At 44.8% G+C, this 144,179-nt stretch overlaps 1 protein-coding gene and 1 pseudogene across 3 annotated transcripts; one reads left to right on the top strand and one right to left on the bottom strand.

The window, feature by feature from the left end:
* Positions 1–53,479: 53,479 nt before the first annotated feature.
* Positions 53,480–89,740, top strand: LOC114702163 (annotated as a pseudogene).
* Positions 89,741–90,954: 1,214 nt separating this feature from the next.
* On the bottom strand, positions 90,955–108,488 carry Dazl (deleted in azoospermia like). 3 transcript variants are annotated; one of them, XM_037199940.1, is made up of 12 exons: positions 108,296–108,488; positions 103,395–103,541; positions 102,936–103,027; positions 102,381–102,432; positions 101,989–102,052; positions 101,753–101,892; positions 100,405–100,476; positions 98,850–98,900; positions 98,058–98,171; positions 96,667–96,765; positions 95,094–95,138; positions 90,955–92,859 (listed from the first exon to the last, which is right to left on the bottom strand). In XM_037199940.1, exons 1-11 carry the CDS (start codon positions 108,296–108,298, stop codon positions 95,127–95,129), a joined length of 846 nt encoding a protein of 281 aa, XP_037055835.1. In that variant the 5' UTR covers positions 108,299–108,488; the 3' UTR covers positions 90,955–92,859; positions 95,094–95,126. The 3 variants fall into 3 exon arrangements, with proteins under 3 accessions (XP_037055835.1, XP_028738318.2, XP_028738319.2); XM_028882485.2 differs by lacking the exon at positions 95,094–95,138; XM_028882486.2 differs by lacking the exons at positions 95,094–95,138; positions 98,850–98,900.
* Positions 108,489–144,179: the final 35,691 nt, after the last annotated feature.

Raw genomic sequence — 144,179 nt, 5'->3', positions numbered from 1 at the left:
ATCCCTACAAATTAGCCAAAACCCCATATGGAAGTGGATACTTCTCTTTCTTGATCTCTCTCCTTCTCATTCTCCTGTCTCTACTAATCACATTCTGTTTTATCAATTTCTTCTCTACATTTCTCCAGTGACATATTCAAAAATCTCTAATCAAACAATTAATCAGCTATTTTTTTTCAAGACTACCAACTGTTAACTGTGGTGATATTCTGTTTGTGCTCTAACAAATAAAGCTTGCCTGAAGATCAGAGGGTGGAGCTAGCCACTAGTTAACCACAGAGGCCAGGCAGTGGTGGCACACACCTTTGATCCTAGCATTTGGGATCTCATGCCTTTGAACTCAGTACTTGAGAAGCGCATGCCTTTGATCCTAGCACTAGGGAGGTGGAACAGGAATATAAGGTCGGTGAAGACAGGATCTCACCCCCTTCAGTTTGAGGATTCCTAGAAGTAAGAAGTCTTTCTAGTGGCTGCTGCTTCTCTGATCTTTCAGCTTTCACCCTGATACCTGACTCCGGGTTTTTAATATTAAAACCAATTAGAATTCACGCTACAGTTAGCCACAGAGATGGAAGTACATGACCACCAAATTTGCCCAGATGATGAGAACCAACAGCACCCCAGAGTTTCCTTCACCCCAGACAACAGGAAGCAGTCTAAAAGAGCACAATGCCCCCATCCCTGCCTCACCGTTCCCCTTCCTAGTTTCTCTCATCTTGTTGATAAACCAAAGGGAGGAATGGTGTCATTCAGGCATTTATACTGACCTGCCCTCAGGGACCTCACAGGACATGTCAGCAGCAGCAGCCAAGATGTGACACTGTGACTGCGGCCACCACTGAAGAGCACTCTCCCTATGCACATGCGCTACATCCCTTATCAAAAGCCAAGGCCCTGGACCCTCTCTCTCTTCCTTCTGCTCTCACTCAGTAGCCACTTCTGCATCCCACCCACCCACCCACCCCTCCTCCCCAATAAACCTCCCACGTGAGCTCTGCTGCACAGTGTGCTTTGTGGTGCCCCTTGGTTCCAACCCGCCAAGGTCACCTTCCACCATTCAGCTATGACAACTCCTCCATCCACCTGTCTCACTAAGGCCAGACAGGCCAGTCTCCACGTCCCTGGTTCCCACTGCCCCCCACACACACTTCCTCTGCTCAGTCCAGCCCTTGCCCACCAGAGCCCATAGCTTCCAGGCCACGCCCCTCAGGCCCAAACTTCAGCAGCTGCTACAATCCCCACGACTTCCAGCCTCCGGGAGCTCTGGTAATGCTCCAGAAGACCCTCTTCTCTTGGTAACCGCTCTCCTTGCACATGGGCCACCCACTCTGCACACCCCAGCCTGGCAGGGCAACATCAGTGTTCACGCCCAAAGCACATCAGCCTCTCTAACCCTCCTTAAAAACTAGTCATTCCTCTCCTGGAGCTCTGCAGCATCCCCAGGTCCCCAGGCTACTCAGAGTCCCCCAAGCCTCCTCCCCTGCCTCCTCAGCCACTTGTTCCACCTATACTGCTCCCACAGCGCCCCCACTCCTCACCCCAAAAGCCCCCTCCTTTCAGCCCAACACAGCTCCCCCTCCCTTCCTAAAGCCAAATTCTTCACTGTTGATAGTCAAGTACCGGTAATACCGTACCAGTTATGGCCTTGGGACAATACCGCCCTCCATCAAGGTCCTTGCCATGGCTTTCCCCACCTTAACCCTTTCCTAGCCCAACACTGCCTACGACATAAAATGCTAAAGATGATTAAAACACGCAAGTTAATTATCAATTGCCTCATAAATAATCATTCTTTAATACATTCATAACTATACTTACAGTCATGATTAATTACAGAAATGAGCTTCATTTAGCCGTTGAAAACAAATAACTAGGAATAAAATTTGTCTAGTCCAGGTACACTTAATAGATAATGGTTCTCAAACTTCTCAGAGACCCAAAGAATAAGACATTTAAGATGTTCAATAAAAACCTTCCACAATAAACAGAGACCTCCCCTCCACCCCCGTCAAAAAAAAAAACACTTTAAGGTCTCTTAAGGTCTCCAAAGAAGACAAACCACCATCACACCAACAACTCCCCCTGGACTGTGGTAATGCTAACCACTGGGGAAAACTGTCCCGTGCCTGCTGCCAGAACCCTACGCAGACTGTGGACACTCTTGGGTTGACTGCTCTGCTGTACCCTGCCTCATCAAAATAAGGTCAATTTCCCCAAGTTCTTCGTTTCCAGGGAGAATTCAGACCTGAGTCTGACCACCTGAAGGCCCCCTGCTCTGTGGGAAAACTGAAGATTAAAAGCTGCTCTCGTCTGACAACTGAAAGTGGACTACTGCTTGGGCAATGGACCATGTAAGTCCCAAAGGAATGTCTAAGTAAGTCTGCCATTTAATTGATATGACAACCATTTAAGTTATACTTCCTACTAAAATGTATCCTTCACAGGTCTCTGAGGATATTGATGACTAATTGTGGCTTTAACCACAGCCAACATGCATCTGTCTGGTCCATTTCATGTGTACAGTTTGCCTTGCTGACAGGCTTCGCACTAACAGATCTGAGTTTCTAAATGTAAGTTATAAAGGTCAAGGAAAACAAATGATACAAGTTACAAAAACTGTGTTAAAGATGTGAAAGCTTAAATAAGCCATCTAATGGGTCCGAGACAGTAATTTAAGGTATATAAAAAGTAGTTTCAGATTTCTTTCCTTCTCTCTATGCTACTGTTGGGTCCTACCACCCTCACTCATAGTAAGAACACATAATCAGACCCCTCCAGCCTCCTACCTTAACTTGCTTCTTTCAAGTTTTTTCTCCCCATTCCTCATTTCCTCACTAGGAAAGAATGTCCTCTCCAGAAGTGACATAAATTTTGCCTCCCCCATTGCCCCTGACAACAGCTCCAGGACACTCCTGCATCCCTCCTCTTCCTGTCCTCTAAAATTCCCAAACCTCTCTGGCCCTCTGCCCCCTTCTCCAGCCCTTCCCACTGTGTGGGGTCCACCTCTCCTTGCTGCACCATAAACCCCTCTACTGAACTCAAAGGCCCTTCTGCCTACATCTCCAAATACTCCCTACCCTTCACCAGCCTCTGCCTAGGCCTCAAAGCCATCATCTAGGCCAAGCCATACCTCCTCACCCGACAACACTCCCTTCCACATACTCCAGGACCTTCACTCCATTAACTGTTGTCCCTTTACACCCTGTTAAGTCTCTAACCCTTAGGCTGTCCCCTCTCTTATCCCAGACACCACCACTCACTTCTCGGTCCTAAATCTTATAAACACTTTCTTCCCAGTACTCCTGGATGTTCTCTCCCAAGACTTTCTTGCCTTCATATAGAAGGATCCTGATACTCAACAATTCCCACAACTGACCTAGACTGTCCTTCCCCAGGATTCAGAGACTGTCCCCACAGTTTTGGCAAGACATTTGATTCAGACCCGGCCTGCCTTCTCCCTTACCTCCTCCTTTACAGTCCTCTTCTCTGCTGGCCAATCGGACACCACCTCACTCCTCACTTTCCTCAGTTCCAGAAGGTACCGGGTCATCCCTTCCAAAGCTCAACTCTCCTCTCCCCAAGTCATCTATCTTGGACTGTCTCATGCCAACCTACAGACACCCTTACTTTAGACCGCCTTGCCTATCTCTGCTCCTTATCTCTACCCTCCACAAAACTGAACTGCTTTCCTTTGGGGATGACCAATCTCTGCCCCTGATACATTCCCTATACCAAGGCCACTCCTAGACCTCCCCCTTCCTCCCATCCACAAGCAATTCCTTCAGCTTAAAACATTGCCCTTTCAGCTCCAGCCCTCTACCACCCAGAACCATACAAACTTTCCCATCCTTACACTTCCAAAATACATAAACATTTTCAAGGATCAACCTTTGCCCCTGTTGCCTACCTCCCCAAAACTCTCTAAGACCTCCTACCCCATCCCTCTAATACACAAGAGGTTCCTTTAGCTATCTCTGCCTACACTTTTTATAAGGATGGCAGCTCCTTCCTGTCAGATGGTCACACCGGACTGACCCCTCTATTATCATGTTCATCCTCACCCTCTGGTTCCTCTTCCCTCCAGATCACCCATTCCCCCACAAACCTCATCCCTCTCCTCACACTCCTACTCTCCCTCTATCCAAGTGATGGTCAAACACCAACTACCAACTGACTCCCCTAATTTTCCTAACTGTCCAGAGGCCCTGAGACATCGCATACTCTAAACAAATCCTACATTCGCAATTACAAACCATGGCTAAACCTAAGCCATCTCCCCCTACACACACTCTCATGGCCAATCCCTCACTTGGGTCAAGGTCATCCAACAAACTCCTCAACTTCACTGATCCCTCCTCCAATGTCTTCCCCTGGCTTCTCTGTGTCTCCTTTCAACACCCTCCCCTGGCAGTGGTTCCTCTCGCTGGTGATGCTCCTCCAGTCACCAAGGCCCAACACCCCACTAAAGATGGCTTCTCCCCAGCCATCAGAACGCATGCCTCTTTGAGAGCCAAAGATGGATTCTCTCAACATCTCCACCCTAATCCCAAAAATCTGCCACAGACCATCCCCATCACCATTTAACACACACCTCTCTACTGCCCGTATTCCTAAAGTATTTCAACTTCAGACCCCCCGAACCCCCCAGGAAAAGCTATTGTGATGTAACGAAAGCCTCTCAAATTGTATTCTCCCCTACACCACCAGACCCTGCTTTCAGGTGACAGCTGTTCCCCAATTAACCTTATACAGCCCATCTAAATTCTCCTGGCTTCTCTTAAGAACTCTCAACCAAACTCCACATAGGTACTCCTGTCAACCAGCAGCCTGGGGTTGCTGCCTATTCCTATTCCTAAGGGTGGGATCTCTTCCCACTCCCCTGGTGCTCTCCGCGTTTCCCTAATCTTAGGACTCCTCTTCCCAACTACCAGATCCATGAACCTAACCATTTCAAGTGTACATCCAAGAGAAGGGAACTTTTTTCTAAACTCCTTAGCTTCACCTCCGTCCCTAGTCTATCTCTTCCAACAGATTTCAAATCAACGGCTCAAGCAATGCCAGTGCCGGCCCAGCTATTTCCTGGGAATCTACGTCCTGGTCCAGCCTCACAGAATTCCCTAGCCTCTGAAGGTCCCCTCAGAACCTGGACATCCACTGACACAGCCTGCTCTTCCTGACCTTGACCCACAACACAGCTTCCTTGGGTCCCTAATAATGACACCCCAGTGTCAGCAGGAAGCAGCCAAAGAGAATGACACCCATTTACCCAAAACCCAGCTACTCAATAATAAAACAAATGAAGGGACCCTGGCCAGCCCAAGCATGGCAAACATGGCTCTGGAAAGCCTTGCCATTCTCCCCCAGCCCTCTGCCTTGCTAAAAACTGTTAGGTTACATCCCTAAAGCTGGCCACCAAGGTCTATTCCCTCATTTGGCCACTTTCTCCTCCTGAGGCTGACCACCAAAGTCCAGCAATCAAAAGTCCCCTTTGGCTCACCTAATCAACATGCCCAATTAAAGTTAAACACCTCATCCTAACATGGGGTTTCCCATTTTACCTTTAACCGCCATTTTCCTGTGTGCCCCTTTGGTCCCCCCTCTATCCAAATGCAGTCCTTTGTCCCTGCAAGACAAATACCCCTGCCCCCTGCTGTGGGTGGTCTGTATGTCAAATTGCTCTGATTGGTCAATAAATAAAACACTGATTGGCCAGTGGCTAGGCAGGAAGTATAGGCGGGACTAACAGAGAGGAGAAAAGAAAGAACAGGAAGGTGGAAGGAGTCACTGCCAGCCACCACCATGACAAACAGCATGTGAAGATGCCAGTAAGCCACGAGCCACATGGCAAGGTATAGATTTATGGAAATGGATTAATTTAAGATATAAGAACAGTTAGCAAGAAGCCTGCCATGGCCATGCAGTTTGTAAGCAACATAAGTCTCTGTGTTTACTTGGTTGGGTCTGAGCAGCTGTGGGACTGGCGGCTTAGAGAGATTTGTCCTGACCATGGGCCAGGCAGGAAAACTCTAGTTACAGCCCCCTCTCCCTTTTACCCTCCCCCTTCTCCCTCATCCCCTATCTCCCTTACCACAGCATCCCAGCCCATTCTACACAGACCCCACCCCCACCTCCTCCTCTTAAAAACTACACCTGCAAGGTCATTTGCTGCTGTTTTCTGCCAGAGTCAGAAAGCAGCCACTTTAACTTTTCTTCGCTGCTTAAGAAGGGATCTCTCTGTGAAAACCAGAGTTTGGTTGTGGTTTGAACCTAATCCTGGATAAGAGAGGGAGCCTCCTCTGTGGGAGTCCCCTTTGCCCACTGCATCTGGCCCTCCAGGAGGCCCACATCAGCCAACTTCCAGCTAGGGAAGCCCCAGGTACCTCACAGAGAGTTAAGTCCAATTCCTTGAGAGCATTACTCAAGCAAGGTTTGCAGCGTGGGTCTTCAGCAGCGGTAGGTGGAAAAGGCCCCGGAAGGCTGAGTGTGACCCCAAAGCCTCTACTACAGTCGGAAATAGGTCAAACTCACAAGCTCTTGACCAAGAGGAAAGACAAGGTCCATCGTAAGCAAGGGAGGTCAGTCCTCAGACTGTGAGATGTTGAAGACATGAGCTGAAATCACATGCCTGATGCATCCAAAGTGACTATTCCTATAGATCTGGGAACTGTATTAGTTAGCCTCCTCACCACTGTGACCGTATAGAGGAACAACGTGCTCATTCTGCCTCAGAGTTTGAGAAGGTTTGAGTACTTCCACATAACATCATGACAGCAGGATCATGTATCAGAGGACAATCCTTAGGCAGACAGGAAGCAGAGAGCAGGCATCCCATTCAGCTCCTTCTCCTTGTATTCCATCCAGGTTCTCAACCCATGGAATGGTGCCATTCAAATTCAGGGTGGCTCTTCCCTGACTTTCTTCACAGACATACCAGTGGTGTCCCTCACCAGTTTCCTAGGTGATTCTAAATCCAGACAAGGTGACAAGGACTAACTCTCATGGAAACCCAAGTAGAGGACACTTAGAGCTAGATCTAGAGGCTCATGCCTGTGATCCCAGTCCTTGGGAGCTGCGGAGGATTGCTGTGATCCTGAGGGCTACATAGTGAGCCTGGGGCCAGCCTGAACTAAGTAAGACCCTGTCAAGGACAGGAGGGAGGGGGAGGAGTGAAAGAGAGAGGAGGGAGAGAAGAGGTGAGAGAGGGAGAGGAAGGTAAAGAGGAAGGAAAGATCCTGGAAGGGAGCAAGGCAGAGCAGAGAATCCACTTAAGTGAACATAAGTAAAAACTAAATGCATTGATCCATAAATGAGTCAGGAGAAGCTCCTGGTCCAGGCTGGTCATGGCTCAATTTTCCTTCAAATTCTCCTCCCCTTCCTCCCCCCCTTTTTTTAATGTGTGTGTGTGTGTGTGTGTGTGTGTGTGTGTGTGTGTGTGTGTGTGGACTCTGCTCACAGGAGCTCACCCTCTCAGACTTCTCCTGGTTCGATAGTAAAAGCACAGGCAGCAAGGACAGACTCTTTCCTCTCACGCATCGGGCGAGAAGAGGCTATTTAGTCCCAGCCAACCTTAGAAAAGTCCTGTCACTGAATATCTTCAACTCCAATTGGATAGACAAGTCACGTGGCTGTTCCTGAGCCGATCACTGTATCCAATAAAATGTGATGTTCTGATTGGCCAGACACCAGTCACATGTGCATCCTGAAGATGAAATTAATTTATTTAGAACCTCAAAGGTTGAGAGTAAAGGTCAAGCAAGTGACAGGAAAAGAATGGCCATCATCAGATGTGGGAGCAGACCAGCTTTCTGCTAAAGACGAAAGCGACCTCAGCACACCAGTCACGGGGACAGAAGGACAGACTGAGTGGTCATGCTGTTCACACCAACGCCAGTGGGAGACTGACCCAAGCTGCTTCCAGTCCCTCTGCCCAGAGAAAACATAAATTTATCCATTTATTTTTGAAAATCTAATTTCACATGTGTGGAGGTCACGGGATAACAGAGAGTCAGTTCGCTCCTGCCCTGTGGGACTAGGGATCGAACTCAGGTCTTCACACTTGGCAGCAATCATGTATACCCATCAATCCATCTCAGTGGCCCCGGGTGGAACCTGGCTTCCAGAATGTGCTCGTGGCTCTGCCTTGAGCTGGAGGATTTGAAAGCAGGCCACGGTTATCACAGTTTTGTTCTCTAGCTAAGCCGGAGGGGGTCCTTAGTGACCACACGTGGTTTAATAACTACCCGTAGTTTTTATTTGATCAAATCTCTTGTAAAGATTAGAGGTTTGTGAAATCAGATCTGCGAAGAAAGTAAAAGGAATAGATAGATGTTAATGGGCCCGGATGAGTAGGCTAAACCACGATAGAAATGCAAGCGGCCCTTAATGAAGCCATCTCCCAAGAAAAGGGGGGAAATGGTGGCAGCCATTCCTGAGCTCTGCTGAGGATGAAATAAAAAGAAAACCAGCTTAATTGAACCATCAGGGAATCAAACATGAAAAGAAATCTTTGTTCAACAATGGCCTACATTTTCATCTCTATTTAATTGTGAGGCTCCTCTGGGTAGCCGGATAGTGCGGTCTTCATCTTCTGACGGCAGAACGGATGGAGACCACAAAATTGCCGGTCCAGGACTCCAAGAACCAGCCTCCAAAGCCTTCGGGACCTTATCTACGGCTCAAAGCGGCTCCGATCTCTCTCTCCCACCGTTAGGAATATTTGGGATGCACGTACCACACACGGACTTTAATGGTTGAAATGAATGGAGTGAGAAGGGATTTCTTTTCTTTTCCTTTTTTTTTTTAGCATATCTGTCTCTTTTTTGGTGAATTTGGAAGTTGCTTTTTTTTAATTAATAAAAAATGCATTTTTCTTGAAAGGGGCTCTAAAAGGGCAGTGAATTTAAACAAGTGAATAGCCTTATAAAATTATGAAAAACAGCAACAAGAACAAATATCAAAATAACAAAGCCAAAACCGGAACAGCAACAACAAACCCTAAACCAAAAACCAAAGAAAGATTAAGAGAAGCAGCATTCTCTAGCCGCAGATTGAACAGCACAGATCTACACCCTGTGGCTGGCCTTGGAGACATGGTAGGAAGACAGTCACCAATTGTAACAGCATTTTCAAGAGTATGGCCATCCCTCTTTGGGGCTTTATTTGCCATGTTCTCCCCAAGGGTGAGGTATTTTCCTCCTTATGAGTTCAGAGCTACAAAGTGGTGTCTTTTTCTGATGATGCCTAGATCTTAGGGTGATGAATGCCATGCTCTCTAGTTGCCTGTAGCTTCCTTTGGCTTCCTCCGTTCTCACAAAAGGTGTCAAGAAGGAAAGAGAATCGAGCCCCGGAAGCAGCCATGATGGGTCACTAGCTAGGAATACTCAAGGCCTATTTCACAATGGAAACCACATTTGAAGAAGAAAATGCATTCAGTAATTCAGTAATTGCTGGGAATGGGGATCAGCAGGTGGCTGTAGAGCCTCCTTCGGCAAGTGGATCTCATCCTGGGCTGTGGCCTGTTCCAGCTCAGGCTGAAGTATTTGGACTGAGTAACAAATGTATTGTTTCCTGGACAGTAGTTCTTGTTGACTGGGCCAGCACGTTTCCCTGAGGTCTCCTTTCTTTGGTAGTTCATCTGGGAGACTTCAAAGTGATGTTGCAGCTTTTCTGCCAAGTCCTTCTCTTTGGTGACCACCTCCTTCTGCTTTAGCAGGAACTGAAGTCTTTCCTTCAATCTTCTGAGCTCCTGTTGTTACTGGGGTTTGAGATCACTGGTCTTCTTCCTCCTGGTCCTTACAAATCACTTTCAGGTCCTTCAAGTGGAGCAGGACCCAATCCTCCAGCAGTTCCTTGTTCTCCTGCCTCAGCGTGTCCACCTTCTTCTCCAGCTGAGTCTGTTCCACCAGGAGCTGCCTGTGCAGACTGTGATAGAAGACTGTCTCCTTGGTCAGCTCACTGAACTTCTCTGACGCCTCCGTGTTCTCATTCTCCAAGCTCTTTAGTTCTGACATGACCTGGTTATGCTCCAACTTCAGTTTTTGATAGGAAGGATTTGGCTGTGGTAAGGCCTATGGTCCACAGTTCCTTCAGTGATGAAGATCAGGTGATCTCACAGGTCACTTCTTTTGCTGGTCACCAGCTGCAGCTCTGTGGTCAGCCTCTCCATTTCCTTCTTCAGCTGTTTCTTGGTGAGGAGGACTGGGTGGGATGATGGCTCCAGGGCAGCCTAGCAGTGGGGCTTAGTTCAGTCCCATGCAGGCTTTATGCTATCCGTCTAGAGTCCATGAGCTCCCCCGAGCTCGGGTCATCTGTCTTTGTGGGTTTGCCCTTCATGATCTTGACCCCTCATGCTTACATAATCCCTCCTCCCTCTCTTCAACTGGACTCTCAGAGCTCAGCCCAGGGCTTGGCTGTGGATCTCTGCATCTGCTTCCATCAGTTACTGGGTGAAGTTTCTATGATGACAATTAGGATAGTCACCAATCTGATTGCAGGAGAAGACCAGTTCAGGCACCCTCTCCACTATTGCTAAGAGTCTTCACTGGGGTCATGCTTGCAGATTCCTGGGAGTTTCCCTAGTACCAGGTTTCTCCCTAACCCCACAATGGCCCCTCTATCCAGATATCTCTTTGCTAGTATTTTATGGAGTATTTTTGCATCAATGTTCATGAGGGATATTGGTCTGTAATTCTCTTTCTTTGTTGTATCTTTATGTGGTTTGGATATCAGGGTAACTGTAGCCTCATAAAAAGAGTTTGGGAATGTTCCTTCTGTTTCTATTGTATGGAACAATTTGAGGAGTACTGGTATTAGCTATTCTTTGAAAGTCTGCTAGAGTTCTGTGCTGAAACCATCTGGCCCTGGGCTTTGGTTGGGAGACTTTTAATGACTGCTTCTATTTCCTTAAGTGTTATAGGTCTATTTAATTGTTTATCTGGTCCTGATTTAATTTTGGTATGTGGTATCTATCCAGAAAATTGTCCATTTCTTTTAGATTTTCCAATTGTGTGGCATATAGGTCTTTGAAGTATGTCCTAATGATTCTCTGGATTTCCTCAGTGTTTATTGTTACACCCACTTTTAATTTCTGATTTTGTTAATTTGTATGCTCTCTATCTCTCTGCCTTTTAGTTAGTTTGGATAAGGATTTGTCTATTTGTTGATCTTATCAATGAACCAACTCTTTTTTTTGTTCATTGATTCTTTGTATTGTTCTCTTTGTTTCTATTTTATTAATTTCAGCCTACAGTTTATTTCCTGTTGTCTACTCTTCCTGAGTCAGTTTGCTTCTTTTTGTTCTAGAGCTTTCAAGTGTGCTGTTAAGTCTCTAGTGTGAGATTTCTCCAAATTCTTTTTGTAGGTATTTAGTGCTTTGAACTTTCCTCTTAGCACTGCTTTCATAGTGTTTCATAAGTTTGGGTATGTTATGAATTCATTTTCATTGAATTCTAGGAAGTCTTTAATTTCTTTATTTCTTCCTTGACCTAGTGGTGATTCAGTTGAGAGCTGTTCAGTTTCCATGAATTTATAGCCTTTCTCTAATGTGTGTTGTTATTGAATCCTAACTTTAACCCATGGCAATCCAATAAAATACAGGAGGTTACATTTTTTTGTACCTGTTGAGATTTGTTTTGTGAGCAAGTATGTTGTCAGTTTTAGAGAAGGTTCCATAAGATGCTGAGAAAAAGGTATATTCTTTTGTGCTTGGATAAAATGTTCTATAGATGTCTGCTAGGTCCATTTGAGTCATAGCATCTGTTAGATCCCTTATTTCTCTGTTAAGTTTCTGTCTGGCAGACCTGTCCATTGGTGAGACTGGGGAGTTAAGTCTCCCACTATTAGTGTGTGGGGTTTGATTCGTGATTTAAGCTTTAGTAATGTCTCTTTTACAAGTGTGGGTGTCCTTGTATTTGGGGCATAACTGTTCAGAATTGAGACTTCATCTTGATGTATTTTTCCTGTGATGAATATGAAATGTCCTTCTCCATCTCCGTTGATTGTTTTTAGTTTGGAGTCTATTTTCTTAGATATTAGGATAGCTACACCAGCTTGTTCCTTAAGTCCACTTGATTGGAAAATCTTTTCCCAACCCTTTACTCTGAGGTAATGCCTGTCTTTGAAGTTGAGATGTGTTTCTTATATGCAACAGAAGGATGGATCCTGTTTTCATATCCATTCAGTTAGCTGTGTCTTTTTATAGGCAAATTGAGTCCATTGATATTAAGAGATATTAATGACCAGTGATTGTTAATTCCTGTTATTATTTTATTTTGGTGGTGGTGGTAGTAGTGTGTGTGTGTGTGTGTGTGTGTGTTTCCCTTCTTTGATTTACTTGTGTGAGATTATCTATTGCCCGTGTTTTCTTAGATTCATCTACCTTTCTTTGATTGGAATTTTCCTTCTAGTACTTTCTGTATGTCTGGATTTGTGGATAGGTATTGTTTAAATCTGGTTTGTCATAAAATATCTTGTTTTCTCTGTCTATAATGATTTAAATCTTTTCTGGGTATAGCAGTCTGGACTGACATCCATGGTGCCTTAGTGTCTCCAAAAGTTCTGTCCAGATCCTCTGGCTTTTAGAGTTTCCATTGAGAAGTCGGGTGTAATTTTTATGGGTCTGCCTTTTTCATTTGCAGCTCTTAATATTCTTTCTTTGTTCTGTATGTTTAGTGTTTTGGTTATTATGTGGTGAGGGGATTTTTTTTTTGGTCCAGTCTATCTGGTATTCTGTCAGCTTTTTGTACCTTCATAGGCATGTCCTTCTTTAGGTTGGGAAAGTTTTCTTCTATGATTTTGTTGAATATATTTTATGTGCCCTTGAGCTGGAATTCTTTTCCTTCTTCTATTCTTGTTATTCCTAGGTTTGGTCTTTTCATGGTGTCCCAGATTTCCTGGATGTTTTGTGTTAAGAACTTGTTGGATTTAACATTTTCTTTGACCAATGAATCTATTTCCTTTATCTTATCTTCAATGCCTGAGAGTCTCTCTTCCATCTCTTGTATTCTGTTGGTTATGCTTACATCTGTAGTTCCTGTTCATTTACCCAGACTTTCCATTTCCAGCATTCCCTCAGTTTGTGTTGTCTTTATTGCCTCTATTTCAATTTTCAAATATCGAACTGTTTCCTTTACCTACTTGATTGTTTTTTTCTTGGTTTTCTTTAAGGAATTTATTGACTTCTTCCAATTTTTTGTTTGTCTTTCCTACATTTCTTTAAGGGAGTTTTTCATTTCCTCTTTAAGGGCCTCTGTCATCATCATAAAGTTATTTTTAAAGTCATTTTCTTGTGCTTCAGCTGCATTGGAATGTTCAGGTCTTGCTGTTGTAGGATCACTAGGTTCTGGTGGTGCCATATTGCTCTTTATGTTGTTGGGTGTGTTCTTGCACTGCCATTTACCCATCTGGGTTTTGGATAATTATAGGAGCAGGTGTTGATTCTTGTGATGTCTTTGTTTGGTGAGCCTTTTGTTCCTTTATCATCTCTTGCCCTGAATGGCCAAGGGTTCTGGTTGTCAGGTCAAGTATGGTTGTCTCAGCTGAGGTTTGTGGGGGGTGAGTGCCTAGATCCAGCATATCATCCAGTTCTGGCTGTTGTGTGTTGGTTTTAAGAAGCAGCGCTGTTATCGTACAAGAAAGTCATGAGGCATGACAAAACCCATTATCAGAGCAGAGTTTTATTAGAAGGGAGAGGGGAGGGACAGAAGAGAGTGACCAGGCCTGTGGAAGTCATTTGCAGAGAGAGGGGGAGAGAGAGAGAGAGAGAGAGAGAGAGAGAGAGAGAGAGAGAGAGAGAGAAGAAAAAGGAGGAGGAGGAGGAGGAGGAGGAGGAGAAGAGAGGGGAGGAGTCTGTGACTGGCTTTTTAAGGATTTCCCCCGCACAAGCACATGTGGGCTTATGGAGCTACACCACGCATGTGCAGATTGTGTGACCACACTGTGCACATTGTGCAATCACACAGCGCACAGATTATGCAGGATGTAAGACCCCTTACTTGGCTACTGAACTGCACATGTATGGTCATATAGCTGGAGGAGTGGCCGGAATCCTAACATTCCAAACTTTTTGCTTAGTATAAAAAAGATGGGTGAACAGGAATAGGGGTGTTATTTCTCCCAAAAAACTGCTTCCATCTGACTTGGTGGCATCCGTTGGCTCTTGGGCGGAGTAAGGAAGGAGGCTTCTGAGGTAGATAGGCGTCCTAAGATTATGGGCTGTCGTCTCATGCCTTGGACCTGTCCATCATCCCTGTGGGCCTGGAACTCCGGCTGCTTGTGTCTGACAGGATGTTGGTGAGACAGAGAAAATCTTAGAAAACAATTATTATTTTTTTATTTTTTCCTTCTGGAAGCATCCCAGGGTGAGAGAGGGGGTCCCAAGACCAGGAAAGTTTGGGCTGCACCTATCTGAAGCAGATCTTACCTGTCCAGATGGATTCAAGCTGGTTTCTGGAGCTTAGAAGAAATTTTAAATATATTAAGAAGCAGCCACGAGAAAATTAAAGTCTTGGGCTCGTGACCATGACATTGTAATGTTTAGTACTAGAGAAATTTGGAACATGTTTTTAATTTTTACTTGAGATAAGCACTATCAAAGACAGATTATCTTAAGGTACCTGTTTCCTTTATTAGTTTAGCATCCAGTAGACACAGGTGATTAATTGCTAAGAGCATTTAACAGTAATAGATTGTTATATTAAAGTCTGTTTTTTGCAGGGCCCAGACCCTTTTTGGTCTGGGGGTGTAAATACCTTTTGACTGGTACTGTTCCTTACCACCTGGGTATATCTGATGGTCCTTGGACTCCAGCTCTATGGTAATCCTGTAACAATTAGCTGAGTAGTTCATTAGAAGATGGAACCAAAAAGCAAAACCTTGTGATGTGAGCACTCATTCTTCTGGAATTGGGGACAAGGCAGTGGATCCTGATGTCCTCTAGAACCTGAGAGAGAGCAGGGCCCTGTCTGTGTCACTGTGCATGGGGAGGAGAAACGCTGCTGACAGTCTGGAGTGAGGCACATGGAGGGAGCAATGAAATGAAAACTCCTACCTTAGCTGGAAAATCTCCTCCCATTAGGTACCCCTGAAAATACAATTGAGTGGTGGGGGGAATTAAGTGGTGGGTGGGTAAGGCTGTCCCCCTACCCTGACAATAGGGAAACGAGGAGAGGTGGGATCCCAAAACTCCCTCAGGGTTGAGTAAGTGGCTTAGTGTCCAAAAGGAGGAAACAGATCGCCCCATGGTGCATCCTGAGTTCCCTGTGAGTGTGTGGACAAGCCCAGGAGGTCTGCTGGAGGTCTTTGATGTCCCCATTCCACGAGGTGCACCAGGGCAATCAGTTGACCAGCATCTCTCTAGGTGGCACTTTGAACAAGGCTCAGTTGATCAGGGCACCCACTAGCCTGTGTGGCCTTTTTAAGCACAAGGATCTGGAAGCCCTTATGCAGCTGCTTGGATAGCATGTTCCAGCATTTGGCAATTCTGTTCATGGGTTTTCTCATCTCTCCCATGGTTCCTTAAATGCCACAGCTGAAACTTCCACCTTTGGGGTTAGGAGTCTTCTCTCCTGATGTCAGGAAGCTCTGGGAGACATGAGACAGATTTTATTCCATATCTTGAATTAAGTTTTGTTTGTTTATTTGTTTGTTTGTTGTCATAGTTTGCTGGTGTGAGGACAGCTTTAGGAAGACCCGCCAGGAGGCAGGTTGTAAACTGATCTCTGGCTAGAGAGCCATCTGGATTATTATGATCCCAATGTGGGTCTTGATCATAAACTTATTTGCATGCATCCTAGCCTGCTTCCAGACCTGTCTGTGCTTCTCAGGGCAGCTGAGAACGGGTGACAGTCAGAGTGAAAGTGGGAGCCAGAGTCGGGCAGGAGCAGACTACCCAGTACCGGAGAAACAGAGCAGAGGTCAGAAAAGTGGAGGTTCTTTAGTGTCAGAGATTCCTCAAGTTCAGGTTGCACGTGGGCAGGAGAGAAAGACTCAGAAAGGGAGAGTTCAGAGCTTAGTAAAAGTGTGAGGATAAGGTAACTCTTTTCATTTGCCTGTTCGGTGGCAGAAGTTAGATAATTTCCATGAAATATTGGGGTTCAAGAAGCCATTATGTAGCCATATTTCTAGGAATATTTAAGGCATTTCTCAGAGGAGGAGCAGGACCAAGAGAAAAGGAAGCCTTTATGTCCCATGACTACAGCCAAGAGAAAAAATTAAAATAACAAACAAGATCCAAGACTCCCATCTTGGGTGTCCCTGAGAATAGGTAAAGATCTGTGGACCAGCACAAGTTACCTGGCCCTTCGTCAAGGGAGGGGTAAGGGCTGGGAGTGTATGCAGCATGAGGACCCCTGGGAGTCTGACAGCATTCAATGCTTTACCAAGAGAGAATGTGCCCTAGCTTGCACAGCCTGAGGACCCCCAGGGATCCGATGAGAGAAATAGATCTCAAGCTACAGTAGTGGAAAATGGCGAGGGATCAGAAAGGGAAAACTCATCAATCTGAGCAGCCAATGTGTTGTGCTTAGCAGTCTGGTGGCTGGGCAAACGAAAGAAGCGGGCAGCCGTAGGTGGAGTAAAACCTTGGTACAGGGTCCAGACACAGAGTGCTGGGAGAGCCTGCTTTGCACGGCACCAATGCTGGTTTTAATAAGTGGCGCTGTTACCATGCTAAAAGGTCACAAGGCACGACGAATCCCATTATCAGAGCAGAGTTTTATTAGAAGGACGGGGGAGAGACAGAAGAGAGTGACCAGGCCTGTGGAAGGCATGTGCAGAGAGAGAGAAAGAGTGGGGAGGAGAAAGAGGAGACGGGCAGGAGGAGAGAGCAAGAGGGGGGTCGGAGTCTGTGACTGGCTTCTTAAGGATTCCCTTGCACATGTGCATGTGGGCTTATGGAGCTACACCACACATGTGCAGATTGTGTGACCACACTGTGCATTGCACAATCACACAGCACACAGATTATGTAGGACATAAGACCCCTTACTTGGCTACTGAACTGCACATGTGTGGTCATATAGCTGGAGGAGTGGCTGGAATCCTAACAGTGTGGACTTTACTCGGGCTGTGTTCTTCCAACTGGGGTGTATGGTGCTTGTGCCTAGAGGATCTGCTGATGCTGGAGAGGGATGTCCACTGGAGGCTGCTCTTCCTCCAGATGATGCGGGTGGTGCTTATGCCTCTAGGGGCTGCTGACTTTGTGGAAGATGGTTGGCCAGAGGGAGGTGTTGAAGTCCAGCTCCAGCCTTTTGAAGAATTCTTGGGGGGAGAAGAGAGGAATGAAGAAATATTAGATAGAAATATAGGCAGAGACAACAAGAAAGGCAGAGAAACAGGATAGCTTCGGGAGGGCCCTGGGTCAATACCCAGTCGCCCAGAGTTTTATTCTAATGGGTTTTTTATACACTACCAAGGGGAGAGGCAAAAGACCTCCCCCTTTCAAAATCAAAGCACAAACAAGTGCCCACACCCCAGAGCAAAGCATCTTGTAATGAGGTTTTGAAGTATAAGACACCTGGCAACCATGCCTTTGTACCCTACTATGCAGCCTTGGAGAGCAACAAAAACTCTGACTCTCTGGCCTTGAGTCAAACCACAAGTTGGAATCTTTGTGGGCTCGCACACAGAAGGAAGTGGGAAGGTGGTTCTGTGACAGCTTGTGGACCTGAGTTCAAGTCCTCAACACCAATGTAATGTCAAATACACTGGTTTGAGCATCTGTGATCCTAGCACTCCTACAGGAAGATGATGAGTAGAGACAGGAGAGTCCCCAGGAGCTCACAGACCACTAACCTGTATAGACAGTGGCCGTGAGACCCTGTCTTAAAGAGGTGGAGGTCAGGGACTAACACTCAAGGTTGCCCTCTGACCTCCAGATGTGTGCTGTGGCACACACAGCCCTAATAGTCACACATATTCCACACACATATTCTGTGTGTGTGTCGTGTCTGTCTCACACACACACACACACACACACACACACACACACAATACTAAGAAGCAAAGAAGTAGGGGGCAGGAAGAGGAAACAGACACTTCAGGACACTACCTGTCAACATGAGCTTACACTTCACTGGTCACCTCCGTCTTCAGTGTGACTAAGGGGAAGGTGTGGGAACGAGGGCTACAGTAGTCCAAAACACTGTAGCTGCATCATTTTTTCAAATGCCCACCTGTGAACAAGGTGTGGACACATATTTTTTCCATAGTTAATGCTCTCATTCCAGGAATATCTAGACCACTTGTCTCTCTCAATTTCAGTTTTCCCAGCCAATTAACCATTCAGAGTTGGCTGTTATGATTGTCAGTGTTATCCAGAGGAACAGCCAGTCATAGAAGATTCACTTAACTTACGGTTAAGTAAATGCTATTATTAATATTTTATACAATATTTTAATTGAGATTAGTATTTTATTCGTGTGTGTAGGTTCTGGAGATTAAACCTAGGTCTCAGGCTTGGTGGCAAGCACATCTACCCGATGAGCCATCTCACTGGCCCTAGAAGATTTATTGGACTGGTTAACACAAGGGCTGGCATAGTCCAGCAGTGGCGACCTACACGTCCAGTCCAGAGGCTGGATGCCTCAGTATTCCAGCCACTGCTGAAGATGCAGACACTCCCTAGCACTGAGTCTGCACTGAAGATGCAGACACTCCCTAACACTGAGTCCGCACTGAAGATGCAGACACTCCCTAGCACTGAGTCCACACTGAAGATGCAGACACTCCCTAGCACTGAGTCCACACTGAAGGCAGAAGGAGTTGTCAGTGGATGATTGCTACAATGGGTGAATTCCACAGCAAAAGAAGGGGCTGGCACACCCAAGTCTTCCTGCTCCCTAATCTCCCCCTTCCCCCCCCCCCGGGCTCCCAGCACTTTGGATGGCACCATTCACAATCAGTGTGGATCTTCTTCCTCCAGCCACCGTCCCACATGCCAACCCTCTCTGGAAATTCCCCCACAAACACACAAGTGTGTGCTCCCCATCCTAACACTCAATCCCAGAAGGTTGAGGGCCAAGCCTTCACAGCTCTGCTGTTAGCTTGGGGATGCTTAACCACAAAATCATGGTGGCACTGTTTTACCCAGGGAAGAGACATCCACAGGGCTGGACACATGACCTGGAAGCTCTGGTAACCCAACAACCTGGTCCTGCTGGTGAGCCTCCAGGAAGTCAGGTGGTCTGGGCACACCAACCAGCAGGAAGTCAGGTGGTCTGAGCAGGCCAATCAGCAGGAAGTCAGGTGATCTGAGCAGGCCAATCAGCAGGAAGTCAGGCGGTCTGAGCAGGCCAATCAGCAGGAAGTCAGGCAGTCTGGGCAGGCCAATCAGCAGGAGTCAGGCGGTCTGGGCAAGCCAATCAGCAGGAAGTCAGGCGGTCTGGGCAGGCCAATCAGCAGGAAGTCAGGTGTTCTGGGCAGGCCAATCAGCAGGAGGTCAGGTGGTCTGAGCAGGCCAATCAGCAGGAAGTCAGGTGTTCTGAGCAGGCCAATCAGCAGGAAGTCAGGTGGTCTGGGTGGGCCAATCAGCAGGAAGTCAGGTGATCTGAGCAGGCCAATCAGCAGGAAGTCAGGCGGTCTGGGCAGGCCAATCAGCAGGAAGTCAGGCGGTCTGGGCAGGCCAATCAACAGGAAGTCAGGTGATCTGAGCAGGCCAATCAGCAGGAAGTCAGGTGGTCTGGGTGGGCCAATCAGCAGGAAGTCAGGTGATCTGAGCAGGCCAATCAGCAGGAAGTCAGGCTGTCTGAGCAGGCCAATCAGCAGGAAGTCAGGTGATCTGAGCAGGCCAATCAGCAGGAAGTCAGGTGATCTGAGCAGGCCAATCAGCAGGAAGTCAGGCGGTCTGAGCAGGCCAATCAGCAGGAAGTCAGGTGGTCTGAGCAGGCCAATCAGCATCCCTCCACAAGGCATTGGCCACAGAGAAAGATCTCCCCATTTGGGGCAGAAGGGGATGGAAACAGGGTGTGCTGGTGGGCGCCCACTGGTGGAGAAACTGAATCCTTAGCAGGGAAAGTTGAGGAGGGGGTGTGTAAAGAAATGCCCATGTGGAGGACAGCCAATGGCAGACCACCCAGGCCAGAGTGGTGGTTCAGTGAGCTTCCTGTGGTTACATATGGGCGCGTGGAGGATGCACAGGCAGCTACAGGAAGTCTCCCTGGGTGTCATGCAGGCAGTTAGACCCTGAAGAAGGCCCCAGTCCATTCCCCCAGCAGTCGTTTGCCTTTTCTATGACCTCAGTGGAGGAGGGGCTCCACGGGGCTCTCCTCTCTCCTCAGGAGAACAGTGAAACAGATCTGGTCTTCTGAGGATTTCCTTTTTAGGTTAACACCACTGCTGTGTCTTCAGATGGCAGCATTTGTGTCCGACCCAGAGGAAATAACCACACGAGAGAAGCTCCTTACAGACTGGAGAGTCTACGGGAACCATGGACAAAGCGCAAAGGGCGACCTTGACTCCGATTGTGCATGGACCCTTGCAAGTCCTGATTCCTCCTTTTGCCCAGCTGGTATTAAATTGCTGCCCGCTGTGGGTAATAAGTGTCATGATTATGTCAGAATGTGTACAAACACTCCAAATATCAATGTTACTGATGTGAGAATGAGGGGAAAGATTGTCACAGGGAAGCAGGGATTTCATACAACATCCTGGTCCAGTGTCTGGAATGGACCCAGGAAGCAGCTCTTATCTGTGTGGCACTGTGTGAGGACTGTGGACAAGTTTGAGTTGGTTGGCCCCTCTGGGTTACAGTTTTACATCTGCTCCTTCAGAAACAGGATTCCCAAGCTTCTGAGGACCCTCACTCCAGTGCAGTTGATCACTTGGGCCTGACCATGACTTTTCCAGGAGGCCTGGGGACTTCTGAGTTCAGACAGTCTGGACAAAGACTCCAGGCAACACCTCCTGACTGCCTTCTAGATGTCCTTGCCCACACAGGAAAGGGGGTATTCCCATCTGTGGTTGCTGAGACTGTTTTCCAATCAAGAAGAATGAATCCAATCACTACTCCAGTCCCCATACAGACCACTTTTCTGCACACCCAGGGCCACCCAAATGGCCAGTTGCAGTCTCCTGAACACAGAGGCACAAGGGGAAGCGTGTAAATATATCCTGGAGATCCACTGAGAGGATGGAGTGATGTGGAATAAAACGTGATGTCTATGTCCAAGTTCACCAGGAAGGAGCACACAAAGTGACCATGTGATTGGGTGATCAGACAAGGCATGATGGCCACCTTCCTCACCCTGCCCTGCTACCAATAGGATCAGGGTGGTGAGGAAGCCACGGAGCAGACTAAGTCTGGCCATTTTGTCTCCACAGCCATGGCCAGGGAGAACCACTGTGTTCCAGTGGCCAATAGTAACAGGCAAAGTTCCCACAAGTTAAGGAATTTGGGGTGTCTCTGTCTAACAGATGGAGCCTGTAGATGCCCTTAACAAGGGTCTACAGGCCCCGAGAACATGGACAGTCGTCTGTGGGAACCTGTCACTCAGTATCAGGCTGCAGTCTAGTAAGATGTTACCTGGAAGGAGACTCAGATAGAGCATGTGAGCTAGAGTTGTGTAGCTCCAGGATCCCGTGGCCTCAGTTTCCTAGCACTGTAGACCATGACCCCCCAGGAAGAACTGTTTTCACTATGACCTGATACAAATGTGGCCATATGGACAACAGGAAAGCAGACATAGAGGACACAGATTTGACCCAACTCTTCAGGAGGGGTGTGATGTTTGCAACCTGTGAGATGCACCTTCCGATTCTCATGTGAAATCAAGAGGCAGAGAGCCACACTCTGAAGGCCCTGGATCTCAGCTTGCTTCTTAGACTCCCTGCAGCTGTGGGTCCAGTCTTTTGTTTTCTCTGTGGGGGTAGGGGCCTGTGGGAGTATGTAGGGAGAGGAGGGTGTGCAGAAGTGTGCAGGGGTGCCCAGGAGTGTGTAGGTATGGTGTGTTCAGAGATGTGTAAGGTTTTGCGGGTGTTTGCATGGTCCATAGAAATATAGAGGGGCATGTGAGTGTATGGGGCTTATATAGGTGTGTGGGGGTACAAGGGTGTGGGTGGGTACAAGGGTGTGTGGAGGTGAGCAGCTATGACTGGGTATGTGCAAAGGCACACAGGTCTGTGAGGGTGTGTGTGTGTGTGTGTGTGTGTGTGTGTGTGTGTGTGTATGTGTGTGTGCAGGTGGGACATCTGGACCCGGCTGGAGCAACAGCTCAGTAATTAAGACCATTTGCTTCTCTTACGGAGGACTGTGTTTGCTTCTTAGCACTCACATTGAGTGGCTCACAGCTGTCTGTAACTGCAGTTACAAGGGATCAATTTCCCTCGTTTAGCCTCCTTGGGCACCTGCATGCAATGTGGTGCACATACAGATAGGCACACACACACATACCCACATTAAAATAAATAAATAAATAAATAAATAAATAAATAAATAAATAAATAAAACATCTTTTAAAAAGGATGAAGTTGTGTGGCTGTGTAAAAGGGTCTACAGTGAGTGAGAGTGTGTACAGTTGTGAGCAGAAGTGTGTGTGGGTGAGAGGGCTGCAGACATGTGCAGGTAGTGCAAGGGGGTGTTTGGGTATCTGCGAGGTGTTTAAGCGTGCAGCTGTGTGCAGTGATGTGCAGGGTTGAGCGGGGGCCATGTGGGGGTTGCCCTTCTGTCCTGGGGAGGAGGAAGTGCTGCTGGGGTCCCGGGCCTCCTCCTGTCACCAGGAAGCAGACAAGAAAGCGAGGCCCGGCACAGTGACAGCAGAGATAGAACTGGAGCACCTCGGCCAGACCTGCTCCGCCCTGGGTCCACACCAGGGAAGATCCTGTGAGGAACAGCTCCGAATGCTGGGAAAGGACTTTCTGAGGAGATGTGTGTGGTTGTCTCTGCCCATCCGGTGCCAGAACTGCAAGAATGCGCCACCGAGCACTCTTTAAAGTGCCGGTTCTGGGGAGCACACTCGGGCCCTCCTGCCTCTGTGGCCAGCACTGTCAGGCCTGAGCATGACCTCAGTCCTGCAAATATGGCTTCCTGTAAGTGGGATACGTTTCTCTCTGCTATACTCAAAAGGAGAGCCGAGTTTGGAGTAAACCCCTTCCTGTAGTCTGGTGGGGAGGAAGTCGACCCAGTGGTCAGCCCTCCGAGGACGCCTTTCTGCTGCATGGTGACGGCCTGCCGAGGGAGCTAGGGCAGGCCCAACAATCTTATCCTAAGATCAGGGTTGTTTTTATATCCGCTTTCCTTTAAAAACGAAAAATGATGACTACTGGTGAAAGTTACACTTGATCCACACAATATCCAATCCGAGGACCACATCTTCCCGTCCGGATGTGGGCACATTACCGGCCCTGCCTGATGGATGGAGTTGGCAGGTTTTCTTCATCTTTTCTTGGCTCAAATTTTTGCCAACTTACATATTTTTGATGTTTCGATAGCTTTCCACCAAACCAGATGTTTCTGTGGCTTTACTATGTTGGTTCACTCTCCCTCCCGGCAAGCTTATAGCATTTGATGAAATACTGATGCAGTTATTAGAAGATGATGCCATCGCAGACGGGGAGCTTCCAATGCTGGCTCTGGTGACTTGGCTAAAATAGTGAACTATGGAGCATTTTCACCTTCGCGGTAATTCTTTTCAATAATTCTGCCCAATCTTAACCTGTGGCTGGCTGGGTTTCCCCCTAAGAACAATGGAAGCCATTGAGTAATCTTTGGCAGAGGATAAAGTGGCTGAGTCCATGCTTTTCACAGATTTCTGGAGCTGTTGAAATGGACTTGGGAATGGGATGACACAGAGGGGGGGCCTCAAAGTCACCGTGTCAGATTAAGGTCATTGGTAACACACTGACATGGCAGCAGTCAAGTTGATTAAACTGTGATTAGCACAGATAAAGCCAAATCAAACACTAGAGGGGGGGCTAATAGCCCACGACCAAAGGGCAGAGCCGCAATCCTAATTAGATGATTAGGGTCTCCTGCAGCATGAACTTTGTAGCTAACTGTAGTCAGTAGCTTACTCCACTCCCTCTGCAGTTACCTGCACAGTCCAGAAAGTCTACAGACTATGGCCCAAATTCTTGATACTTTAGACAAAAGAGTTTGTCTAAAGCACACAGTGGTGAGTCTTCCAAAAATTGAAAAAGAACCCATTCTCCCCCTTCTCCGTGGCAGATATATTCAAAGTTGACATCAAACATAACATGGAGGAAGCAGCCAGCTTCTGCTCCATCCTCCGGGGTGGGTGGCACCCTTCCTCAACTAGACATTCTGGGTTAGAAAAAATGTCATGAGGTTGCGAGATGCTTTAGTAAAGGGACAAACCTTCTCAGAAACAAATCTGCATCCTCAAAAAGGTCTTCTTTTCACAGAAGAGCTCCCCTTTAGGGGTGGAAAGTTTTCCGTATAATTTTTGCAACCACACACAGATGCAGGATATGAAAAGATGGCATAACGTGTCAGCTGTGAAAATACGGCTTCATTCCCTGATACATCTTAAATCTTCAACTCTGGAGTCTGGGTGGAAGGAGCCGTGATGCCCCCCCCATCCTAAAGCCCCTCCTGTTTCCTTCCTGTTCTACACACCATGGCAGCATCTCTGCAGATCAGCCCCCAGAGGAGGGGCCCTGAGGAGGAACCGCTGGGCCAAGCGCCACCTAACTCAGACCGTCTGCTCACAAACACAGTTGGTTTCTGGATGTAGCGAGGGAAAAGAGCAGCGAATGGGTTTGAACCCGTTTGCTGTTGCGGTGACGGCACATCCGAGACTGGGCATCTGTGAGCGTGCGCGTTATTTCTGGATCAGTGTGAGCTCAGGGTCTGTGGGGCAGGGTAAGAATGCGGTGCGGTAGGTCTCTCTTCCTCCTGCACTGCCTTCTCTGCTCAACTCGTGTGCGTGTGTGTGTGTGTGTGTGTGTGTGTGTGTGTGCCCTGGCGGTCGGAAGGTGACCTCAGGTGTATTTCTTGGTTATTTTCTGTCTTGTTTTCTGAGCAGGGACTCTCACTGAATCTAGGTCAGCTGGCCAATCCCAGAGATCCTCTGTCTCTGCCTCCTCAGTGCTGCACGCTGTTGCTCCCAAGGTTCCCAGTGGATTCTAGGGATCCAACCTCAGATCCACATGCTGGGGTGGAAGGACCACTACCAAGTGATCATTTCCTGCCCGAGCCTTCGCTTCCTCTTCTTATAAAGCCACAAATGCCACCTCATGATCATGATCACCCTCGTGATCCCACCCAGTCACCTCCCAATGGTGTGCCTCCAAATGCATCACCATACGATTTGGAGATTAAGTTTCCAATACACCGTGTTTGGGGCGCACACTCAGACCATGCTAGAGGGACATCCAGGGTTCACATACAGGGTCTTAGGATGGGATCCCAGAGCCAAGGGGCTTCTGAAAAGGACTGTTTTACAAGAAATACATGATGCTCCAGCTTAACCTACCCACTGCTGTCCCATGGTTCTCAAGGCCCTGAGTCTCCAGGGAATACCATCCAAGTGGCACAGCTGTGTCCCCCACCTCCCAAGGCCCTGCACAATGAAACCCCTCCCAGAGGAAACAGTGTCAGGGAAGTGGAATGAAGCCTCTGAATGACCAATGTTCACCAAAGGCCACTTCTCAAAGAACTCTTTAGCTCAGGGGACCTACTGGAGGTTCCTTGAGTTTGACAGACCTATCCAAAATAGTTATTCATTCAGAACCTACAGATTTGATATTTGGGGTGTTTTTTGTTTGTTTGTTTGGTTGGTTGGTTTTGGTTTTGGTTTGTTTTTTTGTTTGTTTGTTTTTGTTGGTTTTTTTTTTGTTGTTGTTGTTGTTTTTTGGTTTTTCGAGACAGGGTTTCTCTGTGTAGCTTTGTGCCTTTCCTGGATCTCACTCTGTAGTATAGACCAGGCTGGCCTGGCCTCGAACTCACAAAGATCCGCCTGGCTCTGCCTCCCAAGTGCTGGGATGAAAGGCGTGCACCACCACCCAGCCAGATTTGATATTTGTATTGTTTACTTTTCTTCTTGCTGGGAACCAACACCTGACAAAGCATCGTAAGGGAGAAGGAGTTGGTTTGAGAAGATCCAGTCCATCTGTACCCACCCATGGTGGGGTGGGTAGGCCAAGCAGGGGGCCGCGGCAGCAGACATGCACATGCAGCTGAGGCACCTTACCTTGCTAAGGAACAGAAAGTAGAGACCTGACAGGAAGCGGCTCGCTTCCTCCAGTGACCCGTGACCTCCCATGCTGCTCCACTCCTAACAGTGCCACAGCTTCCAAAGCAGCTCTGCCGGTGGGAGCCAGCGCCCCCTAGGCCAGTGGGAGTCCAGCAGCGTTGTTTGTAAGGGTTTGCAGAAAGGACAGGAGGGACTATGACGGGGACACTGGCAAAGACACGCAGAGTGATTTAACAAAGGACACTAGTGTGTATTGGTTACCTTTCCATTGCTGTGGTAAAGCACCGTGACGAGGCAGCTTAAAGAGAAAACACTTACTGGTTTATGGTTCCACAGGGTTAGAGTCCGTGATGCTGGGAGGAAGGCGTTGGTGGCAGGCACAGCGGAGAGCTCACATCTCAAACTGCAAGCAGGAAGTCAAGAGCACACTGGGAATGGCATGAGCCCTTTAAAACCTCTTCTTCCAGCAAGGCCACGGCTCTTAATCCTCCTCAAACAGCCGCCAACTGGGGACCAAATACTCAAGAGTGTGAGACTCGGCAGGGAACATCTCATTCAAACCCACAAAATAGAATGGGAGATTGTTCTACCTTCACATAATTAAATGTTTGGGGACCCTGATTGACATATTAATACTCAAACCATGTAAACAGGTAAGCTGCTAAGGCTCGAATTTGACTTTGGTTGGTTGCTTTGTGTGAGACAGGGTCTTTCTGTGCAGCCCAGGGAAGACTCGGATCATGGTCACGTGAGTGCTGGGCTTGTAGTGTGCACCACACTTGGCAGCTCTGACAGCTTTAGCTAAAGCTTGCTTTGAAGTGCCAGCCTGCTCTGTCATCTCTGAACTGTAAGTAGGAAGTCAAGTCTAGCCTTTTGTTTTAAAGAGTGCTGGGGTGATAGCTCAGTCAGGGAAATGCTTGTGACCATCTGAGTCTGAGACTCGTATTTATTCACCAATGTCCTAGAAGCTATTCAGTTTTTTTAAACACAGCACATAAGGAAGTCGGACTAGGGGCAGGTGACAGGAGCTGCTTGTCCCTCTTCCCAATGTGGCCACATTGCATAACTCTTTTCCTGCTTTTCACTATTAAATTAGTTTCTTTGGCTTATTGGGACCAGGTGGCCACCCCTGGGGACACAGGCTGTGACCCCTCAGTCCAGTAATAATAAGGCGTCCATGAAGGGACAAAAGACACACTCTGTGGTGTGGGCCACCCTCAGCAAGCTGCCCCTGGATGGAGAGGAGAGATGGAAGTTCTTAGTTGCTGCCGGTCATTTTCCTCCAGGGAGCGTGTCCCTCCTCGCTTCAGCGACATCAGCTCCTTTTAGCCTCCTCCTGGTGATGCAGGAATAAATGAGTATTTGGAGAAAGTCGGACCCTCACATTTTAATGGGGTCTAGGGTGCATCAGGGTGACGTGATGGAAACGATGGTGCCCAGGAACCTGAGGAGTCGCTCTCCTCACACTTTGTTCTGCACCCTAAGCTTGGGGCTGCTGTTTCCTTTGTAAATCTAAACTTGATCATTTCTGGACTCCACCTGATCTCCCGCCTGCTGTGGCCACAGCTTCCTGCAGCCCTGGGCCGGGTGCTCTCTCTTAGGGGTTTGGGGGGAGAAAGGCGCGTCCTCGGAGTCTCCATTGCATGACTTCCCCCCCCCCCTCTGCTTTCATGGTGTTTGCAGAACTTTGTACCCAGAGTCAGCCTACAGTCCAAGTCAGTGATTTCACAAACTGCATCAAGCACATGTTTATATCTAAACAAACAACCATCCTGCAGTGGCCACAGTTTCTTAGCAGGGGAGTGTGTGCAGCTGGGGGTGGGGCACAAACGCTAAGTCCTTCACAGCCTTCGCTGTTTTTATTCCACATTGATCTTCTTTGGAACACCTTTTGTTTTTTATCGTAGTGACAAATCTGAAACCCAGCTTCACAAAGATACAAGGTCACATTCTCATGCTGGCACCATGTCCTATTTTAAGTGAATACATTTATATCACATTTGAGAGAGTTTTCTGATTTCCCTTAAGTATCTAAATCACCCCACTGTGCTCATGGATCCATCTAGCACCTTGTGAGGCCTCAGCACAGTTTCAGGAACTGATTTGTCCTGAGGCTTCACAAGCCAAGTCACCTTTCCTCTCTAGGCGCCTATCATCATACCTCAGGTATCACGCAAGAGCAGGGAGCCTGAATCTCTTTACCAGAGAGTTCCTGGCTTCCTCTCAGTGACCAGTGGCCAGACTTCCCATCCTGCTTGCTTTCCACCAGTGAGAAGCCTAGAGCGTCACGTTCCCATCCTAAAGGCCAAGGTGTGGACTCCTTGGACTCTGTGTGTGCTCAGTGGCAGATGGCTTATGACTTTAACTGGGTCACCCTCAAGGGGAGAACAAGCTTCCTTACATTCAAGCATGCTCCATCCCCAAACTGAGGATGCTTTGGTGGGCCTTAGTTATCCCGCAAAGACCCATGTGTCAAAGGTCTAGATGCCAGCTCATTACTGCTGGGAGGGTTTTATTTCTGTGAAGAGACACCATGAACATGGCAACTCTTATAAAGGAAACCATGTCATTGGGGTGACTCCCTTACAGTTTCAGAGTTCAGTCGTTATCATCATGAAAGGAGCATGGCGGCAGGCAAGCAGATATGGTACTGGCTACATCTTGACTCAGAGGCAGCAGGAAGTCAACTGACTGTCACACTGAGTGAAGCTTGAGCAAAAGACCTCAAAGCCCACCCCCACAGTGACACACTTCCTCCAACAAGGCCACACCTCCTAACAGTGCCACTCCCTCTGGGGGGCCATTTTCTTTCACACCACCACAGATGGTGAAACCTTCTAGAGGAGGGACTCACAGGGAGGTCTTGGACCTCTAGGGGCATGTCCTCAATAAGGAGTGTGGAATGCCTTTCTATTTGCACTCTGGCCACCATAAAGTGAGTAGCTGCTCCATTTCATGTTCTTGTCACAGTGTGCTGTCCCCTTGCAGGATCAAAAGCACCAACTGACCAAGGATAGAAGCCCACAAAACCATGAGCCAAAGTAAATCTTCCTCTCTCAAAAGAACATTTAGTGTGTGTGTGTGTGTGTGTGTGTGTGTGTGTGTGTGTGTGTGTGTGTAGGTACACTCACATGTTTGTGCACATTCAAAGTCCAGAAGTTGTCCAGTATTTTCCTCTATTGCTTTTTACATTATTTTTCTGAGAACGGGACTCTCTCTGAACTGGATTGACTGGCGAGTGAGCCCCAGGGTTTCCTGTTTTTCTCCCCCAGCATTGGAATTACAGGTCCACCCACCACAGCCAGCTTCCCACGTGGGCTCTGGAAACCTGAAGTCTGACCACTGTGCTGCCACAGCACTTTGCCTGCTGAGCCATCCCTCAGCCCGGCTTTCCCCCTTTTGAGTGGAATGACCTCAGAGCCTTTGCCACAGCAGCAAAGCTATCACAGGGAGGGGAGCAGCATGCTGTGGGTCACCCCAGACTCTCCTTGGCTAAGACAGGACCATGCACCCTCCCCTGAAGACAGCCTAGCTAGGGGACACACCCAGCATGTGACTCGGAGCAGATGGGGAGAATTCCTGTCTAACTAGTACTGAGTTTTGTTTCCACTTCCATCCCTTCTTCCCTGGATGACAGACACTGGGTCACAGCTTTGTGAGCTGCTGACGTCACACTGAGCAATGGCATCGCTGTGATTTGATCCTTTCTGAAATATATGTAGCTATGGATATGATATATAGACATATGGCCCAAAAGATCATTTAGGAGCTTGGGATATGACTCTGAGTAAAATTCTTGCCACAAACCCTGAGGACCCACAGCTGCCAGGTGTGGTGGTACACATCTTTGGTCTCAGCACTTGGGATACAGAGATCAGCATAGTGAGCCCCAGGCCAGCCAGGGCTGCATAGTGAGACCCTGTTCAAACATAAACAAACAAACAAGGCTAGGAGGTATCATTGCCTGTGTGGACCTGTAACCACAGCCTGGGGAGATGGGCACAGAAATGGAAGGATCCTTGAAGCCAGCCACTCTGCATAAAACAGCAGAGCTTCAGGTTGAGTAGGAAACACTTGCAAAAAATAAAAGGAGCAATCCAGCAAAGACTCTGAGGTTGTGTACACTGCTGATATTGTACACAGCACACACACACACACACACACACACACACACACACACACACACACACACACACCCAGAGAGAGAGAGAGAGAGAGAGAGAGAGAGAGAGAGAGAGAGAGAGAGAGAGAGAGAGAGAGAGAACGTGGCTCTGTTGTTGGGTGCTGATCTCAGTTCCAGGACTTGAGTTGGAGTGGTGATGGGTCAGCAGAGAAAGTATCATACTCTCTGGGGGGTTGCCAGGTTTCACTCAGTCGTGTCCTGAAGATGCTATGCTTTTCTTTTGAGTTTTACTATTGGTCCATAAAGATCTTTCTGTCCTTGCTTCTGCAGGGCCGCCCTGAGGTTGCCTCTTCTCCACACCAAGTTCCACAAACCCCTGGGCTGTGATCACATTGGGGAGCAGAACACAGCTTCCTTTCTCGGTGAAGTTTATGAACACGTAGTCTCTTGGGTGCTACTGCCCCCACATTTGAGTGCTGTGGGACGGTCTTTGTGTACTCTGTGATTGGTTAATAAAGAAGCTGTTTTGGCTTATGGTAAGGTAGGATAAGAGCCAGGTGGGAAATCCAAGAGAGACACAGGGAAAAGAGGGCAGAGTCAGAGGACACGGGAGCCCACAGCCCAGGGAGCAACATGTCAGCAGATTGGCAACGCCACAGCCACATGGCAAAACATAGGTTAATAGAAATGGGTTCATTTAAGATGTAAGAGCTAGCTAGCAAGAAGCCTGAGCCATAGACCAAACAGTTTGTAATTAATACAAGTCTCTGTGTTTACTTGGGACTGAGCAGCTTCGGGACACCGGAAAACTTCCGGCTACATTTGAGGGCGAGAGGACCCAGCTTCTGTAACCCTCATCCTCCCACACGGGCTTCCCTGGTAGAAGCTTGCACCTGTCACTCTTGAGGACCTGGGATGTGACAGGTGCGTTGTCTCCATTCCTGGGCTTTGGCCCCCCTCCTTGGAGACAGCAGGTGATATCTCCATTAAAGTCCGAGATGAAGAAAGCCTTTGAGGGAAATAACTATGGGAATTAGTATCTGCCTGTTGTCCCTTGAATGGCAAGGTGTCTGTCTGCCCTCTTTGCCTAGGTATTATCCAGGAACCTGGAAAGGGCACTGAACAGGGAAGCAGGGAGTCCAACCAGGTCAGAGTCCTGACTGCCTGGTTCCAAGCTGTGCACTCCTGGCCAAGTCACTCGACTTCTCTGAATATCAGCTTCCTGGGGTCCTACAGATCATCGGACACCGTCAAAGAGACCAAGTTCATAAAAATGTACCTTCCCTCTGCTGCAGTGAAAACGCAAGACTGCCTGTGTGCCCCCCCCCACACACACACACACTGCGTTTGAAGCATCCTGTGTGTCCTTCATCTGGGCCATGTCCTGCTCACTCATCTAGATGAACAAAAGACTCAGCCGCCTTCTGTCACGCCCTCCCCTGCTTAGATGGAGGGTGTGGTGACAAGGTCTGCTTTCCACTGTATCGCTATTTATTCCTGTGAGCACAGGGCCTCAGGAATTGGCAATGAGTTTCCCTTTGTTCATTCACCTTCCTCCCAAAGCCGGCCAGACTCCAGGGTGAACGCTTTCCCCTGTAGTTGCCAGAACAGGGCAGACCTGATACGGAGAGCAGCAGCAGAGAATGTGTGTTTCCCAGGCCCTACCCAAGGGGGCCGGTCCTTGTGCACCTCAGCCTGGGCTGTCAGGGAGCAGAGGGGGCGCCCGCTCCCCTCCACCAGCCTTCCTGCCTGACTCACCAGTCTTCCTTCTTTCAGACAATTCACGCCAGCTGGGGTGGCTGCAGGCAGGCTGGGGAGACCTGCTGTACAGAAATGTTGCCTTTTCGCCCTGCACTGCTGGGGGAAACAAACCCCGTTTTTGAAGTGTCTCCGACTGAGGCTTTTTTAGGGAAGACATTGTAGGGAGGTAAGCTTTCTTTCTTTTTTTTTTCCTTTGTAAATTGAGAATAGCACCATGCAAACCATCATCCATTCCCTCCCCATTTCATGTGCTCCTTTGTCTTAAACCCAGAGTCCCCTAAGTGCTGTCTATATGCATGTGGACGTGGGACCACCCACCGGAGCACGGGCAGCCTCTCAGGGGCCACATCCTGACTGTCCTGCCTCAGCGGCCATCAGCTGCTAATAGCGCCTCAGTTCAGGGTGGGACTTCATGAGCCATTCCCCATCCACATTGGGATTTTCCACTGGCTTGATCTTGCATAGGTCTTGTGCATACAGGCCCAGCTGTGGTGAGCTCATGTGTACAAGGGCCCTGTCACACCTGGCAAACGATGTTTTGCTGGAGTTGCCACTGCTTCTTGCTCTTACATGCCTTCTACTCCCTTCTTCGATGACCCTGAAACCAGGGAAGGCTGTCTCACTTAGGGCTGAGCACTCCACAGGCTCCTGTTTATACATTGACCATTATGGGTCTCCGTATTAATCACCATTTACTAAAACAGGAGTTTCTCTGATGAAAATTGAGAGATGCACAGATATGAGTCATGAGAATTCAGTTTAATACTCTGTCCACTTAGCAAAATAATAGTAACACGTTCTCCCTTGTGGCCTCTGGCCTAGCCAATCACAGGGTTTTGGTCCAGTTAAAACATATCAGTCATGAGTTCCATCATGTCCGGTCAGCTTTAAATCCAACCAGAAAGTAATGTGGCTGCTCCTATAACATTTGTTGCACTGGGCACATCTCGACATTTGTTATCCTAGGTCCCGGGGCTCACCACTGGGTAAGGTTGTTGAATAATCTTTTCCCCTGGTAGTGCACATAGAATCTTCCAGAACTGTGAAAGCTAATCAGTAGGGACGAGGCTTCCAGGCTGCCACCAGCCTGATTTCCCTGTGTCCTGTGAACACATGGTGTCTTCAGCAGCAGCATCATACCATAAAGTTTTGGAGGGGAACCAAAGTGATCTCGATGGCCTGTGATGTTGGAATATTGAACACCATTGGCCAACAATTCAAAAAAGACATAACTCAGTCCTGGTACTGGCTGTTTTTTTAAAAATATATTTTGGTAGCATATGGTGTCTAGTGGGAAATTGCCCCCCACGATAGCATAACTCCATTTAAACTCCATGAGTGTGTGTGTGTGTGTGTGTGTGTGTGTGTGTGTGCTTTAAAAATCTTCTATGTAGTAATTCCTATATTGCTTTTTCAAAAGAGGTCATTATTGTTAGTCATGTCTCCCCATATTCCCTCATCCTGTTGTCCCATCCCCCAGCTCATTTATCCCTTCCTGGTCCATTGTTCCCCTCCCCCACATACCATCTGTGTCCTGCCCTCCTTCCCTTGAATGCCCCCTGTAGCCCTTACCAGCTTCCTCTATTGAAACACATATATCTGAAGTTCAAACCTATCACCCATATATGAGAGGAATATGCAGCGTCTGTCTTTCTGGATCTGGGTTGCCTCACTCAGGCTGGTTATTTCTGGCTCCATCCATTCTCCTGCACGTTTCACTGAACCACATTTTCATTAGGCTGTTTCAATCTTCTGGCATTTTGAACACAGCAGCAATGAATGTGGACGAGCAAGTATCTCTGTAGTAGAATACAGAATCCTTTGGGACTGAGCCCGGGAGGGAGGCTCCAGCTGGTTCATATGGTAGACCTGTTTCTAGCTTTTAAAGGAACCCTACATTTGATTTCCACGGGGCTGCACCATTTCCATTCCACCAACAAGGAACGAGGGGTTTCCTGTCCCCCGATCCACATCAGCATTTGTTGTCTTTCTTTTTAAACCTTAGCTGGAGTAAGATGACATTGCCCAACTTCAGGACAGCAAAGGACACCACACTTGAATGAAGAAGCAGCCTACAGAATGAGGAGAAGTCTTTACTTGCTACGCCTTTGATAGAGGGTCTAGAATATAAATTAACTAAAAAAAGAATTGAATAGCAACAAAAATAATCCAGTTAAAAAAGAGTGGCATGGAAATAAACTAAAAGAAAAATAGGAATGTCTGAGAAATATATATATTTTAAGTATTCCGCATCCTTAGCTACCAGGAGAGTTTCCCTTTTAATCTCTGGAAACCAAGCGAAGTTCCCAGAGTGTCCGGGCTGATCTTGGTTGTCGGCTTGACAGGCGTGGGCAGAGGAGACCTCGGTGGAGGTTTGCTTCCATCAGACTTGCCTGCCGGCATGCCCCAGTGGGGCATTTTCTTGGGTAATGATTGCTGCAGGAGGGCCTGTCCCATGGTGGGTGGTGCCATCCCTGGGCAGATGAGCCTGGCATGAGAAACGTGCCTCAACCGGAGCCTGGGAGCAAGCCGGTAAGCAGCGCTCTCCCGCAGTCTCTGGTTCAGATCCTGCCGCCAGGTTCCCACCCTTGCTTTCCTCCATGACGGCCTGTGACTTGGGAGCTGTAAGATGACGTAAACTTTTCCCTCTCCAAGTTGCTTTTGGCCAGTGTTTTATCACAGCAACAGAAACCAAACTAGAACCCCAAGACAGAGGGCTCTTTGGAGGACACGGGAGCGGCGTGTGCCTCTTCTGCCCTGACCTGATCTTCTGAGGTGCCCCGGCGTGTGCCCTGACCCTAGGCAAACTCCTGTGTAAACGTCCACCTGATATCCCCTTTATTTTCAACCAAAACTTGATGTGGGAACCGAGCATGCCCAGAGGCAGTCCTGCCTGCCATTTTAACCTTGCAACCTGTCCCCAAATGAGGTGCTCAGTTTTCCTACATAAACTCGGTGTTCAGGGCTCTGTTGCCCACGTGACTCCCACGCTCCTTGCCCGCTGAGGGGGGGGGGGGGGTTGTAATTTTCTCCACTCTGTGTCTTCGCTCTGTGCTCACCACTCCTTAGAAGTGTGACCCAGAATATGTTACCTAGCCTCTATCCAGACGTCAACCTCTTCGTGTATGAAACAGGACTAATAAGCCAGCTCACTCACTCCCCTCATGGGTGGTTTTTCAGATTCAGTGAGATAAAATGTAGGTCTGGTGGTTTATGATTTATAAAGCATGTGCATATATAAACATTGTATTTTTTCCTGATTTACCTTGGACTCCTGGAAGAAACCTTCACCAGGTCCAGTCCAGCCCCTAGGCATGCCGGGATCTCCCTCTGCTGGGGTCTCTGAACAAGAATTCCTGGAGAGAAGCAATGGCCAGAAAGCCTCATTGACTAATTACAATTTCATGATTTCAATTCACCTCGGGCATCTGCAGCCCCAAGGAGTCTCTTCTTGCCCACCTATGGTTGACCTAACACCCTGTGACCGACAGATAAAACCCTCTCAGAATGTACTAACTTAGCAAAACCCTAATTTTCACCATGGTGGACACACCCCACTACACTGTAGCCACCTACTCAAAGTTCCTAACAAAACAACACCTGACTCCTAGGTCAGGAGGACAGCTTTATTTCTTGTACAATTTAGGGTGAGACCCTCCTTCCTTACAGTCTTACTAATAGACTCCTAATTTCTTACCTAACCACTTCTAGGGATGTAGATTGAGCACACAAATTCCCTTCTTGACTAACCAATCATTTAGCACTCATTTGGGTTGTAAAGGAAAGCCTGATGGCCACTGCCTGAGGAAAATTCTTACCTGCCTTTATGACCCCTGTAAGAATTCAAGTCTGGTGACCTTGCTCTGCCAGAGGATTGCTGTGGCTTGGTTTCTAACTGAATACCAGAGAGACTTGGAGGAACGGAAAGGTATAGGGAAGCAAGGGGAGGATTTGAGATGTGGAACTTGAGGACAAGATGGAGAAGATAAAGGAGAATGGAAAACTAGATGGGTAAGAACTGGAGAAGTGCTGAGATGGGGAAGAACTAGATTGAAGGGCTAGAAGAGAGGACTAGAGGAATGAGATGGAAGATGAGGAAGAGCCAGATGGGGAAGAACAAGATGAGAGAGAAGGAGATGGGAGAGGAGCTAAGATGGGAAGGAACTAGATGGAAGAGAACCTAGAAGGGGCAGAACTAAGATGAAGGAATTAAGATAGAACTTAGAGGGGACAGCAGATTAATGTAGGGAGAAATCAGGCAAGAAAGGAGCTAGACATGAGAGCAGAATATAAACTGTGTAAAGAAAGAACTACTCAGACTAATAAAGTGTATGGATTAAAGAGTATCGTGTATGTAGATTCATTTAATATCATCAAAAATTAAATTATCAGCTGGTTGTAGATTCTTCCCGGACCCTGGGAGGGGACTATTGAGGGCCTGGACCCCCCTTAGTCCTCGTTATGTACCAGTTCTGGGTCCCTATGGAACTATGTGAAGAAAAATAGCCTAAGATAAAAAATGTGAGGCCAGGCTAGTCCCATGGCACAGGTACACAATCCCAGAACTTTCGACGCAGAGGCAGGAGGTCTCTGTGAGTTTGACGCAGAAGTCAAGGTCACAAGGCCATCCTAAGCTACAAAAGGAGACTGAGGCAAGCCTGGGCTACATGACACCCCCCCTCTCTCTCTCTCACACACACACACACAAAACTCAGCTTGGTGTGATGGCTGCTTTTGATTATTAGGAAGTAGAAGACCCACCTTTAACATAAGTGGCTCTTTTTATGGCTGGGATCTCTGATGACAAGAAAAGGAGAAACCAAGCCAGGCACAGCATTGTCTCTGCCCATCCCTGACTGTAGACGCAGTATGACAGCTGCCCTCCACTTCTGCCTGCCGGGCCTTCCCACCATGGTGGACTATCCCCCAAGTGTACACCAGAATAAACCATTTCTTCATTGCCCTGTGTAGAAGAAACCACAGGCCCACCGGGCCAACTATGGTGAGCTATATATAGTGGGGTATGGGGGGGGGGAGAGAGAGAGAGAGAGAGAGAGAGAGAGAGAGAGAGAGAGAGAGGGTGGTTTGCGTCCTGTGGAGAGAGGCAGATATGAAGAGGTGACAGCATTGAGGAACAGGCTTGCCATCCCAGGGCCATGTGTACCCAGGGTCTGTGTTGATGTCCATGGCCCATGTTGCCACCAAAGGCCACAAAGGTTGCCCAGGTTCTAGGCCACCACCTGTGGCCGTGTTGGGGGTCTGAGGGATACGCCAGCTGCTGGGATCATGCCAATCTGAGTGTCCTGCCCTGCCACCCAGGACCATGGTGTCATTCTGGCTGAGCTGCTGCCCGAGGCCATGCCTGGGTCTGTGTTGATGGCTCCTTTTACCACTGTAGGCTGTGAGGATGTCCAGGGTCTGGGCTGCCACCTGGGGCCAGGTTGGAGTGCAGGGATCATGTTGCTCCTGGGCCCATGCCAATCTGAGAGGCCTGCAGTTGCCACCTGGGGCCATAGTGACATCCATGCCCAAGCTGCTGCTGATCGCCATGTCTGGGTCCAGGGTCATGCGGCAGCTGGGGTCTGTGTTGATGTCTGCGGCCTGTGTTACCACAGGGGCCATGAGAACTATGTGTGAACCACATGTTGAAGTACAAGGGACTTGCTGAGCTGGTCCCCACTCAGTGGAGAGCTGACCCCACCCCTCATAGGATAACTGCCCCCTCTGTCCACACTTGGGAAAGCTGCCCAGACCTCACCACAAGTGTGGGAGAGCTGGCTCTGCCCCTCACCTGGGCGGGGGTGGGGGTGTCCCAGTGGCCTGGACTGACCAAATCAGCTACCAACCAGACATATCCAGGGCTTTGAGTGGGCAATCTCCAACATCTACCCCATCTATGATCCACTGGAGTGCGCGAAAGGACTAGAAACATAGCCACAGGATCTCCATGGCTCTGGGCAACAGTAGGATATCAGAGGAGATTCTGTGAGAGCCCGAGATTGGTGGTGTGCCAGAAGCCAGAGGCCTTGAAACTGACTAACAGCACATTACACACTAAACATTTGCATGTAAAACTGTTTGGACAAAAGGCTCTACTGCAATACACAGCAGCTCCCAGTCCACTAAGATGAATGAAGAGGCAATGAAGAGGTGGGAAGGACAGGGGAGAGAAGTGGGTTTTGTTTGGTTGATTGGTTGGTTTGGGGGGTTTGCCAAGACTTTTCTATTGTTAATAAGACTGGTATCCCCTATAATCCTCAAGGACAGGCTATAGTAGAATGCTGCCATCGTACCTTAAAAACTTATATTGCTAAAGTAAAAGAGGGAGCTAGGGGTTCATCTCTCCTCTCCACATTCTATTCTTTCCCTTGTTTTATATATTTTAAATTTTTTATTGGTGGATTCTGCTGGAGTATCCGCTGCAGATAAGCACTGGAGGGCTCCTGTTGCAAATCATCCTCTGGTGCGATGGAAGGATCTTTCTACTGGCACTTGGAGGGGACCCGATCTGGTGTTGGTGTGGGCCCTGGGGGTCTGTTTGTGTCTTTCCACAGGACAATGAGGTCCCTCTTTGGGTTCCTGAGTGCTGTGTGCGCCCTGTGGCTACTGCCGAATCCCAACATTGCAGAGACCTATTGGGCCTTTGTGAAAAACTCTCCCCTTCTGATGCCAGTAGAGATTGAGAGCCCAGTACAGTCAGCCTTGGCAAGCATTAACGTAAGCCTAGGAACTGTAGCCATGTGGTTGGATTCTTCAGAAGGAAATGTATGGTAACTGCTTTTTCAAGAATGCTTGAGAACGTGTCACCCAGGCACCTTGGAGATTAAAGGGTAACCCCATTATTTGGTAGTATGGTCACTGACCTCCATTTGTTAACAGTAGCATGCCAGCTAAGCCTTTTCATTTTCACAATCCTCTTCAAGCTGGTGTAGTACCTACTTTTCAGGAATGACTCTGTACAACATCTATTGGCCTCCTGAAATTCATCTAGTCTCCTTTAAAGATACCTTAGAATTTGTGAGCCTGAAATGTAGCCATTATGAGACCATTAGTTCTGCTCCTTGTTTGCTGTCTGGTTTTTTTTTTTTTTTGTGGCTCTTAATTGTTGTTTTTCAGAGCTGCCAGCTTAAGTAGTGCTGGGATCAAAAAAAATGGGCCTTGGTGGTTTGTGTGCCTGGAGTTGTGTCCCTGCCAGTGGACCATGGCAGTAAGACACAGATGGTGCTCACATGTTCCAGAAGAGAATTTGACTTCACTGCGGCTGTTGTTGCTACTACAGCGGTAGCGGCTACCACTGCTACTGTTTCTGGTACTGCTATTTCACAGTTGGTTACTACAGCTGGTATAGTGGAGACCCTGAAAACAAAAGTAGCTACCACAGTTAATTATGATAAATTTAATTCAGCAGGATTATACATTTTGATTGACTTTGAATGTTATAAAATTTACAAAACTCAAGTTCCACTTATTTTTTGGAGTTCCACCTTACAAGGACTCCAATTTGCTGTAAGGTTCGTTAAGGAAGAGAATGGCTCAATTGCCCTTAGCCTACTGGCTTTGGGTGGGTTAGGACCTCTGTTGGTCTTTTTTGTGTCGAACACACAGATTGAAAGCCCAACACCACTTTGAGATCTTTGGCAGTCGTTAACCCTACAGCTCACACTTGGTTGAGCCTGTATGATAATGAGTATTCAGTGATGGGCAATTCCTGGGGGGCACTCACCAACCTAAGACAGAGAGCCTGTTTGGCCTGGGCAGGTGTCCCCATGACAGGTAAGGTGATGTGCTGACATCCCGTGTAACCTAAGACAGAAGCTCATTTTTCTTTTTAGTAAGGGGGGAATCCATTGGGCCCTGCCCCCCTCCACCGTTCCTTTGCTTGCTGACCTTGATCAGATGTCCTCCCTATGCTGATTCCCTGCCGTTTTCCTTCCTCCTAAAACAGCTTACCAGAGGTTCCTTGTTTGTGTATCCGGCTTTTGGTGTAAACAGCTAGGATGCAAATATGTAAAACATCTGTAGCAAACTTCTGCCCTCCAAGGTTCTCCCATTGTGCTGTAAGCCTGTATTTAAGGCCTCCTCCCTCCTTTAATAAATGACATTTGGCATTCTGCTGAGATGAATGGCCCACTGTCTTGTCTCTGTTTTTAATCCTCAGCCTCTCGCTCAGACATGGTGAACAGGTGGTAGCACAGGCGCTACAATTTGTATTTTTAATTTTAATTTTAACTTTTTTCATCATTGTAAACAAACCTTTTCTCTTTTTTGTTTATTTACTTTTGTTTTTACATTCCAAAGTTTCCCCTCCCACCCCTCTTCCCAGTTCCTCCTCTCCTTCCCCCCTGTCCCATCCACTCCTCCTCCACTGTTTCAGATACAGGCGAGCCTCCTGTGGATATCAGCCAAGGTATGTCAAGCTGCAGTGAGACTAGGCACCTTCTCCTCTATTAAGGCTGGATGAAGAAATCCAGTAGAAGGAACAGGTACCAAAATCAGGCAACACAATCAGAGACTCAGAGACATCCCCCGCAAGCACTGTTAGGAGTGCTACAGGAAGACCAAGTTACACAACTGTAACACATATGCAGAAAGTCTAGCTCAGTCCCACGCAGGCTCCCTGTTGTCAGTTTAGTCTCCATGAGCCCCTAGGAGCCCAGGTTAGTTGGTTCTGCAGTTTTTCTTGTGGTGCCCTTGACAACACTGGGTCCTACGATCCTTCCTCCTCTCCTCCACAGGATTCTGAGATCTGCCTAAGGTTTGACTGTGGGTCTTTGCACCTGTTTCCATCAATTGCTGGATGAAGCCTCTCTGCTGACAGTTAGGTTAGACACCAATCTATGATAGCAGAATATCATTAGGAATCATTTCATTGACTTTTTTTGCATTCATGTTTGGTTCTATCCTAGGTCTCTGGGGTATCCCACCTCTGGTCTTGACCCCCAGGGGTGAGCTCCCTCTCAGGGTACGGGTCTCCAGCTGTGCCAGTCACTAGTTGGTCACCCCAACAATTTCTGTACCATCTTTACCCCAGCACATTGTGTAGGGAGGACAAATTGTATGTCAAAGGGTCTGTGGCTGGGTTGGGGTCCCAGTTCCTCCCCTGGAAGTCTTGCCTGGTTACAGGAGATGGCCAGTTCGGGCTCTGTATCCCCCATTGCTACGAGTCTTAGCCAGGGGTCACCCTCATAGATTCCTGGGAGTTTCCATTGCTCTAGGCTTCTAGTTCATCCCAAAGATTTCAGTTGTCTCTCCCAGTACTCTCTCCCTCCATCCTGCCCCGACCTGATCCCTCCTGTTCCCACCCCCATTGCCCATTCCAGACCCCTCCCCCCATCCACTGGCAATGTCCATTCTACTTTCCCTTCACAGTGAGATTCATGCATTCCCCTCTTGGGCCCTCCTTGTTAGTTAGCGTTTCTGGGTCTGTGGGTTGTAGCACGGTTCTCTTTACTTTACAGCCAATATTCACTATGAGTGAGTAAATGCCATGTTTATGTTTCTGAGTCTGGATTAGCTCACTCAGGATGATCTTTTCCTGTTCCACCCATTTGGCAGCAAATTTCTTGATGTTATCATTTTTAACAACTGAGTAATACTCCATCGTGTAAATGTACCACGTATTCCTTATCCATTCTTTGGTTCAGGGGCATCTGGGCTGTTTCCAGGTTCTGTCTATTATGAATAAAGCTGCTATGAACATAGTAAGCAAGTGCTCAACATGGTGGAGCTTCCTTTGGGTATATAAGAGTGATACAGCTGGATCTTGAGGTAGATCAATTTGCAATTTTTTGAGAAACTACCATATTGACTCACCAAGTGGCTGTACAAGTTTGCACTCCCAGCAGCAGAGAAGGAGTGTTCCCCTTGCTCCACATCCTCTCCAGCATAAGCTGTCACTTGTGTTTTTGATCTTAGCCATTCTGACAGGTATGAGATGGAATCTCAGTGTCATTTTGATTTGCATTTCCCTGATGGCTAAGGCTGTTGAACATTTCTTCAAATGATTCTCAGCTGTTTGATATTCCTCTATTAAGAATTCTCTGTTTAAATCTGTGCCCCATTTTTAATTGGATTATTAGTTTTTTAACGTCTAATTTCTTGAGTTCTTTATATATTTTGGATATTAGCCCTCTGATAGATATGGGTTTGTTTGGTGAAGATCTTTTCCCATTCTGTAGGCTGCCCCATTTTGTCCTTTGATGGTGTCCTTTGCTTCACAAAAGCTTCTCAGTTTTATAGGGTCCCGTTTGTTAATTGTCAATCTCAGTGTCTGTGCTCTTGGTGTTCTCTTCAGGAAGTGGTTTCCTATGCCAATGTGTTCAAGGCTACTTCCCACTTTCTCTTCTATCAGGTTCAGCATATCTAATGTTATATTGAGATCTTTGATCCACTTGGATTTGAGTTTTGTGCAGGGTGATAGATATGGATCTATTTGCATTCTTCTACATACAGATATCCAGTCAGACTAGCGCCATTTGTTAAAAATGCTTTTTTCCATTGTATAATTTTGTCTTCTTTGTCAAAAATCAGGTGTCCACAGGTGTGTGAATTTACATCTGGGTCTTTGATTCCATTGAATCTGTCTGTTTTTATGCCCATACCATGTGATTTTTATTACTATGGTTCTGTAGTACAGTTTGAAATCAGGAATGGTGATATCCCAGAAGTTCTTTTATCATACAGGACTGTTTTCGCTGTTCTGGGTTTTTTGTTTTTCCATATGAAGTTGAGTATTGTTCTTTCAAGGTCTGTAAAGAATTGTGTTTGGATTTTTGATGGGGATTGAATTGAATATGTAGATTACTTTTGGTAAGATGGCCATTTTTACTGTGTTATTCCTGCTGATCCATGAATTTATGTTTTTTGTTTATTTCTTTCTAAATTTCCCTTTGGGGGAGGATGCCCAAAGGGTGAAGGGTGAAAATGAGCAGGATCAGGATACCTCATGTGAAATTGTCAAAGAATCAATAAAAATTATATTTAAAATTTTTTTTGTTTTCTTTTAAAACCCAGCGAATAACATATACTAATGAGATGTAAAGAGCCCACACCTTGCAAGAGGCTGGTGAGCATGTGATGTGACTTGGTTGCTACAGGAAACCATTGATGGTCCCTCAGATGATTGAGCACAGAATTCTGGTATGGTCCAGCGAGTCCAAGTGCAGTGCATACCTCAAAGAAATGGAAGCCGGGACTCAATAGCCCATGAATGCACACAGATGCTTACAGCAGTACTATTCACAAACAGCCACCAGGGGGCAGTAATTTAAGTCCATGCACAGATGAATGGGTCAAGGAAAATGACACACACTGGAGTAACAGGCAGCTTGAAGAAGTTTAAAAAAAAAAAAAAAAGGAAGACAATATCCCATCTAGGAAAGTCACAAAATAATCACATGATGGTTGGACCAATGCAGAAGAAATGAGAACTTGAGAAGGAGGAAGGAAGACACCGTGTGCCTTAATGAGGAGGCTTGGTGATGTCGGGGCAGCCACCACTTGTGAATCTAGCTGTGGGGCTCATCTATGTGGAAGTCTCTGGTGCAGCAACTGAACTGTGAAGGTCCAACGAAGAGTGTGTTTGTGAGTAACAAGGAGGACCTTTAAAAAATTCAGGACAGACCTACAGGTGCTGAAATACATTTCAAAATTATTAAACTTTAGAAACTGTGTAACCAATCTAGGAGTAAAAAAAAAAAAAAAAAAAAAAAAAAAAAAAAAAAAAAAAAAAAAAAAAAGGATTGGACCCAACACAAAGACTGGCATTTGCAATGTGAAGGGGAAGAACAGACCGGTGGAGAGCACGGTGAACCTGTGAGAAGCAACACTGTGCTCAAAAGGGTTGCAAGTAGTTCAAGGCAGACATGAAAAACTGAAACCACTACAGACTAGATGAAACTCCAAGTAATTATTTTCATAACGGGGTGTGGAAAATGTGACTCCAAAGACAGAAATTACAAGGTATTCATTGCTACATACAAAAGTTTAAAATGAAATGTCTGCGCTTAAGAAATTTGAAGTTAAATAAAAAAATGGAGAAATCTTTACAATGTACATGAGACAATAAAAGGTTAATATCTGCTCGGGCTCAAACACATCTCCAAGTTCCCACTGGCACTTCAGTCATATTTGAAGTGGGGCCTGTGATGGTGACTGGTGAGGACAAGGACGTGAGGAGAGGACTCCATGATGGCATTGAACTCTATGGGAAGAGGAGACTGAGGCCAGCCTGCAGTTCCACTGTGTGCTCATTGCTGCCTGTCAGGCTATGTTGCAGTGGACAGGCCGTCAGGCCCCAAGAGAGTGAGCAGAGGCTGGCACCATGCTCTCGGGCTTCTCAGCCTCTAGAATCCAAGCCAATAAACTTCTATTCTTTTTAAACTACATGGTCTAATATTTTGTTGTACCAACAGAAAACAGACAAGAATAGTATCTGAATATGTAAAGAGCCTTTTAAACCAATAACAATGTAATAATATCTTAATACAAATACATGAACAGAAAACTAGAACAATGTTAGAAGAACAATGTTAAAGTTTCAAGTAAAGCATCATCTCCCTACAGGACTATAGATTTGAGTACCTGGTACTGGGTTGTTGTGGAATATTATTTTGAGATGTGCTGTGGAACATTTGTTTAATGATGGCAAAGAAGTATTGCATTATTTTATGTTGCATTTGTTTAGCTCTGTGAAGCTGTGTTACTTTGCCTGTCTAAAACACCTAATTTGTCTAATAAAAAGATAAACAGCCAATAACAAGGCAGGAGAAAGGATAGGTGAGGCTGGCAGGCAGAAGGAATAAATAGAAGGAGAAAAAGAGAGAAGAAAAGATCTAGGAGCCAGGAAAGAAGGAGAGGAGGACATCAGGGGCCAGCCACCCAGCTACACAACAAGCCACAGGGTAAGAAGTAAATCAAGATATACAGAAATAGAGAAAGGTCAAAACCCAGTGTTGCACAAATCCTAAATGTTCTTTTTTTCACACAAATTTTTTTTAAATGGGGAAATTAACCATTTCAGTGATAATAAGGATTTGAAGTGGTTTTTATGATAACAATAAAAATATGAATTAATAAACAGATTAATAAAAAGGACATAACAATGAACTACAAAATAAAACCAGAAGATACAATTTATATACAGAAATGCCAATTATAAAATACCATAAATCACTACAAGTAGAACACAGATTTGGCCCTGAGATTCTGAGAAGGCAAAGCAAAATAACAGCATATTTTTTGTAAAATATATAATGTTACCATAGCTTTTGAAATTTGGGCCTGGAAAAATCAAAAATATCTCTCATGAACATCTTAATAAAGGGATTGATGTAAAATATGAAACATATTTGTCTCAACATAATTCTAGCAATAATTTCAGATGTATTTACATGTGGTTTCTTTTAAAAATATCAATTTTGGCAATAATGCCAAAACAATATTTCATAAACATTTACAAATACCATGACCAATGAGGAATATTTTATCCAAGAATATGTGGCCACTTCAGAAGAATGAATTACTTTATAATCTTCACTCTAATGAGTATATACATATATACTTGTATTAATACTTATAATACATATACAAAAATGTTAGGTATATTTTAATTTTATTCATATTTAATCATTTGTGATTTTTAGTTCCAAATGTTAGCAAGCACTAATCTATTTTATACTCATATATCCTGAGGTAGTTATCTGAAATGTTGATACAGTAATGACCTTCAGCAAATGTGGTAGTCCCATAATGTCTGTCTGCTAAGGAAATCTTAAATAACTGGAATGAGAATAGTCTCATTTTGCACTACTATTGGATATATCACCAGACATTGGTCCTGAGATTGGATGCAGAACAATCCTTTTACTAGAGTATGACAAATGTCCTTGTGATGGGCAGTTTGGTGGTATCCTCTGAAGGCTTGCCAGAAGGTTGCTGTGGAATTTGGCTTTACAGTATCAATAGAGCCCAGATGAGAGTTCGGTATGTTAGAGGCCAATGGCAGCAGTTAACCTTCAAGGTGAAGGCAAACTTCATCTCAGATGCTGATTTTCAGGGGACCCTAGGAAAAGAAAAGGATCGTACAAATCCCAACTCATGCTAATGGATTATTAATATAATTCCTTTCTGGACAATGTCATATGAGATTACTTGGTACTTGCCTCACTTATTTCTTTATGCCTGCAGATTGAGGGCGGTCTGGCTGCGACATCTGTCACCCCATTGATCACCAGAGTTGACTTGGCTGATCTGGCTGGCTAGGCGGTGTCTCCTTCCTCCCTCACGGCTCCATGTGCATCCTTTCAGAAGCTGCGTGCTGCATCGAAGAGGACAACCTTCCCCAAATAGAGGAGGACCGGTCTTCGGTCAAGGGTATATGAGTAGCTACACTCCCCTGCTAGAACCTCCAAACAAGTTCTCTAGATGTTCTTATAATAAAAACCTGGAGCCAGATATTGAGGTAAATGCTGAAAGATCAGAGAGACAAAGGAACAAGCCACAGCCAACTTTCACCTCTCCAACTCCTCAGCCGAAAAGAGAAGATCCTGTCTCCATGAATCTTCAGACTGAATGCCTCTGAGTTCTCAGCCAAAAGGGGGCTCGTTTCTGTCTCCTCCCACTTTATGTTCCTTTCTCTGCCCAGCCATATCACTTCCCGTCTCAACCTTCTTAGTGCTGCGATTAAAGGGATGTGTCTCCCAAGTCCTGGAATTAAAGGTGTGTGCCACCACTGCTTGGCTGTTTCTCTTTTAAACTGGATTAATCTTGTGTAGTAGAGGGTGGCTTTGAACTCACAGAGATCCAGACAAATCTCTGCCTCCCAAGTGCTAGGATTAAAGGTGTGTGACACCACTGCCTGACCTCTGTGGCTAGCTCTGTGATTGGCTTTGTCCTCTGATATTCAGGCAAGCTTTATTTCTTAGATTACAAATGTATCGCCACAGCCCAGAGGCAAAAGATAGACCAGATAATTTAAGAAAAGCTTGCTAGAAACAAGCCAAGCTAAGGCCAGGCATTCATAAGTAAGAATAAGTCTTCATGTGATTATTTGGGAGCTGGGTGGTGGGTCCTCAAAGAGCAAAGAGTGAAAAATATACATCCACTAGGTGGTCGCACTGTTTGGGAGATCATGAAATCTTTTGAGTGCATGGCGTAACTGATAGATGTAGGCCCCTAGAAGTAGGCTCTAAAGGTTACACCTGCCACCATTTCCAACCTGAGTTCTCTGCTTCCTAATCCTTCAGGATGTGAAGCCGTGACTCAAGCTACTGCCACCAAGAACAGAGCTACCCAGTTGCCATGCTTTCCTTCACAAAAGACTGCTGTCCCCTGACACCCAGCCAGAGAAAACTATCCAAAACAAACACATGCAACTTACCAGTAACTTTCCTGGTGATTAAAAATGTACATTATAATGATGATTTGTATCAAATTAAATACACTAAAAGTTAGAGAACTCAGAGAGAATCCAGGAGAATGGGTACTTGTCACTCCAATTTGGTAGAACTTTTCTAGAAGTTGCTTTGGCAACAGGTATTAAAGTCTCATGTTTCTGTGAGTCGATACAGAAATTCCGAATTTGGCAATTTATCTCAAGAAAATATATGGGCAAAAGTTGTACAGATGTTTATGATTTGAACAAATATACATCGAAGAAATTTAATTATGTGGTTACCGAATGGAATAACACCATGCAACCACTGAAGAGCAGTATTGAAATGTGTTTCCTGAAGCAGGGCACAGTGGTGCAGGCCTGTGACCTCTGGGAGCACTCAGAAGGCAGAGGCACGTGGATCTATGTGAGTTCAAGGCCATCCTGGTCTACAGAACCAGGGGTGCAAATGAAACCCTGTCTCTAAGTAAATAAATAAATAGAAAAAAGAAAGAGATTTTCTAATGGGGAAATAGTTTTTATTTATTCAGAAGAAAATGACATAAGGATTAAAAAGTGATGCGTATGACATCACTTTGTAAAGATCCTACGGTGTGACAAAAAAACCAAACCAAGACGAGCAGTGGTGGCACACGCCATTAATCCCAGCACTTGTGAGTCAGGTGGATCTCTGTGAGTTCGAGGCCAGCCTGGTCTACAGGGCGAGATCCAGGACAGGCACCAAAACTACACAGAGAAGCCCTGCCTCGGAAAAACCAAACCAAACAAACCTTTGGACATGTGGGACTGCAGCCCTCCCTCAGCGTCTCACCTCCCAGCCAGCTTCCTTTGGCTCTTGTGTGTTTCCTGACTAGTCTTTGTTTTTGTTCTAAGAAAGGGTCTGATTTTTTAATCCCACTGGCCTTAAATTTATGACTATTATTTTATAAATAAAACATGCTTTGGAAATAAGAATGGTGCTTTCAGCCTATGAACAAAAAAATATATGTTTCTATCTCAATCGCACATTTGACCAATTAGTATGTTATATGACAGAAGAAAGAAACATTGAAAAGATTTTTCAGCATATGGAAGACGACTCCCGAGTAAGAGAGACGAGCCGTGTAATCATTTCTTGGCTGCTCTGTGATAAACAAAAGTCTAAGCTAACAACAGCAAGCTAGAACTCAAATTACCCTGACAAAATATGCGCACAGCCAAGTCTCCCAAGTCATCAAAACAGCCAGTGCCGAGGGAGCCGGCGGTCAGCAGCTGCCCTGAGTTTTCTGATGTCCTGGGCACAGGGCAGCCATGTGGTTCAGTGGCCCCGGACCAGGTCCCTGCTGCTCATGGCTGCAGTGATGGGAAGGCCCAGCACGCAGCGAACCTGAGAGAGTTCAACTGTCCTGCTCACAGGGTGCAGCCACTGTGCCGTCTAGGATGAGCCCACTGGAGACCCTCGGCCTCCGGGATCTGAGGCCTGAAGAGTGTCTCAGGTGCAGTGCGTCCCTTCCATGCACGCAGTCTGCTGCTCTCCACTGCATGCATAAGGCTCAGCTTAGCTCCGGGAGAGGCTGGGGAGGCTGGGTGCTCTGGGACATCTCTTGGTATCACTGACCTCACTGCCTAGCCTCTGTCTGGGAGTCCGCATGGGCTGGCCCTGAAGGCCTATCTGCCAGTGTCTGTTTACCCAGAGATCACAACACCATAGGCACCCGGGCCAGCTGGGTTGTCTGGCTTCGCCGGCCAGCCTTCCCTTTCTCATTTGGTGGTCTGTGCTCAAGCTGTGTGTTCTCGTGTTCTGTAATAGCCAGGCTTGAAGAGATTGCAAACGACAACGCTGTAAAGATTGGTTCAATATTCCTCGCCAGTGGGAAATACAAAATAAAAACGGCATTTTGATTTAAGAAGAGATTCGCCCACAGCACTCGGATGGTTAAAACTCTCCCTCTGGAGTCAAGCTCCCCACACGTCCGCACACAGAACAGTAGGGGTGACGGGGCAGTCCCAGGCCAGAGCGGGACAATGGAGCCGTCAGCGCGGTCCTCCCCGCTGTGCCCAGCCAATTTGCTCGAATTTGAAGCAGAAGCGTTCCTCCTGGAAGGGTCCTTCAGCCCCCTTTGCTTTTCTGTTGGCTGGGGCAGAGGGTGCCTGTTCAATTCCTAATTGTATAGAGCAGCTGATTGGTGCCCGCTTGGCTCCTGGAACAAATGAAGCGTCGCAGACGTCCTTATTGCTTGCTTACTTAATTGAAAATTTAACAGATGTCAATTGTGACACGCAAACACTTTCTCCCTAGGCGAGGGATTAAGACAAATTTCATTTTCCACCTGGCACCGAAGCCACATTATATTGTATATTGAAAGACCTTTTCTGCCAGAGAAGAAAGAAGCAAAGGAAGTGGGGGAACCATTTTGACTAAGAATCCTGTAATAACAGAAGAAAGTGTTGAGAGGCATTGTCCTGGCCAGCTTTGTTGGTTTAAACTGGACGGCTTGGCTTACGGCGCCACCTAACGGAGATGAGGTAGATTACACGGGGCTGCTGTATTCCCCAGGCGCATGGTCCTAAGGCTGTTTCCTGAGGGATGAGTCCAGGCTCTGGGAGGCTACTTGCTAGTTATATAACCTGGTGCAGGAGGTCACCCGCTCTCAACAGGATCTTCGGCTAAATGGAATGTCTTGGTTTTTTTTTTTCTTTCTGATTTTTTTAACAGCCGTGTGTGTGTGTGTGTGTGTGTGTGTGTGTGTGTGTGTGTGTGTGTGTGTGAGAGAGAGAGAGAGGGGGGGGGGGGGGGGGGGGGGGGGGGAGAGAGAGGGAGAGAGCATGTGGATGTTAGAAGACAACTTGTTGGAGTTGGCTCTCTGCTTCCACCACTTGGGTGCCAGAGATCTAACTCAGGTCATCTGACTTGGCAGAGGGTAGCACATTCACCTCCTAATCATCTCACCAAAATTTGTTATTTTTTGAGACAAAAATCTTAGTAGCCCAGGTTGACCTTGAAATCCTTGTGTAGCTGAAAATGGCCTTGAACTTCTGACCCTTCTGCCTCCACCTCCCCAGTGCTGGGATTAGAGGTGTGTGCCACCACATCCTGTTTATGCCATCCTGGGGATCAAGTCCAGGCTTCCTTTGGATCAGGCAAGCCGTCTGCCTAGCAGGCCACATGCACAGCCTCTTGTGCCCTGTGAGATGGTTCAGAGTGAGAAGGGGGAAGATGAGCATTGCCTTTTGGGACAGTCCTGGGCTGGGAGGTATGCCTCCCAGCGCTTTGGAACGCTGCAGCAGGGCGGGGGGGGGGGGGGGGTGCCTTGAAGCTGGACTGATGATGGGGAACTTGGGGATTGTGGTACAACAGACAGCGCTTATCTCCTTTCAGGGTGTCCTTCAGCTCCCAGTAGCCGGGAGTGTGATCATTCAGTCCTGTTGAGGAATCTGACTGACCACAAGGGCCCCACACTCCTTGGGCTCTGCCCAGTGTTTTAGCACCCGGTGGTGGCTGGGAGACGCCATACAACCTGCTCCCTTCTACAACCTGCTCCCTTCTACGGCCGCCGTGCCACGGGAGGTGTGGGGATGAGGGCAGCTTGCGCTCATAGATCAGCTGTGGAGAAAGACACAGATGCAACGGTGGGGAAAGATGAAGGCTGCTGCAAGCCTCGGGAAAATGTAATGGAATCCAGCTACGCTCACAAAAGCTACTACTTGGAAAGGTCAAGGACTTTTCCGAAGGTCAAGACAATAACTTAAGAAGTCTTGGTGATATTTTAGCTTTTGTATATGTATTAGCTAGTTCCTAAAATGATTTTCTTGTGTGCTTCCAAGAACTCCTAACAGTGTATTTATCTAAAATACCTATCAAGCATCCAAGGCCAAAGGAAACAACAGCTGTCTCCTAGGTCAGGAGGATAGCTTTATTTCTTGTGCAGTTTAGTGTGAGACCCTCCTTTCTTATACAACCTTACTAATGACCCCTAACTTCTTACCTAACCACTTCTAGGAATGTAAACTGATCCCCTTTTTGATATACTAGCCAGTCATTAGCACTCAGTAAACCTCCTCCTTTAACCACTCCCATTTTGGGTTGTAAAAGCCTGACAGTCACTGCCTGAGGGAAATTCTTACCTACCTTTATGACCCCATAGAATTCAAGCCTGGTGACCTTGCTCTGCCAGAGGATTGCTATTGCTTGGGTTTATAACTGGATTCCTGAGAGACTTGGGGGAACAGAGAGAATAAGGAGACAGAGAGGAGGAAAGAGAGAGGAAAAAAGAGAACAGAAGAACTAGATGGGTAAGAACTGGAAAGGAACAGACTAGATGGGAAGAACTAGATTGAAGGGCTAAAAGAGAGTACTAGAGGAACGAGATGGAAGATGAAGAAGAGCCAGATGGGGAAGAACAAGATGAGGAAGAAGGAGATGGGAGAGGAGCTGATATGGGAAAGAACTAGATGGATGAGAACCTAGATGGGGCAGAACCAAGATGAAGGAATTTAGATAGAACCTAGAGGAGACAGCAGATAAATGTAGAGAGAAATCAGCCAAGAAAGGAACTAGGCATGAGAGCAGAGTAGAAGCTGTGTAGAGGGAGAACTACTCGGAAGAATAAAATGTATGGACTAAGGAGTTTCCTGTACATAGATTCATTTCCTATCATCAAAGATTAAATTATCAGCTGGTTGTAGATTCTTCCCTGACCCTGGGAAGGGACTATCAAGGGCCTGGACCCCCCAAGTCCCCAGTAGAAGGTGTGGCCACCGAATCAGACCCCTCAGCTCTTGACCACAGCTTCTGGATGAAGCCTAGCCTAGTCAGATGCTGGGGGATGCATGCAGCAAAGCCATAGAACCCTCCCTAAGGAAGCAAAAGGGGGTAGGCCTGCAGCCACGTGAACTATAGTAGATGTCTTAGACAAAACATCAAAAGCAACCTGGGGAGGAAAGGGCTTATCTCATTTTACAGATTATAGTCCAGGGAGTCAGGGCAGAAGCTCAAGGCAGGAACCTGGAGGCAGGAACTGAAGCAGAAGCCATGGAGGAGTGCTGCTTACTTGCTTGCTCCTCATGGCTTATGCATTTTGTGCACTTACAGCATCCAGGACCATCAGCCCATGATCTGGACATGATCAGCACAGTGATCTGGACCCTCCCATATCAATCATCAACCAAGAAAATGCACCACAGTCTTGTCCAGTCTGCGGGGAACATTTTCTCAGTGGAGGTTCCCTCTTCCCAGATGACTGTTTACGTCAGGTCAGCACAGTAGACAGGTGTTGCTCTGCCAGCCACGTGTAGGGAGGTTTGCTCCACGTGAAGTGATGACCCACACAGCTTCCCTTTGTCCCCTACAGTGTAATTCCCCATGCAGACCCTTCTTCATAATGCTGGAATAGAAACTGGGTGACTTGTAATGCTTTCCACACAGTGGCTTGTAGGTGGCCCCATGCATTCAGAATGGCTCTAATTTTTATGTTTAAAAGTGTATGTCTGTATCTGGGTGTAGGTATGTTGGCATCAAAGGGATTCCCTTTGAGCTGGAGTTAACACAGGTGGGAACCACTGGTATGGGTGACGGGAACAAAACTTGGATCCTCTGCAAGAGCAGTGCTCACGGTTAACCTCTGAGCCATCTCCAGGCTCTGGAAGTGTTTTCTGAGGTCAGCTACCTACCATCACCTTCCCACCTTACTATCGTTTTTATGAAGCTCATCGAGGAGAAACTGTGAGGAAATCTAATAGAAAATACTGCTCTTTTATATAATGATTTGCTTTACTCACGTCTGAGACCCTATTTATGAATCTCATGTAGCCTGCTATTCTTATTCTAATAACCATCTTATAAGACATTAATAGCTGTTTCTCACGAGTGTGTCAACACACATTTTGAATCACACCCTCAGATTATTTTTAACATGACAGGACTTGAGTTGTATTCCTCTCACGGCATTTGTTTGAAACAGTGTCTGTTGATCAGTTATAAATAACACCAGCCTGAGAATCACCTGGGGATAGCAATATAAATGCTCTTTTATCATCCTTTAATAATGCAGACAGGGCAGAGCCAGGCCAGCAGCCATGCCCACAGCTGGGCTGGCGGGGGTCAGCACTGTGCAGGGGTCAGTCAGAGTGAGGTGCCGACGGGAGGAAGAGGCAGTGCCACAAACGACCAGCATCCGGGAAGCAGCAGGACACAGGCCTCCAAAGCCCAGCGGAGTGCGCCTGCCGGTATGGTGAGATAGACCCAGTGTGTGGGTTCAGGTAGAGCAAGGGAGTCAGGCGCACAGGAGAGATGTGTCCCAGTACAGTGTTAGACCTGGCTGAGGAGCCCGTTTGTACCAGGGACAGAGTGGCAACAGGTATGGAAGATCTAAAAAGGTTTCTAGTAATGTTTTAAAACACAAGTGTGTATTTTGTGAGGAGGGAGAGCTGTGCATATCATGTGCAAAGATCAGTGGACAGCTGTCTGGAGTCAGCTCTTCTTCCACCAGGGGGTTCTGAGCATCAAACTCAGGTGTCTGGCTGGGCAGCAAGTTCCTCTAACTGATGGGCCGTATTGCTCTCAGCCTTTTTTTTTTTTTATGTTGAGATCGTAATAGGAGATCTCAAGTCCTCAGAAAGGTGAATGAGTGAATGAGTTATTGGAAGTTTCATGAGGAAAGGTATTTATACTGTTTCAGTGTTGAATTCAACAAAAGGCCAGGAGACAAAGGAGGTTGTCCAGACTGAAAGAGATAAAGACACTCAGAACAGATGGGGTGTGCTCTGGCTTTAGGGCAGTGCGGAGGAGCTAGAGAGGTGGATCACGGAGTGCTTGCTGTGGAAGCACCAGGACCCGAGTTCAGATCCCCAGCTCCCATGTAAAAAGGCAGGTGTGGAGATGCACATCTGTAATCCCAGTCCTAAAGAGGTAGAGAGAGGAAGGTCCCCGTAACACACTGGCCAGCTGGTCCTGTGGAATCAAGCTCCGAGTTCTGTGACCGTCCTTGTCTCAGAACAGAAGAGAGAGACAGAGGAAGACCTCAGCATCCAAACACACCTGAACACATGGGTATTAACACACAGAGAGAGAATCACTGAGACTGAGAGGAAACCTTAACCAAGTTTGAGGATTAGCCTGCCAAACCGGGCCAGTGTGATCTGGTTTTCTCGTCAGTGCTGTGGCCACACAGAAGCAAGTCCTTGTTTGTAGCAAATGCTAAGATACTTGGAGATGATGTCTCTGCAGTTCAGCAGGTGTGGAGGTTTGAATAAGAATGGACCCCATAGGCTCACAGAGCTCCATGTTTAGTAACCAGAAAGTGCCACTACTTAGAGGGATGAGGAGGTGTGGCCTTGTTGGAGGGAGTGTGTCACTGGGGCCTTCAAAAGCTCCCCTCTTCTTTCTCTCTGTCTCTGTCTCTGTCTCTGTCTGTCTCTCTCTCTCTCTGTGTCTCTGTCTCTCTGTCTTTCTCTCTCTCTGTCTGTGTGTGGGGGGGTTGTATCTCTGGCTCTGTGTCCTCCTCTGCCACACTTGCAGATCAGGATGTAGAATTCTCAGCTCCTTCTCAGCACCACATCTGCCTGCATGTCACCATGCTCCTGCCATGATGATAATGAACTTTAATCTCTGAAACTGTAAGCGAGCCCCAGTTAAATGCTTTCTCTTACAAGCGTGGCCACGGTCATGGTGTCTCTCCACAGCAGTAAGACAGTAACTAAGACAGGAGTCTTAAATTATAGTGGACTTTTCTTTTGGAATTTGGGATTGTTTCCTAGTTGTCAATTCCTATTGTCTGACAAAATCAGAGTTCTTGGGAGCAGGCCAGGAACATAACCGCTCTACCCCTCACAGGGCTCAGAGCACTCTACCGCCCCCTGCTGGGCAACTGCAAGAACAAACTAGGAAATTGACTGCTGACTGGAGTGGGATTTTGCTATAAGATTTGTTAGCACACTGAAAGCATCTTTTCTTCCCATCACATACATAGACTTCCATTTGCCCACGAGGTGGAATAATGGAAACTATGTGAATGTTTCCATTTGAAATGGCCACAATAAAACACAAAATAAATGGCACAACAGCTTTGAAAACACTAACAACTGTAGTAAGGAACAGCAGTGCCTGGGAAACTGCCAACAAGGTGAGCCAGCTGTCCTGACAGACTTTCTAGGCTGCAGCATGGGGAAGGGGAAACTGAGGTAGAGCACAGGAACTCCCTGGATTAAAGAGGCAAGCCATGAGTCCAGGGAGCTCGTGACAGAAGGCTGGTGACACCAGAGAGCTCCCTAAGTATAGGAAAAGGATCCTCCAGGGATCCAGCAGAGGCTGATGGGCACACGTGTGCGGAGTCAGCAGGGCAGAGACAGGCTCCCCTGAGGGACCAGCACCTGCATCCTCCTCACTTGATGAGTGCGAGTTTCTGTCGAGTGTGGTGCGTAACACTGTGAGCACAGTCTAGACCATTGAGCTGTACACTTCAAATGGTTAAGATGGGCCAGCGTGGTGGTGCACATCTGCAATCCAAGCTTCTGGGATGCTAAAGCAGGAGGACCTTAAGTTCAAGGCCAACCTGAGCTCAGCAGTGAGGCTCTCTCCAAAACCAAAAACAGAACAAAAGCTAACATGGCAAGTTTTATTATAAAGTCACTGCAGAAGAGACCATTGGCTTATTGAACAACAACAATAAAACAACATATTGCAGTGGTCATCTAATGTAGTAACATTTCCTCGGGAGATGTGAACAAATGTCCACTCACCATAACGGAGCACCAATAACAGACTAAAGCAAAGACCATGTCCAAGTCCAACTTGGTGAATGGATGAGTTTATTGGGCTTCCTTATAGGAACACAGTGAAGGGTTCCTTACAGGAGCACGGTGACCCCCAAACAGCTGCACCACCACGTGCCCCGCCCACATCAGATGATGACTTGGTGAAAGGTGCATTGTAGACATCACCCCCACCCTGTTAACCGCCCACTCTCTGCGAACTCTAGCGTCCGCAAAGGTCACTTGTAGCCTGGGGAATGGATCAGGAGAGAACAATGGCTGGAATCCCAGGTGAGGGTCCTGCAGCCTAAAATACCCTGCCCATTCTCCTAGGGCCTGTAACAGCATCACCATCACCCAGGCCTGTCTAGCATGGTAGTGAATGACTTGTTGCCATGGTTACCATGTCACTGTAATCTCAGCTTTAAGATGTCAATGGAAATGATCTTGTTATTCCCATAGGGGAAAGCCTACTACAACATTGTCACGAGCTTAAATTTAAAAACTCAAAGACAGAGGAAGGGGAGAAATGAAGGATATGAGCAGTGGCCTAATATGATGTGGAAAGATAAAGATGTGTTTGGAGAAAAACTAAGTCCAGTTAAATATAACAATGCTTAATTGATCAAGAAGAGGGTTCTCACCATGGTGAGAACACACCTGTGGTTAGAGGACGCAGGAGTCAAAGGCAAGTGGATCTCTGTGAGTTTGGGGCCAGCCTGATCTATACAGCAAGTTCCAGGATGGCCATGGCTACATGGTGAGACCCTGACTTTAAAAAACAAAGAATCACAATAGCCACAAATGTCCCCCAAGGTAGGTGGGATTATCTAGCAAACCCCTGCCACTGAAATTGCTCAACCTTGTGAATTTGTTGTTATTCAATAAACCTGACCTTGTAGAAAACCTCAAACATCTGTGTTTGTGGCATAACACACTCACTACACCAGCTAAGGCGCACTTAACTCTACAAAGTTCGCTTTGGACAAAACGCTATCACCCAAGTTTAGGGCAAGTTTTTATGAAATACTAAACATTTAATTAATTTAATTAATCTAAATGACTCAGAAGAAAACTGAAAGAGACAAATCGGGACAAAGAACAGGGAACGAGTATGAAATCTGAAGAGTTAAGTCAGTCACTAGATACACTGATGTCAAAACCATAGCGCTCATCTTGAATTAACAAATAGTTTATTCTGGAGCTATTTCGAGTGACTGTGGCCCAGGAACACAGATTTAAGTTACTCCAAACTCCATGTTCCAACATGGAAGCAGTTATAGTTTAATAAAACAAAGAAAGTCATAAATCCAGACTAATTTAAAATACGTTGGTAGGCACACCAGCGAGGCAGATACAATGAGATGGGGTAGCTCTTCATTAGACCTAAGGTGCTATCTGATGGCATTCATGACTTTTGGAATGGTAGAAGCTAGTGTTCTGCTGAGTTAATAGCTTCTGAGAGGTTTTTGTTTACTATCCAGGTGTTAGTTCAGTTACAGAATTGGACAAGGAATGGTTGTTCCAGAAAGCTAAACTAGCCCAAGATAAGCAATTAGCCTCTGAACCTGCAAAACTCCAGTGTCTCCACAGTACTGAGATTCCAACAGGTCTCTGCAGACACAGACTCTTTCCAGGAGCTTCATCACAACAAGACAGTCCTTCTTTTCTGGAATGTTCCTTCACAGATGTAAATGCTTACCAAAGTACCCCTTAGAAGTCCATGTGCTGACTTGATATCCTGCATTTAGAGGTGGTTCTCTGAGGAAGGGGTTGGATCGCGAGGGCTCTGACCTATGTAACAGAGGAGCTGTTACAGCTGAGTTACTAGGAGGAAGCGGATCACCATGGCTGTGATTTTGAAGGATGTGATACCTGCAGATATCTGGGTTTGGAGGGCACAAGCAGAGGGGTTCCAGGTTCTTGTATCCCCACCCTCAACAAAGACTTGAACAGACACACGCAGTGACAGCAAGAGCAGAGATAGTTTGCTAAGAGACAGAACACTGCCAATGCAGATGAGGAGGAGCAGCTGGAACGAAGAGACCAAGTTTAGGAACTCAAAGGCCCCCCTGCGCACGGAGCTGGGCTCTTAGCTATTGCTGTTACCACAGTACAGGCTTTTTGTCTCATTTGCATGATGTGGGCTTCTCTGGTTATGCATCTGTACCATGTTGCTCCCCATCCCACTCCATCTGCACACACCTCACAAGCATCTTAACCTGGAGATGGATGTTGGAGTATTATGATGAGCCGAAGGTTGCTGTCAGAAACTCCGGAGTGCCTGCGCCTGTGCCAGGGCACAGCTGGCTTTCGTTGGCCTGGTGGGGCAGTGTAGGAGGTATTCCAGCATCCTCTTTGACAACCTGGTTTCCCATATGCTAATTTCATAAGGCTTGGTGCAAGTTCTATACAGGTTTCATTCCCTTCTCACTCTTCTGTGGCAGGCACATCCATCACCGACACCCTTCTGTCTCTCTGTCTGTCTGTCTCTGTCTGTCTCTCTCTCTCCTTCCTGGCTGCCATCATGGGAACAGCCTAGGCCCATGTAGGCTTCTTCTATCCTGGGGCGTTGCCATCCACAGCCTAAAAACAATAGAGCCAGCAGTGGAGTGAAAGCTCTGAGACTGACCTTAAATAAATATCTCTACCTTTAAACTGTTTCCCCCAAGTGCTTGTCACTGGGTGAAAACAAATCAGTAGGTACTCCACACATACCAGTTAAAACACATAAAAATGCAACCTGGCAGTATTTAGAAGAAACGTTTCATTTTTAATGTATTTATTATATTTATTATTTATTTATTAAATATATAAAAATATATTATATCTGTTATGTGCCTGAGTTATATGTGCACCATGTGTATGAGGAGCCTATGGAGGTCACCAGAGGTGTCACCGGATCCCTAGAACTGGAGTTACATATATTTGTGAGCCACCACGCGGCACTGTGAACCAAACCTCTGCAAGAACCATAAGAGATCTTACCAGTGATTCATGTCTCCATGCCTCAAGAAATGCATTTTAGATATGTGGACCTATGTAGTTCAAAAGAGAGAATATTGGTAAGGGTGTTACAGGGAGCCCACCAGAGATGACCACCCAGATGCAGTTAATAGCAATTAAAAGTCTTTATTCCAGTTGGTTGGGACTATGCTAAGGTATTTGGGGACCCAGGTTTAGCCCCATGTGTCTAAAACATGAGGTTTCTGAGGGCAGAAACCATGTCCTGGTACCTTGCTGGACAGCGTGAGGGAGGGGATAGCCTTCATGTAAGCAAACAGTTTGACAGAAGCCAAGGCAAGTGGTTAGCTGGAGGGCGAGGCTTGCACAAGCAGGTAGTCTAACAGCGCTGAGGGAAGTTAGCGAGGACATCCTCACCTCAGCTTCCTAGAAGAGATGTTTTCCACGGGAGTCCCCATCAAGGAGATCAGATTCTACTTACACCTGAAATGGCCTCAGCAAGAATACAAGGTGGAGGGGCCTCTTCACTGCCTCACACTGTCACAAGGATGTGCCCTCAGGCACGAGTCGAGAGGATGTGGCCATGGCTGAGGACTTGGCTCTGGTACAAACCGTACAGGTAAAGTTTAGAGCCAGTCACAGGGTATTGCAGAGATATAACCCTGCATGCCTGGCCACCAGGAAATCTGAACTCTCGGGGACAGATGCCTTCCCACCCCAGACCTGGACACAGCTAGTGCACCCAGTCCCTGCGGGAGTCACAGTCAAGGATGCCTCTCACCACACTCTTCCTCCCGTCTATATTCCTGGCCCAGGCTCCTCCATCTACAGAGCCTTTTGCAGGTACCTCAACTAAAAGTGCATTTTCAGGGCCTCAAAATCACCTTTTTTGCATTATAAATCAGTGTTTATTGTGATTTCCCCATTTTAACCCCTCCCTTGCCCCTTGACCCTTGACCCTCCCCTATTCTCTACCATAGGATCCATAACCTAGCCCAGATTGGGCTCAGACTTGTGATCCTCCTGCCCCTGTCCCCCAAGTGCTAAGATTTACATGCATGGAACAACACACCCGCTCTCCCTTAGCAGGAAATAATGCCCACTTCTGTCAGTACACGGGTTGGGGCAGGAGTCGTGGAGCAGACTTTGAGAGCTGGGACTTTTCCTCCTTAGCATACACAGTTCCAGTGAGGCTACATTGACTGTCCCACACTTACTCAGTGAACATGAAATACCCCCACACAACAGCAGGATGTAGATTATTTTCAAGTACAAGCTATGCTCTGAGTCTGAAAACAGCCTCAACATGGGATAGCGATCCAGGTGATGTAAAATGTTCTTTGGCCACAAAGGAATTAACTTGGAAGTCAGTTACAGAGAGATACCTGGGAAATACTCAAATTGGAACTGAAATAACATGCTTCTAAATAAGCCAGAGGCCAAAAGACAAAGGGGGGAAAGTAACAAGTATTTTGAACTGAGTGAAAATGAAAACAACATGTAAGGATGTGTGAGCCGTTACTCACACAGTGCCAGGGGAGGTCTATGGCACCATGTGTCTGCATTAGAAAAAGGGACTCAAGGGAATCACTTTAGGACACTTCTCAAGAAATTAAGTTCCTTTCTTCCAGCCCATCTTGGTCCCTTTGTGATACCCACAAACCTGCAGACCACTCTCTACCAGGGACTCCCAGTGGCCATTTATGGTCCTCCTTGTCCTTCACTCCAGTCTCTCCAGACTTCCTCTTGGTCCTGCCATAGCCTGCCTGCAGAAGCCCCTCCTCCCAGCCCACCCTCATCACCCAGGGAGGGACTCCACCACTTGGTGCGGACCAGGTTCTCTCTAGGTCTTTCTCACTGCCCCCCTTAGCCTTTCCTTCTAGTTCCTTTGTGATACCTGCTGACCCACAGAACCACTCCCAACCAGTGACCGACCCTACAGCTGCCACACTAGGCTAGGAACCTGAGTAGGCAACAGCAACCCAAAAATGGACCACCTATCCAGCAAAGGCAAGAACCATATTTCTACTCCAAGAAACAGTTAAAATGCCATAACTTTAGATGCCTAGATCCCAGTGCAAAGTCTCAAAAATGAACAGCCAAGACAATATGCCTCCTCTAGAAGCCAACAACCCTATTGCAATTGGCCTTGAGAAAAACTGAAGCATAAGATAAGGACTTCAAAATAGCAATTATGAATATGTTCAAGGACCTTAAAGATGATGTGAATAAATGCCTTAATAAAGAGCGTGAAAATACAAACAGTTGAATGAAATAGTGAAAACATTTCAAGACATGAAAGTAGACTTTAATAATAACAAAAACAACAAAATAGAATCATCAAGGAAGACCCAAACTGAAATAAAACTGGAAATGAAAACCTCAGGATGCCAAACAAAACCTCAGAGGTGAGCCGGGAGATTAAAAGGCACAAAAGAAAGAATTTAAGGTCTTGAACACAAGCTAGAAAAAATGGACAGCTCAGCCAAAGAAAATGTTATATCTAAAAAAAATCCAGATACAAAACATCTAGGAAATCAAAGACACTATGAACAGATCACATCTATGAATGATAGGTATAGAGGAAAGCAAGTAAACCCAGGTCATAGACACAGAAAATATTTTTAACAAAATAATAGAAAATAATTTTCTCAATCTTAGATGTCTATCAAGGTACACGAAAATACAGAATACCAAATAAACAGGATCAGAAGAGAAATCACCCATGATATATACTAATCAAAACACTAAATGCACAGAACAGAAACAGGACATTAAAAGCTGCAAGGGAAAAATACCAAGTCACATCTAAAGGTAGTCCCATTAGAATAACACCTTACTTTTCAATGGAGGCTCTGAAAGCCAGAAATGCTTGAATATATGTTCTACAAACTCTAAGAGATCACAGACACCAACCCAGACTTCTATACCCAGCAAAACCACCAATCACAATCAAAGGAGAAAGAAAAACACAATAATGCTAAATTTAAGCATTTTCTATCACAAATCCAGCTCTACAGAAAGCACTTAAAGTAAAACTTCAGTCTGAAGAGATTAACTACACCCAAGAGGACACAAGGAATAAATAATCTCAGAACAGAAAATCAAAAGAGAAAGGGAAAGCCCTGTACCACCACAAGAAAAACACTGCTCATTATAACCCTCAACATTAATGGTCTTAATTCCCCAATAAAACAAAGGAGACTAACAGACTGGATTATAAAACAGGATCTATCTTTCTACTGCATCCAAGAAACACACCTCACCATCAAGGACAGACAGGTTGAAAAAATTTATGCCAAGCAAATGGACCAAGCAAGCAAGCAGGTATAATTATTTTAATATTTGACAAAACAGATGTTAAACCAAAACTAATCAGAGGAGACAGGGAAGGATACTACATACTCAGCAATAATTAAAAAAATCACCAAAAGGATGTTACAATTCTAAACATTTATAACCAAACACAAGGGCATCCAAGTTTAGAAGAGAAATTCTACCACAACTAAAATCACATACTGACTCTCATGCAGTCATAGTGGGTGACTTTAATATGATCAGCCACACAAAAAAATAAACATAGAAATGCTGACGTTAAATAACATCATCAATGAATGGGACCTAACAAATATCTACAGAACATTCCACTGAAACACTATGGATATAATTTCTTCTCATAAGTTCTTTTTGGAACTTTCTCCAAAATTGACATCAGACTTGGACACAAAGCAAGTCTCAATAGATAGAAAATTGAAATAACAACCTATCTGACTACCATAGATTAAAGCTGCTAACTCATGGAAGGTAAACAGCTCACTACTGAATGAAAACTGGCTCAAGACAGAAATCAAGAAGGGATTTATAACTTTTTGTAACTGAATAAAAATAAAAACACAACATAGCCAAAACTATGGGACACATGATATGACCTATTAGCACATGATATGATTTTATACATAAAAGATCCTTAAAAAAAATCTTGGGGTAACTTAACTAAAAAGGTGAAAAAATTGTATAGACACCAGAAGATGGAAAAATCTTCCATGCTCATGGATTGGTAGGACTGATATAGTAAAAATGGCCCTCCTACCAAAAATAACCTACAGATTCAATGCAGTCACCATCCAAATCCCAACACAATTCTTCACAGAAATTGAAAAGTCAGTCTTCACCTTCCTATGTAAACACAAAAATCCCAGGATAGCTAAAACAATACTGAATAATAAAAGAACTGGGTTATATATCACCATCCCAAATTTCAACTTGTATGACAGAGTTATAGTAATAAAAACAGCCTGGAATGGGCATGGAAACAGATATGTTGATCAATAGAACAGAAATGAAAATCCAGACATAATTCCACATACCTACAGACACCTGATTTTTGACAAAGACCCCCAGAAGACACACTGGAGAAAACATAATCTTCACCTAACAGTGCTTTGCAGACTGGATGGCTGCTGTAGAAGACTGAAATAGATCCACATCTGTCACCCTGCACAAAACTCAATTCCAGATAGAGCAAGATCTTCAACATTAGATCAGACCCCCTGATCTGGTAGAAGAGAAAGAAAGGACGAGGCTTGAACTTACTGGAATAGGAAAGGACTTTCTGAACAGAACTCCGGCAGCACAGACATTAGGACCTGTTGTTGTTGCTGTTTTTCTCTTTTTGGGGGACCTGCAGCCCAGCTCCCAAATAAACACACACAGAGGTCTATTCTTAATTATGAATGCCTGGCCTTAGCTTCTAGCCAGCTTTTCTTAACTCTAAATTGACTTGTTTATCTTTCTGCCTCTGGCTTTTCCATTCTCTTACTTCTGTAAATCTTAACTCTCACTTGGTGGCTTGCTGTAGAGCAGGGTGGCTGCCCCTGGAGTCCTCCTGATGCTCTGGCTCCTTGATCTCTCCTCCCAGATTTCTCCTTCTATGTATTCTCTCTGCCTGCCAGCCCCACCTATCCTCTCTCCTGCCTTGCTATTGGCAGCTCAGATTTTTATTAGACAGGTACAGTAACATAGCTCCACAGAGTTAAACAAACGCAACATAAACAAAAGTAACACGCCTTAAAGCAATATTCTACTACAAAGAAAAATGTAACAAATGGCATCTCATGAAGTTAAAAAGCTGTACAACGAAGGACACCATCATTCAAGCAAAATAACAGTCTATGGAATGGGAAAAATCTATACCAAATATAAATCTCACAGAGGGTTAGTGTCTAGAATACATAAAGAACTTTAAGAATGAACATTGGAGGCTGCAGAGATAGCTCAGTGGTTAAGAGCTCTGACTGCTCTTCCAGAGGACCCAGGTTCAATTCCCAGCAACCACATGGTGGCTCACAACTGTCTGTAACTTCAGTTCTAGGAGACCCGATATCCTCAGACATACATGCAGGTAAAATACCAATGTACATAAAATAAAATACCACCAATGCCGGGCAGTGGTGTGTACACCTTTTAAAAAAATGAACATCAAGGAAACAAATAGCCCAATAAAAATGGGGTACAGTGTTCCCAAAAGATGAAACACAAATGGCTGAATTTTCAACATCCTCAGCCACCAGGGAAACACAAATTAAAAACCACTTTGATATTTCATCTTACAGGAGTCAGAATGGCTAGGATTAACAAAACAAATGACGACAGTTCATGCTAGCAAGGATGCTGGGAAAGAGGAACATTCATGTGTTACACAAATTGGTACAGTCAGTATGGAAATCAGTGAGGTGTTTCCTCAGGAAGCTGGGAATTAGTTTACCTCAAGATCCAGCTATTCCACTCTTGGGCATATAACCAAAGGAATCCACCTCTTAGTATAGAGACACCTGGTCATCCATGTTATTACTGCTGTATTTATAATAACCAGAAACTGGGAGCAGCCTAGATGTTCATCAGCTGATTGGCAGATAATGAAAATGTGGCACGTTTACCCAATGGAACATTATTCAGCTGCTACTAAAAGTGAAATTATGAAATTTGCAGATAAACGGATGGAGCCAGAAATAATCATCCTGAGTGAAATAACCCAGACCTCAAAAGTCAAATATTTCATGTTTTCTCTACAATGTGGATGTTAGCTCTTAATCTTTCAATATGAGTGTTTCAGTCTGAATTACCACAGAGGTTAGGTACCTAGTAAGGAATAAGGGAGTCTTCCAGGGAAGGGGAAGTAGAATATATTGTTTTGGAGAGACAAGTGGAAACTAGGACAAGAGGGACACATGGGTGACCCCAAAGCAGCCACACTGGAAAGTCTTCACCCAGCACAGACGACGGGGAACTAGACAGAGCTCCATTAGGCTAATATTCCCCACATATATACGCCAGCACCTCCAAGGACCAAAGTCATGTGCAGTCGGGGCAGAACTGGACACCAATGGCTGGAAAGAGTGGCTAGAACTTCAACGACCCTCCCTACCCCTTCCATCAATGAGGGAATATGAACAGTCAACCAGCTTGTGGTGATTGCCATGGCCTCTTGCAAGCAGGCACATCTGATGAAGCTGTGGCATTTTGCTTGGAGGACTGCATTCTACAACAGATGCTTAGCACGTAAATCACTGCGGAGATAAAAGTCAAGAATCACAACAGGTTCTCATCTGTAGTGAGATGGCTATTATCAAGAAGACGGCAGATAACCTAATCAAGTCTGAGAGAAGCAGCAAGTTTTCTTGTAGTGACAGAATGGAGTCCAACAGGCAAAAATGTTTTGTTCAATTAAATGCTATTGAAAAACTGGAATCAACTCAAATGTCAGGCAATGGTTGTCAGCGTGGTAACCTGCAAACTCAAACACTGTCCAAGCACATTAAAATGCATAGCGTAAAATTGTGGTCTAATGTTAAGTGAATAAAGATGGGAAATTATCCCTAAAACTAAGGGTGATTAATTTCCTCCTCTTAGACAGAGCTTGATTTAAGCACACTAGTAAAAAACAGAAATGGTAAATATTTTTAAAGTTATTGATTTTACATTTGGTGGCTTCAGGCCAGCTAGTTCTAATTATTTTTATGCAATGATTCGGGAGCTAAGTAGATGATGGATGGAAGAAACTTGTGCGTGCTTTCCCAGGAGTTTGAACCACCCGGCTACCGGACACATTGGGCAAATGGACTAGATACTGACTGTGAAAGGCTGCTGTCTCTGATGGAACAGACTGTAATCCAGGGTACCTGGGAGTCTGAGGCAGGGGGATCCTAACTTGAAGGTCTGCTTAGTGCAGAATGAGTGAGTCCGAGGCTAGTCTGGGCAACGTAGTGAGACCCTTTTTGGAAAGAAAAATTAAAAAAGAAAGACTGAGGCCGAGCTCAGCGGTAGAGTGCCCTTTGAGACAGGGAGGGTACACTGCAGGGACACCCACTAGTGTGGCTACTGTGCTCGAAACCCAAAAGCTAGGAGCTGGAAGTCACTAGTTCAGAGTACTAGATGTAAAGCAAAGAATAACCAGGCTACAACCTATAGCTCCAGAGAAGCTAGCTAACAAGGAGGACCCTAAGAGGGACACAAGGATTGCCCTGGGAAGGGGAAATAGATGAGATCTCCATGAGTAAACTGGGGATGGGTGAGCAATGGAGGGTAAGGGGTTGGGGATGAGAACATAAGGGAACGGGATGGCCCAGCTGTAACAGGAATGGAGTGGGAGAGCAATGGAAGAGATACCATGATAGAGGGAGACATCATGGGGATAGGGAGAAACTGGGTGCTAGGGAAGTTCCCAGGAATCCACAAGGATGACCCCAGCTTAGACTACTAGCAATAGTGGAGAGAGTACTTGAACTGACCTACCCCAGTAATCAGATCAGTGAATACCCTACCTGTCATCATAGAGCCTTCATCCAGTAACTGATGGAAGCAGATGCAGAGATCCACAACCAAGCACCAGGCTGAGCTCCAGGAGTCCAGTTGAAGAGAGGGAAGAGGGATTCTATGAGGGGGCGTGGGGGTGGGGTGGGGTGTTAAGATCATGATGGGGAAATCTACAGAGACAACCAAACCAAACTAGTGGGAACTCATAAAATTTAGACCAACACCAGTGGCATCTTCATGGGACTGGACTAGGCCCTCTGCATAGTGAGACAGTTGTGTAGCTTGAGCTGCTTGAGAGGCCCCCTGGCAGCAGGATCAGGATCCATCCCTGGTGCATGAGCTGTTTTTCTGGAGCCCAGTGCCTATGGTGGGATACCTTGCACAGCCTTGGTGCAGGGGGAGGGGCTTGCACCTGCCTCAGCTGAGTGTACCAGGTTCTGCTGACTCCCCATGGGAAGCTTTACCTTCTCGTAGGAGATAATGGGTGGTGGGTTGGGTAGAGGGAGGCTGGAGGGGTTGGAGTTGGGAAGAGGGGGATCTGTGATTGGTATGTAAAATGAATAAAAAATTCTTTATAATGATAATAATAATGAGAGTACTTATTGCTCTTTCAGGGAACCAGGGCTCAGTTCCCAGCACCTACATGGAGCCGTTCATAACCACCTGTAACTCCAGTTCTAGAGGACCCAACACCCTCCCCTCTAGCCTCCGAAGGTAAATACTCATACACATAAACTAGAAATAAATAAACCTCTAAAGCCCCTCAATCCTAGACTGCTGTATTATCAAGATTGCTGTTTCATTGACCTTTCTCTAAAACTCTTCTCTGGAAACACCTTTTTTGTGCGAAGTGCTGAAAGTGTGACCCAAGACTAGGTGCCAGCGACCCAGGATCCCCAGACAGGTTGCACTAAACTTTATTTATCAGGGATCCCTGGGCTCCTGAGCCATGGGAACTCTAGCCATGCAAGAGCTGAAACGCTTTCAGCTGAACCCACGTTCATGTCATTTCTGAAGCCTCTGGTGTCTGTTGAGTCTACAGGACACTTGGCATTCTGTTCGCAAAGCGTGCCCAACACTTTCTTTGTGGTAGATTCCACATGCTGGGCAGATAACAATGTACAAATGAGTCACTATCGTGGAAGCATTTACGAAGAACCAGGGAAGCCCCCTACCCCCCCCCACCTCCCTCCCCGTGCTGTGGGACTGCGGATAGCAGGCAAACACCGCCTGATGGCATCTTTTTAAGAGCAAGCACTAAGAGTTTTTCTTCCATTTTTATATTTTCATTGTAGAAAAATGCAAACAATTCAGAAAAGAAGGAACAAAAAACCTCCCTGAAATACTGCTATCAAGAAATAAGCATAATTACCATTTGGGGATAATCCTTCCTTTGGGTTCACATTCTAAGCACAGAGGAGTTGTGCTCTTAACAGCTGTTCCTGCCTTATTTCCTAAGCAGCATGCAGTATGCAATGGATCTCTTGAGATGTTCATGGGCAGCTCTAGCATGAGAAGTTCATGTTCAGCTTTAGCTAAAGTTAATATGATTACATGTCTTCTGCATTGTGCTCCATCTTTGAGGGAAGCTCACTAAGAAACAGGATGTTAAAGTGGGGATGAAACAGCAGGATATTTTTAATACAGATGTTAAAAGGGAAGTGAGACAACAGAGTCCAAGGGGAGGTGAAACATTCCATTCTGTGGGAAGCTAATTAAGCTCAGAAAGTAAACAAAGTAGCTTCAGGACATCCCTGAAACTGACCAGATTCATAGACCTCCTTCTTCATGACACACGTGTAAAAGTAAGGACTACTAAGAGACACTTGCAGATCCTAGGGCAGCAGGCACTTTACCAATGGGGCCATCTTCCAGCCCTCATTTCCCTCCTATCTTATAGGTACGATTTGCTTTTTGCTCCAGAGTGGAAGGAATCTTGTGACCTTGGCATTAAAATGGTCTGTTTTAGAGCTGATGCATTTCTGATCCTGACCACCATGTAAGGCTCCCTAAGTTCTAAGTTTTCTTTTCTGCACTATGGAAACATTGCCCTGCCTTCTTCCTCCCCCCAGTAAAGGAAGCTAAGGATTTTCTGAAGAAATCACTGTTCCTTCAGCCAGAAAATATGCCAGAACAGGGCAGACAACAAGCCATGACTCAGCTTCAGGAGGCTGCAGTTGGGGAACAAGTAGGCCCTGGTGGTGTGAGTGTGGGCGAGGTAGACCTGAGGCTGAGAGCAAGAGAGCTGGCCCTGCCCCTTGCTGCCTGCTGCACTGGGTGAGCTGGCCAGGACAGTGCTCTAGAGCTCACCCTGGTGGTGATGATGAGGGAAAGCTGGCAGGCTGACCAACCCAGCTACCATCCAGGCCCAGAACCAGGGCTATGAGTTAGCCCACCCTAACATCCACCTCATCTTTGAACTTCTGGAGCATGTGAAGGGGCTGGACCTGCAGATCCAAAGCTACAGGCTCTCCACAACACAGGGCAACAACAGGATACCCAGGAGGGCCCAGTATCGATAGGGTAGCAGAAGCCAGAGTCCTTGAGCCAGACCAAGGATCCATTGCATTGAACTCTTACAAGTAAAGATGTGTTGACTAAATTGTGTGACTCACTGGGCCACATTACAGCTTCCATGCCAAGATTTTTCTTTCTTTTCTCTTTTCTGTTCTCTCTCTCTCCTATACTTTTAAATTTTGTTTGTTGGGGGCGGTGAGGTTGCAAGAGCAGAGGGCAGAAGTGAGAGGACAGGAGATGAGTGGAGTCAGGGTGCATGATGTGAAATCCACAAAGAATCAATAAAATGTTAAAAAGACAGACAGAAAGGAAAGGAAGGAAGGGAGGGAGGGAGGGAGGGAGGGAGGGAGGAAGGAAGGAAGGAAGGAAGGAAGGAAGGAAGGAAGGAAGGAAGGAAGGAAGAGCTGAACTTTTGCCCGACCTTGAAACCAAGCTGATTGTATGCTTTGGGACCACTGAAAACTCTGGACCCAACCTGTCGCCCTGCTGTGAACTTAGCTTACTTAAGGTTAACTTGTCTTTAAGGAAACAATATAACCAACCTTACTGAACCTTGGACTCCCCATGTGTCCAATTTTTACAAGGTACACTGAACCCATAGTTTCAATCATAAAATAAATTTCTGTCTCTCTTTTGCGACCCTTTTATACCTCGACTCAGAATAATCTATGTGTGTAATACGGTAGTCAAGCATGTCACTCACTGGAAGCCGCAAGATTGAAAGCAACCTGGAAGCAACATAGGAGTTTAGGTTGATCCTGCCTGTTTATGGTTTTGAGTGCTGTTCTGCGTCTGTAAGGGGTACTGACACTTCACAGGGTTTTTTCACTTTGTAAAACTTTGGTAAAAGTTTCTTGAGGATGGTTCTGTATTCCTCTCTCCATACTGTATTTCATGTGCTGTTGAATAAAGAAAGAGCAGATGCCTTGTTGGGGACACACAATAGACAGGAGACAGAGGCAGATGGAAGATACAGAGAGAAGGAGCTAGAACAAGGCCAGGCTTGCTCTCAGTTTGAAAGACTCACAAGGCTAGATGCTTTAAGTCTGCAGAACATTACATGAAAACATAGAGAAAAAAGCCCTCTGCAGACCTGCAGTCTAGTGGTGTTTGCTGAACAGCCCTCCAGGCTCCTCTCTGTTGGGACATGTGCATATGAATATTCATTTTACCAAGTGGCAGCTCACTATCCCTGCCACACTAATACACGCCTTTTCCCTTAGTATATATGATGAGTTCTCCATGTTAACCTGTGCAAACCCCTATCTCCTTAGGGCAGCCTGCAAACCAAAGTCCCTAAGCCAAACCAACCTGGTGGGCTTTCATAAATAAGAATTGTATTGGAACCCTATTGTATCCATTCCTTACACATTGGTGGCAAAATAAAACATTTTATTTTATTTTATTTGAGACAGGGTCTCTCTGTGTAGCCCTGGCTGTTCTGGAAGACCAGGCTGGCCTAGAACTCACAGAGATCCACCTGCTCTGCCTCCCGAGTGCTGGGATTAAAGGTGTGCGCCACCACCGCCTGGCCCATAAAACAGTTTTTAAGAGTATGATCACAGATGATTTTATTTTCCTCTATGTTCCACCTCTATATTTGAAGATCTTTCAGTATAAATGACTTTATTAAGACAGCATTTTTAACCGATTCTATTTCTCTCAGCTTTACATTAGTACCACTCTTCATTTATTTGTTATGCCATCATCATGTGCTTGCTGGTAAACTCAACATCCCCAGCTGAGTAACCATCTCCCCTGTGCAGAGGACTGTTTTAGGACAAGGAACAAAATCACTCATCTTTTTCTCCAGGAAATTAAAGGCACAGGTGAAGTAGAGGCTCAAGGTTGTGAAACTTACACTTTTAGCTAGTTTCTTATGTGTGAGTTCACGTCGATGTGCATGCCCAGGTGCAACCGCCTGGATGTGCGGCCTGGGTGCACCTGCCTCTGTGTGCACTCTGGGTGCACCTGCCTCTGTGTGCAGGCTGAGCTCACCTGCCTCTGTGTGCAATCTGGGTGCACCTGCCTCTGTGTGCACTCTGGGTGCACCTGCCTCTGTGTACAGCCTGTGCGCACCTGCCTTGGTGTGCATTTGGCCAGAGGAGAACTTGCTGGTTACTCAGTGTTTCCTTCCACCAAATGGAACTGGGCTTAGTGGCACTTACTGGCCTTTTCCTACGGAGCCATCCTGCTGGCCCAGATCCATGATTTTATAGGTGCCTTCAAGTGTTCTTTGTGCTACTTTGTGTAGTAGCCAAAGATGACAAGAGATTTCCAGAAAACAACTTGTAAATGTGTTTTTAAAGTTAAAATGATCTGTCATAGAACCTAACCATTTAATTCCTAGGTGTGAAATGGAAAGTTATGACTAAGAACTAAGTGCTGCAGACCTGTAAGCAAGCAGGTGCAGAAACTGGGCCTGGTAAAGTGGTCAAGAATAAAGCCTGCTTCACGTGCTACTTAGTGATGTTGAGGATGAAACTGATTACTATGGTGATCCAGGACAAAAATACGTACAACACACCCAACACACAGGAGGGCAGTAACTAATAGATTGCTTACGCCTCTATAAGCAAGCTAGTGCAGCTTCTGCAGATGAACCAAGAGCTATGCACCAGTTTACATCTGACCCATGGCTGACTCTCTGTCTTCTCTGTAGTGTGGCATGGAGAAGATCTACAGAGGCCAAGTGGAGGTAACTACAGATGGACGAAACGTGGAAAGCATTGATGGCCAATTTGGTGCCTCTACCTGTTATATTAGAGCAAGCCTCGACATAGCTATTATGCAGCTGCCAGTGAAGTTTGTGGGGCTGAAGAAAGTCATAGTTGGAGGCTTTTCTATTCCTTACAGTGCCTAAGGAGCCAGAGTTATAATTCTGAAAGCAAGGAGTATAATGCAGAAGTTCATTACAAGTACCCTATGGGTCAGAAGCTTGCAGATTATATACATTACCTAATGGCAGATGAAAATGCTTATAAGAAAAAAGTCTTAGTATTTGAAGAACAGTGTGAGTCCACATGTGATAGAGATGTATAGGAAAGCTCATGCTCATATACAAGGAAATCCAGTCAGAGAGAAGCCCAAAAGAAATTTACAGAGGTAGAACCATCCCAAAATGCCACTTGCCCAGAAGAAAGATCAGGTAGCTCAAATAAGGCAAGCTTTGTTGGAGCTCAGAAGCAGGCTGCTGAGCTAGGGCTGGACCCGAGAAACTTCCCACTACATTTGGCGCCCAAACATGGTAGCAAGAATTTCCACCCAAAACCTGAGAAAGCTTTGAAAAAGGATTTTAAAATGGAGCTAAAAGCAGCTTCCTAGTTCGGTCTCTCTGGCAAGCTGTAGTATGGGCTTGAGCTACGTACGGTATGGTGAGTTTGCAACATTCAGGCTTGACCTGTAGGATGCATGGCGGATTCCCACCTTGGCACACAGAGATGTCTTGAAACTGCAGTGCACTGCATGGTGGATTTAGCCTTACTCATACAGAAAAAAATGTTTCTGGGCCAGCTGCATGTTACCTGGAGGCAGCACGGACCCCAGAGTTGGCAAGGTAAGCATGGCTCTCCTGGGTACCTCCACCACGTTGGGAAACTGAGGTGGGTGGAGTCAGCAGCCAGGGCTGCCACTTTTTGTCCTGGCCATGAAGTTTAGCAGTTTAAAGTCTCTCCCGGTCAGAGAAGGATTAGAGATTCACAATGAGACAGATTCAAGTGGGATAAACCCTAAACCACTTATAATATATAAAAAATGTATGTAGGCTTTGAGAGAGAGGGGGAAAGGAGTTATATAAAGAAATAGATAATTTTTAAAAATAAAGTCTGTAAAGAGACAATAAAATAATATAAAAAAATAAACCACATAAAGATGAAAATCACACAGAGAGTCTGGATTATATTGTCTTTGGGATTTTTAACTACAGAAAGACTTTGACAGTAAAGGCTTCTCAGTTAAACCAATATGTATATTTTAAAGGTACCTTGCTTGACTTCAAAATTTATGTCTAAGGACATGTTGATTTGGAAAAGACATTCTGCTTTTGTTTCCACAGAAGATAAGAACCTATGGATTGCTTCCAAGCTAAAATGGTTTGATCAAGGAAGAACCCTTGAGAGGCTCAGATGATCCAACATCCAAAATCAGCTTCAAAGTAACTGGCTGAGACAATCCATCCTCACAGGCTACTCAGTTGGGACTTAAACATAATTCTTAATTTTCTCAGGATCCCCATAAAATTGCCAGTACCCTCAATCAGCAGAAAGTAGTAGAAGAAGCTATGCCCAAATTCCCAAAATATTGTTTATAAATATTTATTTTTATTTAAAATGGGTTGATTATGAATGCAATCTCTTTATAAAGAAAAAAAAAGAGGATATTATAGATACGACAGGATACAAGGGTAGATTATTGAATCTATTTTTAAAGAGCAACAACTTGTTTGAATTTTTTTCTTTTTATTAGAGATTTTCTATTCATTTTACATATCAATAATGGATTCCCTTGTCCTCCCTCCTCCCACCCCCCAGCCTTCCCCCCCAACCCACCCTCCATTCCCACCTCCTCCAAGGCAAGGTCTCCCCTGGGGGGTTAGCAGAGCCTGGTACCTTCAGTTAAGGCAGGTCCAATCCCCTCCTCTCTGTACCAAGGCTGAGCAAAGTGTCTCAGCATAGGCACTAGGTTCCAAAAAGCCAGCTCACTCACTAAGGACAGGTCCTGGTCTCACTGCCTGGGGGCCTCCTAAATAGTTTAAGCTAAACAACTGTCTCACTTATCCAGAGGGCCTAGTACAGTTCCATGGGGGCTCCTCAGCTATTGGTTCATAGTTCATGTGTTTCCACTAGTTTGGCTATTTGTCCCTGTGCTTTTTCCAATCATGGTCTCAATATCTCTTGCTCATATGATTCCTTCCTCTCTCTTGTCGATTGGACTCCTGGAGCTCCACCTGGGGCCTGGCCATTGATCTCTGCATCTGCTTCCATCAGTCACTGGATGAGGGTTCTATCACGACAGTTAGGGTGTTCGGCCATCCAGTCACCAGAATGGGTCAGCTCAGGCTTTCTCTCGACCATTGCCAGTAATCTACAGTGGAGGTATCTTTGTAGATTCCTGGGGACCTCTCTAGCACTCTGATTCTTCCTGTTCCCATGGGCTCTTCATTTATCATGGTATCTCTTTCTTTGTTCTCCCACTCTGTTCCTGATCCAGCTATGACCTCCCACTCCCTTAAGCTCTCTTTCCCCCAACCCTCGCCCTCCATTACCTCCCCTCATCCCCAGTTTGCTCATATAGATCTCATCCATTTCTTCATCACTGGGTGGTCCCTGTGTCTTTCCTAGGGTCCTTTTTACTAGCTAGCCTCCCTGGAGCTGTGAGTTGGAGTCTGGTTATCCTTTGCTTTACATCTAGTATCCACTTATAAGTAAGTACATACCATGTTTGTCTTTCTGAGTCTGGGTTACCTCACTCAGGATGATATTATCTAGTTCCACCCATTTGCCTACAAACCTCATGATGTCATTGTTTTTCTCTGCTGAGTAGTACTCCATTGTGTTTATGTACCACATTTTCTTAATCCATTCTTCAGTTGAAGGGCACCTAGGTTGTTTCCAGGTTCTGGCTATTACAAATAGTGCTGCTATGAACATAGTTGAGCATGTGTCCTTGTGGTATGATTGAGCATTCCTTGGGTATATGCCCAAGAGTGGTATAGCTGGGTCTTGAGGACATTGATTCCCAATTTTCTGAAAAAGTGCCATATCGAATACCAAAGTGACTGTACCAGTTTGCATTCCCACCAACAGTGGAGGAGTGTTCCCCTTGCTCCACATCCTCTCCAACATAAGCTGTCTTCAGTGTTTTTGATCTTAGCCATTCTGACAGGTATAAGATGGTATCTCAGAGTCACTTTAATTTGCATTTCCCTGATGACTAAGGATGTTGAGCAATTCCTTAAATGTCTTTCAGTCATTTGAGATTCTTCTGTTGAGAATTCTCTGTTTAGCTCTAGAGCCAATTTTTTAATTGGACTGTTAGGTATTTTCATGTCTAGTTTCTTGAGTTCTTTATATATTCTGGAGATCATCCCTCTGTCAGATGTGTAGTTGGTGAAGATCTTTTCCCATTCTGTAGGCTGTCGTTTTGTCTTATTGACTGTGTCCTTTACCCTGCAAAAGCTTCTCAGTTTTGAGAGGTCCCATTTATTAATTATTGTTCTCAGTGTCTGTGCTATTGGTGTTATATTTAGAAAGTGATCTCCAGTGCCAATGCATTCAAGACTACTTCCTACTTTCTCTTCTATCAGATTCAGAGTAACTGGTTTTACATTACTATGGATTTTAGTTTATTGATACAAATTTAAAGTTAATTTCATTATACTGTATGTATATTTTTACTCTTGTTTGCAGTATTATGTTTATGCAACTCATTTAAAATTGTAATGTATCATTAAGAAATACAGATTAATAATCATCTATGATAATCAAACTTATAGTAATGTTAGTTAAGTTTTCTAGGTATACATAGTTATATTTTGATTAGGTAGGTAATCTTCAAACACTTCAAAGACCTACAGAATATGGCATTTAAAATGTTTTAAAAACTTAGACTTTCTGAACAGTGAGACATGTCTTCTCCTGGCAGCACCAATTTACTTCAAAGAGGATGATGGGCATCAAAGAGACTCCATATGGAGTTTGCTTTCTTTATAGCAAAAGTTAGTCATTTGGGCAAGAAACTGTTCTTGCCTGGACTGCTTGAAAAAATGTTGTATCGACTGGATGTGTAGGATCCATAAAAAAATGACCATTAAATTTTGCCAAAACAAGATAAGATGGTCCTTCAGGCTCCTGCTTCCCAGAGGAGACTGCCAGATGTTCTGCAGGACACAAGGAGAAACTCTCAGCCTATAGGCTGAAGAAGGATGCCCCAACATTACAGAGAAACTTTGGGTGACTGTCCAGGCAGGCAGATGTCTCTATCCTTCTAGATTTTTGGAAGTTGCTTACAGTGCTCTTTCTGTTTACTTAGGTAATAGTATATCCTTCTGGGGTCTTTGATATAGTTAAAGACTAGATAATTATAATTTTCCTTTGTTATGATAAAAAATAAATCAGATATAAAACTTTAGACTCACAAATATAGGATAAAAGATAAAATACTTTCTTTAATTTGGCAAATACTAATAGACTAGATGTTGTAACTGTAATTCTTACTTGATAACTGTTTGATATATATATATACATATATATATATATGTATATATATATAATTTTACTATATTAAAGCTAAAACCTTCCTTTTTGATTAGATAGAAAAGGGGAAATGCTGGGGGATGTCTTTCTGTATGTTATGGATATATGTTGTTCCCATTGGTTAATAAATAAGGTGCTTTGGCCTATGGCAAGGCAGCTTATAGACAGGCAAAAAACTCCAAGGAGAGAGACAGGAAAGAGAAAGGCAGAATCTGAAGAGACATGAGTTAGCCGCCAAAGGAACAACATGTAATGGGACACAGGTAAAGCCACGGAACACATGGTGATATATAGATTAATAATTATGGGTTAATTTAAGATAATAAGAGCTAGCTAGCAAGAGGCCTGCTAAAGGCCATACAATTTATAAATAATATTAAGCCTCTGAATGATTATTTATAAATGGCTATGGGACCATGGGGCTGGGTGGGACCAGAAAAACTTTTGACTACCTAGGAGGGTTGTCTTTTTAGACAAAAGCAATGCATTCAGGCTGAGGAAACAGCTCCGTGGGTAATGGGTGCCTGTTGTGCAATCATGGGATCTGCATGCAGATGCCTAGTGCCAGGTAAATGCCAGGCATGCGAACACTGGGGTGGGAGCACAGTCAGAGGCAGGAAGCTTTCTGGAGCTCACTGTCCAGACAGTCTAGTCCAAATGGCAAGGGGAGTCTGCAGGAGAGACTGTCTTTAGCAAGTGACATCCTGTCACCCTCCGGTGTGCACATCCACATGGGGGAGTGCACTCACATACACGCACATTCAAAAAATCAATGAGTTTATTATACCAATAATTATTACCAACAATTGGTACCAATGTATTATTATACCAATATGTAATACACTTGCATATATATTATCACAAAAGAGAGAAAACTCCAGAAATAAAGGGAAATGTTCCAAATTGTATCTATAGGATATAATATCTAGAATACATGTATAAAAGATAACCTAATCAAAAAATGAGTAAAAGACCAAAGAGATGTTTCTGAAAATAATGTATGTCCACACATGCCATGGGACACACTATCCTAAACATGTACACACAAATGCTAAATAAATGTCATTCACTACACTAAATAAATATCATTAAAATGTCCATTGGAGCTGCATCCAAACAGCAATCTAGAATGTTCAAACATTAAAAATAAAATCAAGAAAGCCCATTGTGCTGAGGAAGGATGAACCATAACTATTCAACTACTTAAAAAAGGGAAAATATTTTTTCTAAACAATATCAGCAAGTTCAATATACAAATAAGAAAGATGAAGTCAGCACAAAGTCATTTAAAGTGCAAAGTCATATGAAAAGAAACAAATTATCAGCAGAAAATTAAGCACTTTGTAGGTTTTTTTTCAAATTTATGTTTATGGGTATTTTGCCTTCATGTATATTTATACACATTGTGTGCACAGTGCCCAGAGGCCGGATGAAGGCCTTGGATTCCCGTAACTTAGATTCCAGATGGCTGTCAGCAGCTGTGGGGGTGCTAGGGACCAAGCCTCGGTCCTCAGGAAGGAGCAGTCAGTGCTCTTAACCATTGAGCCGTCTCTCCAGCGCCCCGGGAAGCTATCTTTTGATGGAAGAGGAGCAATCACATTATGCTCGTGGTTTTCTAATTATTGGCTAGTTCTTATGTGACCTTGGATAGTTTAGTTTATTATTCTTTAAAGGTGTATTTTTGTACACATTTGTGTGAATTACAGGTGAAATTTAAAAACACAATATATACATAAAAATATCACAGACATGTGTCCAGGACTGTCTAGGTCTTTAATTTATATGCTAATTTAATTGTTAAGGATAGAAGAAATACTGGTTATTTCCAAGACAGGAGGAGCAGCAATATTAGGTCAGCCCTTTCAAAAAACCTAAGTAGTACAACTTTACATTTTTTCAAGTAGGTCTCAGCAGTTACATTATTTCAGATTTCACTCAATCCATCTATCAGCCTGCTCATGAGTCATACTTGTCTATGGACAAGTGGCAGTCCTAGGCAGGCTTGGCAGGAAAGAATCAGAAGTTCCCCAGTCTCATTGGGTGTGACAGGTGGCAGGACACTAGCCACTTGAACATGTGGCTCTGGCAGGCCTTGCCCTTCTCATTCCCTCTGTCTTGCTAAACGGTTTGATTTGTATCCCTAAAGCCAGCCCCCAAGGTCTCTTCCCTTATTTGGCCACTTCCTCCTCCTGAGGTTGGCCACCAAGGTCCAGCTATCAAAGAACTAAAGTCCAGTAATCAGAAGCCCCCTTTGGCTCACCTAATTAACATGCCCAATTAACACCTCACCCTAACACAGGGGTTCCCATTTTACCTTTATACACTGTCATCTGCTTACGGGCCACATCGGTCCCCCCTCAATTCAGAGGCAGTCCTTTGTCCTTCTGGGACAAACCCCCCTCCCCCTCCCTTGTCCCCTTCCCCTCTCCCTCGCTCCCCATCTCCTTTACCACCTCATCCCAGCCCGTTCTAGCACAGACCCCCCTTCTTCTCTTAAATCACACCTGCAAGGTCATTTGCTGCTGTTTTTCTGTCAGAGTCAAAAAGCAGCCACTTTAACTTTTCTTCCCCACTTAATAAGGATCTCTCTGTGAAAACCGGTGTTTGGGTGTGGTTTGTGTCTAATTTGGGTCCAGGAGGAAGCCCCCACTGTTCAGGGGGTCTCCTTCAACAGGATTTTTTTTTTTTAATCCAGCTATCCTAAATGTAGGATTAGCCTAAAATCATGATAACACTGTAGCAGAAAATGTAGGCATGATCCAATGGCCAACCTACATGCTTCTAAATAAGAAGTCTGGCACACCATGTTCCTGAATGTCTCCAGAAATCAGAACACGGAATTCTGAAGTAGCGTGAAAAGCCGGTATGGCCGTCGACGAGTCTGCACTGTACTCTCCATGTCTCCTTTTTTTTTTTCTTTCTTTTTGGTTTTTCCAGACAGGGTTTCTCTGTGTAGTTTTGGTGCCTGTTCTGGATCTTGCTCTGTAGCCCAGGCTGGCCTCGAACTCACAGAGATCCGCCTGCCTCCGCCATCCGAGTACTGGGGTTAAAGGCGTGCACCACCACCGGCAGGCTTCCCTGTCTCCTTTTATGAGCTTCTTCCTCCGCACAGAGAGTCTGGTGGTATGAGCACTCACCGTCCAATCCGAGGTAAAGTGCTAACCAATCACAGTCTATAGGCTTCCAGTAGATAGGTGGTTGCGCATGTGTAATACAGCAGGCGCTGTTCCCTGAGTGGTTCATCTCTGTGCTCTTTACTGGCCCTGGGCAGTGCAGTCTCATCAGGGAAGCCCTGTTAATGACAGCATAATACACCTGAACTTGATCCACAGCTGTAGCTGCGTGCTGCATGGACCCGAGACACATTACAGAACTTTAGGCCTGCCTGACTTTCAGAACCTGTCCCTGAGACCAGAGCTCGGGCCTGCAGCTCTGCAGTTCTGAGGATTGTTCCCACCTTCCTGTTGGGCTGCTATCACTGAGCGCCTTGCCTACCAAACACTGCTTTGATCTAACTGTGGATGTAACCCTAGGTAGATTTCATCGTGCTCAAAACAGACACACAGTAAGCAAAGCGATGAGCGATAACAAAGTCCATTTTGGAGGACGAGAAGAGCGAAGTTAAACTCTCTTACCAAGCTGGTCAGTGCTGGGCGGGTTTGACACACAGTGAGCCGTCCTAACAGGCAGATAGTACTGACAAACACAGAGGAAAAGGTCTTGTATTTTCAGTTGCCCTTCTCCTCGATGCCCAGCCAGATTTACTGTGGAAAGCGGCAATGCCAATTTTTGCAGGCAAATTGTACAAGGGCAGAGAGGGCAGAACTGCAAAGAGCTGGCCTGGCTGGCTCTTATCGGTGCAGCTTGCTTTCTTCATACAATAAATATTTCACTCAAGATCAACGAGAGTGTGTCTCTATCCTCTTGATTCTGAGGGAAGACAATACATGTGATTATACTCTTAATGTAGTTTTGGTAACTTTGTTTTCTGTAAAAAGGAACCAATTAAGGGTTATAAAACTTCCAACTTCCTGAATTGCTTCTATTGCTTAAATTTATAAACAGCTTTCATGACCTGACGATCCCAGTTATTCAGGCATTTGTTCTACTGTTAAAGACCCAGTGAACCGGTATCTAAGAGTTTTATATGGGTGGGGGAGGCACATTCCTAGCACGCCGCCTTAATGGAGGTGCATAGAAGACAAAAAGACTTGCCTTGGGAACACAGGCTAGAGACCCAACTAGAAAAGCTTGCTGCAGACCAGTTAAAAATGTAAAATATAGCTACCATAGAGCTTAATTGTGTGATGGTATTTTCAACTTCTGTCATCAGGAGACAATATTTTGCACTTTTGTGGGATTGGCCTACAGCTACAGCCATATTGGACAGATGTCTTTAACTCTAAATGCAATGCAGAATTACCTATCATTTCTTTGCTATGCAGATTGAATATTTTGCATGAGCATTCAAAAACGCATGTTTATAGTTTTAACTTTTTAAGTTTATTGTTTTTCCACCAGCAAATGTACTGTCTACAGATGGAAAACTCAAGCCTTTGATGGGTGGTGAGGAATTGCTCAAAAGAATCCATTACACACAGAGACACATATTATACATAATGTCAGGAAAGCCTAGATTACAGTTTGCCAGCTATGTTTGGGAGGAAACCTCATCTCAGAGAAGCATTTTAGGGATTCTAGACGGTAGTCCTCAGCAGCTGGTCCTGCTGTAAGATTTGGTCAATGGGAAATGCTGCTGCTTTTCTCCCCTTGATGGCTCCTCCCCTCCCTCTATGGCCATCTCTGTGAAAGCAGAGTTCCTTATTACACTCAAAACAGCAGCGAGAAGAGCAGGCCCGGAAACTAAGCAATGTGGCGTCCTATTTTTAGGTCACCTTTAGAAGCAACCAAGAAAATTTGAGACTGTGGGACCTTACAACTATAGGGAACTGTGGCAGAGGACTTATTTTTGGAACTCAACAACTTTCCTGCAGTAAGGGTACTTAACACTGAATAAGCGATTACAAAGGACTTGTCAAAGTTTTAATCGTGTTGAAAATCTCAGTAATCTTCAACTATTCTACTTCAGATGCCGTAAAGCTGGCTTAAAATAAAATTTGAAGATATATGTGGTGTAGTTTAGGAGTTTCATACTATTAAAACCTACTCAGCTTGATCAGAGATGACCGAATACTCTAGGTAATAGCTTATGGGGAGTTCACCAGAGATGGCCACTCAGATACAATTTAGAGCCAATTGAAAGTCTTTATTTCAACTGGCTGGCACTATACTCATGTATTCAGAACCTAAGTGTAACCCAAGCATTTATTGTAAGGGGCTTTCACAGGCAAAAATCACATTCTGGTATTTTGCTCTGCAGCTTCATGTGGAGATGGAGGGTGGAGGGGTAGGGAGGGGTTGCACAAGCAAGCAGTTTGACAGAAGCTAAGGTAAGCATTCAGCTGGTGGGGGAGGTCTGCACAGTGGGCAGTTTGACAGAAGCTAAGCTAAGCTAGCTGGGGCATCCTGGCCTCAGATTCCTAGAATAGAGTTGAATTTTCTATGGCATTCTCCATCAAGTTAAATCTAAAATGGTCTCAACAGGGATACAAGATGGAGGAACTTCTGCACTGTCTTACTCTGTCACATTCCCCACTGGTTCTATGGGCCTGAGTCAAATTAGTGATATGTCCTGTTCTAGGGGGAATACATGGTCCTAATGACCAGTAGCTTACTTAGTTGGTCATGCAGTTGAGGATGCAGGGTCCCACAACTAGTCTGATCAGAATAAGAATCAATGGTCTAGCTAATGCTGACAGTAAGGTGGTCAGCCATTGGGACCAGGTAAACAGAAACTGATACCAATGACCTGATCTGTGTCTCCTTTCTTTCTGTGTCATGACAAGGTTTTCCCTAATTACCACTAATTGGTTGGCATAAAACAGCAAATTTCTCCCAAAGCCATGTAGAGTCAGCTTCCCTGTTTCATAAAACAGAGGTCTAGTTTCCTTCAGTTCTGTAAAACTGCTTCTGTGAAGGAGTCAGTTTGGCTTTCCAGTCTGGAATAAAATTCTCCAAATGGCCTAGGTCTAAGTCTGCCTGGGAATTGAGTTCCATAAAGCTTTGGTTCCCAACAAATAAGGCTGAGATACCTATGGTAGTTGCACTAACTATTCCTGTCCTTGCTAGAATACAGACCAGAATTGGCTAGGGCCTGTTTGACCTTCGTTAACATTGAGTCAAGTCAACCAATATGTGCTACCACCCTGTCTTCTCCATTATAGGCTATGCCTAGGTGATAGCATAGACCGGTATAAACAAAGTGGAGCTGTGACTTTCCCATGATCAGAGGAGGCACATTTAGTCAAACCATTAGTACAAGCAAGCCAGGTAATTTGAGGACATGATGCAGGTAACAGTCCTTGGCAGAGCATGTATAAAATTGTAGTCCCTGAGGCCTTTAGTATAGCCAGTCTTCACAACTGATTTACTGGTCCCCATTCTTCCCCTAGATCCATATTGTTCTACCCCTGGAGGGGACAAAAGAGAGCAGAGGTCTACCTGAAAGAGTTTCCCATGCCTGATTTTTCTGAATTCCCATGTCCAGGTTTGGGGCTGGTGGGGATTATGCATCCCAGGTTATAAACTCTGCTCAGTCTTATCTTTACAGGGTCTGAGATCCAACTGAGAATCCATCTGTTGTCCTCAGTGGCCTTTTTTTTCCTTCTTCAAGTGACGACATCAGCTACTTTGACAGCAGTTGGAGTGGTGAGAATGACTGGGTAGGGTCCCTTTGAGACAGGTTCCGGGGGCTGGGCAGGGATCCTCTTTACAAACCAAGTTTCCTGATTGGAACTGTTGGGCAAGTTCAGAGGTGAGAGACAACAGGATTCCCTTCACAGTCTGGTCCCTAGCCTGGTGAGCTTCCTGCAAAGCCTTCAAGGACTGGGTCTGAGGAGTTCAGCAACTTTTGTGGTCCCTAGGTGGGGCCTTGGTAGAGATCCATAGCCAGTGGCCTTTCCAAATTCCCGGGAAGGATGGGTCTGTCCATCATCCTTATTTATCCTGCTGACCAGTCCTTGTCTCACCCAGGCAGTCTCACCTCTGGGTATATTTCAGGTGGTCCAGTCTGAAAACTGGGCTCCTGCAGACCTACCAGGACTCAAGGAGAGGCCCCAGTGATTCTAGGGCTATTTTCCATGAGGCCAAGTCAGCTGTCCTGTTTCCCTTCCGGGAAATCTCTTTGGAGTCCTCTGCAATAGACAATGGCCAACCTTTTGGGTAACCAGATAGCTTCTAATACAGCTTTCTTTTCTATTTTTGATATCTTTTCCTGCTGAGGTTAGCAGTCTTCTTTCCCTGTAGAACCCCATGGACATGGGCTGTGGTGAAAGCATATTAGTTATCAGTGTATGTGATAATAGCCTTGGTTTTTACCAATGGAGTGCTGAAGTCAAAGGTAAAAGCTCAACTCTCTGAACTGAGGCTACCCTGCTTAAAGAGTGTGCCTAGAAAGACCTATCTTGGGTCACCACTTCTGTCCTTGCATACCTGATCCCATTTGGGTTGAAATTTCTCCCATCTGAGTCTGGTATCACCAACAGGACATCAGTCAGATCATGCCTGATAGACTGGATCATGCCAGTCACCTCAAGGCAGGAGACTGGTAGGGTTGAGGGCTGATGTCTTGTGGAACCAAATGAGGGGTTGATCCAGAAGCAGGGCTTAGTATTGGGTTATCCAGGGATTAGATATCCATCTCCCAGGTTCCCTTCTAAAGAGGGTCTCAACAGTGTAGGGCTGTTTGGAACAGTTCGTGCCCTAAAGTTAAATTTGTCAGGGTAGTTTTTTTCTTTGTTTTTACTGGCAGGGCAGTAGCAACTATGGTCTTTATACATGCTGGCCATCCAGCTGAGACTGGACAGATATGCCATTGGTCTTTTCCAGGATCCCAGGGTTTGCATGAGGACCCCTCTAGGCTATGCCTCTGGTCTTATCCACATACAAGTGAAATTTCTTAGTAATGTCTGTGAGGTCCAAAGCTGGGGCAGGATATTTTTTAAGGCTTCAAAGGCCCTCTGTTCAGTCTCAGTCCATTCCAAAGGCTACATACCCCTGGGCTTGGCCACTCAGCAAATGGTCTACAGCCTTCAACATCCCCAGGAATGCCCACACTTGTTATTTTGTTTTGTTTTTTTGATGTGGGATGGGGATTTGCAGGATGGCTGAAAGCTGAAACATGGTATCGGGAAAGTGTCTGCTTTCCTTCTTCTAGGTTGTAGCCTAGGTATGTGACCTGAAGGATGAACAACTGAATCTTCTTGGCTGATATTCTGTACCCCAGGGATTGGAGGACTACTAAAATGCCCTCTGTTGTCTGTCCACATTCCTCCTCATTGTTCAGAGCTATGGGGCCATCTATACACACTGGAGCAGCAGGCTTTGTGGACATGTTTGGTCTGAATTCCAACAGATCTGCACTCAGGGCCCCAACCAACAATGCTGGTGAGTCAGTCCCTGAATCCCTTCCCATTGTCTATTCCCCTCATTTCTCTTTGTGTTTCTTCAAGGGCAGAAGTCTCCACATAGCAGATTGTCCTTCCCTGTCTTCAACTGAATCTCGACTGTTGTGAACGTTCTGAGCAATTTCCAAAAGTTGAGATCTATTTATTCCTTCAAATATCTCTAATTTCTGGAGCTTTCTCCTTATGTCTGGAGCTAACTGCATGACAAAGGAAATATTAGTGGTTCACTGGGTAAATACCCAATTTGTGTCACAGAGTCTTTCCAGAAACCCAGAAGGCAATTCATCAGGTCCTTGAATAACCTGACTTACCTTAAATTAGCTGGTTTTCTGGCTGCCACTTTTAATCCTCCCAATAACGTTTCTTGAAGAAAATTGTCCAATGCCCTCCTATCTTAAAAGTTTCCATTGGGCTGTTTCCAACAGGCTCTTAAGGGCCTGCAGCTTCTCCAAAGATGGAGGGTTTGGGGGTCTTCCAACTACATTCATTACTGGTAGAGAATATATAAACTGTGAACAGGAAAGGAGTTGAACTTCTACTTTCCCTCTGGTGGTGGATCAGGTAACTATTTTCTCCTCCCTGCAGCAAGACTGAGAACAGGCAGAAGTTTTGGGTTTCTCTTGGCCACTTAGCTGCACCATAACTTGGGTCACCAACAAGAGGGCACAGGTCTTAAGCCAAGGGTATGTGTGTGTCTTGAACCAGAGAAGCCATTAGTTATGACAGTTAAATTAGTGGCTATAGTTGGTATACATACATGCACAGGAATATATGCATGGATGTATACCCATACAAATGCATAAAATGCATATTTAAAATGAACTCTAATTTCAGCAATTACATACTAAGTATCAATTTTAATCTTTGATGATCCCCAAAGCCACTCCTTTGTATCCTATATAGCCTTATATTATTATATATTCTAAATATTCTAAAATATTATAGAATCATAATTTTCTGTTAGAGTCAGCTATTCAGTTTATCAACTATTAAAATATACCAGTTATCTGCAAGAATTCCTGAACCTACACCTTCCTTTTACAGAACTCCAAGGGCTGGGACTAGAAATGGAGACCATGTTGGGTACTGATCTTCTCAATGTACTTTAAAAATTTTTTTCAAACTTCCAGAGCAGTGATACTGAGAAAAATTACTCTGGACGCACTCTTATGTGAAGCAAATGAGATGTGAATCTATAGGATACCTGCAAACATAAACAGAGTCAAAGAGCTCAGTCCCAAAAGTGGGCAGCAAAGCATTCCATTGCATGTAAAATGAGAGGGGCCTTGCCCAAGCAACTGAAGCCAGTTGTGTGCTCCAGCATTCCCAACAGAGACCACTGTTCACACACTGCAATGAAAACTACTATGAATTATTTTTAGCTCCACATAGTATTTTTCTCATAAAAAGGTACTGTGGTTGTTTAAGAATGCACCCCATAGCCAGGCTGTGGTGGCACATGCCTTTAAGGCAGGCATATCTCTGTGAATTCAAGACCAGCTTGGTCTATAGAGCTAGTTTCAGAACAGCCAAAGAAACCCTGTCTCAAAAAACTAGAACAAAATCAAAACAAAACAAAACAAAACAAAAACAAAAACAAACAAACAAAAAAAACCAAGAAGGACCCCATATTTGAATGTCTAGCTCCTAGCTGGTGTAAAGTTTTAGCAGGATTTAGGTGTGGCCCTGTTGGAGAAAGGGTCATGGGATGGTGGGATTTTGAAGCCTCAAAGCTTTCTTTTTCTCTGCTAGCAGATTAGGATGGAGCTCTCAGGTACCTCTCCAGGACCATACCTAACTGCATGATGCCATGCTTTCTGCCAAGATAATGGACTAATGCTGTATGGGTCCTGCATGTCCAGTCAATACATTTTTTCAAGCAGTTCAGGAAAGAACAGTTTCTTGCCCAAATGGCTATTTTTGCCAAGAAGAAGATAAACTCCACAGAAAGTGTCTTCAATGCCCATCCTTCTCTAAGTAAATCGGTGCTGCCAGGAGCAGACATGTCTCACTGTCTAGAAAGTCTAAATTTTTAAAAACATTTTAAATGTCATATTTTGTAGGTCTTTGAAGTGTTTGAAGATTACTTATCTATCTGAACTATATCTATGTATACCTATAAAACTTAACATGGCTACAAGCATGATTATCATAAATGACTAATTATTAATCTATTTCTTAATTATCCATTACAATTTTAAATGAGCTGTACAAGCATAATACCTTAAACAAGAGTAAAAATATACACACAGTGTAACAAAATTAACTTTAAATTTGTATCAATAAACTAAAATCCATAGCAATGTAAAACATTTTAAACAAAAGTAGGTTCATTAATCTATCCTTTTATTTTATATCTATACTCTCCACCCTTTTTTTTCTTTAGAAAGAGGTCACATTTATAATCAACCTGTTTTAAATAAAAATATTGGTTTTTATCTGTCCCACAACAGAGGGCTGGCTCTTCTGATATGGAACAAAAGAATTACTCAACTTTTTTTTTTTTTAGCAATATGTTTGGGTTTAGAGAAGGAGTGAGCAAATTCCATCTCCAAAGCCAGCTTGGTATATTTGGGAATTGAGCATAGCTTCTCTTACTACTTCCTGCTGGAGGGGAGTGCTGTATCTTATGGGGACACAAAGAAATTTTTAGGGTTATGGAGTAGTCCGTGAGGGTGTATCATTTGAGCCAGTTGCCTTGAAACCATTTTGGATGTTGGATCATCTGAGCCATGGTCATTGGAGACCTTTCAGGGTATCTTGGCTGGTCAAAACTGCTGTATTTTAATCTGGAACAAATCCATAGCCTCTTGCTTTCTGTGGAAACAAAAGCAGAGCTTCTTTTCCAAAGCAACATATCCTTCCATTCAAATTTTGAAGTCAAGGTATCTTTAAAATATACAAATTGGCTTAATTCAACAGCTTTTACAATCAAATGTTTTTCTGTAGTTAAAAATCCCAAGGATAACACAATCTAGATTCTCTGTGTAATACCCATCTTTACGTGGCTTATTTTTATACTGTCTTTACTGTCTCTTTAAAGATTTTTTAAAAAACTATTTGTTTATATTACCGCATATATTCCCTTTTCTCTTTTAAGCCTACATTCATTTTTACATACATTGTAAAAGCATTTAAAGTCTTGTTTCATCTGAATCTGCCTTATTGTGAACCTACTTCTTTAAACTGCAGCATTTCTAAGACTGAAACGGCCCCGCTGTGGCTGGTGGCTCCGCCCACCTCAGCTTCCCATCATGGCAGTGGTACAGTTTACCACCAGCTCTGGGAGCCATAACTCTTAGAAACAGTGGGTCTATGCATTATCAAAGCATCGTGTAGCCCAGTAACTTTTTTTAAAAACTAGTAAAAACTATATCCAACACACACCATAGTGCGCAGCTTGGAGACACCTCTGCATAACATTCGGGTCAAGCTCGAATGCACGACACAAACCCGCCATAGTGTAGCTCAAATCCAGACTGCTGCTAACTTGAGAGAGACAACTAGGAAGCTGTTTTTAGCTCCGTTTTAGAATCTTTTTTTCTCAGGTTTTAGGTGGAAACTCTTTGCCAACCTGTTGGGTGCCATTTTGTAGCTAGTTTCCCTGCCTGGCCCATGGTCAGGACAAATCTCTCTCACCCACCAGTCCCACAGCCACTCAGACCCAACCAAGTAAACACACAGACTTATATTGCTTACAAACTGTATGGCCGTGGCAGGCTTCTTGCTAACTGTTCTACAGCTTAAATCAACCCATTTCTATTAGTCTGTAAGTTGCCACGTGGCTTGTGGCTTACTGGTACCTTCCATCTCACTTGTCATGGCGGCGGCTGGTAGCATCTGCCTTCCTATTCTCTCAATTCTGCTGTTAGTCCCACCTACACTTCCTGGCTACTGGCCAATCAGTGTTTTATCAATCAGTCATCCACACCACTAAGCCTCTGAAAACTAAGGCCCCATTAAATGCTTTTTCTTATTAAGAGTTGGCTTGGTCAGAGCCTTCTCAGCACCATTAACACCTGCCTGGGACTGGCCAGGGTGTGGGTGAGCTGGCTCTGCCCTCTTGCCTGCCATGTGGTGGCATGGGTGAGGGAAAGTTGCCCTCCCCCTTATCCCTGCGGCAATTGGGAGAGCTGACCCTGCCCCTCACCAACTGTGGTACTCGGTAGAGCAGGCTCTGCACCTCACCTGGGCAGCACAGTAGAGTTGACCCTGTTGTCGGGGTGTGGTACGGGGTAAGCCAGTCCAGGTGTGAAAGCAGAAGAGCTGACCCCACACCCCCTCACCTGCCAGGTGGTGGTATGGGCGAAGGAAACATGCCTTCCCCCTCCCTTGTCCCTAACCACCTGCAGCAGCAGGAACGGGCCTGGGGTGGGGGCATGAGTGGGAAAAATGCCCTTGCCCCTCACCAACTGTGGTACTCTAGAGTGGCCCTTGCACCTCACCTGGGCAACATAATAGTTGGCCCTCAAGGCATAAGAGCAAGAGCAGCCCTGCCCCTTGCTGCAGTGAGCTAGCCAGGGAAGTGCTGGAAAGCCTGCCTATTGATGAAAGCTGGCAGACGGAACAACCTAGCTACTATCCAGGACCTGAACCAGGGCTGAGTTTGCCCACCCCACCTCTACATGCCAAAGCATGTAAAGAGAGTAGAGGCCTGTCCTAGAGATCCAAAGCTGCAAGATCTCCACGACACTGGGCAACAAGATATCCAAGGAGTCCCAGTGAGGGCCGAACACACTCCAGAGGCCTTGAACCAGAGCAATGACTCATTGCAATGAACACTTCCAAGTAAAGATGTATGGAATAAAGGGTACACTGTTTGGATCACTGTGTCACACCACAGCTTCTATGACAAGATCTTTTTTTTTTGATTTTTCGAGACAGGGTTTCTCTGTATAGCTTTGCGCCTTTCCTGGGACTCCCTTGGTAGCCCAGGCTGGCCTTGAACTCACAGAAATCCGCCTGCCTCTGCCTCCCGAGTGCTGGGATTAAAGGCGAAGGCGTGCGCCACCACCGCCCGGCTTGATCTTTTTTCTTTTGAAGGTGGGGAGGTTGCAAGGGCAGAGGGAAGGTATGAAAGGATGGGGAGGTGGACGGGACCAGGATGCATGATGTGAAATCCACAAATAAAATGTTTAAAAAAGTTGCCTTGGCAACTAGGTAGTGGGACCAAGTCCTGTGCTCATTGCATGAGTTGGCTGTTTGAAACCTGGAGCTTATGCAGGGACACTTGGCTCAGTCTGGGAGGAAGGGACTGGACCTGCCTGGACTGATTCTACCAGGTTGATTACAGTCCTCGGGGGAGGATTTGCCCTGGAGGAGGTGGGAATGGGGGGTAAGCTGGGGGTAAGGGGAGGGTGTGGGAGGGGGGAGAATAGGGGAACCCGTGGCTGACATGTGGAACTGAATGGTATTATAAAATAAAATAAAAAAAGAGAAAAAAAAAAAGTTGCCTTGGTCACGGTGCCTCTTCACAGGAATAAAACAGGGACTAAAGCATGTACATATGTGTGAAAGTGTGTGTGTGTGTGTGTGTGTGTATATATACATACATATATATATACACACACATAATTTCTTACAGAAAGCAAGAAAATCCCAAAATTTTATAAATTAGCTGCCAGCTTAGCAAATGCAGCGTATTTACAATTTTTAAGCACAAGGATTTATACATTGTCTCACATTGTTCACCAAAATTTCCCATCATTTCTAGATGACAATAAGTCAATGCTATTTTTGAAAAAAAGCTTTATTCATTTATGCAAAGATAGTATCAGCAATAGGTAATAGGAACATACTTTTAAGTTTAAAATTAATCTTCCATTTTGAAAGGTTCAGTTTTTTTCTCCCTTCTCTTAAATACTTGACTCCAACAGAACAGCAGATGAAAGTTTATTCCCTTACTTTTCCTTAAAGTCATACGGCAACAATTACAATTGTTCTTTAGAATTTAGGGTATCATTCACAGTAAGCTGGAGATTTAATCAGAGTGATACGTGTTAAGAATCTCACACAAAAATACAAATACACTGAAATAAACAAGGGACAAATAAAAGAACAAAGTTCGGGACACTTTCTACTTTTCTGGTATATTGACCTCTTGGTGACTTAAAAAGATTTTTGTCCTTCAGATACAGAATAAAATTAAGAGTTGAAGATCATTATGGACACTTGTGACATGACCCATGGTGGTTCCATTATGTTAGGGTTAAGTGGAATCTCCGTGTTTGAGGGAAGGGCTAATACAAGGCAGGCCGACAAGGCATTTTAAAACTCATGTCCACGGCAGGTCAGATGGTGTCCATCTAATTGAGTCCTTTAGAAAGGTACTGTCATCCCATGCTACATTCTAAGGCTTAGCCCCTGAACTGCTCCTATCGGTTACTTGCTTACTTTATACCATGGAACAAATCCTGACAGAATGGGAGTACAGATTGCAAACGACTGTGGGCACAAAGGGTCTCTGCTGTCACCATGCATAATGTCCAATAGAGACCATCAATCTAAAAACAAATAAACTACCACTTTCTTGGGATACAATTATGAAACAAATTTTGTGGTTTAGAAATGTCAAAATTACCTACTTTGACTGTTTTGGACATATTTTACTTTACAAAAGGAAATACAACAGACTAACAAAACTAAAAATCTGTTTACTCTGTAACAACTTCTATTTTGAATGTTTTTATAAAAATTTCTTTCAGATACTCTGATTAACTTTTAAGTGACATAAAAAATTTTCAGCACTCTTTAATATCAGTATTTTGCACAATTTTAAGACAGCCATTCAGTTCAGCATTTTAAGAAAAACGAGTATTAACTCACTGAGAATAGCTTATACACCTAGCAAAGTTTAGTTTTTGTCTTGGATTCGTTAAACAAAATTATACCCAGAATTTTAGATATCCTCATTACCATCCCAACCAAATAAATAGGATATGTGCATGTGTGTGGATTAAATACAGGGTAAAATATTTTGTATAAATGTAAGACCCACTGATTGGACTGTTAAGAATCTGTTTTCCTGGGTTTAGATAAGGAAGACTTCAATAAAGCTACTATATATTGAGTTCCACTGATTAAAAATGCAGTTCTAAAAATTATGCTCTTGTGGCAAATGTTTAGACAAATAATAAATGTAAAGTACAATACTGTAAATACTGTACTGTTCAGGTACCTGTAGAGAAGTGAAATGCTTGTAGTCTATCAAAATTCTGACCTTTCAAAATAGGTTTATAAAATTTTTCTTGAAAACTAGTATGTTTTTGAACTCTTAAAATGCCAATTTCAATTAAAAGTCCTTTAAGTCTTAAAAGTTATTCCTTTCAGCTATTTTTCAATTATTTGAAAATTATTTTTTATCCTTTTTACTTGCAATTATTTTTCTTTCAACTATATAGTGAACACAAAACCAGTTTCTACATAAACATCTAATGAACAGATTCAACACAAAACTAGGTAATCTAATAGAACTCTTATACAAAGTCTGAGTGTGATTTGTCAACCCCTCTGTAATAGTGAAAACCATTCCATCTCTTTTAGTAGTCAACAACAAGCAGCCTTGACTACTAAATTAGCAAAGGTGGTCAGACTTAAGCACTGCCCGGCTTCTTCTGAAGTGATGCACTCTTTTATCCTAGAAGAGACAGAAAGTCATTTTAAATCACTGAAAATTCCACACTACCACTACTCATCTATTACAAAATAACCAATGTGTTGGTTTACATTTAAATACAGTAAATGGAGAAAGGGAGAGCATTTGGAGGATCTCTGCAACAATAAATGCACCAACTGTTAAGGCTTTATTAAATGACAAAATTAAAAAGGAATCCCAGTAAACTCAGAAATGAGTTATAATTAGTACTTTTTAGATAATTAAATGATTTGGCAGGTGAACCAAAGACAGACAGTGGAAAATTTATGTGATTCTTAAAACTATTCTTTAAAATTTTTTTCACTAGAATTTATTTTGTGTGTACAAGCATGCATGCATGCATATGTGCCATGGTCCATATGGAGAGGTCAAGAGGACAATTTGCTGGTCCAGTTTCTCTCCTACAACATATGTAGGTTTCAGGGATTAAACAAAGGTCATCAGGCTTGGTGGCAAATGTCTTTACCTGCTGAGCCATCTTGCCAGCCAACAAAACAAAAGCCATCCAACAAAACAACAAAATAACCCCAAAGGTCTGGAAAAACGTTTTGGTGGTTAAGAGCACTTATTCTTCCAGAGGATGTGGGCTGGATTTCCAGTCACGTTTCAGCTCACAAACTGTTAACTCTAGTTCCAGAGAATCAGAATCTTATCTGGCTTCTGTGGGCACCAGGCAAACATAGTATGTAGTGCAGACATATACACAGGCAAAGCACCAGTATACAATTAAGAAAGAAAGAGAAAACTAAAATCCTCCCCAAACAACAAAACAAATCCCTACCTATTGTTTTTATTAACAATTGCATCTGAAAGAAACCGTATTTGAGAACAGTACTCTATTTCAACTTGAAATCCTTTATTTTGATTAAAAGCTCTAAATCTTGCATACTTAAGGCTTAGCTTCAATCTATGAAAATGTACCATTCTTTATGAGGCAAAGATAAGAAAATTTAAAATGTTTTCTCAAGGGGATTGGTCCTAGGAACATTCTCCCCCATAGATATGAAAACCTAAGGTTTGCTCAAATCTCTTATATAAAATGGTGTGGTTGCATTATACACTGGGGATCTTTCTGTATACTTTAAATTTCTCATTCTTCTACCTAATAATGTAGTTTAATGCATTGTGAAGAATAAAAACAAAAAAGTCTGCACATGTGTTCAGTATAATTTAAAATATGTGCATATAATTGGTTCAATTTAGGGCACATGCATACAGAAGACTAATGTTTTCAGAAATATTTCCTTTACTCTGTTGCTTACAGAGATGTAGATACAGGGAAGTGAAGCCTTAAAAGAGAAAGGGGGTTAATAAAATAGTATTTTCTTTTCTACACAACTAGTTTAATCTTGCCCTTTTCCTGGGGACCAGATTCCATTATGTAAAGAGTGTGTGGCTGGAAAGGTGGCTTCTTTGGTAAAGTACCTATTGTACAAGCCTGAGAACATGAGTTCAGGTCCCTGGTACCCCCTTTAAAAGGCTGGTATTAGAGGTGCACTACTATCTAATTACAGTCCTGGAAGAGTAGAACAAGAGACAGGCAAATCCTTATAGCATAGGTCACCCAGCCCAGCCAAATGGACAAGCTCCAGATTCAGTGGAAGATCAGTTTAAAACAGTAAGGTGGTGAGACACCCAAAGTCCACCTCTGACTGCCACAAGCACCTTCATGTGTACACACAATAAGGTAACATCCCATTAAGGTTAGGGTCTAGAAAAGTGGTCACAAATGTATATGTTTTTAGAAGTTAGGTAGTAATAAATTAAAATTATGGGGCTGAAGTTAAAACAAAAAATGGGATTTATGATGGAAATAAACAGAGCATTCAATTTCAAAAACAGCATTTAGTTGCTTATAACAATAGGTCTGGGGCCCCATGTGCTTGCTCTATGTAATCAGGACAAGTCCTTGGGATTCCAAGAACCCCAACATTGACTGTGGGCCTCCATACACATATGCTGACTTACCTGTGAACATGTGCACGTGCACTTACACACACACACAGAGACAGAGAGAGAGACAGACAGACAGAGACAGAAAGAAAGGGGGGAGGCAGGGGTGGTGGTATAACAAACAACAGCAGACCACTCCACTAATTTCTGATTCCTAACTAGAGGGGAAGAAAGCTCTAGAGTTCAAAGGTAAGTTTTCTTTCTAACACCAGGTAAAAACTCAATTTTGAAGACGTTTTGCTTTCAAACAAGTCATTTAATACCTTTAGAACTTTGGGGCAAGGTGACTACTGCAGTTATATATTGCACTGTGTAGAAAAAAAATGAAACAATTTTAAATGAGTATCTTTTACTCATTATGCTACACATACACACACACACACACACAAAAGCAGGTAAAACTTAGTGAAAGTGGGTAATAACTTTCACTGGCTGTCTAAGGCTAGAGGTTAGAAACGGAGATTGAGTACTAATAGGAAAGGGTTCGTTTCTGGGATGGCTAAGACATTTTTAAATTTGACTTACGGTTGTATAATTAAGTAAATATACTAAAAAGCCACTGAATTATGTACTTTAAATGAGTTGTAGGATATCCATATTATACACCTATCATTTATCTATTATTTCAAAAAAAAATCTTCCTCAAATGCAATATTCTCTCCACTGGACTAACCAGTGAAGACTTCAGAGTCAGACTCAAAAGTAAAGGGACCTAAGACTCTGTGTTCTATTCATCCTCATTTTATATTTGTAAAATGTCTTGGGACTAAAGAACAGCTCAGGAGTAAAGTATGTGCTTACAGCATGTCTAAGTCCCCGAGTTCTAACCCCCAAACTAAACCTCCACAGAGATGGCAGGCAAAACTGTAGTCCTAAAGTGTAAGTCATCTGTACAATGTGGACAGAAGATTAGAAACTCAATCTTTGCTAAATTCATTCTCACTTGATTATTTCCAACCTCCTCAGTTTTATCTCTTCATTCCCCACAATGTTCAAATATATTAACCAAGTAGTTCTTTTGTTCTCTTTAGTACAATACCCATGAATTACATTCCGCTATCAAATTTTTCTTTTACTGTGTGGTCAAGTTATTTTATCTGCCAACTCATGACCCTTTTATAATACCTTCCCATTTCTCTGTGTGTATGCTTGTGTGTTCCCTGTGTGTGTGCATTCTTGTGTAGGTCTGAGGTTAACATCTTGAGTCTTTCTGATTGCTCTCTACCTTTTTTCACAGAAGTCAGGTCACTGATATGGGTTGACCTGGCTACACAGCTTGCTCAGGATCCTGTTTTTGCATCTGAGGACTGCAGATCTTTAGGAAGGCTGCTAAAACCTACCTGGCATTTGTGTAATTCTGAGTCCAAATTCACATTTGCTCAGTAAGCACTTGACTCACTGAGCTATGTGCCCAACAGTTCATGAAATGTTTACCTTCTAAAAACTTTTCTTCCCTAAAGATAAACTATTATTCTAAGGCTTACACAGCATCCAACACACTTCTGGGTAAAACTCAACCACCATAATGGTTACCATAGTTTGTAGCAACTTCATCAGTATAAAAATATATGCAGGGGCTGGAGAAATGGCTCAGTGGTTAAGAGCAATGGCTGTTCTTTCAGAGGTCCTGAGTTCAATTCCCAGCAACCACATGGTGGTTCACAACCATTTGTAATGAGATCTGGTGCCTCTTCTGGCATGCAGGAAGAACATTGTATACATAATAAATAAATCTTTAAAAAATATGTATGTATGTATGTATGTATGTATCCCACAGGAAAAATGTTTCAATGTTAACACATACACATTTTGTTCTGAATACTATTCTTGTCCTACCTTGAAGTAATCATCTTGAGTAACAAGAGAATTTCTCAGTCTGTTCTCAGGGTTAAATAGACAAGAGACCACTGTCTGTATGCTTCGGTCCACAGACTTCTGAAACACAGAAGTTTAAAGACTACATCTTTTATTTACTGCTAATGGATTTTTTAAAGTATACTGAACATATACACTTCTAAGAAATTCATTCATAATGTCAAATTCTTATCATTGTTTATTTTATATATAGTTCTCCTAAATCTAGTGTCTTAGCAAATTTAAAAGGCTGTATTTATTAAGACTATGGTATTTTGCTTACAGCATTTATTTTTCCTATTACAGAAGGAATCAAGAGTTTTAATATTTGAAAGTATTTAGAGTGACATGTTAGAATAATAGTACAGGCTGGCTATTTTAATTTTATATGTGTATTTATGTGTGTGAAGTTTTTATTTATTTTTTTTTTGAGGCTCAGTCTTATGCAACCCTAAGCTTGCCTCACACCAGCTATGTAACCAAGGCTAGTTTTGAACTCCTTATTCTTCTATTCCAAAGTGCTGAGATTACAGCTATACATCACTGTGCCCTTTTTTTCAAATTTTAAGATTGTGCAACAAATCAGGCAATTTGTTATCATCCTATTGTTTAGTAGTTTTCTTTTTTTTTTCACTAACACATAAATAAGGAATCTGTCCACAGTGAAATCTTGCATTACACACATTCCCAACTTATCAATTACTTTATTCATTCAACAATATAAATTAGAATCTTGGGGTGAGGATATGATTAAAGAAATGACTAGTTCAGTATCAAATAGTCACCATTTTAAAAGCTAATGTCATATTTATAATGTCACAGAATACTATAAATAATACGTATTACAGCTGGGCAGCGGTGACACACGCCTTTAATCCCAGCACTCGGGAGGCGGAGGCAGAGGCAGGCGGATCTCTGTTGAGTTTGAGGTCAGCCTGGTCTACAGAGTGAGATTCAGAACAGGCACCAAAACTACATAGAGAAACCCTGTCTCGAAAAACCAAAAACTAGTAACAACAATAATAATACATATTACTATATAAATAAAAATTTTAAACTATAAAAGACATGGTAAATATAATTCATACTAATTGTAGACACCTAGCCACTGAATTCTACCAAGTCATATTACAGAACAGTAACTAAAATATGACTTAAAAAATGCAATCAATTAGAAGAGAGGATATGACAAAGAAATCAGAAACTCTCAATGTTTGGAGTCTCTGAGATATCATTATCTTGTACGTTAAATTTCCTAAGCTCTTTAAATTTTTAAATCTGGGCAAATAGGTCTACTCAAAGAATCATTACTAATATAATATAAAACATATAAAAGTAAATATAAAAACCAGTAAACAAAATTAGATGTTTGCCTTTTGTGGGCCACTTCCAGAGTTTGGAGTAGCTTCATGAACTGAGCATTCATTTGGCAAAACTTCAGCTCCTGAATCAACTTCGCTGCAATGGTAGTTAACAGTTGTATACGCCTATATTTAAAACAATAAAAAAAGTGTAATTAACAAGAAACATGATACATTTCTAAGTCATTCATCAAAAGCTAAGCTGCTATTTCAGAAACTGTTTTCAACTAAATGGCTGAAATTAAGTCTTTTATTTTAAAAATGTCTTCTGTCAACATCAAAGTCAGTAGGAGGTGAAGAGAATTAACTATACTATGTAGTAATAATGGAGTACCCGAGATTTCTCTTGGTATACTTTTCAAATATCCAATCTTTATCTTTATGAAAGTTAGTTAACAGAAGCTCAGGTGTTTCACAGGTAACATCATCTTCTTTTATACAGTAATGTTAATGGTAAAGTATTTGTTTCTCTCCTATTTTCATTGCAAACTCAGAGGCAGATTCTAGGAAGAGCAAATGCTAACTCTGAAATCTAGTTTTTTTACTCCTTTCCTTGGATCATGCCAACAAGTAACCAAAAACCTATCGTATATGAAGCAGCCATTGACTGGGCATACACAAACCATGTGAAAAAAACAATCAGTTTCTCTCTCATGTGAGTATATAACTGAGATAACAACAGAGTAAAATACATGCTATAAAAAGGCAATTAAAATATTTATAAATATACACAATATGGCAAAAGAAATATATTAGGAAAAAACTGTCAGACTAAGCAGAGTATGTTGAGCTAATTCATTTTACCGGAGGTATAACATAACTCCTCTGTTCCCCAGCCGGCCACTGCGGTGGCATCTTAAGAAAAGGAAACAAAGATTATTTAAACACCTACACATTTTTACAAAAGAGGTGCTAAGACAATGTTAAGGTATTTAACCATGCGAACTCAATTTCTTATCCTAAAACAGAACCAAAGATAGGTACCTTTATGCTTCTAATATCTGTGCATTTTTCAGTTCCGGCAATATATAAACCTTACATTTTCTCAATTGAAAGCTGGCATTCAGAGAAATTAAAAAAGACAGTGGTTCTTTGAAATTATTACTACAGCTATGGTCATGGGTCATAAATATGGTCACATCTATTGGGAGAAATTCATGGAACTACTATTTTGTACCATCTAGCAAAATTATACACTATCAATCATTTCATTTCATTTCAGCCTAGACTTTTCAGGTATTTGACAGAAATGAAAGAATGCTTGTTGAAAAAAGAACAGAAGATACTGAATTTTGTAAACAGTCTGAACAAATGTTTTTCCTTGTCAAAATACTTATCTCTAAATAATACTGATGCCTGAATTATAGAGTAATTCTACTTTCCTTTCATTTTAGATAGTTTAAATAATCACACTATACAGCAATTTTATATAAAGAAAGACCATAGTAATATCCCCAAGTTAATTTACATTTCCTTAAATTATCTGATCATTCAAATCCCTCCCCTCAGGGCTCAGAGAACCCTAGGAAGAGGTGGCAGAATGAGTCTAAGAGCCAGAGGGGATGGAGGACACCAGGAGAACAAGGCTCTCTAATCAGCAAGATCAAAGCTCACATGAACACACAGGGACTGAGGTAGCATGCACAGGGGCTGCACCAGGTCCTCTGCCTATATATTATGGCTTCCAGTGTAGTCTAGTTTTTATGGTATTCCTGAGAGTGCAAACAAATGGATCTCTAAATCTTGTGACTTCTCTTGAGCTTTTCCCATGTCCCCCCCCCCCCCCCGTTCAATTTGCTATGGTAGTTTTTCTCATTATATTTTGTTACTATCCCTTTTGTGGTGGATTGAATGAGAATGACCCCATAGGTTCATATACTTGAATGCTTGGTTCCCAAGGAATGGCACTTGAAAGGATTAAAAGACATAGCCTTGTTGAAACTAGTCTGTCACTGGGGATGGGCTTTGAGGTTTTCAAAAACCCAAGCCAGGCCCAGGGGCTTTCTCTTCCTGCTGGCTATGGATCGAGATGTAGAATTCTCAGCTACCTCTCCAGGACTATGTCTGCCTGCATGCTGCCATGCTCCAGCACCATGTCTGCCTACATGTTGCCATGCTGATAATGGACTAAACTTCTGAAACTGGAAGCCAGTTCCAATAAAATGTTTTCTTTTATAAGAATTGCTGTGGTCATGGTGTTTCTTCACTAAAGACACCTTAGAAACCTGTTTATAGGGAGTCAATTTGTATAGGATGAAAGCAGACAGGGGCTATGAGGAGTACAGAAAGGGGAAACTATAATCAGGATATATTATGTGAGGAATAAATCCATTTTCAATTAAAGGAAGAAAAAAAATACCTGATAATTATAAACAGGCAGCTGATATCCAGTGATGACCTGAACTGGTGAACTTGGATAAGGAGGGTACGCCTGATAATAAAATTTACAAAAAAATTGGATTAATAAATTTGAGAAAATGAGAAAGAGTATCATTCACAATACAACAAGAAAATGTAGTTTTTTTTTCCTTTTTCTCTATATAGCAATTCAGGAGTCTAAATGATCGGCTTTATGAAGAAAATATTCCTTGTCAAATGATAACCTATTACACAGGAAAGAGGAAAAGACAATAAATGACTGCTTTTCTAAACCAATATTCACCTTAGGAAGTCACCGTACACAGACTATACATATAGTTCTAGAAGGGGAGTTAAATAAATCTATCTTCTGTTTCTCTATGAAAATATTTTCACGATATACTTGTAGCAATGTTAACAGAACAGATAATCACTAATTTTCCTACAGCCTTATGATTTTTCTGTGTTTAATTTCTAAAAGTTAAGAGAATTACTTTAAATTAAGTAATTTAATCAATGTTTTCTATACTTCAGTATTTATTGACTGAAAGCAAGTAGTAGCACACATGAATGCCTTGTATCAGTAATGAATCACAGTAAATATTAGGAGTAAGTATGGATTTTCTTCTAAGTCATATTTGGAGCAAGAAAAATAAGGAAAAGAGACAGTCTATATTTCATACACACAGAAAAAAAAGATATAGGTTTTTATTATTCTTTTCTGGCCAAAAAAGGTCCCTCAAATTGAAAAAGTAAAATGTACCAAGAATGTTATTAAGCATCAATAGGCATAGTAAGCATGAAAATTTAAATATTAACCCAGCTCAAATTAAATTCAAGAACCTTATGATTTATAGATAAAACCTATCAATTCCCAAACTAAAATGAACCCAGGTATCAACAACCTACACGAGGAGGCATTTGGAAATCACAGAAGAGCTGATCATCTTTAGGAACAATCAACATACAAAGCTGTTTCTGAGCAGTCAAAGAACTTCAATTTGAAAGACAGTTTTTCCAGAAAAGGAAAAGGTTATAGTAAAATTCTTCTATATATACTATTTGTATATGTCTGAAATATAGACCCGTGGAAAAAAAGGAATATATGTAATGTGGCTACCGAGGCTCTAGGATAAAGGCTTACAAACTACACAGAGGCAGGTTTCGGCTTAGCATAGGGAAAAAAGCACTAAGAATGAGAGAGTATGAACAAAAAGAACAAATTCCTCATATTTGAAGTATTCTAACAAGGACTGAACTGTATTACACTTACCATCCAAACCATACATATGATTGCAGAGCTCAGGAAGACTACTAACAAACCTAAGAAGAATGCAAGCCATTGTTACCTGAACATACTGAGTTATAGGATTCATCATGGTTGGAGGCTGCATGTATGTCTCAGCATTTGGACTACTCCAAACACTCTGAAACTGCGGTGGAGGAGGAGGATTAAAAATCAAAGGACGTGGCTGCACATGATAAGTACCTTTAAAAAAAATAATAAAAAGAGCAACACTTATTATGTCAAGTCCTCTGAAAAACCTGAGCAGTTTCATCAAGAACAATTTCTGTTTTTACTCACATAAATTTTGTTTCCTGATTGCAGGGCCCAGTTTCAGCTTTTTACCATGGAAATTTATCTGTGACTAAAAACAGTAACAAACGATAAGGTAATACTTCATTTCCAAGACTTGGCCAAATACTACTGTGCTCAGCCTTACAACTCTAATCAAAGTATCCCAAAGCATCAAGTTAAATTTAGTAAAGCCATTCATCCCATTTCTAACTCTGTCTCTAGTTGATAAAACTAGAAGCCCCCAAGCAAGTAGGTTCTGTCAAGTTACATAAGATTACATTTTTATTTTAAACAGAAAGGAAGCCTATTTTTCTCTGTATTTTACATAAGACTGAACATTCAGCACTTTTCAACTCTTAAAGCATTGCTAAAGAATTTTCTGTAAGACTATTACTTACTTCTACTATCTTCTGCACATCCACGTCATTATAAAATGAAACAAATCCATAGCTAGAAAGGCAGATAAATGAAATACAAAATTATAACTACATAGTACCATGGTTACACCTTCTAACAGTCTATAAAATAGCAGAAGTGGTAATGGTAGATGAATATACTGTGATAGATATGCTAATACATAGGTAACATTTCCTCTATAAATACCACTGTTTCCTTAGTCTATTATGTCAGAATGTGCTAATGTTAACATTCATTAACAAAGATTATCTAAGGCAAGACAGCTAAAATTTAAGACACTGTGAAATGTGCCAAGAAAATAATTATTTGATAACCCATTTGTGTGAAATAATAGAAAGTATTAAAATACAAATACAAGGAAAATGACTAAGTAAAAGAACTGATTAAAAAACCTTTTATCCATAAAATAAATTATCAAAAGCAAGAAATTCACTAATGTTAGAATGAATGCCCACTTTGAGTCTTGTCTGATATCGGGTGTCTCTCCAGCATGCTTAGTTCTATAAACAATAGCTATAGCAAGTATGTTTACATACCCCTTTGACACACCAGTTCGATCAGTGATTATCTTCACTTCTTTTACTGAGCCATATCTGGCAAAGAAACTCCTGATTTCAGTTTCATCCATCTATGAAAAGAAATGAACTTCAAGAGTAAAAATTAAGCATTCAAGACTTCTAATTGAATTGTGAAGAGATTTGATTATGTGCAAGACAATCTCTGGTGTCACAAAATTATTCCACTTCGTTGAGTCTATTTTTAGATTCTATGGGTTAAAACCAAACCTGCATAAAATTTAAAACAATGAAAAACCCTTTTAGGTCTACACATCGAATCCCATCATCCACCACATTTTAGGATAATTAAAATTTATTGAACTCTCAACTATGTTGCCAGGGCTCCTCTTGGCTCAAGCACTCCTCCCACCTCTTCCCATCCAAACACTATGTGGCTTCACAATGTATTTAAAGTAAAACAAAATATGAATACAATACCCTAACATCAATTCCACCAACAAAAACGGTGTTTGGCATAATTTTGCCTTCTGGCAAAACATATCCTTGACTGGTGGCTGCTGCTGAAGACTGGATGCTGGCCTCCCTGGAGACAGCTGAATTTGGAGTCTCAGAAGTTGTGGCAGACTGTAATTTAGAAAATAGACAACTAAATACACACACAGGACAAACTACGTGAAACATACCTTTTGTATTTAACATAAACTAGTGTTACTCTAAATTACCTACCAATACAGCTTAGCTTCAGGACTTAAAGCAATCAACAAAAAACTGGTGTGAAAATTAAACAAAAGGATGTAGTACTTTCTGAAATACGATGCTTCTCACTATCATCTTTTTTTAAAATGGTCCCCATAGGCTCATAGATTTCAATGCTTGGTCACCATTTGAAAAGATTAGAGGAGGTGGCCTTGTTGGAGGAAGTGTCTCTAAGAGATGGGCTTTGAGATTTCAAAAGCTCAACCAGGCCCAGAGGCTCTCTCTCTCTCTTGTGCCTGCGGATCCAAATGTACATTTCTCCAGAACTTCTGCCTATATGTTGCCATGGTTCCTGCCATGATGTGGACTAATCCTCTGAAACTGTTAAGCAAGGCCCAGTTAAATGCTTTCTTTTAGGAGAGTTGCCATGGTCACGAGGACTCTTCACAGCAATGGTAAACCGACTAAGACAACAGTCCTCATTCTATATTTTACTCTATGTGTGTGTTTTGCCTGCTTGCACGTATGTGCACTATGTGCATGTCTAATGCCTGCAGAAGCCAGAGAGGGAGCTAAATTTCCTGGAACTGAAGTTACAATTTTGAGCTGTCATGTGGGTCCTTCTTCAAGAATAATAAAAGTGCTGTTAACCACTGAGTCATCTCCCCCATTCCAGCCCATTATCTTTCATACTATATCGTGAAACAATACCAACTTTATTTCATACGATGTATGAAAATATTGTATTTGATGAGCTGTGTGTAAAGTTCAGACCTATGAAGACTAAAACTACTAAAATCATTATGGATATACTAATAAATTTTCATTTTACTGGGTATGTTAAATCAAAAGCATGTAACTCAAAATATACAAAACTGTTTAAAATCCCAAACAAAAAGTAACTAACTTTTAGATAAATCGTTTTCCTTTGCCTTCCTATTATCAAATTAACGTGAATTTTAAATTCATTAAATAACATAAGTGAAAATATTATATAGTAAAAAGCTAAAGGTGCCAATTTGTTTTTAGAAGGTTTTTGTAAAAATTTTTGAAATGTGCCGGGCGGTGGTGGCGCACGCCTTTAATCCCAGCACTCGGGAGGCAAAGGCAGGTGGATCTCTGTGAGTTCGAGGCCAGCCTGGTCTACCAAGTGAGTTCCAGGAAAGGCGCAAAGCTACATAGAGAAACCCTGTCTCGAAAAACCAAAAAAAAAAAAAAAAAAAAAAAAAAAAAAAAAAAAAAAAAAAAAAAAAATGAAATGAAATAAAAATCACCTTTGTTTTTTTTCTAACCACTTAAGCTATTATTTTCTATTTTGTGTTCCTACTTAACAACTTTATTCCTTTGTAAATTCCCTTCAACAGTGATATGGCAGGGAGTAAAAAGATTGTTTTAAAAGTTATTTCCTTCTTTTAATGTCTTACAATTTTATTTTTTTTCTAAATGGGACTACTACATATGCTATATATCTTCAACTATTTAGAACTTGACTAGATATGCTTTGCTAGCAGACAATCTGTCCATCTCTTCTCAATTTTTTTCATTCAGAAATAAATTCAAAACATAAAACAGTGGTTCTGTATTTTTATAGAACTTCCTTTCTCAATTTTCCATTCTTTTACAAATGAATACAGTATATGTTTATTTGATAAATAATTTTTATTACTGGTGTTTGTACCACAATGTATGGATGCTTTTTAATTTAGAGGAGTATGTAATATTTCACCTGTGTCAGAGTCTAAGAAGTTATAAATGAACTGATTCTCAGTGCTACAATGGCACTTAGTATCTAGAGACATTTGGTAAACTTCTGACATATGGTAGGTAGGCAGCCAGGGATATTACTTCAATTACCCCATAATGCCAACAATAGCCTCCCAAACAAAGGATTGCTGGGACCAAAACCTATATAAGGATGTGCTGAAAAATCCTGTTATGTATGGTATCACTAGAATTGAAGAGGAAAATAACTTTTGGGGGAAAACTTGATTTTTTTCCTTGTCCACTAAAGTAACTGTTTTCAGGAGCTTGATTTCCTTGCTTGAAAAGTAATTAGAAAAGATCTCAAATGTCTTCTATAACTGTTTTCTTTATACAAAAGTAAAATGGATGTTTGAGGACAATTTAATAAGGAAAAAATAAAGCATCAAATATTATAGGATACTTGATTTGGGCTTAGGCTTCCTACTTAATAAGGATACATATAAAATCTGTCTCATCTTAATAGTGTAATAATATATTAAAGAAGGCACACCATATCCTGGTCCTTATCCAGTAGGTGGCACTCAAAGCTAACAAAGCAAAGTACTCCATTTTGACAAGCCCTGAATCACAGGTAGAGTGCTTACTGTATGCTTCACATAGTGTTATCTCAAACACCCATAACCAATAGATGATCTCAAATATCCATAACCTACAGATGTTTTTATTACTTTTTAAACATAACCCAAACCACTCTACAACCAAATAATCATTAAGTCAAAATTTAATGTTCAAAACAGGGTAATTTTTAAACTTCATTTAGAGACAAGGTCTTATATGTAAGTAACTCTGGCTGGCCTGAAGCTTGCTATGTAGACTAGGCTGCCCTCACTCATGGAGTTCCACCTGCCTCTGCCTCCTCAGTATGATTACTTTTAATGACAGTGTTTCAAGTTGCCAAGGTTGGCCTCGAAGGTTAGCCTGAAACTTCTGAGGGGCTCAAGTGATCCTCTTGCTTCAGCACCTCACCCCCACTGCCTCCAGTACTTGAAATTATCCAGAAAATATACTGAGCCTGGTAGAAAAATGTTATCTTATCCGTCAATAGAATATAGTAGCATACTGAAAATAAGCTATTAAAAGTAGAACAACTTATCAATTCTATCTCCAAATGAATTGTGGATTTTGAATTGAGAAATATTAGGATACTAACAATGAACTTAAAGGCTATCATTTACAAGCTCTCCACAGTACATTATATTTGAATGTCCACATATAAAAAATAGCTAGATGCTGAAAATACTATTAAAAATTCTAGGATGTCTCAGAAATTTAATTAAATCACCATGGCAAGCAAATTGCCACGTATGTTACAAATATTGGCCAAGATAAAGTCTGCAGTCATCAAATTTCTAACGGAGTGAGAAAACTGTCAGAGTATTACTTATGTGATTTTAATTACTGAGACGGACAACTACTAATTTCACAATTACAAATGTTTACATGAAATTGTCCAAATTAATTTTAACGTTCGTCAAAATATAGATTTTCTTCCTTTACTTCTAAAATGGAAAAAAATTGTATAAATAAATATACAACGTGTAACAGGCTTGTGACTTAACGGCTACTAACGCGGTCGGTACTGTTCCGGGGGCAGGCTCCCCGCTCTGTAGGCCGCCCAAGCGAGCCTGGAACTCAATCTCCTCAGCCAGCCTCCTCAACGCTGGGATTACAACCGGATGGCTTTCCCCTTCGGGTGGCCTGCCGCCCGCTCCTCTCCCGCCCACGCATGCATGCTCGCACGCACGCGTGCACGCAGGCCGCTACCACGTACGCTTACGCAAGGCCGCCACCCGCCCGAGGCGCCACTCCCGACAGGGCCTCGCCAATGGCGGCGGCCTGCAGGGTTTGCCGGGCAGGACTCCACAGGCCGGCGGCCACCGGGCCTCCGAGCGCCCCCTGGCGGAGGAGCTCGCGCCAGGCCCCATGGCGCAGCCGGGGCGCGGCGGGAGGGCCGGGGACGCCAGGAGGGGCGGGGACGCGGCGGGGGGTCGGGGGGGGGGGACGCGGGGCGGGGCGCGCGGCGGGGGGGACGCGCGGCGGGGGGCTGGGGGGCGCGGCGGGGGCTGGGGGCGCGGCGGAGGGGCCGGGGGGGGCGCAGGGCGGGGCGCGCGGCGGGGGGCCGGGGGGACGCAGGGCGGGGCGCGCGGCGGGGGCCTGGGGGCGCGGCAGGGGCCGGGGCACCAGGAGGGGCGGAGACGCGGCAGGGGGCTGGGGGGCGCGGCGGGGGCTGGGGCACGAGGGCGGGGACGCGGCGGGGGTTGGGGGGGCGCGGCGGGGGCCAGGGCACCAGGAGGGGCGGGGACGCGGCGGGGGGCCGGGGGCGCGGGCACGCTGGAGGAGACTGGGACAGGCTGGGCCGCGTCGTGGGGGGGGGTGCCAGGAAGGGCCGGGCGCGCTGGAGGGGACCAGGACAGGCCAGGGCGCGGCGGCGGGGGGCCGGAGAAGCCGGGCACGCTGGAGGGGGCCGGGGCGCGGCCAGGGTTGTTGGGGGGAGGCCAGGGCGCGGTGGGGAACTGGGGCGCGGACCCGGGCAGGGCCGTGGCGGGCGGGCCGGGCCGCGGCGGCCTCGCCCAACCCCAGGCCGGCCCCTGCTGGCCCGGCGGCCCAAAGGCGGGAAAGCGACGTCGTCGCGCGACGCCCAGGCCGTGCACGAGGCCCACCCAGGAGCAGCCGAGGTCCCCAGGCGGCCGCAGCCACCCGCTTCCGGCCACGCCGGGCCCCTCGGTGCTTGTAGGCCGCGGAGCCAGCAGGGCCGTGCCCGGGCGTGGGGGGCTGAGGGGGGGCCGGAACCGGGAACCTGAGGGAACCCCCCTTTCGCCCACCGCTCCTCGTAGCGTTACCCAGAACACGCCTCATCTCCACCCCGTCTGAGGAGCGTGGCCTCCGGCCGCCCTCACCCCGGCCTGCCCTCGACTCACCATGATGGCGGCCGGAGTTGGGGTGAAAACCCCGAGGAGGAGCAGGAGCTGCGCGGCGGGCAGCGGCTGCGACCGGGCGGCGGCTGTGGAGGGCGCTGCGGTGGCCGCCTGGCCTCCAACGGGCGAGGAGCCGGGGCGGCGGTGGAAGGAGAGCCGAAGGCCGCGGAGACCGGGAGCCCCGAAGCGAGCCGGGCCTGGGTCGCCGAGTCACTGAGGCGTGGCGGGCGGGGGCCCGGGGTGGCTGTGCGTGGCCGGCCGCGTGGTGGGCCTCAGCCAATGGGCGGCGGCGCTGGGCCGCGGCGGGGGGCCGGGGCCACGTCGCCCACGCGGGTGCGTGCGTGCGTGCGTGAGGGGGCGCACGGGGCATGCGCGAGGGACAGCGCCAGCGCGGCCTTGCGCCACCGCGGCCTTGCGCCACGTCCTCGCGTCCTAGCCGACGCAGGGACGGACAGACTCACGGCCCCCCACACGTGTGGGAAGCCCCCCAAAGTGTGCCCTGTGCGGGGTGGCGGTCGGAGTTGTGTTCGGAAAACGTTTGTTTAGGAGACGGCCACAAAAGGGCGCCTCGAGTGCGGAGTGCACGGGGTTGTCCGCGTCGGCACGGCTCTGCTCCTGTCCCGGCGTCGCCCTTGACGCCCTCCGCCACGTGTCCTTTTTCCCGCCGTTTATTCCCCCTTTGAGATAAACCGAGTTCCTGGATTACCAGGTACCACAGACACAGCAGTGAACACGTGAGGACATTTCTTCCTGCGGGGAGCTGACGTTGTAACGGAGCGTTTCCCCTGCAGGCCTTACAGAAACAGGCTAGGCCCGCCGAGAGAGTTCTAGAACATTCTGGGTAGAGAACCAGGGCCTCCCCACAGCAAAGCCGAGCTGTAGCATGGAGACAGACATGCGTTGCAGAACCGCCTCAGCACCTTACAGGGGCATGGGTTACTATTGTTTTTTTTTTTTAATCCTCAAACTTGCCTTTTGTGCAGATAAAAAGTATTTAAACAAAAATAAATAAATATAAAAATAAAGTATTTAAACATTTTTTTTTAAGCCGGCAAAATGATAGACTTGAAATTTTCATTAGCGGGACAAGGGTGTATAAAAAAATAACTAGCCATATTTATAATATGGTTTTACTGAGGCATCCATTTAAAATGGGGAAATAACAGGGTACTGAAAATGAAAATAAGCTAGAAACTAGAGCATGGCTATCTGAGTCTCCTCTGACTTTTGTTTGTTTGTTTTTGTTTTTTTGAGACAGGGTTTCTCTGTGTAGTTTTGGTGCCTGCCCTGGATCTTGCTCTGTAGACCAGGGTGGCCTCGAACTCACAGAGATCCGCCTGGCTCTGGCTCTGGAGGGCTGTGATTAAAGGCGTGCACCACTCTCCTCTGGCTTTTGATAGGTGGCTAGGTTGTAATGTGAACAGTCACACAAAGTGCCTGGACTGTCCTAATTTTAGTACAGAGAAATAAACAGCACAAACGATCTGGCATGGTTAGTTAATGACTGGATTAGCGGGTACTACACTCTGTAGCTCCGGGCCCAGATGCGCAGGCGTGGACGGACGAAGTTGAAATGGTGCAGAGTGCTCTCTGGAACTGAACACCCTGCCACACACCAGCACCCTTGAAAGGCATCGTGCTAAGGAAAAGGGTGGACTTAGAGAAAGCACCGTGAAGACAACAAGAAAAACAAAAACCGTTTAACTCTGATACCTGCGTCTCCCAAGTTTGGCATTTACATTTATGACATGTGTGTTAGTAGAATCTTAAAAATTAAACTGTTCTTCCCACTTCACTCTCCCCTGCTCTGCAAGCATGGTGTGCGGGGGGGGGGGGGGGGGGGGGGGGGGGTGGAGCCAATTTGAGAGATAATAGGGGATCCTCATAGAAAAGGACTTTTCAGAGATAAGCCTACAGGAAGTGGGGCCTAGTGATGTGGTCTCCTAATCCTGCTGCTTGGGAGGAGAGGCTTAGGAAGGAAATCAAAAGTTCAGGGCCTGCCCTGCTGATTTAGTGGCACTGTTTCAAAAGAAAAGGAAAGAAAAGGTTGATACAGCACAGGGCAGAGCACTTGCTTAACATACATGAAGGATGTTCTGGGTTTAATTCCCTGTAAAACACACACACACACACACACACACACACACACACACACACACATCAAACAAACAAACAACAACAACAATAACAAAAACCACGGAGTTCCTTTTTGTATTGGCCAACTACTCCCAGGCATGGGGCCTGCCCTCAAGTGTGGCGGATATACCCAATCATGCTCCATTGCAGAAAACAGAGCTTCCCTTTGTCAGCAGGTGTCAGTTGAAAATAGCAAGCAGGGTGGTGTCGGCCCATACCTTCAAGCCCTGCACTCAGGAGGCAGAGAAGGAGGCAGATCTGAGTTCAAGGCTAACGTGGTCTACAGCCAGGGTGACACAGAGAAACCCTGTCTCTAAAAACCAAAACAAGAAAACAGCTTCTTGGTTAGGGACGGGAAATCGTGTCCATTTCCCCCTGCTGGGTGACAGGATCGCTTCTCCTTGAACCTGTGCAGGCGCTGTGCATGCCACCATGCATGCCAAAGTCTCTTTTGTCCACATGTGTATCAGTTCTGTCTTATCTGGATTATCTGTTTAGTTGGAGTCATCCACCACCTCTAGCTCTTGCAATCTCCTCTTTTGCATAGATCCCTGAGCCTGAACAGGAGGGCTTTGATGAAGGCAACCTACTTCGGACTGACAGCTCCAAAGTCTCTCACTCTGTGCACACTGTCCAGTTGTGGGTCTCTGTGCTAATTTCCATCTACTGCAAGAAGCAGCTTCACTGATGAGCACTGAGTGAGGCATTGATCTATGGCTGTAACAATATGTCACTAGAAGTCATTCTATTGATATGTTTCTTTAGCAAGATGGTAGTGATATATCCCCCCATGCCTATGACCTGACTAGTCTCAGGTTCTTGTCCACTTTAGCAGTGTCAGGTAAGGGAGTGGACTTTAAATCCAATTTAAAAAGCGGTTGGTTACTCATACCCATGACATTTGTGCCAGAACTGCACTAGTATATTTTGTAGCAGGTCACAGTCTTAGGTCACAGGGTTTGTAGCTGGGCGATACTGATAATCACCTTTGTCTTCCAGTAGCCTTCAGAGTACCGTCCAGCACCATAAACACTAGTTAGTAGGGTGTGCGGTGTTGGGATAGGAATGACGCCCACGGGCTAATGTATCTGAATACTTGGTTATTAGGGAGTGACTATGTGAGAAGGAGGAGGTGTGGCCTTGTTGGAGTGGGTGTGGCCTTGTTAAAGGAAGGATGTCACTGGGGTGGGCTTTGGGATTTCAAAAGCCCAAGTGAGCCTAGTAACTCTTTCTTCCTGTTGCCTTTAGATCTGGAAGTAGAACTCTCAGGCTGCTTGCGTGCCTCTATTCTCCCCACCGTGATGGCAGTAGACTAAACTGCTGAAAATGTAAGCAAGCCCAGTTAAATGCTTTCTTTTTGTGAGACTTGTCGTGGCCGGGTCTCTTCACAGCAACAGAACACTGACTAAGATGGGGTGAAGTTCTGGTGAGGGACCGGCTCAGCTTCTCTCTGTTCAATTACCAGCAGGTTGTGGAGAGCAGCTAAGAGCTTTGGCAATGGCCTGTGATGTTTGGGGTGTGGCGGGGGTTCCATGGAGCCCTCTGACCAGTGACTCGACGTGCTGCGTTCCTGGCACGAGAGGTTTTACATGGTAGCATGTGGTGAGCAGTTGGGGCAGTGTCTCACCGTACACGATGACTTCGTTAGATTCCTCTCCTGTCTGTCTATGCTTTAGGAAGCCTCTACAGTAGGACCTTTCTGTATGACTTTCAAAATGCCTTCAGTGTTAGTGTCCCGCCCATATCTGCTCCTCCTCTGCCCTGCTCTCCCAGCCCCCTCCCTGTGTAATCCTGCTCGTCTAGTTTGTCCATTGTCACTCCGTAACAGTAAATTCTAATTCCTTGTCCTTGAAAGACCCCTGCTCCACCTGGTCCCTTACGAGGTACATAATCTCTGGTAATTTGACTTGTAGCACACATATTAAAAGCTGATGTCTACATAGAAGAGAAAACATGCAATGTTTAGTTTGGGGGTTATCTCAGTAATTTTTATAGTTCTATTTATTTACCTTCAATTTTCATTTTTCTTAATAGGTGACTAATATTCCATCGTGCTTCTCAGACATGTGTGTTTGATCTTTTGAGAACCCCACTTAGTTCTACATCCCATTTTTTAGTTGGGCTTTGCTTCTTGATGTTTAGGTTTTTTGGTTCTTTCCATATTCTAAATATTAACCCTATATCCCACTCTGTAGGCTGCTGATTTGCCAGATGACGCTGTCCTTTGCCACACAGAAGGTTTTTACCTTGAGGAGGGCTCACTTATTAGTTTTTGGTCTTCATGCCCTTGCTATCAGTGTCCTATTCAGAAAGCCCTTTCTTGTGCCAATGAATCAAGCTTATTCCCCACTGAAAAGTTTTTCTCAGTATGTAGGAGAGTATTTTTATAGTCATATGGTATATCTCCCTCTTTTTATCCCCCTTGGTTTATTATATATATATATATATATATATATATATATATATATATATAAATTAAAAATTTTCAGTTTTTAAAACTCATGTTAATTGTTCCAAAGAAAGGTTCAGGACCATTAGCCACCTCTGTTTGTTTAACCTGTGTGATCACAGCTTTTAAATGTATTTTTTTGTGTTTAATCATAATGTTTTTTTTCTTAAAACTTTAGTTTTACCATGAACAAAATGAAGTTGGGCCAAGTTAACAACTTCATTTTACCTGAGCACTTATTTATAAGTCAATGTGGTATTAAGTACATGATTCCAAACCGTGATCACATGCAGTCAGTCTATATAAACACAGTCATGCATAAGATACATAATAAACCAAATTTTGACTGTTATTATTGAGGTTTTCTATAATTTATTAATCTAATTTGTAATTTTTATTGTGAAAAGGAAATGTAACATAGGGATCTCTAGGAGATAAATTGTTAGATCTGGGTCATACAGAAACAAAAGTAGAGGAATGTGGAGTTTGAGGGTGGGGAGGGATTCTATTGCAGAGTAAAATGGGCCTGGAGAGACTAGGCAGGAACAGACAGCAGGCATGGGACCCAGCAGAGCTGGCTGCAACAGACCCTCACTGCAGCAGGCATTGGGACCCAGCACAGCTGGCTGCAGCAGACCCTCACTGCAGCAGGCATTGGGACCCAGCAGAGCCGGCTGCAGCAGACCCTCACTGCAGCAGGCATTGGGACCCAGCAGAGCTATATACAGCAGACCCTCACTGCAGCAGGCATTGGGACCCAGCAGAGCTATATCTACAGCAGACCCTCACTGCAGCAGGCATTGGGACCCAGCAGAGCCGGCTGCAGCAGACCCTCACTGCAGCAGGCATTGGGACCCAGCAGAGCTATATCTACAGCAGACCCTCACTGCAGCAGTGGATCTTGCAATTGGCAATTTATCCTTGAGTCACAAAGCATTAAAATTACAAAAAACAAAAACCACCTTGGCTAAAAGGGGTGCAATACCTTGAGGGTTCAGTGGGATTGGAAAGTTTTATGGATGTTTCCTTTTTTTCCTCATGCATAGACTTTTTTCTCCCCATATAACGTTTTTATTGATTCTACGGGAGTTTCACACCATGCACTCCATCACAATCCCTTCCCAGTCCTTTCATGTCCGCCTCCCTCCCCTTGCGACCTCCCTGCAAATGAAGTAAAAGGTAAGAAAAACAAGTCCACTTTGTGTTATCTATATACCTTCTAGAGCATGGTCAGCTTCTTGGTGGCCCGCCCCTTGAGATAGAGCTGAGTCCTCCTCCCACACCTGCATCGGAAGCCATGAGTTGTGGAGAGCATCTCTGTCACCCTTTCTAAAAGTTCTCTCTGGTGGCTTCCTGTCTAGGCTGTCCCTTTACTCTTTGGAGGGGGCGGGTAGGGGTAGGGGTAGGGGCTGTCACAGGGCCTCCATGTCTCTCCTCAACGGTGCTCTCGCAGTCATCCATGCCATGGCAAAAGCAGCCTTCTTGCTCTTTGCAGTCAGTGGGAGCACGGACCATGGGGCTCCACTTGGTATCTGGAGTAGCACAGACCACAAACATGGCACCTGCTAAAGCAGGACCACAGACCCAGACAAGGCCTCTCAGAAGCTGCCTGGGCCCCGGTCATCAAGATGGCCTCAGGTGGCAGTACAGGCCACGCAGATCAGTATGGCTCCCAGTGGCTGCATGGCCCACAGTGGCTGCATGGCTTTGGCAGTACCACATACCGTGGACATCCCCATGGCCTTTGGTGGTCACTCGACCATGACATCAACACAGACCCTGGCTGCAGTAGGACCACAGACCCAGACATGGCCCTGAGTGGCAGCTCAGGCCTGTACATCATCAGCATGTACATCAGGTGGCAGGCACACAGGCCACTCAGACCAGTGTGGTCTCTGGTGGCAGCATAGACTACTGACTTCCACATGGGCCCTCGTGGCAATCCGGACCATGGGCATCAACACAGACCCGAGCTACAGCAGGGCCTTGGACCCAGATGTGGCCTTTGGTGGCAGCAAGGACCAAGACCTCATTATGTTCTCAGATGGCAGTTCAGGCCTCACATATCAATGTGGCCCCTGGAGGCAGCCTGGCCACGGGCCTCAAAATGGCCCCAGGCTGCAGCACAGACCCCCTACCATCTGCTCGGTGCTCTGTGGAAACGTGCCACAGACAGGAGACTGTACCCATGGCCTTGGCAGGTAGGCCCAAAATAACCAAATAAGAAACAGAGGAAGGAATTCCATGGTCTCAGCTCAAGGAAGCAGAGTTCATGTGTTGCTGTTAGCGTCTCCAGAATCACACTGTGAGGTCTCTCTCAGAGCTGCAGGAGAGACAAGGGAAGGAGAAAGAGAGAAAGGCGCTTTTAAAAACTCTGCTTTGCTTCCAGGTGGAGAGTAACTTCCAGAATTTCTCTACGGACTGTTGGCAGCCCAGTTCCAGGATGGGAGAGGTGCCGGCAGCTCATCAGTCACTGTGCTTTCCCAGCCACAGTCGGGGGACTAGCTTTGGTTTTTTGTACCTTCTGTGGTAGTCATTTATCCTAAAGACATCTCTGTGTTGTGAGATAAATAACAGTAACGGATGCTGAAAATAGTTCACGCTTAGCTGTCTGTAGGCCAGGACCTTTACCATTCAGGCTGTCCTGTTCTCTTCCTTGTCACAGCGTCAGGAGGCCAGCCTGACCCAAGACAGGTTTGGTGGACATTGTAAGACACATGCTTGAGTCTGAAATGGGAGGGCCAAATGTCCACTCCTGACAGCTTAAACAGCACAGGACACTTTGTCAAAGTCACCGATACACAGGGGCTACTCTGCTCCGGCCCCCACCACTTTCATTTTAGCAGCTCCTGTTTGGTGCCATAGCAGATACAATTCTATTGTGCCACACCAGGACAATAAAAACCATCAGCAGCCATATGGACCAGACTGTCCATTTGTTCTGGGCAGGATTTAGGGGTCCCTAAGAGGGGAGAGGTCTCAGGTCTCAACTGGACCTTTGGTGTCAGAAAGAGATCTGTGGGAGGCAGGTTTGATGGGGGGCAGGTTCAGCAGCGAGTAACACCTGAGAGAGAGCTCAGGGATTCAGTTTAGAAGCTTGAGCTGCTCTGTGGAAATGGAGGAACAGAGGGAAGGTGGGGTGTGAAGGCAGGAACTTCAGCATTTGACGTTTTGTCTGATGAACTCCTCTAAAGTCAGAGAGAATTTGGAAATCAAAAGTCCCAAATCCTGGCCAGGCATGGCTGTCGTATAATTGATCTTGGGGCCACATCTGAGCCGAGAGCCATATTAGAGTGGTGGGTCTGAGGCTGGCTAGACCTGGAGTTTCAAGGTTGGATTTTAGGGGTGTCCTTGGGCACAGACAATTTGGAACTCATCTCAGAAGGCAAAGGAGAAGGAAACTACAGTCATTTCCCAGGTTGTCCCCTGAGTCCAGACGGCAGCTGGAGGAACAAGTGTGATTTGCAGAAGAGGGTGTCCCCTGCCTGTGGAAATCAGGTGGCCAAAGCCAAGGCACTCCTGGAGTTCTGGCCAAGGCCTAGATCTGGGGCCCCTCCTGACGCTGGCAGAGACCTACCTTAGCAGTGAGTATGTAGTAGTGGGTGTGGTCTAGGGAACAGTCAAGAACCTCTGTTCTGGAGCTCAGTAGACGGTGGCGGGAGAGACAGGAAGACAGATAGGAAAGCCATCCAAGCTGAGTTAATGTGGCATGCCAAGAACACTCCAGAGTGGAGCTCATGTAGGCGAAGGCCCCCAAACCCCAGAGGTTTCAAGTTGCAACTGGCAGCTGTTCAATCTGTAGTAAACCAAGTGAATCACAGTCTCAATGGGACGGACATCAGAAAAGGGAGGGAGACGGGGGAGGAGAGAGATCACCAGGGAGGGGGGGCACAGCAGCCCCAACCCCTCTTGGGTTTCAGGACCAAATGTTAGATTGGGATTTGATGGAGGCAATGTGAAAAGAAAGAGGCTAATCTCGGAAGCAGACGGCCATTTACCAGAACAATAGAGGGCAGCAGTCTTTCCATGGGAGGAGAGACTTAGAGAGGGTTTTATAGGACAGAAAAGGAACTTCCGGGATGGAAGATTCCATCTGCAGATCTGTTCCTCTGCAGTCTGGAAGTTGTAAATGCCAGTGAAGGGGGATATGTGACCTTCTTGTCAGGAGCTTCCAGGATCATAACTGCCTGCAGATGTTACCAGCATGTCAACTTGCCTGTCTGGAGTTTCTCAGCTCATCTGAGGCTTTTAGGTCATTAACCCTTCGGTGACACCGAAGATGAAAAGTGCCACCATTTCTCCATTGTGACAATGTTGCCAGTGCAGTCGCTGTGGTGGTGTGTGGGCTTTGCAGTCCAAAAGGACTACCAAACCTGCTCTTGGCAGCTTTCCAGGTGCCTTCTGGTACGATGAGCCACCTGTCAGGGATGAAGCTTCTGGATCCTTCCCAGCTCAGTTCCTCCAAGTCCTGTGTCCCAAGTGTGTGGTGCCTTATCTTCAAACTCTGGGAGGCAGCCAAGGGTGGGGCCAAGAGTCTATATTGTTTTGGAAGTGTCTTGGTCTCCTCTGACCAAAAACTGGAGAGGGGGTTTCTTATGCATGGTACTGGGTTTTTTGTTGTTGTTGTTGTTGTTGTTGTTGTTGTTAGATACTCTGTGGCTCTTAGGGGAGCATTAACATCCCAAGGTTGGTGATACTTTCTTGAAATCTTACAAAAACTTTAATTAAACCAAGGAAAATAACTGTTAAGATCAAAATTGACCATAAACATTTCAGTGTGGCAAGGTTAGCATAATTCATATCTGCTCAGAAACAAATACTGCTTTCTTACCTGCCAGAGACTATTAACAGAAGGAATAAGGCTGACACTTTAATTTACAATTTTCACTATATGTAAATACTGAAATGAGCACAATTTTAGTCTCCAGTAGCTTCTGGTTAGCTTTTGAATGGTACAACACACACTCTGAAATATTCATACCCCTCAAAAGTGGCATTGGCTTCCATCCACATTCTACTGCCCAGTCAGACCTCCTCTTCCTCACTCTGAGATTATAAAATTGACACCTCAGGGTCCATAAGAACTGAGTAAGTCCCTGGTACATACCCTCGAAAAATGATTAGCATTAAGCCCAACACCTTCACAGACACCGCTGCGCCACAAAAGAGCCCCAAGTGTTGCTGCAGTACTTCTGATTCTCTCAGCGCTGTGGGCCACGCTGGCGTCTGCTCTGTGGGCCACTCTCCTGCAGCCATGTGGGGTGGAGTCTTTATACTGTAAACCGGGGCAACGCGGGGTTGCTGCGTTGTGCAGTCTTTCTGCGCAGGGCAAGGGGGTGAGCGAGTACAGAGATGGACAGAACAGTTTACAGACATTGGTACTTGCATCAAAGGTCAGACTGCCAGGTGTAGCAGGGGGTTCCGCAGGCCAGGCTTGGCACACTGGCAGCAGGGAGGCGTGGTGGGAGTGGTCCAGGCACGGAACCTCCAGCAGGGGCCTCTAAGTGCAGTCAGCTACCTATGGTCAACCAGTGTGCTGCCTCTGCTCTGATGCAGAAGGACTCAGTCACAAAGTACTTGTCCCGGGCTTCCAGCACTTGCTATGGCTCGTCCTCAGGCCGGTCCTGTGTGTTCTTCCCATTGCAGATATTGTGTGCCTTATAGCAGTCTGTGGGCTACAGCTAGACCCAGATATTTCCTTGCCCATGTGGCATGTGTGTGTGTGTGTGTGTGTGTGTGTGTGTGTGTGTGTGTGTGTACAGGATGGCATGCTTATGGAGATCAGAGGACAGCTTGCATGAATCAATTCTCCTACCACGAGGAGTTGAACTCAGGCTGTCAGGCGTGGCAGTAGGCAACTTTACCCACTGAGCTGTATTCCAAGGTGCTTTTACAGCCTCTGCCAGTTCAGTGTTCTTAAAGTCTGGAACTTTGGACAGAAAATTTACCCTGATGTAGGCTCTTGGGAATGTCATCTGTAGACCATGATTTTTGTTATGGCTATCCTGAATCTCTACATAAATATTAATATTTTTAATTGGTTTGTTATCTTAAACAATGTTGGTTAAATCAGACTTTCAAGCAATGCAAGTCAATCACTTCTCAAAGTTGTATGTCTAAACAAATCTTTTGAGGCCACTCAGCTTGGTTCAGACTGACATCGAAATCCAGACTGTTTGCTTAGGAAATTAAGTGCTGAATGTGTAAACTACCATGCAGGTGCCAGCGCTAAAGGTGACCGAGCAGGGCGTGGGGTAGAAACCAAGCCGGGGAGGCAGCAAACCCCGAGGCTGAAGGGGATTGGCTCCACCTCGCTCACATGCAGGGTCAACAGCTCAGATCTCCTCCATCTCCCTGGGAATCCTGAGAGTAAGATTTATTTCCAAGCCTCCATTCCTGCTGAATGATTTCATCCCTGGATCATCTCGCTGCCCAGCACACCGTCCTTGTCTGTGTCACAGTGCATCACAGAGGGAAGGAAGGCCTTTCCTTGACATGCCTCACAGGGCAGTGATGGGCGGGGCCTGTGAAACGGCCGGTGGACTCTTACCGGCATTTGGGAACAAGAGAGGGATGTGATGCTACATAATCCAAGAGCTGTAAAGGTTTCAGCTGTGAGTTTCCTTCTTAAAAAGTACTTTGGCTGACCTTACTCATCACCTATTTCGGTAAAACAGTTGGCCCAGAAGTTTTGGCCGACTTGTGCGGGAAGGAAACACATTAAAATTTATTGGGTAGTTGGGGCTGGAGAGGTGGCTTGGAGGTTAAGAGTTACTGTTCTTGCAGAGGAACTGAGTTTGGTCCCCAGCACCCAGGGAGGCCTGTGCCTCCAAAGACTCTAAGACTAGGCCTCCAAAGGCACTCACACCCATGTGCACAGAGTCCCACTCAGACACATCTGCACATAATTAAAGTAAAAAAATGAATATACAAACAAAATGTACTGGATAGCTACCCCACAAAACCTCAAAACGTAGTGAAGGAGCAGGCCAGCAGTCTTCGCTCCCACTAATGGCACACGACATTAAATGCACCAGGCACTTGCACAGAGGTTTGTGCATTCAGCGTTCAGGTTCCTGAGCAAGCTGTCTGAATTTTGCTGCCATTCTGAACCAAGCTGACCTAAGCTCCAGAGTGCCTCACAGAACTTGTCTAGACATGATACAACTCCAAAAAGTGACTGACTTGTGGGAAGTAACAATAGACATCGGACACCGGCCGATATGCTGCTCGCCTGCGCCAGGCGTTACTATAGCTGGGCACCGGATCCCTTTACGTGATCCCCACATAGTAACAGCTAACATCACCATCGTCGACATTGTGTGTGTGTGTGTGTGCACTGTGGTGTATGCACACATGGATGTGTATGCACCTCTGGCATATGAAGGCCTGAGGAGGATGGATCACCTTATTTTTTAAGGCAGGGTCTCTCTGAGGCTTGCTGTTTCAGTTAGGCTGTTTGACCCTAGAGCTGGATCCATCTGTCTCTGCCATCCAGTTCTGGGCACAGGCATTTGTGGTCATGTCCTGCTTCTATGTGGATGCTAGGGATTTGAACTCAGATCATTGTGTTTCCACGGTAAATGCTCTTTATACACCAAGCTGTTTCTCTCGCCCCATAGCTGCTGTTATTATCCTCATTTTACAGAGGAGAAAGTAGATGGAAGCGAAGATCACGCCATTGGTAAGTTTCAGAGCTTCATGTTAAACCCAGTCTCACTTGTGAGATCGTTGCCAACTCTGGAGAGGAAGAAAGGGCCGACAGACAGAATTATGCCTAAGTCCTTCCTGTCCTGGCAGTACACCAAGGAGGAGGCCTTGAGGTCTTTTCTCCTTTAACAGTGTTGGTTATTTTCGCCCTGTCTACGATGCTAAGTAGGATTAGGCTCAGGCTTCCAGACAACCCACCAAAGAGAAGAAAGCCCCAAGTTTCAGCCCATCAACTGCTCTCTTCTGACCATGCTAGCCCCAGCCTGAGAAGGTGGTACCAGGAGATGATGCCTTTAGGGGATATTTAGGTCATGAGGGCTGAGCCCAAGGGAGTTCGGTTGTCCCCTGATTTGACACAGCAAAAAGTGGCAGCCCACAAACCAGCAGGGCCATCACTGGGTACCGACCCTGCTGGTGCCCTTACTCGAGACTCTGTCTCCTCCAGAACACTGACAAGGAAATTTCTGTTTATATGCCACTCACTTTAAGGCACTTTTATTAGAGCAACCCAGATGGACAAAGAAAGTTGCTATGGGGAGAAAGCTGTTACCATAGAAATACCTGACAATGTGGAAATACCTTTGAATAATGGGGAGACTGGAAGCTTCGGGTACATCGCCAGGAGGAAGCTGGCTGCATATTGGTGAGTGTCCAGTGGAAGAGGGAGCATGCTGGAGAGTCTGCAGAAAATACCCCGGTGTCTGTGAGCAGAATGTTGAGAAGCCATGAGGATAGTAAAGCCCATTCTCATGGGTTCACAGGTGGAAATGAGGGACGTTTTATTGAAGCTTTGAAAAGTGGTGATTTTTGTTATAAAGCATCACAGAGCTTGGATGAATCATGTTCATGTCCTAGTATTTTGTGGCCTGAACAGAGAAGGACACTCCTAGTCCATTTTGAGGCACTGTATTAAAATATCTGAGACTGAATAATTTGTTTCAAAATAAAAGAATGTTTTTTATAGTACTGGACACTGTTATAGTCTGGGACATCTGATATCAAAGTGCCAACACCCAATAAAGACTTTCTTGCTGTTACAACCCAGGCCAAAGCAGAAGGAGAGCGCATGCGAGAAGAGAAAGAGTGGGAAATGAGTGGGTTAGAGCCACAGACACATCCTTTCCTTATGTGCTCGATGCCTTGATCACTCACTGACTCCTGTGATAACGACAGTCATCCTCCTCCAAGAATCACACACCTCTTAAAGGTCCCAGCACTGTTGTGTTGGGGATTAAGTTTCTAATACACAGACTTTGAGGGACACATTCAATACAACAGATGCCAACCTATGCCAGTGAATCGAGGTTACCTACTTAATAGAGAGGAAAATCTCCCAGCTTCTTTGGTACTGTCGGTTGGTAACCTTCCTGGTACCTTCCCCAAGCGTTGGGATGAAATGTTTGACAATCTCACCTCTAGCTTTGGCCACACCACTGACTCCCTAGTTCACATACATCTTCCAGTCACTTCGAGGCCACAGTCTCTGCTTGGAGGCATCACTGAGCAATGCCAGAGAAGCATTTGTTAGCTGTAAAAACATTAAGGAGAAGTAAGGCAGAACACATTCTCTTTTCCTTATCCCTAGCCTCTCCCATCTTTAGTTCTATACATTTATTCTGTTTCTCTTTCTTAAAACATACTCAGAGCACTAAGATGAAGGCTTCTGTTCCCTGGGTCACTAACTCCGCAGCCTTGTTTCCCCGGGGAGAGTGACTGTTGGTAGCTTGGCATGGATTCTTTCTGCTCTTTTTTTATGGATAGTCTCTTCATTTAGATAAAATATTTGGCATCTGTACTTGTAGAAAATACTCATTTAAGTAGAGGATATATGATATTCTATACTTGTAGAATATATACAGTTATGCTTTATATTGTCCTTAGAGAGAATATATTATTCTTATTAACTTTCCCTGGAGAAACATGAACAAATGCCCAAGATAGTATACCAGTGACAGGCCAAAGAAATGACCCCATCCGAGACTGCCTTGGTGAGCCAGTGGGTCTATATGGAATTTCTGAGAGCGTGGATGAGGGATTTCCGACAGGAGCAGGGCAACGCTGTGCCGAAGGAGGCTGACTTTCCCTCAGCAGCTGCCAATGCTGATGGTATCCTCAGGGGAGGGCAGGATGCAGGCACTGCCTCCAGGGTAGTCTCCTTGGTAATCCCATTCACTGCCTTATTGCCTTGGGAGCTTTCCCTCCCCTCTGAGAGGGAATCCCAATACTGTGAGGGTCTTTTATGTGGGTAATCACAGTGGCTACAATGTCCAGATGGCAACAGCCATGCCGTGTCAGGGCAGCATTCCACAGCAGGGTTTTTAAATGCAAGTGGAGTTGTAATGTACAAATGGTGACCCTCCATTGTGTCAAAACTCAGCTGCCTGTTTTGTGAGACAAGGTCTCACTGAAATCCACTATGTAGCCCAGGCTACCTCTGCCTCCCATGTACTGGGAATACAGGCATGCGCCATCACACATATCTCCACAGCCTGACATTTTGCTCTTAATACTATAACTCAGTAATATTTAATGTTAGTATTTACATTTACTAAAGCACTTTTGTATGTGGCATGCCTTTACACAGTGTGATGCTGCCATCGTTAGTAGTCACTCTCTGTTAATGGACATTTAGGTTATTTCTATTTTTTTCATTGTTACAAATAATACATAATGAATTATTTCATTGGAGTCACATGAACATTTTCTTGGGGTAAACACCAAAAAGGTATAACTGTTGGGGCCATGGGATATTTATAGATATAGGTATAGGTACGATATAGGTATGATGTAGAGGTAGATGATATAGATATAGATTTTATTTCAGAAAATGCAAGCACTTCCCAGACTATGGCCATTGGAATGCCAAGTGCTTTCAACTCAGAGGACATCCTCTGACTTCCCACCCTGTTCTCCCATATCCTCTTTTCCTCCAGAAGTTCCAGGAGGAGATTCATGTGACATTCTTTGATCTGGCAGGGGTGGGTGGTGGTGGGTGGTGGTGGGGGAGTTCCTTCAGGAGGAATGTAATTGTCTCACCTCCTTCCTCCCCACTTAAGTCTTATTAAAACGAACAATTGGCTCACAGGAAGAGGATGGCTAAGGGTGTAACATCTGGCTCTGAGAGACTACCAGAAGCCTTCATCCATTCTTCCGTGGGTTCTGACCCAACATAGCAAGAACGACTTTCTTCACCAAGCATTCCTTCCGCTCACTAGCTCAGTAGTTCTCTGTGGTAAAACACATGAAGCAACAGACTTACAATGAGAAAAGACTTAGGTTGACTCAGATTCTTGAGGCTCTAGTCAGGTGGTTCTAAACCTTCCTAATACTGTGACCCTTTAATATAGTTCCTCATGTTGTGGGGACCCCCCAACCACAAAATGATTTTTGTTGCTACTTCATAACTGTAATTTTGCCTCTGTTATGCAACCCCAAAGGGGTCACGACCCATATGTTGAGAACCACTGTGCTATTCTAAGGTCACTTGACATCTTTGCTTTGGGATTCTGGCAAGGGTGATGCATCATGGCAGAGCAAAAACAGTTGTATCATGAGCCAGGAACTAAGAGAAAGAAGACAGGTTGAGAGCACATAGTCCCACTTGGAGGCATGCCCCCAGGAACCCAAGGACTTCCCACTATAACTCCGCTCCTGGACGTCCATAGCAGCCCCCATGGTACCATTCCGGGGAGAAGCCTTCGAGGCCATCAGTACCCAGGCTGCAGCACTGGCCTGTGGTCTGCTTCTCCCTCTAAAGGAGCTAGCCCCCTGTTCCTTCTTATGACCTTGGCAACCACCACCAAAAACCTCAGACCACTTCTTCCTTTAGCTCAGAATGCTGTTTGGGCTTCAGCTATCTATGGTTTCATACTTAGACTCCCATGTGCTTGGATATTAATTAATTTGTGTTCTTTTCCTTCTTCAGTTAGTACATTATCAGTTTGTTTTATAGACTAAAATTATCAAATGTTCAGGGATTAGAAAGGGAAAGAGAAAATTCTTCTATTCTTAACTTCATCACAAATTGTAATCACAAGAAACTGCCCTTTAAAGTGCTATAAATATCAACTCACGTTCCTCTAGCTGAGTATGTGTGTAGGTAGATGTCATCGATTATCTGTCTACTAGCCAATGTTGATAGAGGGCTTGTTATCTGCTAAACCGATGGCGGGGGGGGGGGGGGCACCTCAGCTATGAGTTCCCTGGTTGGTAGTGGAACCGAAGCTTCTCCTGCTGTTTGTCTCCCGTGCAGGCTTCTCGTGTGAAAATGCTGGTTCCTAGTCTCTGTTTATGTTTCCTTGAAGCTGTTGTCTCTGCCATATTGTGTGGAGGAGTCTGACTTCCTTCTGTATTTCCTGATATATTCTGTAGGCCCCTCCGAAGTTCTGGTCTAACACAGTGAAGCAGAGTTATATTCATGTCTAAGAATTCTTTTGTTCCTAAATTAAAGAGCTCTAAACCACAAACAAGAGAGGAGAAGAAATCTCTGGGTGTAAGCACCAACTGTTGAATCTTCTGTGCCTTTGAGTCTCTTTCTGGGCATCCTCCTAACAGACCATCATGTCCCTCACTTTCAGGCATGCTTTGGAAATGCCAGGGGCTTTTGAAGAGAGGATGTGATTTCCAGAGAGATGCTCTATTTCACTTTATTATTTTATTTTTCAGTAAGAACACTTTCTGTGCATATGGGTGTTTTGTGGGCATGCATGTCTGTGGACCTCGTCAGAGGTCAGTCGAGGGCACCAGGTACACTGGCAGGGTTTTGAGCAGCCAGGCAGGTGCTGCAAACAAACCCCACCCACCCCCCCCCCCCCCCACCCCCCGTCCTCTGCAAGAGCAGCCAGTGCTCTTCCCGCGGAGCCACCGTGGTCCAGCCCCTGTATGTGGCCTTTCAAAAGCCACCTGACAACCCAAAGAAGTTTGCTCAGAGCGATAATGTACTGACAACCTTTTCTGTCCCTGCAGCCAGCCCTGAGTTTAGAGTGAGGGTATCTATGGCAAGTCCACACAGCACTCAGGCTCCGCGTTCAGAGGTTAGCGGGAAAGGTCCTACGCTGTGGGATCTAGAGTAACCTGATTTCCTAAAGATGGGTAAGCTCAGATTTCTCCTTCCTCCTCAAAAGAGTTTCCCCACATCCTGTATGGAGTTCATCTCAGAACACTTGGCAGAAGTTTTGTTTTGTGTAGCTGCAGCGGAGCATTTCAGTCAGCACTGAGGAAGAGGAAGCAACAGACAGAAGAACAGCACACTGGCCAAAAGAAGAGCACAGTGTGCTAAAAGACAAGATGGCACACAGAGTCCGTGAGCCTCAGAGTGAAGGGGAGGCTGTGGAAGGAAGCATGCTCTTGGCATTTCTCGTATCCTGCCAGTCAACAACTTTTATGGTTTTCCTTTAAACTTACTTCCTGATGGGTCTTCCTTTCTAGCCCCACAACTCGCCTTCAGACTGTAAGACACATCCTTGGCTTTAAAAACGTCAGGCCATGTTCTCTTCATATTGTGGCCCTGCTGTAAATCTCCATCCGCTTCTGCAGCCAACAATGTTGCTCTTTTTCTCTGCCCGTAAATCGACCAGGGTTCCCAACCACAACTTTTATTGTATTAAATTTAAGTCCTTTGCTGGCTCTCAGATATCTTTGATGTGTGCCTTTACCTGGGGTGAAGCACTCATCAGATTGTCTGGGCATCCCCTTTTTTATTTTTTTAAAAATAAAAAGTTTTTTTGGGATATAGAGTCATGTCCACAGTTTCGGTTTCATGAAGACAACTTCTTTTGAGTCCATCCTGTACCTCACTCAGCCTCCGGGGCCTCCTCCATGCACGATGATGCTCTTTCATTTTTAGTTCACTCTTTGAGTTCTGTTTGCTTCCTGTTCACTCTCTGACCTGTTCTGGGAGGTCCAGTCCACTGAATCTGTCTCTTCTGCCTTTAGCTTGGAGCCCTTCAGTACTGTGGTTTGCGGTGTGTGATTGTGGACCAGGCTGGCCTCAAACTCACAGAGATCCGCCTGCCTCTGCCTCACGAGTGCTGGGATTAAAGCTGTGCGCCACCACCACCTGGCCTTAGTATGTGTTTCTTAATTCCCTTCTTTTTGTTTTAAATATTTGTTTCAAATAAACATTCACCTTAGAAAGCCAGTGTGGCCTTTACTGAGCAGTGCACCAGCCAGCTTCTGTTTCCTTTATCTTAGGGTGATGTTAAGCACATAGGAAAGCTTGACACAATTTTGAGCACAATGATATTAAAGTGCAAATATTTCCTTAAAGAACTCTAGACAGTCTTATTTAACTTAAAACAGGATTTTAAAATGAACAAAGAGAGCCAGACATGGTGACACACACCTTTAATCCTAGCACTCAGGAGGCAGAGGCAGGTGGATCTCTGTGAGTTTTAGGTCAACTTGATCTACATAGTAAGTCCCAGACCAGCCATGGCTACAGAGTATGACCCTGTCAAAAAACTAGACCAAAGACTGACTGTGTGTGTGTGTGTGTGTGTGTGTGTGTGTGTGTGTGTGTGTGTGAAGTCATTTCAGTCGTCTTTACATTTCTGCTCATTGTTTAAAAAAGAAATGCAGTATCACCAGACCTTTTGTGTGTGGGTTTTTTTGTTTGTTTGTTTGTTTTTTAGGTTTTTCGAGACAGAGTTTCTCTGTGTAGCTTTGGAGCCTGTCCTGGATCTCACTCTGTAGACCAGGCTGGCCTCAAACTCACAGAGACCCGCTTGCCTCTGCCTCCCGAGTGCTGGGATTAAAGGCATGCGCCACAGCCGCCTGGCCAAACCTTTTGTTCTAAGTCACAAATTAGTCAAATCTGAGTTTTCCTTTCATGCCAAACATTGAACTTTATGTCACACAAACTGACTGAAGTTTAAGGGACTACCCATGTCTAGGAGAAACAAAATTCATATTAAAAAGCTTTTTTGTTTATAGAATGATCTAGAAGCAATAGGTACTTGATGTTGCAAATAGACCCCAGCTGAATCCAAAACAACAGAAAGGAGACTTTGTTCTGTATTGATTCCAAGCAGAAAGAGTTGGCACTTAGGAATTCACAGTATATACTCCAGACACTCACACACATACACACTCACACACGTGCACACTCACACACACATGCACATTCTTGCAAATGTACACTCACACACATACATTCTCACAGGCATATTCGCACACACTCACATACAGTCTATAGTAAGGAAACACCATTGTTTTTGTCCAGTGCTTCAGGCATGCTGTCACAGGATTGGCAGCAGGAACCCAGACTTCTCGTTTTTAAAATCCACAGCTGTTGATGTTGTCAGGACCGCCAGTGACAAATATCCACGCTACTTTCAGATGAAAAGAACAGGTGTGAGTCAGGCTGAGGGACAGGCTCGCCAGCCTCTTGGAATATTCAGCCTCTTTTGGAGTTACCCTCTGGATCCAGTCAGTGCGTCTTAGGATCAGCTCAAAGGTTTGTACCCTGATAATCCTGAAAATGGAAAATGGTGCCTAGTAGATGGACATTTTAACTTTATTTTATGTGCGTTGTGTTGCTGGAGGGCTTCTCTTCAGGTTCCCCAAGCCCCGCAGTCCCACAATCCACGTATAAAATAATCACTCAGACGCTTATATCACTTATAAACTGTATGGCCATGGCAGGCTTCTTGCTAACTGTTCTTATATCTTAAATTAACCCATTTTTATAAATCTATACCTTGCCACGTGGCTGGTGGCTTACCGGCGTCTTCACATGCTGCTTGTCCTGGTGGTGGCTGCAGTGTCTCCCCTCTCAGCCTTCCGCTTCCCAGAATTCTCCTCTCTCCTTGTCCCACCTACTTCCTGCCTGGCAACCTACTTCCTGCCTGGTCACTGGCCATCAGTGTTTTATTTATATAGAGCAATATCCACACAGCAGCGTTGTTATGAAGGTGTCCGATCCCCTGGAACAGACAGTTGTGAGCCTCCATGTGGGTGCTAGGAATTGAACCAGGGTCCTCTGGAAGAGCAGCCAATGCTCTTAATCACTGAGCCATCTCTCCAGCATAGGTGGACATTTTATTTATGTATTTTAAGTTCATTTATCTAGGTGGACATTGTAAGAGGCCTCGTGATAGTGGAGGCTACAGTAACTCCCTTCTGGGTCCTCTGGCTACAGCAGCAGGGCGGCCAGGTGAGCCTGCACTCCTGATGGCTTTGAAGAGACTCCCCTGGCTCGGCCCTTGAGCAGCTGTCTTGTCTCAGGTAGGCCTGCGTCAAGCTGTGTGTCCTGGCAGGTCCAGAGTGCCAACCCTGTACCTTGTATGAGCCCCATCTCAACACAGCAAGGACCTCTGATTGGCCCAGCTCCTCCCCAGCGCTGCCCTGCTCCCTCTGCCCGGTCTCCCGTCTACCTAGGAGGCCACTCTACCTTTGGCTTTTCCTTCCCGTGTCTGTCCTCCTGACCCTGAGGGCCTGAACCAGAAATACTGAGGTCCTGGTACCCCACCTTCTTTCCATCTCACAGCCCTAGTTCTTCTTTCCATTCAGTGCAAAGTCAAGAAAACCAAACCAAACCAGAAATAATGAGACAGACAGACAGACAGACAGAGACGGAGAGACAGGGATCATGTGAGGTCATGTAGCATAACTAGGCTTCCCTAGAAAAAGTCTGTGTTTCCGAGGACAAGACAACTGACTAATGAAACCAGTGTTCAGCCCTGAACAGTGTTTTTGTGTTCTTAGGAATTAAACCTCCGACTAAACGCTGGCGTCAGGACTGGCGGATGCCCTTGGGCTCCTGCATCCTCAGTGCAGGGCGGCGTTGCACGTCCCTCCCTGTCAGTCCTTCTTCGGGGTCTTGTGGAGAACGTCTTCTGTTGTACAGGTTTTTCTCACGTGCATTTTTCTACTTTGTACTGTGTGGTTTTTTCCACGCAGGAAGAATTGGTAGAGAAGAGGGCAGGAAGAAACCTCTAGAAGTTGTCAGTGTTGAGAATCATCTAGAGTTTCGAAGGCAAATGAAGCAGCCATTTCTTGTCTCCTGTTCCTGGAATTTCTTCTCTGAGCAGTTAATGAAGGGTCTGAGGCCACCCCCTCCTGCGGAGTCCTGAGCACCGCGCCCAGGGTGCTGACTGTTGACAGCTGCCCGGGTCGGAGGCACAATGCTGCTTCAAGAAGCTGCCTTAAAGAGGCCGAATCTTTAGATTTATATACGGTGGCGAATTTTGAGACTGAGATATGAATCCATTTCTTCTTTCTCTGTTGTCTGCATCCCACTAAACCAAAAGGATGCTGATCACATGCACCTTGAAACTGTTATCTCTGTGTTTTCTTTTTCCCTTGCCCCTTTGTTTACGATTGGCTCCAGCACACAGACTGCTGCAAATATCCTTATTTCCTCACCCACTTTTGAAAGTGTGACAATGTATTTATAACTGCATTTTTATTATTCCTCGCACAGGGAGAATTTTCCAAGAAAAATAGCTAATTACTTGGAAACAGATTTTTTTTCCCTTTAGAGATGAACCCCTAAGATGGTCCTCCTTGATTATCTAGAACAGTGGTTTCAATCTGTGAGACATGACTCCTTGGGGTCACATATCAGATACCTTACATGTCAGATGTTTTTTTGTTTTTGTTTTTTTGTTGTTGTTTTGTTTTTTGTTTTTTTGTTGTTGTTTTGTTTTTTGTTTTTTTGTTTTTGTTTTTGTTTTTTCGAGACAGGGTTTCTCTGTGTAGCTTTGTGTCTTTCCTGGGACTCACTTGGTAGCCCAAGCTGGCCTCGAACTCACAGAGATCCGCCTGGCTCTGCCTCCCGAGTGCTGGGATTAAAGGCGAAGGCGTGCACCACCACCGCCTGGCTTTACTTTTTTTTTTTTTTTTTTTTTTTTGGTTTTAGATGTTTACATTATGATTTGTAACAATAGCAAAATCATAGTTATGAAGTAGAAATGAAATAATTTTATGGCTGGGGTCCCCACCACATGGGGGATTGTGTTAAGGGTTGCAGTGTTAGGAAGGCTGAGAACCCCTACTCGAGAGGTAGGTATTTTCCTATGGGAAAGGAGCCGTGGAACCCCTAGGCCCTGTTAGGGGCAGGTCCTTTACACAGGCTACATGGGTAGGTGACAGAAGATCAATAGAAATAAAACCTTTGAGTGTGATCAGAGGATGAATTCATACTTTCATAAATTAGCAGGCAGAGAAAAATGAACTTGAATAAAAAACAAGCTTAAACGTAGAAGGCCAGATGGTCTACACCTGCCGTGGTTTGAACGAAAGTGGTTCCATAGGCTGGTAGGGAGCAGCACTCTCAGGAAGTGTGTCTCTGAGGGTGGGCTTTGAGGTTTTAGATGCTCAAGCCAGGCCCAGTGTCATTCTCTCTTCCTGCTGCCTTTGGATCTGGATGTAGAACTCTCAGCTACCTCTCCATCACCACGTCTACCTGCATGCCTCCAAATTTCCCACCATGATGATAATAGACTAAACTTCTGAACTGTAAGCCAGCCTCAGTGAAATGTTTCCCTTTATAAGAGTTGCCGTGGTCATGATGTCTCTTCACAGCAATAGAAACCCTAAGACAACACCTATAATCCCAGCCCCCCAATAGCTGAAGTAAGAACAGTACAAGTTCAAGTACAACCTGCTACACAAGAAGACTGAGTCTTCAAACATAATAAGGACATTGAGAAGTCAGATGGGTTTTTGTTAACAATATTTCCAGATGTAGCAGATAATTCTGTTGCACAGTTTTGAACATCAAGAATAATATGGCTTCTGTACATTCAGAACAAAACCCTCTGGCAGTCAGGCTGCTCACCAGGAATGTAAGGCATCAAGCAAGGATGATCAGGATAACAACTACTCCCATAGTATAGTCTCATGGGTTATGAGGAGGTAGATGTGAATGTTTAATTTAGGTACATGATTAGAGGACATCATAGAACTATACACCCCAGGCAAAGGGATGCTGGGTAAAACTCATCCAAAAAGGGCTTGTGGAAAACACTGCATTCTGCCTGACCTAAACTCATGCTTCATTCAATTCTACAGAAGAAGCCCTTGGGGTGGGGGCATCTCCAGAATGTCACTTCCTGCATGAAAATGTAAAACTTATGGAGAGTACTCCTCTCCCTCTCCCCTCCTTGTGACCTTGGACCTGGGAGTGAGACGAGAAAGGGGCAAGAGCTGGAACGGACGGACAAGCACGGCATGAAAACCACCACCTTAAAGATGGAGGGAAACCCAGCTGAGCAGGCCAGGGAAACAGGTAAGCTAACTGAAGAGTCTCACAACTCCCCGCTCTCCTTCAGATCCAGTCCCCAGTCTCATCCCTAGCTCTGCAACAGAACACCTGCTGCAGCCTTCCTTCCCCACCTCCAGCCACATCGCCTGTGGATCCCACAGACCTTCTCATCCCAACTCCTAACCCCACCCCCCAACTCATTGCCTAATCCTACCCCAACTCCTGCGGGCACCCCGCTAGTCCACAGGCCACCCCTGCCAGGGAAGCAGGTAGGCTGACTGAAGATCTTCCCCTCTCCTTCTTTTCCTCCAGATCCAGTCCCCAGTCTCGTTCCTCTACTACAGCAGGCCCTCAGGGATGACCTCTCTTCACTGTCTCCTCACATTCCAAGGAGACTAAACAAGCAGATCCTGGCTGAACACTCTGCTCTCCTCTCTCCTGTGAACCCTTTCAGACCCATAGCCTAGCCCCAGGAGCAAGTAACAAACATATAAAGGCAGACCTATTAGAATTATACCTGATTTCTCAGTGGAGACTCTAGAAACCATGCTGCAGACTCTAAGAGACCACAGATGCCAGCCCACTTTACTATGCCTAGCAAAACTTTCAATCACCATAGATGGAGAAAATAAGACATTCTATGATAAAGCCAAACTTAAATAATATCTATTTACAAATCCAGCCCTACAGAAAGTGCTAAAAGAAAAATCTCCAACTTTAGAGTTTAACTATAACCATGAAAAAACAGGGAATAAATAATTGCAGACCAGCAAAATCAAAAGAAGGGAAATACACAGACACACACATACTACCACCACCACCACCAATAACAACAACAAACTAACAGGAATCAACAATCAACAAAATAACCAAAATCAACAATCATTGGTCATTGATATCTCTCAATATCAATGGTCGTAATTCCCCAATAAACAGTCACAGACTAACAGAATGGATGGGAAAACAGGACCCATGCTTCTGCTACACACAAGAAACATACCTCAACACCAAGAATAGACATTACCTCAGGGTAAAGGGTTGGAAAAAGATATTCCAAGAAAATGGACCTAAGAAGCTAGCTAGATTGCTGTTTTAGTATCCAACAAAACAGATCTCAAACCAAAAGTAACCTAAAGAGATGGGGATGAATACTACATCCTCATCAAAGGAAAAATTCACCAAGAGGACATTTCAATTTTTAGCATCTGTTCTCCAAACACAAGGGCACCCACTTTATAAAAGGAACACTAGCTTAAATCACACATTTACCCTCACACACTGATAGTGGGAGATGTCAATACTGCATTCTTACCAATAGACGGGTCATAGAGATAAAAACAAAACTAAGAAATACTGGGGCTAACAGCTGTTATAAACCAGATGGACCTAACACATTTGCAGAACATTTCACCCAGACACAAAAGAATACACCTTCTTCTCTTCACCTCATTGAACTTTCTCCAAAATTGACCACATACTCTGACACAAAGCAAGTGTTAACAGATACAAGGAAATTGAAATAACTTCCTACATTCTATCAGATCACCACATATTAAAGCTGGAAACTGACAACAACAGAATGTTTACAAACTTAGGGAAACTGAACAACTCTCAAGAATGAAAAACAGGTCAAGACAGAAATAGAGAAATTTGCTGTGGGCTGTCCTGTATGCTGAAAAAATATGTTGCTATGATTGGTTGATAAATAAAACACTGATTGGCCAGTAGCCAGGCAGGAAGTATAGGCGGGACAAGCAGAGAAGAGAATTCTGGGAACAGAAAGGCTGAGTCAGGAGACATTGCCAGTTGCCACCATGAGTACCAACATGTAGCTGAAGTTTTCTCCAGTCCTGCCTGGCCCATGGTCAGGACAAATCTCTCTCACCCGCAGCCACTGAGACCCAACCAAGTAAACACACAGAGACTTATATAGCTTACAAACTGTATGGTTGTAGCAGGCTTCTTGTTATCTAGTTCTTATATCTTAAATTAACCTATATCTATTAGTCTATAAGTTGCCATGTGGCTCGTGGCTGACCGGCACCTTACATCTTGCTTTTCATGGCGGGTGGTTGGCAGCATCTCTCTGACTCAGCCTTCCACTTCCCAGAATTCTCTTCTCTGCTTGTCCCCTCTATTCTTCCTGCCTGGTTACTGGCCAATCAGCATTTTATTTATACAGAGCGATATCCACAGCACCAACATGTAAGATACTGGTAAGCCAAGATCCACATGGCAAGGTATAGATTTATAGAAATGCATTAATTTAAGACATAAGAACTAGATAGCAAGAAGCCTGCCACAGCCATATAGTTTATAAGTAATATAAGTCTCTGTGTGTTTACTTGGCTGTGGGACTGGCAGGTGAGAGAAATTTGTCCTGACTGTGGGCCAGGCAGGACAGAGGAAACTTCAGTTACAGAAATTAAACACTTTTTAGAATTGAATGAAAATTAATGTACAGTATACCAAACTTATGGGACATAAAGAGTTTCTAAGAGTCAAGTTCATAGCACTAAGTACTTACATAAAAAACAAAATAAAACAAAAAGCTGGTGAGATCTCATACTAGCAACAGCACACCTGAAGGCTCTAGAATAAAAAGAAGTCGCACCCAAAAGGAATAGATGGCAAGAAATAAAGTCAGGGCTGAAACCAATAAAATAGAAACAAAGAGGACAATATAAAGAATCAATGAAACAAAGAGTTGGTTCTTTGAGAAAATCAACAAGATTGACAAACCCTTATGCAAAATAACTGAAAGGAAATTAATAAAATCAGAAATTAAAAGGGGGATATAACAACAGACACCCAGGAAATTCAGAGAATTGTAAGGACATATCTGATTTGACTTATGGCCCATTCCCTGAGATGGAACCCATACCTGACACTGCTTGGATGACCAAGAACTAGGTTAGATAGTCCAGAGACCTAGGGCAAAACCAAATACTACTAGTCTAAAAAATAAAAAGTTAACGAAAAATGACTCCTAATGATTTTCTGCTACAGCCATAGATCAATGCCTTGCTCCTATAGTAGATGTGAGCAGACACAGACACCCAGACCTCATGCGGAAGGAGAACACACAGCTCTAATGGGATGTCCCCTCCAATCCCTCCCCTCAGAGCCTGGGGACCCTGCAGAAGAGGAGGAGGGAAGATTGTAAGAGGCAGAGGAGATGGAGGACATCAGAAGAACAAGGCCCTCTAAACCAACTGAGACTACTCCATGCGCAACACTGCACATTTCAGCAGGTGCTCTCTTGATCTTTTCCCTTCTGCTCCAAAGTTCTGATCAATTTTAGAGAGTTTTGTGGGCTGCTGCTAAGAAAGTATATTCTTTAGTGTTTGAATCACCACTAAAACAGCAAGAGAGAAGCATGTAGAATTAATTTTAGTAATGCATTTTATTTAAATCAACTTATCTAAAATATTAGTTCAACGTGGAGCCATAAAAATACTTAGGTACTTAGTTCTTCTGTATATATTTTATACTTCCTGCATAGATAATTCTGAACTAGCCATGTTAAGAACTAGCCATGTTAAGTACTCAGTAGCCACAGCGGCCGGTGGTCATGGTATTGGTAGTGGGACCCTAGTGTTTATGGTTTAGTAATGTGGTTCAGCACACTATCACAGGTGTGAAATCTCCTTGAAAAGATTTGTTTTAATTTTTAAGGATTTTATTTATAATTTAGTGTAAAGTGATGTTTACATTCTTACTGCATTAATTATTTCCTCCTCTAGAAAATTAGTTATTACTGTATTAATTATAATTAGTCATTACTGTATTAATTATTTCCTCCCCTAGAAAATTAGTTATTACTGTATTAATTATTTCCTTCTTTGGAAAAGTAATCATGTTAGCCCCGTGGCTCTGTTTCTTGCTAAAATGTTATCTTTAACCCCAGAAGAACTGAGCCAGGACCTGGAAAGTTCTATGTAAGCTTCGGGAGAGAGTGATGAGTCAGAAACTTGTAGGTCCTGTGTTTTGGCTGAGCCTCAAATTCCATAGATGGGACACTCTCTAAAGTACCTTTGAAGGCCCGGAGTTCTGAGACTCTAGTTAAAATGAGTTTTCTTTTACTAGGACTAGGGCTCAACTTTGTTATTGTCATTTTTAAAGCGTGTGTGTGTGTGTGTGTGTGTGTGTGTGTGTGTGTGTGTGTGTGTGTGTGTGTAATTTCTCTCCTACCTGTGGGATCAGGGGATGACATTCAGCCCGTCAGGCTCGGTAGCAAGTGTCTTTACTTACTGAGCCACCTCAGTTAAGAAAAGGTGACCTTTTGTGTGAGTAACTGTCAAATAACCTGCCAAATGTTTAAAGCCACTTTTTCCAAGGCAGAGCATAGTGCTCCCCGCCCCTCACACCTTTCCCCGTGGCTAGCCAATCTAAACTCCCTGTGCTGGTTTTTGTCAGTTTGACACAAAGTAGAGTCATCGGGAAGAGGAAACTTCTGTGGAAATGTCTCCATCTAAGCGACCTGTACGAGTGTCTTTTGGGCATTCTCTTGATTGATGACTGGTGTGGGAGGGCCCAGCTCGCTATGGGCTGTGCCACACCTGGGCATGTGGTTCTGGGAGGTGTAAGGAAAGCAGCTGAGCCTGAGAGCAAGTCGGTAAGCAGTATTCCTCCACAGTTCCTGCTTGAGTTCCTGCCCTGACTTCCCTCAGGGCATCAGACCTGTAAATCAAAGAAACCCTTTTCTCCCGGGGTTCTCCTGGTGTTTGCCACAGGCTAGAATGCAGACACTCCATTATGACTAGGCAGCAGCAACTGGCGTAAGGTATCCCCGGGCTGAGCTGCACTGTGGCTTCTAAGAGGCCCGCAGCCTGCCTGCTGGAAGGGTGGCCTGAGTGGTAGACACCTCAAGTCAAGAACTTGCTGGCGATGGCTATCTGTGAAGAGGATTGGTCCTCTTCGCCATTTCTGAAACTGGGTGGTTTACCTCAAGGCAGGGACAAAGTCCAGTGTTCCCCACCTGTGAATGAGCCTTAGGGCCCTTCAGAGTTCAGAGTAATTATTTGACAGGAGAAGAGGAAGCGAATGAAATCTTCTTGCTTTTACCCAGTGGTCAGTGAAGTACCTGGCGGCGGTGCTTCTGCATCTCCGAGGAGCCGTTGACGGTGGTGGTGTGGTTGTGGCTTCAGTGGACTGGGCGCAGAGAGGCTTCCGCCCAAAGGGCCCCAGGGTCTCAGCTGCCCACCCCAGCATTCTGCAGTCATGGGTGCCTCAGCCGCTCTCCTTTGTGCCTATCGATTTTAGAGCAGCAGCAATGGAAACAGAAGTGTCTTCCTGTGGGCTACTCCACACATTCACAAGGAAAACTTCATTTGGGCTGGTTATTTAAAAATTACCTCTCAGACAAGGCACCAGAGATAATTAGCAGAGTTCATTTATGTCATCCTTACACACGAAGAAAGACCTTAACACCAAGTGACTACATGAATGTAATTCATCATGAATGTGCAGGGCAACATGGTCTATTTAGCAATACTAATAATGGCTCTTGAGCATACATTAGAGTGTGTAGAATATTCTAATCTCTTATTCTAAACCCATATAAATAGTACTTGGAGTATTTTTTAAGATTTATTTTCATTTTATATGTATGAGTGTTTCCTGCGTGTATGTATGTATACCAGGTATGTGTCTGTTGCCCATGGAAGCCAGCAGAGAGTGTCAGGTCCCCGGGAGCTGGAGTTACGCATGGAAATGAGCTACTGTGCTGGGGCCCTGACCCAGGTCCTCTGGGAAAGCAGCGAATGGGCCATGTCCTCAGCCCCACAGCCTCTCTTGGGGCATTTTATGAGAATTTCCGATGTAAACCTTGGGGCTCTTATGAAAGCTCAAGAAAGTGAAAGGCTTTAAAACTTTCTACATAAACAGTATTATTTTGATTCTAGAATCTGAGCTAGGTCATTGATTTGTTTTTCTCTTTTTCACAGAAACACTCTAACCTTGAATGTTTTCTTACTCTTTGGGCATGCATTCTTACCCAGCTTGAGTTTTCCCTTAACAAAGGCCCTCGTGGGTTGTGGGTTTGGGTTTTTTGTTTTTTGTTTTTTCTCTCCAAGTTATGCACACACTTTAGCTTTCCTCCTGACTGAGATGTCTTATCAGTAAATTCCTCCACTCATGACGAGCAAGACAAAGCGAACCGTGGAATGTGGGTTCGGGCGAGGTCCAGTGGTGCTGTCGACTATCTGCACTTTTGTTCTGCTGCAGTTAGGCACTTGTTCTGATTCTGAGTGTCAGACTGTTACTAGATTGAGCATTGAGGCCTGGTGACCAGATCTCATTTGCCATGGTTAATCCTGTTTGCCATCTCAACAGGATAGAGAGATGCCTAGGAGATTTGTGGAGAATATCTCCCAGTGAACTAGCTGTGGAAGTGTTCAAGGAAGGGAAGACTCTTCTAAAATGCCCCTGTGAGCTTTTTCTTCTAGAATGCCCTTGCCATGATGCCTTGCCTCAGCACAGGCCCAGAAACATGGAGTCAGCCTGTCATGGACAAAACCTCCTGAAACTGTGAGAGGAAATGAAGCCTTCCTTCCTCAAGCTGTGCTGTCAGATGTGTGGGTGACAGCAAGCTAACACATTCTTCTTGCTTCATCATGCTTGGATACTCTTATATGGAGCATGTGTTAGAGCCTCTTCAAATAGACAGCAGACCAAGGTCACTAAGATTATTTTGGCCCTGGGCATGGCCTCTCTGTCTGGAGTCCCTCTTTAGATCACTATGGGCTCTCAGCCACTGTCAGCTTTTCCCATCTATCCTGTCGCTGTTTCAGTAATCACGCCCACCTTTTACAGCCTGTAGCATCCCTGGACATGCTGCATGTCTCCTTATACCTACCATGCCATTCTGGATGTTCTCTGGGATTGAAATCACCTTTCACTCCATCTTTCCTTGCTTTCCTACAGGACTCAAGGCATGGTTTGATTTCTTTCTTGTGACCTTTTTCTAACCCCCCTCTCCATCCTGATCATTCTGGCCCAAAGTAACTGCCACCTCCATCTCCCTTCACTTTCAAAGCCTCCCGCTTCTCTTCCTGGCACAGCACTTACCACACAGCTTCACTGTGCCAAGGGGCCTCATGAGAGTTTCTTAAGCTTTCTGAAGCTTGCAGCTTCATCATCTGCAGGGTGTAAATAAAACCAGTCCTTCCCTACAGGATCACTGCAAAGACGTAACACTTAGCTGGGTGTTGGTGGCACAGGAATTTAATACTAGCTACTAGCACTCCAGAGGCAAAGGCAGAGGCAGAGTCAGGTGGGTCTCTGTTGGTTAGAGGTCAGTGTGGTCTCCATAATGAGTTCCAGGTCAGCCAGTAACTACAGTGCTATGTAGTGGGACCCTGTCTGAGAGAGAGAGAGAGACAGAGAGAGAAGATTTATTAAGCTCTTGCTTAGCGTAGTGCTAGGAACAAGGTAAGAACTCAATCGATGACATGTCATTATTATTGTAATTTTAATAATTATTCATGATATAGAACAGTGGTAAAATACCAACTACTTGCCAATATTTAATATGAGGACTGAAGTCGTAGTCTCTTTTTGTTCTACTTCCTTGTTGGCATTATTTATTTATTTATTTGTTTGTTTGTGTACATGCTCACTCACATGATGTTCATGTGGAGGACAACTTCAGGGATTTGAGTCTCTGTACTTCCTCCATGGGAGTCCTGGGGATTGAATTCCATTTATCAAGCTTGGCAGCAAGCGCCTTTACTCACTAAGCTATCTTGACTGACGATAGAGCTTTTTTGTTTTTTGTTTTTTTTTTTTTTTTTTGATTTATTTATTTATTATGTATACAGTATTCTATATGCATGTATACCTGCAGACCAGAAGAGGGCACCAGATCTCATCACAGATGGTTGTGAGCCACCATGTGGTTGCTGGGAATTGAACTCAGGACCTCTGGAAGAACAGTCAATGTACTTAACCGCTGAGCCATCTCTCCAGCCCCCTTTTTTGGTTTTTTGAGACAGTGTTTTTCTGTGTAACCCTGGCTGTCCTAGAACTCGCTCTGTAGACCAGGCTGGCCTTGAACTCACAGAGATCCGCCTGCATCTGCCTCCCGAGTGCTGGGATTAAAGGTGTGAGCCTCCACTGCCTGGCCATCGTCTCTTTAAAGCATTTTATTATATATATAAAAAAATTATGAGCCCCTTTGCCCGCCGTCATCCTCGACAATCACCAGGAAAGTGTCAGATTCCCTCACGGACTCCTCCCACCTCTGCTCTCACTGATGAACACTTTCCTCCAGCATCATTAATGTAATGACATCTCTATGCTATGAGGGTCACATGCTGTAAATGTACCACTCAATGATTTAAAAAAGAAAAAAAAAAAAAAAAAAAAAACAAATTCATGGAGTTGTACAGCCATCAGCCACAATCCAGTTCTAGATTCTATTTTCTTTTTTCACTAAAAAGAGTGGAACTCTTTCCTAAATTGTCATTACATTTTACTCTACCTTCAGTGAAATTTTAATTTTGAAAGACATAAGGAAGAGACCTCTGCTAGGTGTGCTGTGAGAGACGTGGTTTCGGCACACTTCAAGAGTCTCCTCTGGAAATGAAAGGGTCTTTAGGTTTCTCTATCCCCTTCTTTTAATCTGCAATGAAAACCATCTGGCATTTTCTGAAACTAGGAGATAAAGACAGGAAAAAGCTATGAAATGCTATTGAGGGCTGAAGATGTCTAATCTGTGTACAGAAAAAAGCCTGCTTATAAAGGATGATCATGACCTTGTGCAGCAAAATGTAGCTGCTTTCTCGTTCTAATTCCTCGCTGTGCCTGGGTTGGCTTAGCACATGGGGTGTGTGTACTGCGGAGGCTGTAATTATTGCGGGAACCACAGCGCTGGCCCAGCTCAGATCCCTGTAAAGAGCATTGATAAGACAGAACTGGGGCTCATTCATTTGTTCCACAAACGTTTGTTGAGTCCTCTGATCGTTGAGATTATTATAGTGTGGTAGTTTTAATGTAACTGGCCCCCATAAACTCATAAGGAGTGGTACTATTAGGAGCTGTGGTTTTGTTTGAGTGGGTGTGGCCTTGTTGGAGGAAGTGTGTCACTGTGGGGATGGGCTTTGAGGTCTCATATATGCTCCAGTGTTTCACATGACTGGGGTGAGGAGGGTGGGGTTGTTTAAGCTCAGTGATGTTCCAAGCTAATTGATGTCTCTTCTCACAAGGGCATTAAATCCACCTAGGCCTTATGATATTTAATCATCTCTGTTAGCGTCATTGGATTTAGAGTCCCCTAGGAGATTGGGCCCACCTGTTGCTGTGTCTGTGAGGTCATTTCCAGAGCATTAGCTGATGGAGGAAGACCCACTGAATGTGAGCAGTACATCCCATAGGCTGAGATCTCAACAGAATAAAGAGGTAAAGATGAGACAGAACATGCCAACATCCCTTTGTTCTCTGTTCCTGTCTTCTCTGACATGAACTGAGTGACTAGAAATGCCTGCAGTTTTCCACTGTTCCTGGATCCTTCTTCAATGTTTCCAATAAGAATCAGCTGCATGGCCAACTGTGACAAAGACATTTGCTTCGACAGCTGCCTACCCGAACTTGAGAAGCAGGAAGAGCCATCTAGTTGACTGCGGTGGGCTCCAACCTCTGCTTGGAGTTCCTGTGTAGTCCTCATTTTATATGACGTCTCTCTGCCTCAGCATTATTAACTTTTTTTAGATTTGCTAGTTCTTCATTGTGAGGACTTCCCTGTGCACTGTGGGCTGTCATCAATCCAGCCTAAGTACTCACCACATGTCAGTGCCCCCCAACCACAATATGACAAGCCACAGTGTCTCCAGGGATTACTGAATGTCTCTTGTGGGTGAAAGATCAACCCTGGCTATAAAGCATCTTCCTTTTCCAACCACCTACCTAAGGCTTCAGGCTCTAACACTAGACGCAGAGTCTATGGAGACACAACAGAACCCATGATTGGAAAGGTCTAATCAAACAAACCTTCCATTGTTGTAGCTCTGTTTTGTGGTTCTACTTCTCTGGGTAGACCCTGGTTGGCAACTCCCTTAGATCCGGTTGAATCTTCTGGGATCTCCTGACCATTTTGTTACTTTCCATCATATATTTGTAACAAAAAGTCCCTCACTTAAGTCTATCTTAAGTCCCTCACTATCGCCATCTCTCCTTTCCTGACACCCTGATGAGATCCTCCTGTTGGGAGAGGGACAGTGAGAGCCATCGGAATGCTTGAAGCTGACCTAAGTGAGAATATGTAACTTGTGATTGTGAGGTAATCTTTTTTTGCATAGAAATGTTTGTCTTCGGAGGTATAGAAGGGATAGGAGAAAAGTAGGAGACAGAGAGGGGAAGATGTGGAGGGAAATACATCAGTGGAGGAGAACAGAGGGTGAAAGAACAGAACAGAGAAAGAACAAGCAGCAGAGAGAGAAACAAAATGAAGCATTAAACTTTGGCCCTCAGATCAAGTTCCCGTGCGTGTCTGTGTGTCTGTCCAGTAGTTTACCTACTCTACATCACCTCTCCAGTTTCTCTGACCTGCTGAGGGCTGGGCCCTCGGCACTCCGCCTGTGGAAACACAGACTCTGACCTCGGTGCTGTTGTGGTTTCTGCAGCCTTTCTGAATTGAGGGCAGGGCTGCAGAGCCTTTACACCAGCCGGGATTTTATGGCTGTGCTGAAAAGTTAAGCCTTGAGAATAGCTACAGGCTGTTCTCAAAACCTTTGAACATATTTTATTGTATTTTTCCAAAAATGATTCCCATAGAAATATATCATACACTGTGAGCCAATAATTACTATTTGCTGCTCGCTCATTCTCTAGTTCTAGGAAAACTGGAAAAATGTAATGCTTTATGTACTCATCAGCTAGGACCAAAGCCTTTATTTTCTGGTAGAAGTACAAATAAATAATTTTCCTTAAAAACTTAGTAATGGTGAGATTGAAATGTGATGAAATCATGTCTACTCATTGCACTGTGTCGTGAGCCTGACACTGTACCTGGCATGGGTATCTGACATCATCCAGATACAGTCTGTCTGCCCTCATGGAGCTTATGGTAGAATAGGAGAAATGTTCACCACAGCACTAACCATACAAAAATGGGAAGTTACAGGGCTGGCGGGATGGCTCAGCGGTGAAGAGAACTGGCTGTTCTTCCAGAGGTCCTGAGTTCAGTTCCCAGCGTGGTGGCTCACAACTGTCTACGCTGGGATCCGACGCCCTCTTCTGGTGTGCAGACAGACATGCAGCCAGAGTGCTCACATAAACAAATACATAAATAAACAAATCTTAGTGGGAAGTTACAAGTAGCATCAAGTTCTGTGAAGGAGCAGTTTATGGTCAGTCCTGTGAGAGGCAGAATACAGATGATAAGGGTGGTGAGGGATGCTTCCTCAGAAAGTGACGTCGACTCTAACGCCTGTAGGAAGATTCGAGCTGGCATGTGAGATGCACATGGAGAGCCTTCGAAGCAGAGGTCGGAACTTTTGCCTTCAGAAAGCTGAAGAAATGAGAGTCGCTGGAGTCCAGAGAGAAGACAGGCGGTGAGGCTGCTGACTGGGGAGGGAGCCGAAAGCTCGGGGAGTTTGAGTTTTACTTGTCGTTCAGAGCTGCCCAGAGGCCTAGAGCTAGTTTCTCTGGGAAATGATGTTAACAAGGGAGCAATCGTTTGGTTACATGCAGAGAGGTGAGCAAATCCAGACTCTAAGCAGCAGTGCCTAGTGGGTCCAGAAGGCATGAAGGAGCTCGATGTGGTTGGAGTAGAGCAAGCATGGAAGGGGGCAGGGACCATAGATAAGGGGGCCAGGATCTTTGTAAACATTTATTTTATTTTTAATTATGTCTGTGTATCTGTGTGTGGCTATGTGCGTGTATGTGCGGTCCCTGGAAGCCGGAGCATCGGATCCCTGGAGCTGGAGCTGTAGGCCGTTGGGAACCACTTGACATAAGTGCTGAGAATCAAATGTGGGTCCCCTGGAAGAGCAGCAAATGCTCTTAACTGTCGGGCCATCTCACTGTCCCCCAAGACTCTGGCTTTTATTGTAAGTAAAACAATTTTACAGGGAACATGATTTGACTGATGAAGTTTTAGTGACATCACTAGCTAGTTTGGGACGTGCTGCATTTTGAGAAATCTAGCAGACATTGGAGTTTCCAAGTGAAATAAATGACTGGCTATGAGTCTGGGGTCTGGGGAAACATTACATTTTGGGGTACCAGAATACGGATGAATCTAAAGTCGTGAAAATGGGTGGGTTTACTAGGAAGTGTATGTGGATAGAGAAGATACGAAGCATGAGAATCCATGCACGAGGATCCACGCGATTCTTCATTCCAGGGGAAACAGTGAGAAGATTGATGAATGGTCAGCAGAG

The sequence above is a fragment of the Peromyscus leucopus genome, chromosome 16_21, assembly GCF_004664715.2.
Source record: "Peromyscus leucopus breed LL Stock chromosome 16_21, UCI_PerLeu_2.1, whole genome shotgun sequence".
In the NCBI taxonomy this organism is placed as follows: domain Eukaryota; kingdom Metazoa; phylum Chordata; class Mammalia; order Rodentia; family Cricetidae; genus Peromyscus; species Peromyscus leucopus.
The sequence above is the reverse complement of the archived record's forward strand: the minus strand, read 5'-3'. Positions and strand labels throughout refer to the sequence as shown.

Bases quoted from the DNA above. Each gene is read 5' to 3' on its own strand.
- Dazl (XM_028882485.2), bottom strand. The intron at 96,766-98,057 runs GCAAACATCTAA...TCTGTGTTTCAG, and splicing joins CTGGAAGTGGCCCACAAAAG to AAGTCTGTGGACCGAAGCAT. The intron at 92,860-96,666 runs GTAGGACAAGAA...TGTCTCTTCTAG, and splicing joins CTCAAGATGATTACTTCAAG to GATAAAAGAGTGCATCACTT.